A 144,179-nucleotide genomic window follows, 5' to 3' on the forward strand; every position below is an offset into this window, starting at 1 on the left:
GAGGCATGAAAGGGTCTGTTTTGAAGGTTGATTAACTATACTAGCATGGGTAGCATTTTTATATTCAAGTAACCTCCCAGACACTTACACCTCCAGTACCTCATATTTCTCGACTATGTTACCATTGCACACATACTCCAATACAAAATATACTGTAATACCTCCCATGCCTGGAACTGTTTTTCTTTTCTATGGTTATCATGACATGAATATTCTTGTATGATTTGGCAAACCATGGATAGCGATACTCCTTCACTATAGTCCGTATACCTTCCTCAAGTCAGTAAACTTTGCGGGTTTTTCTCAAAAACTGTTCATTTTTGCAGGAATCTGTTATGCTAGTTGGATTCCTTGCAACATTTTCTTTCTGAAAATGTATACTGTTATATACTTCTCATGAGTCTCATCATTACATTTAGAGCTACAATAAAAAACAATATCTAAATTACTGACTCGAGGAAGGTATACATGGCAAACACACAGATTTAATCTAACAAAAAGGCTGCTGGTGAACATACTGATCTCTTGTCAACTGATATTATGTGCAACTGATTAAACTATTACTATAAAGTTTTTTGTTTTTTTACTTCCGTGGTCCAGGTACCCGCTGTTGAATTGTGATCGCGTAGAAGTGACAAGGTCGTCTACTACACGCCGTGCCGACAACCAATGGGGCAACTAACTTGTTGTCAAGTGAGTTGATCAACCAATCAGTGTGATTGTTTATCTCTTCTGTGTGTACGCGTGTCGCACAGCTCGGACCACGGAAGTAATAGAAAATGAACTTTAATATGTTCCACATTCATTTGGAGTAAACATTATTTTTGTACAGGTGTTATCAATAGACAGGCTCACTGACTCCACACTATGCAGTTAGGATGAGACTAATGCTCTTAAAAGCCCTTTTCCATTACTCCAAATCTATTATAGCATACAATATAATTATAAACCTTCATACCAGCTTAAAGAAAATGAACACTTTGACTATAAGCAATTCCAAAATCATTGGGTGCTATGCATTTCCTGTAAGTTAATGAAGAATTTAGTACAAAAAATAAATTGACTCCATTAAAAATGTTTAGGAACACTATGTACTTCCCTCCTCTCCTAGCTGTTTCACAATGTATTGACTGATTCCCCAGTGCCCATAACTTCTATATATGTCACACATAAAAATAACAGACAAGAAATGTCAATGATTTGTACACTTTAGGGGGGGGGGGGCTGATGCACAAAAGGGGTGGGGCTGATGCAAAATGTGGGGGGGTCTTTATCCCTCTGAAGGGGGGGGTGCTTTAAAATCACCTTAATTTTTTTGTAGAGCATCAGTTTACACTATTTTCTACAGCCAAAAGGGGGTCCTGAAAATAATTTTAGGTCCGAAAGGGGCCCTGAAAAAATGTGAATTTTTCTTTTTACACCAGACCCCCCTAACAATTGTTTGTGAGCAGTCCCTTATTTAGCCAATGTCAACATTGAGTCATCAGCAGAAGTATTTTTCTGAAATATTGAACTAACATCTTATTACTTTTCACAATGTGATAAAAGAAAAGTGCAAAGGTTCTTCATTTTTTGACAAATTTTCAAGGTCAATATTAATTTCTATATACCACACACTAGACTTGTATGTGACATATTTAGAGCTTCAAGTCAAGATGCATTCAGTATGCCATGGGATATGTAGAATTGTGTCACATTCTGCAAGTTTAAATTGTATTATCTTTTAACTTGTACTCAGTTTTTTCCTACAGTATTTTGTGTATACATTTGCCAATACTAATTATATTTGTTATTGTTGAGATCATACATGTAGGCGTTTGCCACCAATTACTTGACATAATATCTAGACCATGAAAAATGAAACATTGTTCATCTGATGCACATGATCACTTTTGCATGAAGCACTGTCATTAAATACTGTACTTTATGTTGTAAAAATCAACATTATCTATTCATCTGACCTTGGAAGACAGTTTGGAACATTTCAATGAGACAAATAGGGCATTACTTAATACAAGATTGAACTCAATAATATGACTGATTTTCTGAAAGAAATAGTGTTTTTCGTATTTTTTGTGTTTTTTTCCAAGAAGAAATTGTGTTTATCCTATATAGCCTACACACTTACTTATTTATATATGGATTTTTGTTAGTTAAATTATAGGAATATAGGCCTATATAAAATGAAATAAAATACTACATGTACTTCATGATTTAAAAATATGTTGATTGTATGAAGACAAATTATTTGTGACACGATCTGCTCCATGGGGGCCAAAGAAGGCATTTTTGAAAATTGAGTTACTGTAATTATTACATTATACATACAATACAGGGTGTATCAAAATGATTGGTACCGGGACATGTGACATTTTCAAAAATATATCAAAAATATAAGATTGCTAATTAATATTGTTTTTGTACTATAAATAGAAAGGGGCATATGTTAACTTATTGATCTAATAATCTGACGATGAAAGGTTGATGCATCTGGGAGCTATTGTCAATTAAATGAAGATCGTATGTAATCATGATTTTACTTATACACAACAAGATGAATATGTTCACTGCTTGAAATGTTTATTGCATACATGCTCTTAATTCAAGTTAATAAGGTATTACGGCTTTGACATTACTATCAACCAATAAATATTGATTAGAACACATCGTGAATGAAGAAATATGCAAGGAAAAAATAAAACATTTCCAAGATCTTCAACATAAATATCATTCTCGACAGGTATTTGTAATAAAATAGAGCGCAACAGCTTGAAAATGGTGCGCTCACGGATCCAGCGTTACGATGAAAAGTGTAAAACACCTACTTTCCTTTAGAATCATGTAACTTCAGAACCGAATGTGCTATCTTTAAGATCTAAAATTCGTAGAGAAGATAAAAGTACTATCATTTCAAATATGTAAACAATTAACCCCAAACTGGTACAAAACATAGTAAAAAAAAATATGCAAAAATGAAAAGTCGTCGGTACCAATCATTTTGATACACCCTGTAGGCCATCATTTACTGAAAACACCAAAGGTCTAGCATACTTGGTTCAAAGTTATGAGGTTTTTTGATATCTATTTTCTTATGTATTTTATTGTTTTTTACTCCATATTTTTACCCTTATCTTAGTTTTAAATTTGCCGCCTTTGGCCCCCATGGACCAGATCATGTCACATTGGTAATTTAGATTGATTTAAACTATTATTTTACTTACATCTACACCAGGCACAAAAAGAAACTTGTCTGTTATATTCATCCTTTCTGTTCAATAACTTGATAATTTTGGATTATTCTGAAATATACATTTTGTTAATTGGACTTTCCTTTCTCATTTGACACCCTGCTCGTGAACATTGACTTGAGCAAGAATTGACCAAGATATGCGCCACCAAACTCTCAAACCCCAAAATGAAAAGTTGCAATTTTAACGATTCAATTGTGCCTGTTACATTGTGTGCTTTATTGATTGGCCAGTGGTGCTTGTGTGCAATACAACGATGCGTTCCCATTGAAAATCATTGAAAATGCAACTTTTGATTTTGTGGTTTGAGGCTTTGGAGGCACATATCTTGGTCAATTCTTGTTCCTTTTTCACGAACAGGGTGTCAAATGAGAAAGCAAAGTCCAATTAACAAAATGTATATTTCAGAATAATCCAAAATTATCAAGTTATTGAACAGAAAGGATGAATATAACTGAATTTCTTTTTGTGCCTGGTGTAGTCAAAAACATAAGAAAATATTGTAAAGGCCAATAAGATACAATACCATGTTACAGACGTAAATCACTCAGAATAATATAAAGTTTACTTAAAACAGAGACTTTGGTATCAGAAATTAAGAAGATGTCAATTTGAAGCAGGAAGCTCTAGGTTGCAGCCTCATCCCACATAACTCTACTCTCATCTTTCTATAAAAACAGAAACTTTGGTATCATTTGAAAACACAATATTATCGTCGGTCGCAACAAAAGTGGCGTATGTGAAGGACGAAATATGTTTCCGAGTAAAACATGTTTGAAGGATATGTTAATAATAACGGAGTCGATACTCCTACACTGTTTTTCTAACCTGGAGTTTAAGGTTCAAACTATTAAACTGCATCTTTAATAGTTTAATAATAATAACTTTTTAGGATATAGCTTGCTCTAAACATTTACGCCACTATGTAAAATCAAAAATTTTGAAAAATTATTCTGTGCCACTATGTGTTACGCCTGACGATTTGTAATAATTTTTGGCAAAGAATAGCAAAATTTAAATTTGACCAAAATCATACATTAAGCACTGTTCTGCTCTCCTGCTGGTCTAAATATTGAATAATCTGAACATGGTGACTAGGGTTCCAATGTTCACACTCGTAGGTGATGTTTGAAGATCAATTGAAGCAAATAGTGCAACACTGGATGCAATCAAGTCAATTAACATGGTAAGCATATATCCAGGCAGTGACATCAATGGGAAATGTTTATAAAAACATAAATTAAGAAGTTGTCAATTTGAAGGTGGAAGCTCTGGTTGGCAGCCTCATCCCACATAATTCTACTCCCATCTCTCTATAAAAACAGAAACATTGGTATCATTTGAAACACATGTGTATTCCCAGACCAGCTGCAGCAGCATCCAAAGAAAGTTTGTCTCAATTCAGATGGATTAAAACTTTGGTCCCAATTAATAATGTTATACCAATCAGCACCTTACAGCAACCCAGATGGGTTGCTTACATCATAATACTGTGGCATTAGTATGTAAATCTGCTGTAGCAGCAGCAGCAACAGCGGCTACAGCATCTGGAAGAACACTTGATTGAGTAACAGCTTCTAAAGTTGAGGTACTGTCTAATGAAGGAAACATTCTTTTCAAGGCATCCCAAGTACCAATAATTGTTCTGTAAAAAGAAAGAATATAAAAGGGCACATAAGAACTACATTGGGTCTATCCAATATAATGCAAAGAGTGATTTTACATGTTAGATGAACATTAGGCTAAAAATAATAATAATAATAAAAAAAAGTAAAAAAACCCAAAAAAACCAAACAAAAACAAACAAACAAACAAGGATTTTCCTGTGGGTAGCCTGAAAACCCACATGCAAAATGCTTATATGAAATTGGTTAATTATTTTCAAACCTGAATTTTGGCATATTTGTAATGTTGACACACATTCCAACTTGCACCTAAATGGTATCAGTCAAATGTGTTATGTTTGCAGGTCAACAGAGAAAAGTTTGACATAAAACGAACTAACCAGTGTTGTTTCTTTCACTTTGACTTGTTATTTCAGCTTAAAATGGATAGAAACCCTTCCCAAAAGTATTACTAGTATTATTTCAGCATTTTGAGTATAAACTAATAATTATTTTGTAAATTTTGGTGTATGTATAAGAAAAAAATTTGTTGACTTTTGTTATTTATTCATATCTTGCTTGAAAATGTAATCTGTTTTTTGGATTTCTTAAATTATTTGTTTTTGTTCGTATTTATCCCTATGTCATAATAGAATCCTTTGGCCTGTTTAGATCAGATATCATCAATCAAGTGCACACTTCAAGATTCCTATTGGGGCCGCCTGCACAGATACACCATCACCAAAATACTTGGCTGGTACTGTGCAGTACCAGGGGGAGTACCAGTGTAATACCAGTGCAGTCCCACTGCTGGTGGATCCTGTGCAGTAGCAGCATTGGTACTGTGTAAGTACAACGTGTGTAGCATGTGGGTACCTAACAGACGGTGAACCTTTGCAGATAGCCACAATACAAATCTTGTAGTGTACATCTGGCTTTCAAAAAGTATCAACCTTAAAAAGAATAACTGTGTCCATGAATACTTGTTTAGTCCCAAAGTTCTGCTTAAGTACTGTTTAGGAGTAGAAATTACAAAGGATTTGAAATGGAAAAAACACATAAACCAGATATCAGCGAAAGGTAATAGGGCACTTGGTTTCATAAAACGCAAATCTCAGTTCTTGTACTGAAGACATCAAACACACAGCTTTTAAGACATTCATAAGACCAACCATCGAATACTGCTCCGCTGTATGGGATCCTTATACCCAAGATCAAATTTACCAACTGGAAGCGATCCAGCGTCGAGCAGTAACATTCATCAAGAGCGACTACAGTAAGCGCACAAGTGTTACCAAATTAATGAAAGACTTAGACATGGAGACACTTGCTGACAGGAGGAAGATAGATAGACTTTCCATACTACAGAAAGCCAGAGAGGGTCATCTGGCCCTGCCAGTACAAAACATACTACAACCAACCCACCGTCTTACTAAACGAAGCCACGCAAATTCATATCAAGAATTACAAGTCAACAAGGACGTTTTCAAATACTCCTTCTACCCAAGAACTATCAAAGAGTGGAATTCTTTACCAGCAACACTTACTCAGCAACCAGACCCATTAGCATTCAAGAAAAGCATACAAGATCACATCCTAAAACGCATCTAAGCAGTCTTCACTAGTGCGCACACACTAGATTCCTTCCCACTTGACTCCACTTGGAGTGTTGGAAAGTATTCAAGCAGAAGCAGCAGAAGCTGGATATTTTTGCAGTGTTATTTTTTTGTGTGATTTGAACTGTTCAGATCAGTTTGGCAGTTCCTTACATTCACCATTACTAACAATTAATGCATATTAAACCTAGAGGTACAACATATTTTCGCAGGTCTTTAAATTCACGGTTCTTACCTCATTAAGCACCAAATAAAAACCTTGCAAAAAATTGCACTATACAGTAATTATAATACAGAATGCACTCTTTTTAATGTGACCATGCACTTCAATGACAATTTGCTATGGATGTGTTGCTGGTAGTAATATAATACTTACGCTAAGATTCCTAGTAATATCAGAAGTACATCAAAAACCCACATCTTGAAAGTGATTGTACTGAAAAAACAAACAATATGCTGTTAGGATTCAACATTTTTTTAAACATTTAGTTTATATGACAGTCTATTGGTACATGGGTATTAGTCAATCTTCAATCTTTTTTGCATATGGGTCTAAGGAGTGGCGGCACCAAAATGTTTTTGCCATGGGGGGGTGCAATGTGAATTTCACAGTGGGAAAATCACTAAAAATTTGGGAAAAATCACTAAAAATTTCCCTAAAATCGTGAGGATTTCCACAATTTTGTAATTTGATGAGAGAAAGTAGGGGAAAACACCAATAAGTGGGTCCTCATGCACCCATAGTGCCACCACTGCAACCTAGAAAGTCAAACATTTGTTACTAAACATTTGTTCTTGTCAAACAATATGAAAGTTTGAAAACAATTTCCAACAGTGCCCCTGATTGGTTAATTACATGATATAATCATCTGAATAACCAATCAAAATAGAGCTTTAAAACTTTTAGCAATTTTAAGCTTAATCTCCATCACTCCTACTAACTATTCTTATCACATCTCTGATTGGCTCAATATATATAACTCTCTTTTGTAGTGCCCATTGTTATACTTACTCTTTGAAAATTCTCATATGAAATATCCCTGGTAGTATAAAAGCAAGGAGAGTGCAGCATGTAGCCCCTACTAGGGCCATTAGAGTAGTGAAGTTTGGTATTGCCACAACTATTACACCTGTCAATAGGACAATACCAGACCTCAGAGTTCTCTGTAGCAAAAAAAATCAAAATATGGTGCTTAATTAATATATATGGCCCAAAAAATACTGGAAAAATTAATTTGCAAATTCATTATCTTGTTATAGATTATTAAATCCACAATATATTTTGAAATTAAATCAACAACAGGATAATTAAAGCCATATTGTAACATTTGCTGAGGAGAACACCTTCATAATTTTGATAATTCTGTATTTTACATGATTGTGATGTACTTTATTAACCAAACATACCCTGCAAAATTCAAGACTTAAGGTGGTACGAAAGGCAAAATCAAGTTGCTCTGATTGAGATTAAAATAGACTTGTTGCAGAGAGATATGCAAAATAATCTTAATTCCAAAATTTGAGCCAAATCGGACAAAAGGTTTTTGAGATATTGCTGTTGAAAGATTCTTTGTATTCTATTGCTTTTGCCAATATATTGATGAAGTTAATGAGGAAAATTGGCAAAATGTGCTCATTAATATTAATTTTTGCCAATATTTTCCCAATATTTTATGAATAAACCTTCATACTACTTTTACCTATAAGAATTTTGACCTGAAACTTTACCAATGTGTCTCTATGACCTAAACCTTTAACATGTGATTTTCCCGCCCATCTAATTTGCATATTTGCATAATTAATTAGCTTTAAGTATAATGCTAATCAATTATGCAAATATGCAAATTAGATGTGCGGGAAAATCACATGTTAATGTTTTAGGCCATAGAAACACATTGGCAAAGTTTCATGTCAAAATCATATAAAATAAAAGTAGTATGAAGGTTTATTCATAAGATATTGGTATAATATTGGCAAACATGAATATTCATGAGTACATTATGCCAATTTTCCTCATTAACTTCATCAATATATTGGCAAAAACAGTAGAATACAAAGAAACTAAAAACATGTATATCTTGACAACCGTATGTCCGATTTCCTTCAAACAAAAACTATTTTGCTCAGTGTATTTAGCTTAACTTATTCAATCTATTCAAATGGTTCTAAATTCAGTTTCTGTTTTCCAGTACGCATGGCATCCGGGACGGTCATACAAGCACCAAAGGACCATGCCATAGCATGAACTATGGAGTGACATGCATTAGTGACATGCATTAGCGACATTGGCGCTTGTAGTAAATTCCAATTTTCTTTGCTTTACCTCAGTTGTTTGGCTCATAAAATTAAAAAGGGACATATTTGACAGTAAAAGCTAACATTTTATGGAAAAGAAATACTAATCTATTTTTATGGATATGGTGCAATATGGCTTTAAGCACAAAACACCCACACATTTTGCTAAATTGCACCAAGAACCCCAATTTGTAAAATATTAATGGGCATCATCAATCAGTTGTCTTGTTGTTCACGCAACACTGCACAGCCAGGGAGTTTCTTATATCTCTAGGTTTTGTTTGACTATAAAATAGTGCAGATACCTTTAACAAATAGACAAATCTGTGGAAACACCACAGGTGGGGGGGAGGGGAGGGGGTGAAATTTCCCCACAAACATGGGGTTTGCAATGCCTCCATCAAAACAAAAATAAATAAGAAGTACCACTATTTTGGAAACAAAATGCTGACTTATAGTCAAATTTTCCTCCACTCAGGCTGTCACCTATCACAATCAATCGGGCATGTGATAGATGGGGAAAGCATCATCAATCATCATCAATCAGTTGTCAAAATATGATATTTATTATATTTTTTTATTATTGTACTTTTGAGTATTATTATCTGGTTTAATGATTCCGAACAATTATATTTATTTCATTCTTATTTCGGCCACATGATGTCATCATTGCAGTACATATTAATATAATGTAGCGTAAGTTAAATTTCCATCTTGTTCAGATTGGGTTCCACAAGCTTCACGCTCTGCATCTTTGTGGCATGCACCATCTCTTCACTTTTCATGTTTTTATTGTTTATCTAAAGTAATATAATGTATTCCTTATCCTGCATTTTCCATTTTTATAACATTGATGTGAATTGAGATGAATACAAATAAACTTGAACTTGAACTAATGAAGTCTTGTCGTTCATTCAACATTTTTGACCCCTTGGCTCGGTGGCCCTGAAACACGTCTGGTGTTCTTAGTATACAACAAAGGTTACAGTGGCATGGAGGAGGACTTTGACGTTTTGCAAATACAATATTTTACTTACATTTAGTAATTTTCTTTGATGTAATTGTAAATGATATTTTCCTGCCAAAAATAACTCGACCAAATAATAATATCTCGATTTGTTGCAAGAAAATATCATTTACAATCAACCAAATAATATGGCAATATATTTTTACAAAGTCCAAATGAAAATCAATCTCAAATATTAACAAACCTGAAGTTCAATTTTCACCTACATGTACTTTGCTACTGATCTGGGCCTGAGGCCTTGTGTAAACCTACTAAAAATCACAAAAAATCATTTTGCATCTTAAACTTACACAAAACTATCTTGTATCTTTGGTCCATCTATGAGACAAATATGTGATGCGATCAAGCAAAATCAGTCGGAACTCGGCAATAATAAATTTTCAGTTTCTAACAGAATAGTAAACAAGGCGGTTCTCGAACCACGAGTCTCGCCTGCTTTCGTGACCGCCTGCTTTTGCGATTACTTTTGGTAGAGGTAAATGAATTTGGCGGTTATCGGCTGGGCACGATTATCTGGCTGATGGTGACTGTACCCACAAAGTTTCATGCCCATGCAACAGTTTTTACTAATTTGACTTCAGATGACCCCCGGTGACCTCGAAATGACCTTCCAAAAATTTGGCTTTAAATGTTGACTGTACCCACCAAGTTTCATGCCCATCCGACAGTTTTACTAATTTGACCTCAGATGACCCCTAGTGACCTCAAAATGACCTTCCAAAAATTTGGCTTTAAATGTTGACTGCACCCACCAAATTTCATGCCCATATGACAGTTTTACTAATTTGACCTCAGATGACCCTGGTGACCCTGAAATGACCTTCCAAAAATTTGGCTTTAAATGTTGACTGTACCCACCAAGTTTCATGCCCATCCGACAGTTTTACTAATTTGACCTCAGATGACCCCTGGTGACCTCAAAATGACCTTCCAAAAATTTAGCTTTAAATGTTGACTGTACCCACCAAGTTTCATGCCAATACGACAGTGTTTACTAATTTGACCTCAGATGACCCCTGGTGACCTTGAAATGACCTTCCACAAATTTGGCTTTAAATGTTGACTGCACCCACCAAGTTTCATGCCCATACGACAGGTTTTACTAATTTGACCTCAGATGAACCCTAGATGACCTCAGTGACCTTGACCCACTAACCAATACAAACCGGTTCTGTCTCGGGTCAAGATGCACCCACCAACCAAGTTTGAGGAACGTGCGACCCCTAGTCTCTGAGAAAATAGGCGGAAGGCAAACTTTAACCAAAACTTTAACCAAATTTGTCACATACACACACACACGCCCCCACCCCTACACACATACGGAAAAGTGATTATATAGTCTCCTGCCTTATCAGGCGAGACAAAAACATTTACAAAGCTGGGTTTTGCAGAAAACCCCATTGGAATTGAACATTCAGTTCCAAAGATATGAGCAATTAAAGAGTTTCCAAAACAATAGGAAACAAAAGGAAATATTTACTTCATTTGGCTATATCTCAAAATCAATATTTCCGAGTTCCGACTGATTTTGCTTGATCGCATCACATATTATGTTAAGCAACACCAAAAAAACCTGTTTTACGGGCCTGACCGACTCAGATTTTGCGTTTTAGGAAAAATTTTACCTTTTGCTAAAATCATATAAAATTGATTGATTTTGACTGAAAATGTTTGAAATTATTCACAGAATTTTCAAAATATGTTTGCAAAAAAAAAATCAAATTTTGGCAAACTGTCAAGATTTCTGTGATATTATAGGGTCATTGTAGGCTCCAGAAAAAAAACCTGACTGACCAACCTTACTTGAAAAATCCATCCGCCCTAAAACAGGGATTTCTCATTGCCTTATGCATATTTTAATTAAATGACAAGTTTCAAGCAACTTACAGAAATATATGTTTGTGTTGCTGGATTAGGGATGAGTGTTCTCTCCAATATATTATTGACAGGAAACATCATGACTGGATACGTGAAGAATAATGAGAAACATAAGCAGCTTTTCACCAGTAACGGGAAAATACCTGAAATGTAAATTTCAAATACAATAAATTATTGTGGTTTCTTAAAAAAAAAGAATGAAATAAATGAACTGATGAGAGGATATAGAGGCAAAAAACACAAAGTGCACTGAAAATGAGGTTACTGTTCTGAAATAGGGTCAAAAGAGGATATACATCACAAATTTTGATAAAATGCTGTCCCAGTTTTTGGAGCCAGGAATACAAATGTGCTTTGGGATTTTGATATACTGCGCTCTATGTTTTGTATTATTATCAAAATCAATAGGAAGGCTCTCAACAGGTTATTCGCTGTAGCAGTGACGTCATAATCAGATTAACTACCATAGCAATATAGATGAATACAACTATACCGCCCCGGAACTACAAGCAGGTTGCACTCATCACCTGTGTATGTCTGCAATCATAGATGGAATACAATACCGCTCCTTTCAAAGTTACTAATCTTACAGGTGTGAGTGATCAGCATGATATGGTTCAATGCATAGGTACCGCATGAATGTTGTAGTGCAGGGTGGTATAGTCAAAAATTGTATTCATCTATTGCTATGGTAGCCTTACGTCACTTTTACAGTGAATAGGTAGCAATGACTCTGACAAATAATCTTATTTGTGCAAATCACATTTTTTGGCTCTGACACGGGGAGGGGGGATATGTTTTTGCTGATTTGGGCTAGCTGTCCCTCCCTTGATAAATACTAGGGTTGATTCAAAACATATGAACGTCACTAAATATAATAACACAATGACATGCACAGTTGGTAGACAATGAAGGCTTCAGTCTACTGTCTTGGTAAGAGGCCTAGTAGCAATTGAACTATGCATAGCAAACTTGAGCCATATATTTCATATTAGACTGAAGGTTGACATACCTTGAGGTAGATTGAGTGTTATTATTCATATATTAGACTGAAGGTTGACATACCTTGAGGTAGATTGAGTGTTATTATTCCATTAGTATGAGGACCAAATGACTGGAAAATAAATATAAGAATAAAGAAATCAGGAAAAATATATAGAAAATACATATTTTATATATATACATAAAGTTGTGTTTCTTCTTTCATTAAAAAGAGTGCTCGATCCTGTGAAGGAGAAGCGTGTACATAACATTAAAAGAAAAAATTCCAAGTGAACATGGAATAAATTTGTTTCTTTTAATGTTATATATTTTATATATACTTATATTCACAATTTGATAAGGCCAAAAAAAAAAATCGATTTGTAAAATCGTGAGATTTGGAAAAAAAGAAATGCTGAAATTTTTTTATTTCAAATTTTTTTTTTTTTTTTTTTAGTTTTTCCAGAAAAATTCGGCGAAAATCTGATTTTTTTTCTCCAAATACCATGAAAAAGTTGGGAATAAAAAAAAAAAAAAAAAAAAATTGCATTTCGCATTTGTTTTCAAACCACTCGTGAGCTTTGAGACAAACCATTATTTTTTTTGGCCTAATCAAGGTAAGTTTTCTTTTCTTTTCTTTGCAGTTTCCTCCCTTCTCTCCCTCCCCTCTCTCTTTGTCCCAGTCTCTCTCTCTCTGTGTCTCACACATACACACCAGTCTACACACAGACCCGAGGGCACTCATGTATAAAACTGGTAAGCATCCGCGTGAATTGATTTTCAAAATTAACCCTAAACAAGGATTTTTGTTGAAAGCATTCTGCTGTAAAAAAACACATTACTACAGGGTGTCCTTGAAAGAACAATAATGTCAGAAACTGTCATTTGTTGCATCTTAATCCCCGTATCAAACGGGGCTAGATATTTCATATTGTTAAGGAACAAAACAGCAGCCCACACACAGACAGATAAACAAGTCCAGCCCAGGAAAGTTGAATGCATTCTGCTGTAAAAGCCATTACTATAGGGTGTCCTTGAAAGAACAATAATGTCAGAAACTGTCATTTGTGTTATCTTAATGCCCGTATCAAACGGGGCTAGATATTTCATATTGTTAAGGAACAAAACAGCAGCCCACACACAGACAAACAAGCATAATCCAGGAATGTTGAATGCATTCTGCTGTAAAAGCCATTACTATAGGGTGTCCTTGAAAGAACAGTAATGTCAGAAACTTAAATTTGTGGCATTTTAATGCCCGTATCAAACAGAGCTAGATATTTCATATTGTTAAGGGGGTACTACACCCCTGGCCAATTTTGTGTCTACTTTTGCAATTTTCTCAAAAATTATAGCGCATAGGTGACAAGTGAGATATGTATATTATAGGGGCAAGGACTACAACTACTGCACTGAAAATTCAGCAACTCAAGGCAAGTAGTTATTGATTTATTGATCAAATAATGGGTTTCCCTCATTTTTGACTGTAACTCCACAACTGTTGTCTGTTTTGAAATCAAATTTCCAGTGCAGTAGTTGTAGTCCTTGCCCCTATAATATTCATATCTTACTTGTCACCAATGCGCTATAATTTTTGAGAAAAATGCAAAAATAGGCATAAAATTGGGCAGGGGTGTAGTACCCCCTTAAGGAACAAAACAGCTAAATTTTCACAATCAACCACTATGTTCTTGAATTGTAACAATTTGAAAATCACACCTCATTTTAAATCCATTTCATGAGTCAAATATAACTATATATTGAACAATCATTGCAATAGATGCTTCATGCTTGGTGCTTGACACTCAGATATAGATCAATTAGTGGGTTTTTAGAGGGTTTGCCGGCAGCCAAGTTAAAACTTGTCCAACGGCAAACCCGCTAAAATCCACTAATTGTAATTTCCGTTGTAAAAGCCTATCCCACAATCAGATATATATCATTGATTGATATTTGAATCTGTTCAATGGATTGAATATGATGTACTTTTGTAAAGTTCTTATATCTCAAGAACAGAATGGTAAATTTTCAAAATTCAAAAACTATATGAAAGTTGTTTTACTATGCAAATGCATCAAGTATTCAATCAAGTTTAATTTGGACATTCAAAATTAGGGAAACCCTGTACATTCCGTGCATACAATATCACTATACTTTTGCAATCAAGGGTGCAGTTTATTCCCCATAGCAATGAATCAAAATTGTTAGCGGAACAAATTAGGGATAATTAGCATGTATATCATAAAAGAAACTTTAACATTGAGAATCACTTCGACGTTAATAATTTGAATGCATGATATGCCCTTGAGCAAGGACACATGATAATAGATTAGAGGGGAGACAAACATAGTGTCTGTATAGCAATTTTGCAAAATCAAAGTTGAATGACCTGTGAACAAAAATGTGGGGACATTCCGAAATTTTTCTATTGGATATTTGAAGCATTTAACTCTCTCCACGCGGGTGTCGACTGCAGATAACAATTTGCAAAAATTATTTAAAAATAAAACAATTACAGAATTGTACATTTTCACGACCATATTTGGAATAAGCATGCAAATTGCATTAAAATTAGTACAAACAAGCCCAGTATTGGTTCAGTTGTTTGTGAGATAGCTCTTGATATTTTGAAAAATATTAGTCAAAATTTGGACTTTTTATGTTGAACCCTATGGCTAGCACTCAGAGCATTAAAAATAGTCTTTTTGTTACCAGGTCATGGGGGGGGGGGGTGCTGAACAAAGATAATGTGAATCATGATACTGAGGCATGTGCAGGGGCTCACTGGCCAATATAGTTTGTGTGGGGCACACTTGTTCACACACAGCTCCGCTAACAACATTATTATCAATAAGAGTTATCTGAAAACTATCTATAAAGCTCTATAAGGCCCCTCACAATTGATTTCCTTCCGGCATGCAAAATTGAGAATTGCAAAATATTTAATTATTTGAATTTTATTTGACATTTTCTCAGTTAAATAACATTTTAATTACATTAATTTGCTACTTTCTTACTTTGATCATCTTAACTATGATGCTACACAATAACACCCCTGCATTTATATTATCAATGTATGAAATCAACCATAATTGCAATATAATTAAATCTGCAGTGCCAAAATGTACCGTTGATATTGGGCTGTGACCACTCGTTTCAAACTAATAAGTAATTAATGATTAATTATTAAATGTTATCTTGTGCCTTTAAAAAATTCTTAAACAGTAAACTAAGAATTAATTGTGAAGGGCCTAATGTACACAACATTTGAAAATGTAACCTCAAGTGTGACATATGGATGGATGTCTACAGGTAGACACCTAGCTACACTTAATATGTGGGTGCAGAGACAAATTGTATGGATGGTGCACACAAATCAACAAACCAGAAATATGTCAAAACAATTCACTGTTATTTATTGCTGGTAATGAGAAAAGATTTTAGTATTACAAAAGCCACTGGATTATGTTGTCATCTCATTCTTCTCATTCCCATAGCAAGCTAGGACTTTTTCAGAAATGGGGGAGGCAACTTTTCAAGGTGGATAAATTTTGATGACATTTTTCAAAAATGGGCTAGAGTACACAAAAAGGCTTAAAAATCGATAATATAAGAGCGGTCAGCATCCGGCAAAGGGGGGGGGGGGGGATTCTAACAGGGGTAGCTACTCCCTTGCCACTGGCTATGCCATTGCTCATTTCATTCCTTTATGTGACTAGTGTAATTTCATCTTTAAATGAAACTTTTATGAACTTTGTTTAATCCCACTAAATAAGCCACAATTATTTGATTTTAGTTGTGTTTGTCCATAAAGTGTAAAGACCCCATTAAAATTTTTTCAGATTTTCTTTTTATACTTCAAAAGAATCTTTCTATTAGCTTGCATACTTACAGTATATCCACAGACACCAAAGGCTACATACAAGGTTGTGACTATACTCAAAGCAACAATAAACAATCTGTAAGAAAAAATTATTTTCATAGAATCAATAATCAGAATGCAACTATATACATAATTTATTATCGCAATATTATATTCAGAGCATTTTTTATCATAACTGCTGCAACACATAATCATGACCCTACACCTCATCTCATAATCCTAACACTAATCCAAACCCTATCCCTTATTCTAACCCTATACACTGTTCAAGAGCTGGCTATAGCCTCATGGGCTAAGCCAACCAGAATGTGTGTGTGTTTTTGGTGGGGGGCCAGATTTTCATCCCCATTTAACAATTTCTTGTTCCATGGTCAAAGCCAAATTTTCACCCTATTTGTAAATTTTTTGTCCTATTTACAGTCATTTTAATGACACTTTACTCTTTGCCATCCTCATTTTATCCCTGAAAATTTCCGGTTCCCCCTGGCTATTTCCCCGGCTATTTCTTACACTTACTTTCTAAATAGCGTCCTTTTTGTTGCAATTACTGATGATTCTAACGTCAAGATGAGTCCAGCTCCCTGAAATGATGAATAGAAAACATTCCTTATAACAGTTATTACTAACAACTACTAACGATTGTTTATCATTTTTGTAAGAATAAAAAAATACACTTGAGCACATAAAAATAACTATGTAACCAGATGTCATATGTTGTAATATGATTTACTCAAGGGTTTGAACAATAGGGAGTTCTTCTGGTAAGGCGACGAAAAAAAGAAACTCTGTTCTACGGGCGGAGGGACCTTTCAAGTAGGGTCGGTCGGTCGTTTTTTTTAATTTTTTTAATGACCCCAAAAAAAATCACCCAAACCTGTAAATAATTTGCAATTTGAGAAAATTAAAAAAAAATTGTTCCTTTTAGGTTGGCATTCATTTGTACAGGAAAATGTTTAAAATCTGGGTCGGTCAGGCCCGTAGAACAGGGTTTTCTTTTTTCGTCGCCTAATGAAGAATTGTTTATGAATGAGTAATTTTGAAGTCAAAGAGTGCACATTTATGGTCAGAAGGAACAAACGTTTTGCAGGGGTCAAAATCTGGTATACATGTAAGTTATTGTTTACTGGATATTTTATTTTGTCTGATTAGATAGGGTGAAATTTGTTTAGAGTGAAAATATGGGTTATTTGAGTACACATACAGAATACAACAGTATGGTCTCTGTAAATATTATACACACTCCCTGCTCACCCACATCCATAATTCCCATGCATGATTTTAACCAATACCAGCCATTCTTTGCAGAAAAAAACCCTGCTGGATATGCAGACTCAGTCCTTGACAGGAGTGAGCCTTAGATAGTTAATTGTTTTCAACTTACCTCAAAACAATAGAATGCAATGCCCAGAAAAAATGGGAAACCATCTAATGACATGGCTTTGGGATGGATTCTGAGAGTATAAAAACACAAAAACAAAGTCACAATAGAGGAATAAGTTTCACACACATGGCAGATTCAGGGAGGAAAGTGTTTTGATCATACATGTAGGAGCATTATCTTCAAGCATGAGAACTTCACAATAATTTTTAACCAACAACTTGATCAAATCTAGGCATAGACTCCATATAAATATGGTTCTATTATAGGAACCCCCACCCCAAAAAACTCCCTGTGGCATGGTATATCAGACGGAGAGCAAAAGAACGTTACAGAGGTCCTGGTGTTTAAAAGCATTTCAATCAAATTGTGTTTTTGAAGACCATTTTAGAGTTCAAATATGTGCTCTGTGTGCCGTATAGTTGCAGTGACATAGCATAATGCCCAAAGCCGCAGGGGGGGGGGGGCAAACCCCCTAAAAATACCAATCAGAAAAAAAAGAGGCTATTTTTGAAGGAAAAATTCACACATAGTCAACTTTTTAAAGAAAATGTGTTAATATCAACCCTTTTTTGAGGACCACACCTTTTAGCTTCATACACACCCCCTCCCAATCAGAGTCAAAATTTTGACACATGTAATAGAAAAATTATCCAATAAAAATTAAATACAAGCAGTGTCCCCTCAATCATACCCGATAGACCTTTTCAGCAGTTGATCTGAAATCTTCTGATATTAGTTCAGAAAGATGTACCACAGTCGAGTTTTCAACAGTGTCCATTGATTGAATATATGGCATTCAAATTGCCAGAAATTGATTGGCTGAATATGTTTTCATGGTCGTGCATGATATGTGTTTTTGGTAATACTAATATAAATTGAAATAATTGAAAATCAAAATTGTAGAGGCAGGTGAAACATGCATGCAATTTATGTGAAGCACATACTTCCCCTATATCTCACCCTTCCCCACTACCCATATTTTAATGTTGGAGAGTCTCACAGACCTGTCAACAACATGGCTTTGTCCAACATTTAATTGGGGGAGCAGGGAGGCAGTGATATATAGACCCAAAGACAGGCAAAGTTTGCTAAAAAAAATTCCAGGATTGTCAAGAGACAGAATAAACCATGGTAGATTTTTTATGAATAATATTCTAACCACTACTTAGATTCCCAGCTTAGATTTTAAAATGTCTATTAAAACTAAAAAACTAATCCCCTATTCCATAATTATATTAAGGGGGTACTACACCCCTGTGGTAAATTTGTGACTGTTTTTGCATTTTTCTCAAAAAATAATAACACTGGTAACAAAAGTTATGTATATTATTGGGGCAAGGAATCCAATTACTACACTGAAATTTCAGTGATTCAAGACAAGCGGTTCAGTATATATGATCGGAAATGATGTACATCGTAGCTGTACCTCTTTTCTTATCATAAATAACGAACCGCTTGTATTGGGTCACTGAAATTCCAGTGTAGTAATTGGATTCCTTGCCCCTATAATATACATAACTTTTGTTACCACTGTGTTATTAGTTTTTGAGAAAAATGCAAAAATAGACACAAATTTATTGAGGGGTGTAGTACCCTTAAATATAAAGGAATGACTAACTACTTGTGTAAGGGTATAGTCACTTTTAATATGCAAACATGCTAATTTGCAGTATGTTGGATAGGCTATACTAATTACATGCATGATATGTAATTGTGTTGTAATAGCTACGATTACCCACAGAACGTCAACTATACATGATATCTGATGATGAAATTTGCTGAACGTAATCAAAATACAATTTACATTGCACTGAAATTATTTAATTAGAAAATGTATAGAACTAGGCCATAATGCTTAGTTTTTTTAATCTTCAGTAGATAGCAAAAACCACTGTCCCATATAAGCTCTAAAGGATACTTACAGATGTAGGGTGTGTGGGTGTGGGGTTGGGGTGTGAGTAGGGGTGTGTGAGTTTGTGTTGTGATATGTTTATGTGTGCGTTGGTCCTGCATTATTTCCGAGGACTCAAACATAACACCACACTGACACACTGAGGACCATGTGCTTAACGAGGACCTATACACACATCCTCGCTACGGAAACCTCGTTAAACGGCGAAAAACAAGGTCTTATACCCTACTACCCTGTCTATAGCTTACATCCTCACATTATTAACCTTTTTAACACTTGTTCAGTTTTACCGCCTTTATGAGCACTTGACATGACAACAGACTGAGGAGATTTAGATTTGTAAAAATTTCATAATTTTTCAGGTCCTCGAAAAGAAGGCAAGTAGGGGTGTGTTTGCATGTTTATATCCCCATGCATGAGTGTGTGAAGGAGAAAGAGGTTGTGATTTGGATGGATGTGTCCATGTGCATGATTGATTGTGCGGATACCCTCATTGGATCAAAGTGTCTTAAAATATTTATAGTAGTCTATACCAGACAGTATTGACTACAAACTTGCCTTCTAATTATTAAATGTGTACCAAAATGTCACAACATAAATAAAAGATGGAAAGAAAACTAAAAATTTTACTATGGGAATGTTTGCCAATGTATTTTGTTTACTTGTATAAGCCCAAATGCAAATAATTATAATTGTAAATTTATCATCATAGCATGATGATGGTGATGATGATCATCATGATGATCATCACCATCATGATGATGACGATGCAATAATGATGATGATATCACCAATGTTATTATATTGTACACATGCAGTGGCATGGCCAGAACTTTTTCAGGGGGGAATGGGTAAAAGGCAACTTTTAAGGGGACACAATTTGATGAAAATGGTTTTAAGATCAGGGTGGCTAGGATCCCACAGGGGGCAATGGGTAGGTGGGGGCAGGACTTGTCACAGGGGAAATCTGCCACCACTTTCGCCTCTCCTTGGCTATGACAATGCATGTGTATATGTAAATATATATCGATAACATGCAATTTGAAATAAACAAGAAAGCCCAAATCTTTATTTACAGTTAGTAACTACAATCTACAATTGATCATTTTAATACAAATGTTAAAACATTTGTATCCGGGTGATCAACATTTGTATCAGGGTGATGAACGAGACGGAATGCAGCAGAATATTATAGTATTATTGCGTCTTACTCTTGATATGGTCTAAAACATTGTCAACTTGTTTAGTTTATGCAAAACGATTAGGCCAAAAAAAAAAAAAAAAAAGGTTTGTCTCAAAGCTGACGAGTAATCTGAAAACAAATGCGAAATGCGATTTTTTTTCTTTTTTTCTTTCTTCCAACTTGATATTTTTATGGTGTGTCAAAATTGAAAATTAGTGTGGTGGCTGTCAAATTCAGCAGTGCCAGTGTTGTCTATACCCATCATTTCCAACACACAAGCTATCGGAGCACATGGATTCTCGCCGTTAAGTATTTCTAAAGCAACATCTTTTAGTGTGTTCGTAGTTTTGGTTTTGTGTAAAACCATCCTTTCTCTTTATTTTTCCCGGATAATTTGATTTTCAAGATCACAAACTCGGATGATGCTGCCGCATGCCGCTGAATCCATGATGACTTCGGGACTTGGAGGATTAATACTCGCCATGTATTTAATATTTAAATTAAACAAACGTCATCGTGCGTCATAGTCATTCATATTGCCACGCACGTAAAATGACAACATTAAAAATGTTGATGAATTTTCAGCAGTACTTTCGAGTACATGGTGTACAATTAAGATTTTTTATTGTAGGATCGGTCTTAAAAAATAGTATGATTTAAATATTTATGCAGGTGTGTCGTTCAGACAACAACAGTGTCATCGTAGGTGACTTTTTAGTTAGGCTGTTTTAAATTCTTGATCCAGGAGACGACTGTGCGATGTTCGATGTTTTTGATATTTTATTTTGAGAAAAAAATCTGATTTTCGCCAATTTTTCGGAAAAAAAAAAAAAAAAAATCGAAATAAAAAATTTCCGCATTTCTTTTTTTTTTCCAAATCGCGATTTTACAAATCGCTGGCGTCAGCTTTGAGATTTAACCATTTTTTTTTTTTTGGCCTTATATGCAAAAAAAATCACACATCATGCATTTAAAACACATTTCTGCAAACAAATGATTACCGGGTGTAATGCATCCTATTAGGATGACCTAACCCAGTGGGCATGTGTGTGCATGTGCAAAAATGATATATTTCACACTATTTTAGACCAAAATCAATGTGAAATTTTGTTCACTGGGCCAATATTCAATGTCACACTATTTTTGCCCGATATCAAGGTGTTTCTGAGCTAAAGAAGATTCATAGGGTAATTCTACCTGGTAGATGGAGCTGGCTACTAGCCTGATAAGAACTGGGGCCCGGGGCACTCTGTTGCCCCTGATATGATAAACTGCCCCTCTGGCAGATACACCACTGATTTTATTCATACAAGTATTATGTAAGCATTGATACTTTGTCCACTACAGGCTGCAATTCACCTGTTTTATGTTAGTTTATACAATCAGCTTTATACATGTTTTTTACCCCCCCCCCCAAAAAAAAAACATCTTAATTTTGATGAATTTTTGGGTGTTCTGATCCAACAAAATCACTGGTACTCAGGCAAGGTATGTAACTACTGCTAATAAGACATAAATGGCAAATTCACCAACAACCTCATATACCTGACATTATTGCATGCAACCAAAAACAATTTGGAGAACTAAAGTATGCGATTTCAAATGTAAATCAATAAGTATAATTTATATTTCTGCAATTGATAGATAATATTGGCAAACAAATGTGGTACAAACCAAATTCTGAAATAAACAAAAGTTCTCAAAATAATTTGACCTTGGTTCACTTTACTTTATTGAATGGTACCAGCATGTGAAGTACTAGACACTTGCCAATACTAATTGTCCAATTTCTTCACAATTTCATAACAACTATTATTTTTTAGCTGTGATTGGTAGATAATGGGCAAACAATTTTTTGATGTAAACCGAATTCTAAACAGATTTCTCGACTCACTTCATTGAATGGTACAACCCTTTAAAGCACTGGTCAATTGCCAACAATAATTGTTCAGGAATTGATTTCTTCACAATTTCATTTTATTTAACATATAGGTAGACCAGTGGTGTGCCCATGGGGTATGCCTTCTGCAAAATCATCTTATATATTTTAGGTATAGTCTGATCAGGCTAACTATAAACAGACATTATATATAATTTTGCCAATAAAGGTGAGATTCCTGGTTGCCCAACCACAAATCCCTGAGCAGCGCCCTGGAGACACTGATCAATTAGCAGTCTTCATTCCATACAAAGTAAAGGATAAGCTGTGCAGAATTAGGGGTTCATTCATAGGATTGAGGGAATGATCGATCATGCCCGAAATCCTATGAATGAACCCCGTTCATACACACCCAACATTCTGAACATTCTTAGCAATTCAATACAGATGAAAATAATAAGGGTTTACAAGTTTAAGTAACATTTCCATACCGTTTTCCTTCATAAATTGGGAGAAAATGAGTAGGCCTGCTTGCCGGAAGCAGCTTGATCGACGCGTCCTCTTTTGCGCTCCGCGTGAGATGGGCGCGGTGACATGCGCGTGTACGCAACACTAGCAAATCGTGGATCGTGTTAGTTGGGTTCCAACGCTGCTTGTTTATGCCCTGCGTACTGGTCATAAACGGAATTTATGACCGCAAGAAAGGGCTCAAATCCAATCAGAAACGTCGTTATATCGTGAATATGTATGAACATTTATTTATTACATACATGTGCCAGAGATTACTAAAACTGTGAATCTAACAATAAGGGACCCAGCAAACACACAAACACAAAAATGTTCTTAAAACATTACAAATGTGTTATAAACATGTATTTTGGTTTTATTCAAAATGTTTTAAGGTGGTACTACACCCCTGCCCAATTTTGTGCCTATTTTTGCATTTTTCTCAAAAATTATAGCGCATTGGTGACAAGTAAGATATGTATATTATGTGGGCAAGGACTACAACTACTGCATTGGAGATTTTATTTCAGCACAGACAACAGTTGTGGAGTTACAGTCAAAAATGAGGGAAAACCATTATTTGATCAATAAATCAATAACTACTTGCCTTGAGTTGCTGAATTTTCAGTGCAGTAGTTGTAGTCTTTGCCCCTATAATTTACATCTTACCTGTCACCAATGCGCTATAGTTTTTGAGAAAAATGTAAAAATAGGCACAAAATTGGCCAGGGGTGTAGTACCCCCTTAATAACGTTTAAATGTTGGGTTTTATAAAGGTCATAAAAAAGTGTTTCTAAAACATTTTATATGGAAAACACAACTACAACATTTTAAAATGTTATTTTACAATACTTTTTGACAAATTGACAAAACAAGCCTTTGCTTTTATTGAAGCCAGATCTTACAAAAATTAATATAAAATAGGTCCTTACCTTACACTGTGTATATGTTCAAAGTCAAACCAAAACACCACAGAATATGCAAAAATGTTAGCAAAGTCTGCAAATAAGCTGGAAAAAAGGACAAAAACCATCAGAATTAGATACTTTTATTGGTTACATTATGCTCTTGATTAAGGAAAAATCATGATCAAACACAGAAAGATAAAATAATGTAAGATCTTGATATTTCACCATTTGTATAATTCTTTCCATTTCCTTCTACACTATGTGTTGTTTTACCATTTTTTTTAAATTTTTTAATTTTATGCCATAGTTTCCTTTTGACTTTTCCTGTTTCATTTTTTCATTCATCCGCCTCTTTTGTTCTATCTTTCTCCTTTTCTTTCTATTTTTCTCTTCTTTTCCCCTTCTTTCCTTCCTTCCTTCCTTCCTTTTTTTTTTCAACTTTATTTCTTTAATTGTATGTTTTTATAGAAAATTGTTGCAAAATGCAAAATGTAGAGCGTTTTGAGGTAATCGTTTTTAAAATTTTTTTATATTTTTTATTTTCACAGCATGTTGATAGAGTGTGCACCTATCTAATTCTAAAGTTCCTTGGCCTTGAAAGTTTAATGTCCCCATACCGAAAAAAAAAAAAAAATATAAAGGTATAGTATCAATACAAATACTGTTGAATTATTTTGGCTTTGATGATTTTCAATGATTTAAATAATCACCATATTTTGTACCCAGATCATCATCTATTGTTACGGTCACAGGCTGTTACCCTTCAAAACACAATTACTTGCACCATGAATGCCTGGGAAATTAACGACATAGTTCAAATTTCAGTCACTTTTGACCAGAGACCAAATGTGACCATCCACCACGAAGTGGTAGTAAAGTCGGCTCTAGATCATTTTCTGTTTATTGCAGATTTTGAAAGAATGCACTTTTAGCTTTAAAATGACACCTCATTGCCTCAACCAGTTTCATCCGACATCTGGAAGTGAAGTTATGGTTCATCAAAGGTCAAATTCCTAATATATTTTACATAGAAATCCATATACTGTTTTTGATTGTATCTCAAAATGGAAAATGCCGACTTAAAAACCAGTTTGTGGTGGACGGGCACAAATAGATTATACTGGCCCAATGAATGCCTTGGAAATTAAGGACATAGTTCAATTTCAGTCACTTTTGGCAAGAGACCAAATAGATTATACTGGCACAATGAATGCCTTGTTGGAAATTAAGGACACAATTCAATTTTAGTCACTTTTGGTCAGAGACCAAATAGAATAAATTATAGATATATATACAATACAGTCTTTTAATTTTGATACTAAAATCTATATGTAAGACCAATTACTTATCAATATTTTGATAGAATGTGTAAAAATTATGCAAGCATCCAATTTTTTCTGTATGTCTGGTGGTCCTTCAGAACATGAGAATCTAATTGGAAACAATCTGTATGAAATGACTATAAGTTCTGTCTCAAAACTGAAAATTAAAAATAAAGAACCCAGCCACATTTTGTCACTTGCTATTTTCATATCAGCTTCCTTGGTGATCAATTACCAAGTGACATTTCCATAGCAGGTTTAAAATGGTTTCAATTAGCCGTTTCTCCTAATAAGCACAATTTCTGCATAAATGTCTTTTTGGCATTTTTAAGAGAAACATTCAATTTGATTATAATTCATATCTGCTCTATCTTTTCCTTGCTAAAAACCAAAGGTTTTTGTTGAAGTGAACCAGCTTTTTTTGTCATTTACACATATGTGACACGATCAAGGGACATGAGTCGGATGTCGCTAATACTGATTTTGAGATATTGGCAAAGAAAGTGTTAAAATTCTTTTATTTTATATTGTTTTCAGTGATTGATAAATTGATGTAACTTCACATAGAAGTCGTATCAACATAATGTTTTCAGTTTCTGAAAGCTCTAAATGTCCTCTTACAAAACATGTGTAAAACTCATTTTCGACCAGGGCCGACATGTGACTCATTCCCCTTGATCATGTCACATATTTCAAGATTTGTCCTAAAATCAGCTTCAATTTAAGCCAACTGAAGTGACCAAATGGTATTTTATGGTCACTTCAATTTGGTCTACTTTATGTCTGCTGTTTAGATTATGTACATTGTGTGTCTTTTTGGTTCTCAACCCTTGATATTGCCATGGAATAAAGAATAGAGCATGAAGTGCGATGAATTGCAACTCCGATCGTCGATGTGAGGTCAGCGATCGTCACGCTTGCAACATGTGGACGTAGATGGCAGCAGCATTTTTCTTTAATTAGCATATTTGTGACGTCATGTTAACGTAAGTCTCCACAGCACTACGCATATTTTTTTTAGGTAGCTTTTAGTACTATCGTGGTGGCAGCAGCATTTTTCTTCACTTTTCTAAAATGGCGGCGCCCAGGGTTTAATGACAAATTCTTTAATTTATCAATATTTCATGAAAATTTACCAAACAAACGGATACAGTAATGACAGTTAATATTTAAAGTACATGTATAATAATGGTCACAGTTATAAAAGAAAGAATATAAGAAACATAAACAAATGAATTGTAGCAATATTCAATATTAATGGCAGCGGCCGTGACCTATCAATGGCGCTGGCGGGTAATACACGGGGGAAGCCGACGGTGACGCCACCTTTTTGCATTGCGCTGGTATACGAGTTGCAACGGCCTGATATTGCTGCCAAAATGACTGCACCCTTTCAGCAATTTTTGCCCAAACTTTGTAATCCTTTATGAAAAGATTGACCTTACAGATATATATGATAAGTTTGATTACTTTTTCCCATACTAACAAATATAAAGTATGATTGATCAAGAGTATTACACATCATGACCAAAGGATTTCAAATAGAATTAAAGCTGCACAAAGATCAAATACCGGCGCTAACAAAATACCACTAAAGGTGACCGTTCAAGAAGGTCAGTCTGGTGTTTTTTTGTTTTGTTTTTCACAAATGAATCTAAAAATCACCAAAATATGTAAATAAGTTGCAATTTTGTGTCCATTTGCTTCTGTCAAATTTTTGTTAGTCAATGTAAATATATTTTTTGCCCAAAATGGCTGATGAGTGTTACATGCGTACAGCAAATATTTAAAAAAAAATCCCAAAACAGAAAATCTGGGTTGGTCAAGCCTGTAGAACAGGGTTTCCTTTTTCTTGGCCTAATAATTAAGCTAAGAACATGATACCAAATGTGTCACCACCTCACCCCAAAAAGGAAGATTTTAAGTAAAATATACCACTTTTTGTTTTTTTAATTATCAATTTACAAACAAAAGGTTTTTCCCTTGTAAATAATATTTTAATCCCTAAAAGGCCATGTATGGTTCAAGTATTTGTTTGCACCTTTGTTTATTGGCATAGCCAAGCTTTTAGTGGGGGGGGGGGGTTGTCCCTCAATTTTTAGTCCCATTTACAGTCATTTTAATGACACTTTACTCTTTGTCATCCCCATTTTATCCCTGAAATTTTTTTGGTGGGGCAATTTCCCCCACCTGGCTACGCCACTACCTTTGCTAGTGTCATAGATGTGCTAACATAGCCTGCTAGTGGTTAAGTCGAAAGCTGATGATTTTAGAAGAAACTGTTATATCTCTACTTATTTATTTGAATGGGCTTCCACTTGCCAATACTACTGCTGTTTTTTCTTGTTCTTGTTTCTTTGCCGAAGTTTTAATTTCAGAAATACTTAATGACAATATTAATGATTTATCCTTCACTTTTAAGCAATTCTACAACATTTTCATTTTTCCAAACTTTAGCTTTTACTGAATGGGCCTTCATTATACACACATAAAAAGGTTTTATTTTATTTTGAATAGGCCTACAGCTTTAAAAATGCACCTGTTCAAAATTTGATCTGTGTTTTTTTTTCTTAATCTGGAGACTCCATTCTAAGGACCTTCTTTTTCAGATATTTGCCTTTTTGTTTGTATTTGAATTATTTACCAAATAAGGCACACAATAATATGAAAGAAAGAACATGTCAATTCCTTCTGTAAAAATATATATAACAATGCTTCGAAACTTGTCAAAATGCCAAACTTTTGAATTCACTGGTATTTCAATTCTCAAATCTGGACTCCTTATGAAATTAATTAAATACCATATTCATTCCAATAAGCGCACAGGGCGGTTTACAAAGTCATTTTGGGTGGGCACTTATTTTTTACCTGGTTTACCTAATTTTTTTGTAGGGGCGTTTATTAGAGACAAACTACGTTATACTACGGTCCCGAGACGTTCTAGTAGCTTTTCTGATGCAGTAAATGTATTGCAAGTTTACACAGGACTTCAAATCCTCAAGCTATTTCATTGTATCAATGTCTATCAGTCAAGACAACATTAATGGTACCCTTTAGCAAATTGAAAATACCCTGGGTGGGCGCATATTGGGGTATGGGCACTTATTGGAACAAATACGGTACCTAAAAAGACTATTTACAGTATACTTCTACTTACCTAAATATAGCTAGTTTATTTAGGTGTTTCAACATGCATAATACCGCTAGTGGTGGCAGCATAACTGATATCCAGTGGAACATATGGGACCCATGTATAACACTTGCTAGATTATTGGATATGAAGATTAAATATGCACAGCAAAATCCTGAAAGAATGAGAATGCATGAAAAGATATGAGAGAATGAGAATGATAAAACTATACCTGGATTTTAAGGAGATTATAACCTAAAAAAAGTTTGTATTGCCCTTTATGCTCAAAAGTCAGGGTCCGCCAGCCAGTTAATTTTCAATTCAAACAAAAAATATTTTGGCATATACAATATTTAAAAAATAGGCGGTTCTCGAACCACGCGATCCTCCTGGCTGGGCGGTCAGTAAACTTGTACCTCAGATGACCCCTGGTGACCATGAAATGACCTTCCAAAAATTTGGCTTTAAATGTAGACTGTACCCACCAAGTTTCATGCCCATCTGACAGTTTTTACTAATTTGACCTCAGATGACCCCTGGTGACCCCGAAATGGCCTTCCAAAAATTTGGCTTTAAATGTTGACTGTACCCACCAAGTTTCATCCCCATCCGACAGTTTTTACTAATTTGACCTCAGATGACCCCTGGTGACCTCGATATACCCACCAAGTTTCATGCCCATATGACAGTTTTACTAATATGACCTCAGATGACCCCTCGATGACCTCAGTACCCTTGACCCACTAACCAATACAAACCCGTTCTGTCTCGGGTCAAGATGCACCCACCCACCAAGTTTGAGGAATGTGCAACCCCTAGTCTCCGAGAAAATAGGCAGAAGGCAAACACATACATACATACATACACACCCCTACACACCCCCACCTACATACACACCCCTACATACAGAAGGAATACACTATCGCAATATCCCCTTCATGGCTACAGCCAGGGGGATAAAATGCAAGCTCACAAATAAAATATGATGGTAAATTGGTAACAATGATTTATAAGATTTGCCAGGCTCGTTACAAACAAATTTTATACGTTATACCAAGATGAAAATTCAAATGAAAAAAACAAAAACAAAACAAAAAACACCAAAAATGAAACCCTATTTGTCAGAATGATTTTTGGGTTGGTTGAAACTATTTCAGCAGGTTTGTTTTGCATTACCTGAACAATCATAAACAATAGAAACTTAAAAACCAAAAGTGACATGCATTTTATGCACTTCAGTGAACTACATTCAAGAACTGATAGCCTGTGGGGGCAGTATTACTGATTTTACCAAAGACAACTGACTCCAGCTTGTTTGTATGTCACTCATGGAAGCTATAATAGTGTACCTCGGCATTATTTTGCCATGTGCCCCGGAAAAATTTGATTTAAAATGCAGGTTTGTATGAGTTCTGCATCTAATGTGTTATCCCGACATGCATAACAAACATAGCATATTTACCATAGCATTATATGTGGGGCAATTCTGAGTCTTGTTCTCTTTGGGTCTAATTTCTTTGGATTTTAATGAGAATGCTTCTTATATCTTGATCAGTATTTCAACAACTCTTCCTTTACCTTTGAACAGGAGCCAAGCGTTATTCTTTAGTTTTATTGCTGATATCAACAGAGAAATCACCGATCATCTTGTAAGGTTGAGTGGCAGTGACAAACATATATTCCAAATGAAAGAATCATGTGAATTAGACGATCTTTTAGCTTGTTTTCATTGTTGAAAGGGACTCAATCATGTTTCACCGTTGTTCATCACCGATCGGTGATGAACAACGGTGAAACATGATTGAATCCCTAATTCAAGAAGAGCAATTAGGTCAAAAAAAATTATTTGCTTGCCCTCCAGTGGGATTTCTGGGGTGGGCTACAGGCTTTCAGGCTACATGTATGAATCTAACATGAAATACACAAAATAAAAAGTAATGTGGATTTGTAAAAACTTATTAAACAGTACTCAAAATAACCACACAAAATCAATGAGGTCTGATTTCTCTAAGCGTATGTCAGCAGACTAGCCATACCAATGTAGATCCATTACCGTAACCACCGGGATATAAGCCCACCTTCGGCTATAAGCCCACCCCCTAATTTTCAAAATATTCTGGGAACAAGCCAACAAGGGTGCACTCAGGTATAAGCCCAGTACTAAATTTTGGCTAAGTTCTTAAATCAAATCATTGCTTTGCTCTCATATTTAAGAACAAATATTAAAAAAATATCAGTTGATGAATAACATTCCACACTAACAATTTTAAGAAATTGACATACATGTAGATGATAGAAATTACGGGTACATTGGGCATATATACCATTGGGGGATGATTGTTTAAATTTTAAATTCAAGCACTAGCCCTTCCCCGGTTATAAGCCCACCCGCATTTTTGAAGTGAAATCTGCCATCTAGGGGGGTTAGGGGTGGGGGGGCTTATACCCGAGTGGTTACGGTATATTGATTTATCTTTCCAGGTGATGTATGATGTGAAATTATAAGCACTGGTATATATAGGACTAATTGGGCTTAAGCCTAATGGCTTATGAAGTCTGACCACTAGCTATGTTTCAAGAAACCAGCCCTTACTGTACACTTTGTTAACTTACCTATTTGTGATATAATTATGGAAGCATCCACAAGGGTTTTGCCTTTTTGTCCTAATGCATAATATCCTGTACGAGAATAAAACAAATCAAATTCTATGATGGGGAAAGATCTTTATGTATATTATGAGATCACACCACCAGATCAGGTCCCTGCCTATCTGACTGACCAGTGAGTCCATTCCCTGACCATACCAGGTTGATTTTAATGGAAAAATAAGTTTAGGATGAAGGCTGATGTGCCTATTTTTGTGATAGTTGTGATCTGTGGATAACTTTCTCACTATCTGAGCATAAAAAGAATTTGAGGAAGGTGTTTGGTTCAGTTGAAAATATGATGTCACAACATAGAAGCGCTGTGCTGTAGAGTTTGGTATGGTATACATCATGTTCGATGCATCACTGCAAAAATTTGAGCAGCTCAGCTACCAAAACAATGCTGGTTCTAGGGTAGAATATATCATAAACCTTTGGCAAAATGGTGTTTTGAATGCACAATGATGTTTAACCATGAGAAAATTACAAATTTGTTGGTACAATTTAAAAGAATAGGGAACTTGATATGGTGGTGTGATACCATATATAATAGTACAAAGCATATTTATATGATTCTTGCTGATAGAGGCCCTGCCTGCATGTATCTGTAACATTTACCCCAGTCAATATTTGTATACTATGCTATCTTCAGTAGATAGTAAATGAGTCAATATTTGAATATTATGCTATCTTCAGTGGATACACAAGTCAATATTTGTATACTATGTATACAGTAGATAACAAATAACAAATATTTATATAATATGCTATCTTCAGTAGATAACAAATAAGTCAATATGTGTATAGATGCTATCTTAAGCAGATAGCAGATGAGTCAATTTATATTTGTATATTATGCTATCTTCATTAGAAAACACAAGTCAATATGTGTATATTATGATATCTTCAGTAGATAGCAGATAAGTCAATATTTGTATACTATGCTATCTTCAGTAGATAACAGACTAAGTTACTGAATTGAAGATTTACAATTTATAGGTATGACAATTCCAATACAAGATGCCGATATGCAATAAAAAAAGTACTACTGATGGGCTATAACATCATCACCGGTCATTCGGTCAATAGTACTCTTTTATGACAATTTTTTTGCATGAAATATGGGGGAAATAGTATAAATATTTAAAGTCAGGTGATGAAGTATCCAACAATTAAATGACAAAAATATTTTTATGTTTTATACAAATTATTTACGCAACTTTGAAAAGTTGCCCACACATGCACTTACCAACATCACCATAGTCAATCTCTTTCAATATTTTCTGCAGAAATACAAACATACATACATGCATGCATGATTAATGTAAAAATCCTTTAGCAGAGTTTTAATACAATGACTTTCTACAAGTAAAGCCCGTATGAGACTTAGCTCCTAGACTATTGTATTTCCTTCAGACTACACTCAGAAAATTATTTTTATTGCATAATAATATGTTTTAAGATGAAAAAAGTAAAACATTGAGGTGTGAAAAGAAAAACAAATGTAGGAAAACAATGTTTTTTTCCACCTATGTCACAATTGTTAAAGCTGTTAACCTGCTCACTGCTCAGGTATTACAGGGACAAACATGGCTAAATTCTTGGTCTTAATTGAGAATTTCAAATTAAAATTATAAACAAAAAAGTTCAACACTCACTTCTCTATCTGGATTTTCTATGTCTATTTTTTCCTGATGAAGTTGGCCATTTACTTTCACTTCAATGTGTGTAGTTTGCTCACGTTCTGTTACCCCATTTTCTTCTTTGGTTAGCAATTCTTCTTTTTCTTCAGAATGTTGAGCAGCAGAAGTGACTTTGAAGAGTCTTTGAACATCTTTTCTTTCTTCTAGTTTGTATTTACAGTCTATTAGAAGCAGCATGGCTTTAACACTGTTGAAATCAATCAAAAATAAAACTAGCGTTTATGTTGAACAGTGGTGGACCTACAGGGGGGCAAGGGGGACATTTGCCCCCCCCCCCAATATTTTCTTGCCCCCCACCAGTTTTGAGGCAAAACCCCCAAATTACGTAAATTTCCGCTTTTTGCGGCAATTGTTCATAAAATTTGTAGATTTTGCCCCCCTAAATTCACTTTGCCCCCATGCCCCCCTGAAATTCCTGGTGCCGCCACTGACGTTGAAATGATTTTTGGGTTAATTTACAATAACTCACAACTAAACAATTCTTAATAATCTGTATGTGAACAAATTCTTTTGTTTCTTTCTCCAGTACTTTTACATTGTCCCAGTCTATTTGGTGCTTGTTTTTGCTAAAAGTACTGGAGAAAGAAACAAAAGAATTTCCCAGGAGGGCCCTGGAAGCTATCCAGATCAAGAAGCAAGGACCTTCATTGAACTGAGACGCAGGATTGGAATTAAATCTTATGTGGAACAACCTGATCAAACCCAGCGGCACCAGGGGCAGGAAACTTCCGACTTCAGTGACGTCATCAAGTGTGATGTCGCCTGATCAGGTTGGTCTCTAGCCGTTTCCAAGAAAACATCAGAGCTAACAACATCGGCTGATGATGAGGAAGTTCCTCAAAAGCGCTCCCGGTAAGTGAAATAAACAAGTAGTGTTGAAGTTTAATTTAATAACTTTTATCTAATTATTATACAATATTATAATAATAATTTTACATTATGTTTAGGAAACTAGTACAGAAAAGATGTGAAGCAAAATTTCAAATACCTTACAACTGCAACAAATACCATTATGATTGTCCCTTCCAATATGCCAGCCTGCAAGATTGGGAAAAAATACATCAGAATTGTTTAATATTAGGTTCCAAATTATGAGATTTTATAGGCCATCTTAATTTAGTAGTTTGTCTCAAAGCCCTTCCTAAGTTATAAGCCTAATGCGGAATGCAGGGCTTTTTTTATAGGTTTATTTTACTTTAATTTTGTTATCTGTGGGATGAGCTTTTTGACAAGAATAGACCAACTTTCATCTCTCAAGGAGGTTTCACTGTGGTCAAGATGCGGATTTTATTGAGATTTTTGCTGGCCTTGAATTTTAATATTTGGGGGAACCCATTTTTAAGGCCACTGGACAAAGACAAAGAAGGGCATCAAGGCCAACAAGTGATGAAAATGCCTTGTAACTTTCACAAAGATCTGGAGCACCAAAGCCAAAACTGAAAAGGGGCAGGCAATGGCATTGGTGGCCTCCCTGAAATTCAAGCCCTGGATTTATGATTTAGGCTATTTTCACGTCTGATTTCAGACATGAGATTTTTTGTGGTGGATTTGAAGAAAAAAAACAAAGAAAAAACAGGGGAAAAATAAAATGCACTCAATTCCAGTGGGTGGGCAAATTTTAAAACTAATGTGTGTATGGGGCTTTGAGATGAACTATTAAATTAAGATGGCCTAAAATAGGAAGAGGCTAGGGCATTTTGTTCGTTTCTGGAGCTCCTCAGATCAGATCATCCTTCAAAAACATTGTGAGGTCTGGACTGTTTGGTTATAAAATTGCTTTTTCACCCCCCGCAAGTTTGTCCAAAAAAGAAATACCTATTACCATTTAGAAACCTATGACTACATCAGGGGTTCTCAATTATATTTGTGTGTGGGCCACAAAGGAGTAAACTTACTGTAAAGATCTTGTTTTGCTATGTTTACTGTACATTTGAGAGCTGTTCAAGGGCTAACCACAATGGTCGGTGGGCCAGATCTGGGCTGTGGGCTGCAATGAGAACCCCTTTCTTGCAGACTCCGTCTTTTGACAAAGATATTATCCAACTTATATATTCGGGCTGCCGACAGCCCGAAATTACAACGCAGTAGCCTATGGCATTGTATGGGGTGCTGTATAGGTCCTAAATGAAAAATGTACATGTCATCAACTGAAATTATGGAAATGAACTTTTTTCTTAATTGATATCTTAATTGAACCATATCCTAAAATGAGGATGTTAAAAATCATGAAATCCCCTTTCAGCAATGAAATCATTTTGTAGCACATTTCACAGATATATATGTACAAAGCAAGCAGAGCTCACTAATAAAATATGCAAATTACATGCAAGATAGAAAGGCAATTGTAATTTACACAACAGCTGTTGTATCCTTCATTGTGTTCAATGAAAATGCAAAGATGATTGAATCCCCAAAATATATGAATTTATCATCATCAACCTGCACCTGTCCTCCACAAGCTCAATAATAAAAGGTCTATGTACATTGTATGGTGGTATGTACCTTGATTTTGGTGGAACATTACTTTAGATACATCAAATTGCATTCTGAATACGACGAACGTCCTTCTGATATCAAATAATTTTGATATTTTGAAATTCACGATATAATACAAATTTTATGGCAAATTATTAAATATTGATATGTTTTGTATAACAGTACAGACAAATTTAAAGTAAACTTTATAAATCTAATGATATACTGTAAGTGTATGTATCTGGGAGGAAAAGCTGCTCACCATTTGCAAATTTTGACCTTTCGTATTGAAGATATACATCCCCCCAAAGGCCAAAAAATTGTAGGTATAATATCTAAAAATGCTTCAATGCTTCTTGAATTTCTACTTTTTGCATGATTGCAATGCCCAGTAGTGTACGGTACTGAAATACCACATATCGAATGTCAGCTCACATGTATTTGAATCAGTGACACATATATTACGCCTTCTGTGTAATCATTCGGATCATTCATCAATCTAATCCAGGGTCCCTCGTCCTCATAATGACCTGATTATCATCATTGTTTACTATGCATACAATGTACCTATAATAGAGGTTGTGCGTGAAATTATCGAGTGGCTCCAAACAAAAGATTTGAACCGGTGTCCTTCACCGCAATCATTGTCCAGTGCAGTTCATTCAATCAATTGTTGTCATCAACCTATTTGATCATAGTGCATTTGTTATGTGTGTGAGACGAACGGTTGCGGCAGTTTGCATTCATGCTTTTTTTTAAATACATTTGAATAGTCCGCCATATTTACAGTATGATATGTCATATGCACAACCTCTATTGTATATTAACATCAACATTTTAAGGTTTTGTGATTACTTCCTATCATGTATCGGCACATGAATAATCTCCTCTAATGTTGTACTCTGAAGATCCGCTTGAGGACGGATATTTCATTAATTAATTAATGTCACCAAGTTATCTTCATTATTTTCCATTTTTAGCGAGATGCTCACTCGCTTGATCCAAATTGTATTTTTGTTTTAATTCGGATATTTTTGCAAATTAATTTGCTTCTTTTTTTGTTAAGTAATATATTAAGTCTATTTGTTTTGTATACTTGTTATGTCCGACTCCATATCTAACTCTATTTTCCAACCCTTTGTCTTTGCAGCTCTCTGCACCCGTTCGATAAGTTTCTTGATAGCACCAATGTTACCAGCCCCAAAGATATCCCTTGCCAGTACACCAATGAAAATATAAATACTCATGATCCCCCCATCAATACATGTAACTTGTCTTTGTTTCACCATAACGCATGCAGTCTCAACAAACATTCCAACGACATTGTTAATTATTTGTCTTCTCTGGATCATCACTTTAATATTATATGATTTCTCTGAAACTTGGTTCAACTCTGAAGATGAAGCTGCATTAATTGACATAGATAATTATTCAAGGGAGAACTGTGTTCGACCACACCGTCGTGGAGGAGGCGTTTCTCTCTTCATCAATCATGATATAAATTATTGCCTTAGACCCGACCTCTCCCTAGATTGCTCAGACTGCGATTCTCTCTTTATTGAGGTGTCCCATAATTCTACTCAAACCATCATCGGTATTCTTTATAAACCCAAGTACGTTATTCACAGTGATTTTTTTAGACCAACTAAGCAATACTTTCAACATCATTTCCAATGAAAAAAGCCAGTGTTATATAATGGTGACTTCAATTTAGATCTGCTTGACCATGAAACCGATTCCAAAGTAAATGACTTTATTAACATTCTTTATTCGCATGATTTTATCTCATTAGACACTATTCGCTCATCAATATGAAGAAAGCAAAGATTAAACTTAGATCCGCAATTAGAAGAACAAGAGCAGTTGCGAGAAAAAGGGATTATGACGAGATTATGCAAGCTACTAAGGATGACAACTTGCTGTTCTACAAGCTAATCCGAAAACAAAGATCCAATAAGACTTCTAACACAGACACACTAGTGATCAACGGAAATCAGATGGTTGGTGATGATCAAGTGATGCTAGGATTCAAAGAACATTTTGAAAATCTTGCTACACCTCAGGAAGAGACTGATTTCTCGGATGACTACAAGCTGACCTCCGAATTCAAAGAAGGGCTTCTCTTTGACCTGTACAATAGTACTGATCATTCCATTCCCGTTGAACCTAGATGAAATCAAGCAGATCATACGATCTTGTAAGAATGGTAAAGCACAGGATGCTGAGGAGATTTCTGCTGAGCATTTCAAATATGCTGGTGATGGAATCCTGAAGGATCTGATGTTCATCATTAACAGAATTATGCAGACCAAATTTGTTCCTCCAAACCTACTTCATGGTGTTTTAACACCTATCTTAAAGAAGAGTAAAGACAAGAAAGATCCAGCCAACTACAGGGGAATCACAGTCACCGCCGTCATTGGCAAACTCCTGGAAAAAGCTTGGCTCCTGAGAGCAAACCTCATCATTGAAGGAAACCAGAGCAGACTCCAGCGTGGCTTCACAGCAGAGTGTTCCTCAACTAATGCAGCCCTCCTGATTACGGAGTCCATTGCAGAAGCAAAGGATGCAAGGAAACCCCTTTACATTACCTTCTTAGACGCATCAAAGGCTTTTGATGTCGTGCACCACTCCATCTTGATGAATGAACTCCACAGAATGGGAATTGAAGGAGACTTATGGCTCATCCTGAAGTAGCTTTATAACCCGGGGGGTTCACTCCCATTGTGGCCTGTATACCATCCGCGATAATGAAAACGCAGTAAAAAGGGTAGTTTTTGGGTAGGCACGATACGCCGTGATCGTGTTTAGGGTGTCAAAAACATGAAAAATTGGAAAAAGGGTAGCAAAATTGCAATTGCTAATACGCTAAAATGAAATTTAGGGTATGAACTTTCATGCAAGGAATAAAATCCCTGTTTAGGGTATCGCTTTTAGCCAAGGGTTAAATCCTTGTTTAGGGTGCTTTTCAAAAGTTGATTATCGCGGATGGTGTACAGGCCACAATGGGAGTGAACCCCCCGGGCTTTATAACAACCCAAAAACATCTTTGAAATGGAAAGATGCTGATGATATGGCCATTACAGCTCACCATCCTTTAGATATGCAAGCTGCTATTGATTTAGTTGGAGTGTACTCGAAGAACCATCGCTACAAAATTAATCCAACCAAAAGTGCAACTCTGGTGTACAATACTAAGGTCAAGTCTTCAGTTGAGTTGGAAAGCAACGAGATTCCATATCCAGATGACTACACTCATCTTGGGGTCCCGAGAAACCAAGCTAACTCTGTCAATATAGATGACAGAATTCAACTGGCAAGAAGATCTATGTATGCACTTGGCGCTGGCATGCATGGCAAAAATGGCTTTGCACCACAAATATCACATCATTTATGGATGACATATGTAATTCCTAGGATGTTGTATGGACTTGAGGTTTCTTCCTACAAGTTATCAGATCTGTCCAAACTTGACACTTTTCAGAGGAAGACGCTTTATAGACAGCTTCAATTTCTACCAGAAAAACCTACCCCGTGAACCAGGCTGTGTATAGGCTTCTGGGAGCAAAACCTATCCTTGCTGTTGTCCATCAGTCAACACTCACCCATTTTGGAAACATCCTCCGCAGTGAAGGCTCCATTGAATTGGATCTAGCTCAAAGACAGCTTGCTGTGAAGACAGAGAAAAGTAGGAGCTGGTTCGCACATATTAAGGTTATACACAATTTTGCCATTTTCAGAAGCAAAATGGGATGCACGTAGCCCCCTTTAAACTTATCTATTTCTGGAAATAAATATCGGAGAGAGAAAACGCAAACTACGTCTAAAAGCTGAAAGTGTAAGGGTCATTATTATGCTTGAATTTTCCACTTGGCTCAAAATGAAATGTACTTTTCAAACATTTCAAATTTTTTTCAATATCCGGAGCATCAAGATTTTTGGGAACACGGCCATAATTTCTCATTGGAAGTGGCGATTTTGTTGGGAACTTCGACGCACATTACAAACAAGTCAATAAAAGAATGTGCATATTCATTCTTGATATTGGTTGTCTCGATTTTTTATGTAAGCTTAAAATGTTGGCCGAATTTGAAGTAAAATGGCCTCCACTTGTATGTCGTTTTGTAACCAGTAATAACAATTCCGTGCAAGATTTCATAGACAAAATTCTGACCTACATTATTTCTATAAACCCTCTTCTGCATGCAGGTGCTATTTAAATTTTCATTTCGATAGCAGAAAATTGAGATATTTGCTATTTTTCCGACTCGCTGCTGCCAAATTGTCTAGTTTCGCGATAAAAAGATACAGCGAAATCAATTTTTTTTCGAACCATTTCACCTCGTTTCGGCTTGTGCTTTGAAGTACAAACTTCAAAATTGATATAGTGATTCTATATTTCAAGCTGCGTCATACTGTGTTTTTCTTACCTCTGATTGTCGCTGCTCAAGGCCAAAATTCGAAATTTTTTTTTTTTTTTGACACTCTCATTTCTTTTTAAAACACATGTTTACGTACGACATTGTTACGACGGGCTGTATTTGCCAAGTGGTGTTGCCGAGGGCAAGTGGTGTTGCCGAGTTTGGATTTTAAAATATTTAGGTATTTTCTAGCTTAAAATCCAGCGCCAATGCTGCGCTTGCAACAGGTAGATATTTAGAAATCCATTTAAGGTATGGGTATGGAAATTGGGGATCCCAAAAAATTGGCATATATGCCTAGGCCTATGCAAAGGGGTGGGGCATTTTGGGAGGCCAAGGGGAGGGGCCACAAAATTTGGCAGTCCAGGGGGTGCGGACAAGCGATTTTCGGCTGGCCGAGACGGGAGGCAAGCGATTTTTAGCGAGTCGCTTGGAAATTTTGGCTTATAATTAGTAGGCTAATACCGGTACTGATTGCACAGCCTTTCGAGAAAGCAATTTTTTGGCAAGCCGGGGCCGGGGGAGGGAATAAAATTAAATTTTGGCAGGTCGAAAGGAAGAATGACTTTACCTAGCACACATTAAAGGGGCATTTCGTGATCCACAGCCTCATACAACCCCATAGGCCTACGTCCTTTCTCACAAGTTAAGATTTTTATACCAGTCATCCTGCTCTGGCCACATGTTTAGGCATTTTCACGCAGATCAATTCATTAAGCAATGGAAAATATTGCCAAATTTGAATTTCGTTTTAAAAGCCTACTCCCCATTAAAAACCCACTAATTTTGGGGGATTAAAAAGTTCTGTAAAATGAAACAAAAGGCTGCCTCAATCCTAATTATTCATTTAATAGGCCAGGCCTTCATTTCTGAAAATAGCGGGAGCTCAGTTAGTCACTCTCCTATGTGCAGGCCTACTGAGGAGCTTGACAAGGAGCGCAATTATATAATATCAATATTAAACCATAGGATTTTCAAGAAGTGAGCAGCTCAATAAATGCCATTAGTAAAATTATTGGGCCTACGATTTTTATATTTTATTTGACTGTGATCCGTTTTTCTATAGGCTATATAGGCCTACATGCCTACACTGTATATAGGCCTACCTTTAAAATTTCTAAAATTGGCGGAATTGAACAAGCTCTAAATTTCTCATACGTCCAGCATAACCAAGGGCAACGGGGGGGACGCCCCTAGCTATGGCCATACCCGTAGTGGCGGAACCAGAATTTTTTCCGGGCATGGGGCCCGGGGAAGTGAATTTGAGACGGGGGCACTTATTGCACTTGAAATTGCCGCAAAAAGTGGAAAATTACATAATTGTGGGGATTTTGCCTAAAAACTGGATGAGAAAGAAAAATATTGGGGAAATACTGCCCCCCCCTAGCGGCGCCACTGCATATCCATCCATGATGCTAGAATGACGGAAGTTCTGGCGCTGAAATTCAATTTCAATATCACGAGTTTTTATCAGGGATTTTACCAAGGGAAGGCGATAGTGTAGGATTTTGCTGATATACCAGGCAACACGAGAAAGGTGTGGCTAAATAAGGGAGTGTTCATTATAAATATTTTCCATTATCATACTTTTGACGCCGAGAGCATAATTATTTGAAGCGTACATCGTGTCAGTCACATGGTCACATTATTTTCTGTTGAAAGAGAAACGCACATGTCTCTTAACTCGGAGATTAGCTACTGCGGGCTGCGTGCTGGTCTGTTGTTGTCGAGTGGAAATGGGAAATTTATGAATGAACTTCCGCAACTTTGCAACATCATCACGCAGCGGCGTAGCTGGGATTTTTTCCAGGAGGGGCAAGACTGTAGGTCCTATGGGGCGGGGCCCAAATCCACCAAATTTCCCACTGGGGCAGGGGGCCCAAATAGACAATTTTGCCAGGCTTATCATAATCGTATATGGTAGGCCCATTGAGCTGTATTGCATATCGTTTGGATTCCCCATCTCTCTGCCCCTCCTCTCACCCTCTCCTTTCTTTTTTCCTCTTTCTCCCCCCCCCCTTTCCCTCTTTTTTTCCTTGCCCTAGGGGGCGGGGCCCAAATAGGCAATTTTTGCAATTGCCCCCCCCCCCCGGCAGCTACGCTCCTGTCATCACGGTAGACATACGCGGTAGGCCTACAAGCAGGGCTGTCAACTCTCACGCATTGGCCGTGCACGGTCTCACGCATTGGGTCACTTTCTCACGGTCTCACGCCAAGGTAGTATAATCTCACGCCTAGGTAATAAATCTCACGCAAAAAGCTGGAAAATGAGTAAAATCTCACGCATCGTCCTGAATAATTTGTTGCTCCTACCCCCCCCTTTTCACATTCCCGAGCGCCGTGGCTCAAATATTAATAGATCAAAATGAACATTGGAGCCGGCAAATCCCGGTACGCCTAGCTCTTTATACAGACAAATATAGTAGGCCTATCAAAATGTTGTATTTTTATATTTTCTGGTGGACTCGCGGAGAATATCATGTCATGTAGGTCCCGGCGCTGGGTTGGGGGGGGTCTCAAGGCATTTTGGTAGGCCTACCCATGCTTAATTCCGGGAGGTTTTTTAGCAGGCCCGACCATTTTTTAAATAAAACCTCAGGCGGGTCTCTTCAAAACATTTGTACCGCGGGGATCAAAGTCATCCAAATTTGGCCTAATTTGACGCTTTTTAAGGGCACTTTTGCCAAAATGCGCCCAAAAGTTGGTCTTCGCTGTAAACCCACCCATCATAGTCGTTGAAAAGGTAGACCCCAAAACTGTGGCACATCCACGAACCCGAGGGAGAGACCTCCGCGGGTAAAAACACACCTCTAGCGGGACCAGATTTATAATTTAAAATAGGCCTACATTTTGGAAGCCAGTCATCACGACAAAACGGGCCATGGCAGTGTTAATGGTATTAACACTTTTTAGGCTTAAATAACGAGTGTAGGCCTATAAATTACAAATTTGCACACACCCGGGGGAACCTTCTCAAGCTGGTTTGGGTAAGGATGTGAGGCTGTGACTCCGAAAAACTACGGTACGATTTTAAACCAAATTTGAAGAAAACAGACCCAAAATTGTATCAACTTTTGGACTGAAAGTTTTCGCAAATTTTTACTTTTCGAGAAAATTATTGAAAATACCCTTCTTGAACCTAATTTTCATGACACTGAGGGTCAATAAAATCATGGCTAAAAATACAACAGAGTCTAAACTAAATGGCTGAAAATGCACCCCACCCCTGCCGCACATCCGCACGACACATTTCACCTTATAGATTTTGAAAATTGTCGCAATAAAATAGGCCCGAACTTATCCCAAATTATCCCCCGAAAAAATATTTTTTTGCAGGTGAGGTTGGAGTCTTATTATTTTTATTCTCAGAGAGGATATGGGTTGATATTTTTAGCAGGGTACAATTTGTCTTGTTTTTTGACGTTGAAGTTCCAGATTCTTTTTTTTCTATTTTATTATTCATTTATTTATTTATACCCCGGGATTTATACCCTGTACGTGGGGAAAAGTACACACGGCAGCTACAGAGAAACCACGAAAAACTCCTGTGAAGTGCATGAAAATGCCCCGAAAATGTGCCAACCGAAACACCTGAACAGGAAGATAAAATAAAAAAACCAAACCAAAAACCCAGGAAATTTCCCGAAATAAGTTCCAAATTCTTTGTCCCCCACTAAAATATATGAACACTCCCTTATGAAGTCTGCCCTCTTCCGGCTATTCTGGTAGTAGGCGTTGACAATTACCTTCATATTTTTGAAGCATGTTTGAACCCGATTTGTTCTCTATTCACATTTTTAACGTTGCAAGTAACATTTCAAGACCTCTATTTGTGACAGGTATTTATTACCTTGCTAGAGATGTGCCTAAAGTTGAAATTCAATATTTCGGATCGCAAAGATCGAGAGATATAAAGTTGTTGAATATCAGTTTAACACCATGGATCATATGGGCGTCTTATATGAACGATTACGTAGTAGGCAAAAATGGCTGGGATACAGGTTGTGTAAATACTACATGAATATTCATGAACTATACAGATTCCATTCTTCTCTAATAATAAAGATGTCAATCACTCTCCCAGACGACAGTTGCTTGGCGCTTGTAAACAAATCGAATAATAGTGCTTGATAACAGCTAAAAAAAATAGGCTAAAACACATTTTCACACAATTTTTTCTGGATTTTTTTATTTCACATGATAAGTAGACATATTTTCTTACGTATAAGGTAATAATATATTTTTTCTGGAGGTAAAGCCCTTCAACACTTTGTTTAACCTTAAGCAGCTTCTGCTCAAATATGATCTTCCATCCACTTATGAGCTGCTGGTTGCCCCACCTTAAGAAGATGGAATGGAAAACCAGAGTCTCAGATGCAGTCAACTTTTACTGGGATCAGGAAACTAGAAAAGAAGCCTTTACCAAAACGTCTCTGAAATATCTCAATATTGACGCCCTTGAAAATCCATCCTGTATGGCGAACCCTCTCAGCAAACACAAGGGAAGATGAAATGGCGGCTGTAAAGGCTAGACTTCTTACTGGTACCTATGTACTACAAGCAAACCGTGCAAGGTTTAATCAGTTCCAAGTCGACCCAACATGTACCCTGTGTAAAGATAGTCACTTGTGCTGAGCATGAAATTGGTCACTTATCGCTCACTGTTCAAAATGTGACATCTACACCAATTACAGTCCCCGAAACTGTCTACTTTTTAGCCGACCTCAATTCCGAAACATTTAGTGATAGTTAAAAATGCGATCCCCAACCTTTTGGTTACCTTTGGACGAATTTTTCGAAATCTCCGCGGAGTCTCCGTGTCTGAAATTCCCTGACATCGAAAATGTCGCAATTCTCAGTTCTCGGTGATGATACTATATCCGCATCGCTGTTTTCATACATGAATATGCATATCTCTGACCCCTGTAAGGTCAAAAACGTGGCGTTGATTTCAACCAATCCGATCCACCGTTTAATAAGCAGCTTGATACTGACGTCATATCTGAGGTGACCAGGAGGCAGGAGCTACCATTTTGGTAAACTGAACTCGACTCGTGCGTTCTTTTGGTTCACATAAATCGAACAAAATTTTCAATAACGGGTAATAGTATGATTTCAATTTTTATTAATGAAGTTACTTGTAGTTTTGAGGAATGACAAAGTTGTTTTTGGAAACTTAGATGTTTGTTTCAACTGATGATGTAGGATCGCAAGGTGAGTGAATTCGTGAAGAGATTTGCTTGTTTGAGTGATAGTAGGATACGGGATGTAGGCTAGTCCTCTGTGTTTGACCGGCTCCGACGTCTCAATTCACAACGTCTCAATTCGTACCTGCTTACCAGACAGCAATACTGCGTATTGCTGTATGGAACCAGATATACCCAACATGTACAGTATGCGGTGAAGAACCAGAGGACAGGCATCACTTCATTCTTAGATGCAAGATTCTTTAAAGCAGTCGAGATGTACATATGAAGAAGATCAAAATCTACCTCCACAAGATATACAAGGATGATATTGCAGATGCCATTCTCAATGATGAGCAGACTTATGCCCAGCGAGGTCACGTCACACTCGGTGTGACGTGCCCTGAACTCCAAATAACTTTCGTAAGCGACAGACAAATTGCAGGAAAGCATGCCAATTTAAGCTAATTCCTGTATTATCTATTGCACATACATGTAACATACGAAGTCACAAACTTACAAACTTCAATATGCACTTCAAATACAGCAGACCAGCTGTTAATTATTACCGATCCTGTAGAATAACTTACATAATCTTCAATTTCATGGAATCCCGTTGCTCAGAATTGCAAATGTCATTTTTATCTGTCAAATGCGCTGTGGTTGTGCTCAGAGATTTTATGATATTCTCCATAAATCACAGGTGTGAAACTGACTTTATACCACTCACTCGCTTTCGCAGAAAAGCGAAGCCTCTGGCTACCTCGTGGCACTGGGCATGACGTCATCATGGACGTGTACAAAATTTCCGACGGGTGCCTTATTTATTTATAACCCGCTTTGTGATTGGTTGCAAAACCATTCATCGCAATCGTAAAGCCAATCAATGAACGCGACGGCCTTTTACGGTATGAATTAATGTGACCCGCCAGTAAAGTACGTCTAACCTGATTGGTTTACAAAACTACTTAGATAATTGCTAAGCCAGTCAGCGTGCTCGATGCTTAACAACCTGGTCGTAGAGGTTTTCTTTTTTTTTAAGAGGCGAATTCACATGGTGATCCAGCGATCGAGTATAAATTCAGCATGACTTCTGTTCTCGCAGGTGCAATAACAATACATGGACACAATCACTGACATTTACACAATGGAATAATGAATTATTTATGACATGCATGGGCTGGATTTTACGATCGAGGTAAGGTTTTCGGCCTGTCCCTGCGTGAATATCATTAGTTTTCAGCATCAAAGATACTTGTGATGACCAGTTTTTTGCGGACACTTTGATAACAGGTAACTTTTATAGGTCATAGGGTAGAAATGATAGTGTACAATTGTACGAAAATATACATTTTGTTATAGGCCTAAAATGTTTACAAAAATATATTGGTCCACACGTTGTGCATGTATTCAGTTGTTCGACGTATAGAGCAGACTCTACTTCAGATCATACTTGCCTGTACTCACAAATCACTTGATGATGATGCCATTTCTCCTCAACTGAGCACACTGAGTGACGACATTGAACCTATGACCAGACGCTTATGTTTCAGTCAGCATGCGAAGAGAGCATCGCTTCTGAACATCTTCAAAATACACTCATCTACTCTAGGTTCCAGAGTAAAAAATAAGTACAGCTTGTCTGTACGCAGTGCGACAATACTCATACATATGAGGGAGGCACTTATAAGGAAGAAGAAGAAGAAGATTGGCTAAGGCTAGCCTTATTAAGTTTTGGCATTGTGGCATTTTTGAGCACTAATGAGCACTTTTTTGCATTTTTCGCGGTGACGGGAAAATGAATTTTTGACACTCGTTATCTTCGTGGCTACATGTTTGAATGGACACTTTTATTGTGACGGAAGATTGATTAATGCTGATGGTGGCAGGACGCTATTTGTGTATTTATGTGTCTACATGTTTTTAATGGACATTTCTTTATGAACTAGACACAGTTATATCTGTGGTGCGCCTGTATTAAAGGCGGAAAATCCTACCAACCAACCAACCAACCTACATGTATAGCGAGTATGTGAACATGAATTTAAGCTTCTGATACTACAGAAAATTTAAAGACTACTCACCTCTTTGAAAGCAAATGGAAGACCTAAAACACCAGCTCCAACAAATGATATAAAAATATTGGCAAATATTTTGACAGGGCTTTCAGCCCCTCCCGAATCATGCATTTTGATGGCTTAATTTAAACAGAACATGTAGATTTAGAGTGCAAGTTCGTGATTCATCTACTACTTATCCCTAGTACACGCTGCCATTGCATAACTTTATTAATTTGTTAAGCTTATTCAGTTTCCCCATACATGCATGATACACCTGTTACAAACATTGACGACAACAACACAACATCTGCGTGGCTCTTTAAATAAGGTCAAAGGTTAATTGATTGAAATCGAAGTGTTTGTTTTTTCGACATCAATATTTTGGTTTAAAATTGCTATTTGAAGTCGTAAAATAAATAAAAAATTACTATTTGGTATTAAAAAATATATATCAGCCTAATATGTCATTAATTTAACATGATTATGTTTTTTTTTAATGTTTAGTTCTTGATTTAAGAATCTCCAAGTTGACAGAGGCTGAAAAGTGCAATCTGAGGGTCAAACATTTTCAGCATGTGGCTTGTGTTTTGCGATTAATTCCCGACTAATTTCCACATCTACGACGATTTACGGTACTTGAAATATCACCATGGCGGAGAGAAATAGGAACCAACTTCCAAACAATCTACCACAACTACAGAATCTGATAAAACGTGATCCGGAATCTTACCATGAAGAGGTAAGCTTATTCATTTCATGTATTAAAAATTAAACAGACTCAGTACACCGGTCGATCTTACCGTTTCCGATGTTGATTAAGATACTTCTTGCATCGATCCCGAGATGCGGAAAACCAATAGTCATTTTGTCCCACATAAATGAATAAATAACAAAACCCCGATCCCCGGTGGACTCACCCAAAAGGTGACGTCACACCATATGATCGTCCTTATCCTCCTTGGTCTCCGACTGACACAGACGTGCCTATCGATTGTTCATAGCACTGTGTATCAATTTCTCGACCAAGGCGAGATATACGGTTGTAGTTTCACACCTTAGGTAAAACCAAACCGGTATTGTTCGGCTGAGGATAGTTTTGAGGGCATTTTCTGGCGAAAAAGTGACAAAAAACGATCCAAAACTTAGCTACATATCGTGCCTCCGTTGTATACGGGACACACGAGCAATTCAAAATGGCCGCTCGTTGACGCCATTCATTTTGTTTCCCACGTAAAACAACCATTGCAGCCTGTAAGTTACAATAGATGTTTGTACATACACATTGTATTTCATGTACGGTAGGTTATTGTTGCTATGTTAGGGTGATTACTCTATCGTTATGTCTTCATTACCGTCCGATAAGACGAGTTAATCAGATATTCATACGGTGGGGATTGGTAGGGACCCGCCTGACATTTTAGTAATAAAGTTAGCCAGTCCTTACTTTTACCACTAACGTTAGCGACCAGCCTCCGTGCTCAGGTTTGCTTACTGGGCTTGAGTCGCTGCTGGGGGGGGGTAGTGCCCCTCCCTTTTCTCCTCGCTTCGCCTCGCCCTGTCGGGCTTGCCCTTCCCTGGTGACGGAGCGGGACCCACACCCGCTCTGTTTCACCCACAGGGAGTGCTCACGATCTTCTAGATGTCTTTCTTTTGCTTAGGACTCTCCGAGTTCCAGCTTGACGATTGGGATAGGCTCCATCATCGCCATAAGACGAAGAAGAAATCTACCAAGGGCACTGGTAAGGTCGACACGGTGGATTCTGCTGTGACAGCCCCTATGGGTCATGGCAGGTCTGCTTAAGGGGCTCCGGTCCCGGACAAGCAGGCGGTTCCTTCGGGACTGCTAAGCGGTCCAAAGGCTCAGCAGCCAGCGAAAGCACTGACTATACGTCGGAGCAAAGTAGCAGGCAGCAGAGCGGTAACCACCAGCGAAAACCCTAGCGGGTTTTGCAGCAGGAGGATACCAGTCGACACGGTAGATTCTGCTGTGACAGCCCCTATGGGTCATGGCAGGTCTGCTTAAGGGGCTCCGGTCCCGGACAAGCAGGCGGTTCCTTCGGGACTGCTAGCGCGTCCAAAGGCTCAGCAGCCAGCGAAAGCACTGACTATACGTCGGAGCAAAGTAGCAGGCAGCAGAGCGGTAACCACCAGCGAAAACCCTAGCGGGTTTGGTAGCAGGAGGATACCAGTCCTCTAGCCAAAAATCCTCACGGGTTTTTAGCAGGAGGACACCCGTCTGTTGCAGGCATATCTACGGGCTCAAACAGCCACAGTAGTAGCTAGCGACGGGCAGCATGCAAGGGTACCCGGGCTTGCCTGGGTTGAACCCTAGCATGCATGGGTTCAGCAGAGACGATACCGCTGCTAACGCTGTGGGTGTAGTCTTAGCAGAACCAACTGGGGTCGTCACACGGCAGCGTTCCATGGCGGGACCGCCGAGTGATACCCTGGGCCCTAGAATAGCTGCTGGCTGTCCACAGGGACTGGCTGGCGATTATTCAGGGGTTGGGCTCGCAGTCTCTCACGGGACAGCGACCCAGGTGCATTCGTGGCAGCTACAAAGACGAGCCACGGCTTGACTTCAGTGGTAGCCGCTATGCACCCGCCCATAGCTGCCGTGAGTGGTCCGCCACACACAGCGACCTTGGGCGAAGCTCTAGAGGGTACAGTAAGTAGCTTGAACAGCCTAGCTGATCAACAACCCACTTATGTCCTCGAGAGCCAGCGGAGCGTGGGTGATCCATTATCGCCAATGGGTCAATTACCCTCTCTTGATCGATCACTGTCAAATCAACAGGGCATAGCTCCATTGATTGACGCTGCCTATTCAGGTGGCGAGGTGATTGATCGGGGTATGCACGCCAGCTACCCGTGGTACTAGGCAAGCTCCCTCTAGCCAAGGGACAGCCGGTATAAGGGTACCCATACACACGGCTTGATTCCCCTTGCGGGGAACGCAGTGAGGCATGGGTACAGTGGTACACAGCCGGGAGCCCACGGGCACCTACGCTGGAACCACGCATACGGCGGTACACACCCGGGAACCCTCACGGGTACCCATGCTAGTACCGCGCCGGTACCACGCCAGCACACAGCTTGATCCCCCAAACAGGGAACGCGTGTGGCGAGGGTACAGCGGTCCACAGTTGGGAACCCTCAAGGGTACCACGCTGATACCGCACCGGTACTGCAGCACCGCTTTAGTCGCCACAGTCTCTGTGGCAACAAGGGGGAGGCGGTGCTGGTACTGCAGTACCATGGGGTTACCCTGGTGGCGGATCCTTTCAGGGTCAGCTGCCGGCTGGGTATGCCCGTGGTACCCGCCGCAGGGTGTTTCTTCCACGGCCTAGCACCGTGGCAAGTGTCGCCTAGCGATGGCCACGCAGTACCAACATCAGCTGTTGACCAGGCCAGCCGGCATGGGGCTAACCCAGATCTTGATCAGGGTAGGCCCCGTGCTGCTAGCGCTAGGACGACGGCTGCGAGAGCATGCGGACCCAGTGGTGCCATGGCGGATACCTCAGGGTCTTGCGGGAGTACTCCCTCTTCTGCTGGCAGGTAGTCGGCGAGCCACACAGTGGTTATGCCTTCTTACCCGCTTTCAGATGCCCGTCCTCAGTTACCGCCATCATCGGAGCATGATACGGATACTGTGGGCGACGGAACGGAGTCGGAAGCTGAGTCCGGTAGTGACATCACTACAATCTCCTTCCCCGCTGCCCCGCGAGGGGAGCAACGGCACTGATCTTCCTCCGGACACCCCCTAAGGGGGAGTCCATGGAGGAAGACCAGGGGATCCTTTCAGTAGGATGCTCAGCTGCTGCTTCCTCACAGGGACGCCTGCACTCTCATTCCCGCAAACCTCACGGGTAGATATCGTGGGGCTGTCGAGCTCAGGAGAGCTATGACGCCGCGTGCTTGCACGCTTCCGCTGCGTGTAACGCGGGAGGACCACGGGACCTACCTGAGGGGATCCGAGAGGGACCCAGATGTCGTCAAGCGTAGCACGCTCAGACAACATCTGAGCTCTTCCGCGAGGTGAGCCTATTAGCGGTGCTAACAGCTAGCCTCAACGAGAGCTCCATGGGCCTAGCCCATAGGGTGTCCACTCAGCGCCGGGGGGTGGGGCCTGCCACTTCAATCGCTCAACGCGATGGAAAGGCAGGGTCCTTTTTCTCTTTGGATGCTTTTGCGCTACGGTGGAGGACCGTGCAAAGAAGCTACCAACGGGCGCACTCTGAAGAGGTCGGAAACTGCCCTTACCATGGGTAGGAGCTCCGACTTCAGCAGGCCGTGCACCACCAACAGTACCCGAGCCCACTACCTCTGTAGCACCCATTTCTGGGAGGCGCAAGGGTAGCACAGGAACAGCTGGCAAGCCCCAAAGAAGAGCAAGCGCTCTTCCAAGGGAAGCTAGGCAGAGCATTCATGGGGGGCTCAGCAGTTTTTCCACAGGGGGATCTCCCAGTGGACGACCGCTTATGGCTTTCACCCAGAGGTGGGAAACCATCTCTTTGAGTGCCTGGGTATGGTCAGTGGTGAGTGGGGGTTACAGACTGGCAACCCAGTCTCCCCACATTCGCCTGCACATTTCAGAGGTCCACAGTAGTGCCGTCAGACGGCCCCCAGCGTCCGGGCACTACTGACAGGGATCACACAGCTTCTCACGGCGGGCGATTGTCCCGGTCTACCCCCGTTCTACGGGTGATCTTGGAGCCATTGGCTCCAAGGAAGACCGGCGACGGGAGCCCCATCCGGAACCGCAGGCTGTTGAACACGCTCTTCAGGCCCAAGAGGTTCAGAATGGGGACTCTCGCCTCGGTGCTAGCCTGCCCCATCAGGGGCATGGGAACAGCATCGCTAGATCTCTCGGACGCCTATCTGCATATGCCAATCGCCTCTCAAGATCGGAGGCATCTGCGCTTCTAGGTACAGGATCAAAATTACCAGTTTTGATACCGCCATCCGCCTGTCCATCTCTCCCAGGGTGTTTAACACTCTTGGTCAGAGCGGTGGCAGCGCATCTGAAGCACAGGGGTGTCAACATCAGTTGCTACCTGGACGTTTGGCTCATATACGGACGCACTCCACTGAAGACTACGGGTCTCATGGGGTTGATAGTCCGTAGGGTGCGGGACCCTGGATTTTTGATCAGCTCAAAAAGTCCAGCGTGGTCCCGACGCAGACACCACTATTTGTAGGGGCCCAGATCACCCTCACGGAGGGGTTCGCGGGGCTCTCACCCGAGCGGGTGACGAACATGGTGCGGTGTGCCTGACTCTTGGCCGAGTCTCGGGCAAAACCCGCTGTGGCATGGATGAAGGTGGTAGGCCTAATGGCCAGTATGGTAGACCTCGTACTGTACTGCCGCTTTCTACGTTAGGGCTTACCCAACTACACCTTCTAGCCTGCTTGCAGGCCCAGTCGTCACCAATATCCCTCGCGGTTCCGTTGTCGGAGATCGCGCGAGAGGAACTCTGGTGGTGGACCCATCAGCCCAATTTGACCCAGGGTGTCAGGTTTCCTGCACCCCGGTATGTCACGTAGTGACGACCATAGCGCCAAAACGGGCTGGGGGTCCACATCCACGGAGACTCCGCCTCGGCCTATGGGGCCATAGAGACAGAGTTTCACATCAACCTCCTCGCTCACGAGGAGGTGATCGTGGAATCACATACCGTTGTCCTGACGGATAACACAACCGTGGTAGCCTACCCCAACAGACAAGGGGACTCCGGGCCACCACGATTGAGCCTGCATGCACGACACCTGATAGGGTGGTGCAAGTTCAGGCAGATTACGATGAGAGCGATACACATCGCTGGCGTCACCAGCATCCTCGCGCACAATCTGTCACGAGGAAGGGTGTCGGGACCAGCAGAATGGGCCCTTGCTCCGCAGGCCGCTCAGACGATCTTCAAGGGGATGTACCACCCCTCGAAAGATCTGTTCGCATCTCATCGCAATCATCCACTGCCGGTGTACTGCTCAAGGGTCGCGGGCCCCCAAGCATTCACCGTGGACGCTCTGTCCATAGACTGGGGAGGATGACAGCTTATGCAGTCCCTCCGATCTCACTACTCATGAGGGTGGTGACCAAGATCGGGTGGGAAGACTGCATTGTCATTCTGCTAGCGGCAAGGCCGCTGGCACTCCCCGAGGTACCAGATCTACTCCGGATGCCCGGAGCGGAGGTACCCAGTCTATCACTAGAGCACCTGCAGTTAGCTGCATGGCCCTTACCAGGAACAGCAGAGCGGAGGGATACTTTTCATCAGAAGCTGTTTTTCATCGCCGGGCTAGACGGAAGTCTACCCTCCGTGACGTATAGCCAGAGTCTGGCTCCATACTACGCTTGGTGCAATGAGACAAATAGCTCTCCCGCTAGAGCCTCTGTGCTGCTAGTTCCGGAGTTTCTGACAGAAAAGTTCCAAGCAAGACTTCAGCGGGCCACTGGGGCCAGCTATAAGTCAGCTGTCCTCTCCATTCACCGAGGTTTCGAGACGGGTCGACTATCATAACCGATGGTTACCTTATTAGTCTACGCCGACGGTATGTTCAACGAGTGTCTACCAAAAAGGAAAGTGATCCTCCTAAGGGATCCCAACACAGTCTTAGATTACTTTAAGGGTCACCCTTTTGACCTTCCGTCAGAAGCGACGCTTAAATACGTAACTCTCAAGATGGCTTTCCGGTTTGGCGTTGGCTTCGGACGGCGGTGCTGAGTTGCACACGGTCTCGAGGTTAGCTTCCGTGTTCACAAACACTGGAGCGACACTGTTTCGGGCGCTCTGTTCTCGTGATCACGAACGGGCGCGGTGCATACCGACATTCGTCCCCTCTCAATCCCCAGGGTTGGGCAAGGTTCGCTGAAGCCAAAGATAGGCTGGGGTGTCCGATAAGGCGCTGCAGCACTATTTCTTCCGAACACAAGCCTTGCGAGGGACTCACGACCGCATTCATCACCCTTACAGAGCCTTTCGGTCCAGCCGCTGTCGCAATGGCTGGTCCAGGTGTTGGTGGGGTCCGGGGATCGCGAAGGTTTCGCGTCCCACCACCCACTCGACACGAGCTATCTCATCATCTTGGGTATACCGCTCGGTTGTCCCTTGAGGAGATCTAGCAGGCGGTGTCCCGAAGCCACATTCGCCTTTCTCTACGATATACTCCGCTTTACGTTAGTAATCAGAGACGGGCGGAGGTTTACCGGGACATTGTTCGGGCGATCATAATACGGTGGTGTACGGGTACCAGGTTTTCAGACTATACAGAATACTCAGCATGGTAAGAACCAGTGTCGCTATTCTTAACCACCAAACTTATTAAGTAAGGAGGTTTATGTCTGTGATCGCGTGGTCTTTTTTGTTTTCCGACCGTTGGGGGAAAATATTTCTGACCTCGCGAAAACCATCGTTACCCGCTCCCGATCCCTGATCAGATGCTGACCAATCTTGTACCTCCATCCGCCGGTTACTTGCTAGATCGATCTTTCAGATGTTGATGCAAGAAGTATCTTAATCAACATCGAACGGTAAGATCGACCGGTGTACTGAGTCTAGTCCCAAACAAAAATGTTTGGTAGACTCATAACCGTGCGATCTTACCTTTCCGATGTTGATTATCCCGACCCCGCCACCCCTACAAGTTTGGTCCGGTAGGGGATCCCAAGTCGGATAAGGGATTTATCATATGGTGTGACGTCACCTTTTGGGTGAGTCCACCGGGGATCGGGGTTTTGTTATTTATTCATTTATGTGGGACAAAATGACTATTGGTTTTTCCGCATCTCGGGATCGATGCAAGAAGTATCTTAATCAACATCGGAAAGGTAAGATCGCACCGGTTATGAGTCTACCAAACATTTTTGTTTGGGACTAAACTTTTTAAGCTTACTTGATTATGTGATTAAAATCGCCTACTTTGAACTTACATGAACTTTGACCCCCCCCCCCTCCCCGGGGGAGGGGGGGGGGATATGCGGACAGTAGTGGAGGATACGGGAGCAAGCATATTTTGGCCTGGTAAGACCTCACCTGGAGTATTGCAGCACAGTCTGGAGCCCCCACCACAAGAAAGACATCACAAAGCCAAAGGTTGAATCCATCCAACGCCGCGCAGCCAGGTTTGTTCTCCAACGCTACCAACGTAGAGACAGTGTCACCTCCATGCTGCAAGATCTGAGCTGGAAATCCCTGGAGTGGAGAAGAGATGCTGCAAGCCTGGTTATGATCTACAAGATCCAACACAATAATCGCTATCAACCCTGCCATCTATCTGTCTCCAATGACTCTAGCTCTAGTCCTGCCAGCAAGACTTCAGTCTTTATCATAAACATAATGACATCTACTGACCTGAAGTCTTGCAGCGGTACATAGGGATGCACTGTCAGTAGAGTCCCAACCCCAAAATTGGCGAATTCTCCCAATAGTACGAATTCTCCAAATAGTGAGAATTCACCTTCTCACCATAGTGAGAAATTCTCACTATAGTGTGAATTGTTTATTTCAAACACACGCTCGCAACTAACGATAGGTGCTCGCACTTTGGCGACATCGGTATCGTAAAGAGCGGATCAAAACGCCCAAGACTACCGATGGAAAAAAAAATCCACCGATGCATTTTCAAGTTATGAAAAAAGGTAACAAAAAATGCCTTAAAAATGTACTCATTTGCAGTTAAAAAGAGCTTAAAATTTATTTAATTAGCTATTCTATATAGTTTTATTTGATTATCAGTAAAAATTTAAGTTATTTCCATTTTTATTATCAGTTTGAGAAACATGTGAGTCGGAAAATACCCATTCAAAGATTCTGTGTCTGCAAAATTTTGGCCCAATATTTGCCAGAATTTTACCACAAAAATCGCGATCAATGACTCAAATCAACTTAAACGAAGGAAGTTTAGATATTGTTTAGCTTAATTATACTTAAAAATGTAGCTTTAGTGAAATGTACGAGTGGATGTTAATGGATTTTGAGCAGTGGTCGCAGTAAGAAATTGACAGCTAAAGATGTACCATCTCTTCCACAGCGCTTGTACCGGAAGTCAACCTATCACTACCAATTGTAGCAAAGCACTGACAGTTTATTTATTTATTTATTTATTTATTTCAACTTTCTTTATACAGGGTAGCTCCTTCAGTGTAAAATCACTGCTATTCTTGGAGGCCCTGTGACATACATGTACAGGTGTAATTCACTTAAATACATTTATTACACAAATATTACAAGAAAAATATGCAATACCATATTATAAAAAATTACAAGAATCATGAAAAATATGAAAATCAATGAACAGTGTGGATTGTGAGAGCTCTTGATTTAAATTCACTTAGGCTCAAGGAAATATAATTAGTGCGAAAAGTCAACATCAACAGAACTATTCCACAGATTTGTTGCTCTCGCCTGAAACAATCTCTTACCAGAGTTATTGTTAAATTGAGGAACAACAAGTGAATTGGAGGAAGTACCTCTTGTGACATGATCATGAGTGGATTTGGTAAATGAAAATTTGGAACAAAGATAATCAGGAGCTCTGCCAGTAAGGCATTTAAATAACATAATAAGAATATGATTATTCCACCTTTTATCTAGTTTAAGCCACTTGAGAGAAGACATCATTGAATCAATATTAGTTCTGATATCAGCAGAAAGAATAATTCTAGCAAGGTTGTTCAAGAGAATTTGTAACTTACTTGACAGAGTAAGTGAACAGTTGGACCAAACATGACTGCAATAATCAAAATGTGGCATGACAAGAGAATCAGCAAGTTTTTGAGAATATAATTTGGAAGATAATATTTCACGCGATTTAATAACACCACAACGCTTAGAGACGTTGGAGGCAATTAAATCTATATGATGTGACCAAGTCATGTGACTATCAAAATAATTCCAAGATATTTGAAGTTGTCAACTCTCTCAATAGTCACACCCTCATAAATTAAAGAAATATTTTGGTACTTACTAAGATTTTGAGGGGTACCAAAAAGCATCAATTTAGTTTTGCTGATATTCAAAGTGAGGTGGTTCTTTTTAAACCAGCTGGCAATTTTACACATGTTAAAATTTAGACTGTTTTGAAGACATAAAGGATCTGATGAGCTAACAAGCAATGAAGTATCATCAGCATACATTACTGTTTTACATATAACACAATCAGGCAGATCATTTACAAAAATAATAAATAATAAAGGACCTAATATAGACCCTTGTGGAATTCCCATGTTAATTGGTTTTAAATCTGATAAAGAACTGCCTACTTTTACTGACTGCATTCTACTTATGAGATACGATTTGAACCAGTTGAGTTCATTGTCCCTGATGCCAAACTTCTTGAGCTTATTAAGAAGAAGACTGTGATTGACAGTGTCAAAGGCTTTCTTAAGGTCAAGAAATATGGCACCAGTTACCTTTCCCTCGTCCATGTTCATAAGAATAAAATCTTTAACATCAATAACTGTTGTTGCAGTAGAATATTGTGAACGAAAACCAGATTGAGATGGGTTTAGAAAATTATTTACAGACAAATAAGAATACATTTGATCATGAACTGCACGCTCAATTATTTTAGAAACAATACTTAGCACAGAAATTGGACGATAATTTTCAACATTAGATTTACAACCAGCTTTGTAAATAGGAACAACTTTTGCATTTTTCCAAACAGAAGGAAAAACACCAGTAGCTAAGGAAAGATTACATATATATACGCAAGTGATTTACAAACAATAGGAGCAGCAGTTTTGAATAATTTGACATCAATATCATCAAGTCCAGGAGATTTGTTATTTGAGAAATTCCAAATTTGATCAAAAACATAATCAGCAGATATACAATAGAAATTAAATTTACAAGCATCATTCACAGCATTATAATCATAACCCAAATTATTAACTTGAATATTATCTTCATCATGAGAGTTAAATTTACTAGCTAGGTTAGAGCCAATAGTAGTAAAGTAATCATTAAAAACATCTGCAGTATCTTTGTCATTAGTAGTTACTTTATCAACTCTTATTTTTACCAGGAATAACCTTCCTAATGGTTTTCCATAATTTCTTAGAATTGTGCAAGTTATTTTCAATCTCTGTGTTGTAGTAATTTTTCTTGGAGTTTTACGTAAGTTATTGACTTTATTGCGAAGAGTTTTGGCTTTATCCCAATCAAGTGGGTCATTAGTTTTATGAGCTTTATCATAATAGAATTCTTTATCTTTAGTAAGTTTCAGGAAGTCAGTAGTTACCCATTCAGGAGATATCCTCTAATCTTCTTTTCCCTAATTGGGGCATGATTATTACATACCTCGTTGAACATATCAAACCAGACTGCCCAGGCAGAGTCAACATCTGAGTAACTAGTAACTATATCCCAGTCTTTAGTTTTAAGTGAGTTAATAAAATCAATATCATTGAAATTTTTATATGAGCGAGATTTAATTAATTTAGGAGGGGTTTTAATTTTCTTACTTTTACGTAAAACAAAAATTAATGAATGATCACTCAAGCCAAGATGATGTACTCCATGAGCAGTGATCATGTCAGGATGTGTTACAAAAGCAAGATCCAGGAAAGTTGAAAAAGAAGGAGGAAGAACGGAATTATATCCTTGAGATAATCCCGTAGGTTATCCTGTCGCACCTATTCATAGTCCTTTATTCTCAAGTAGTTACACATCTACTTGAAAGTAGCCTTTGATGTGATGTGCCTTGCCGACTACGGTTGATTAATTTTCACTCCAGAATTGAAACCATATCCAATGTTTCTATAGATAATTCCTTGAAAGTATGACACGTGTGTGTTAAGAACCTGATGTTGCTCTGCAGGGATACCGCACGTGGATACTATAAGAAAGAAATGTAGTTTTGTAAAGATTCCAAAAAATCCGCCCATTTTGGAATATATATTAATTATTTAGGAGAGTGTTTTAGGATTTTGTTAGAAACGGGATGATTTTTGATCATCTATATTTTATTGTTTTAATGTATTTTCCTGTCATTTCCTGCAAACCTAATAAAGATATTTTGATAATTGAAAATAGTCTGTATCATAAATCGTAGAGGTTGAAAGCGTAACCAAGCGTGCAAAATTATTATTTGCCATGGAACTTCGGTCATATTTTATTTGAAATAAACTGGATGTTAGGATCTGCATGCATGGTATGCATGGTATTGATGGTATACAGACACTGACCTTTCCCTAAAACCAGTAAGCAGCAACTTGTGTATCACACCCGTCATGGGTTCGGACCCTTTTGTTGTATTTTATTGTTAAACCTAAATAGCGTGATTGCTTTTGAATGAGCGGCAACACACATATTTTGTTTGAGGATAGCTGGATCTATCTCCTTCTTTTACATCTTCTCTGGCAAGATCTAAACAAGATCTTGTTTCAGGAGTAATTCTTGTAGCTTCAGTGATCAATTGAGTAAAGTTTGAGTTTTTAGCCAAGTTTTTAACCTTTTTAGAGAAGTTACTTTTAAATAAATCAAGGTTAAAATCACCAACAACTATAACCTCATTATAATTAGCCACAGCATTCTGTAACACAAGATCAATTTTAGTTAAATACTCGGCATTTGAATTAGGCTGTCTATAAACAGTACCAAGCAAAATTGGTTTAGTACAAGGCAAATTGATTTCAGTGAATAGAACTTCAACATCATTATCAATACTTATATTAACCTCTTCATTGTAATCAATACCTTCTCTTATATACACAACAATACCACCATGTTCCATACCAACACGGTCTTTTCTATATAAATTGTATTATTAGTTGGTGTAGAGATGGGTGGGCAATACCATTTCTCACTATTTGGCGAATTCGCACTATTGGGAGAATTCTCCAATTTTGGGGTTGGGACTCTACTGACTGTAGGCCTACGTTTAAGAAATCCAAACTTCAAGCATTAAGAAATATACCTTGTATTTGTCAGTTTTACCTCAGAGATGCTGTAGACCCTCTCTACACAGTGTAGAAACATCACAAGTAGAATGCTGCTCAATATGATAAATCCAAATCATGAAAATCAAGACATTTTGCAGAGCAATATTTTGACCACTTTTGCACTAAGTAAATTACTCCCATGAAGATTGCAGGTTTTGCCAACCCTGGGAATTTTGAACCCACCCAAAAGATGAGATCAATGTTGATCAATTACCTCAACTTTGGGAGTATAGACTAGTACAGTGGGATTAAAATCATCCAAGCACGCCCAAACCCTGGTACAATGGGATTAAAATCGTCAGTGCATGCCCAAACTGTCCTTGAGAGAGTTCCTCAGCTGCATCCTTAGAGCCCAAAATGACCCCCCATATTGTGATGTTTCTTATTTGTGGAAAAGATAATTAATAGAGTGAACTGTAACCAGTGTCCGAAATACGGAAAATATGGAGGTTGTCCCGAGGACAACTAAAGCATGAATTCTGCTTGTCCTCAAAACATTTTGGTTATCCCAAAAATATATATGTCATGTTTTTGAGTGCAAAGAATCCAAATAGTGGTTGTCCAGGGGATAAGTACTTAGCTCAATATGGTTGTCCCCAGTGATTTTTGGACAAGAGGACAAGAGGATAAGTGCCTATTTCGAACACTGACTGTAACTCTAGGTACGACGAGTTACAGTTACTGGAACTACAATGACTCCAACTGTCACCAGATCCTACAACCCATCCAAACTTTGCACTATCACCAGTCGCACCCAGCTCTACGGAAGTTCATTCTTTCCCAGAACAGTCCAACTCTGGAACTCCCTCCCGTTCGCCGTCCAATCTGCACCAACCTTGTAGACAGAGATACCGGTTTTTTATGCTAAAAAACCAACCAGAGGTCCTTCAACATCTAAGGTCACCTAGAGTTTGACATGAAAATTACTCCAATTTGTGCTCACATTTTGTAAGTTACTTTATAACTTTTTTCCTCTCTCTTTTTTCCTTTTCAAATTTCAGTTTCAACAGCAGTACCGACATTACCAATCCAATCTTCAGATATTCCAACTGAAACCAACACAATATTCAGAAAGTCTTGATGAGCTTGTCATGTTTCTGTGCCAGGTTGGTCATTTTTTTGTAAAGATTGATACAAAGGGATGACTGATGAGGGTAATTGGTATCCAAAAACCCTTACTATTCTAAAAAACTTTTAAACAAACTTCAAAGCAGGGGTAGGCCTACATGTAGCATTAAGGCCCAAAAGTCGGGGGTTATTTTCCCGTGTTTTCACTCCCGAGCTTGCAGAAAATCCAAATACATAGGGTAAAAATTAAATCTCGGGGTGAAAAATATTTTGCAGTGTAGTCAGGGGTAGGAGTAAGTTCCAAAAGTAGAGGGTCAGAATTCACCCCCGAGCTTGCACATATTCCCAATATAGAGGGTGAAAAATTAATATTTTTTAAATTTAGGGGGCATTCACCCCCGATCGGGGGTTAACGCTACCCCTGCTTCAAAGTCAAATATCTATGACCATTTGGTCATAAAATTAAATTGGCAAGTAATTTTGAAGTATATTAAACTCAAGTAAACAAACACTTTTTGATTTGCATTACTAGGCATTTTTAATATGCATGCTTTGTTTGCGTCTGGATTTCTGAAGTGAAAAATACCAAAAACAAAAAAAGTTGCAGGAAAATAGCTCCAAAAGATATGCCCCTCCCCAAATGCCATGTGAAACTAATTCTTTTTGAGTCTTTGAACAAGTTCATTTGGAATGTTAGATTCCACTTTTTAACAATTCAAGCAAAAAATGTTAGCAACTCTTCACATCTGACTTTCCTTTTATAGACAACAGAAACCACCGTTGAGGGTGTGATGAGTTGGTCAAAGATGTTGTTTAGTGAATAGGCCTTATATCCAGAGTGTCAACTCATCACGCCCTCAACAGTGGTTCCAGTTGCCTATAAAAGGAAACAGTCAGATGTAAATGTCTGCTGAGTTTCAACTCCATATCTTAAAAGCAACTTAACTATACATAAGTTTAAGATGACAGCAGGGTGTCAAGAGTGACATGTCGCATAACAAAAGCTGAACACAGGCACACCACACCTTTTGTTTTCATATTTTTCTGTAAATTTTTTTTTTTCATTCAGTACGATAAGACATTATTTTCCTAACTTATAACAATTTTAATAAAAAAGAGAGCTTTTCAAAAGGGACAAAAATTTGCATTGACTTCCCTTGAAGCACACAGATATTGATCACAACGGAGTGAGCATCAGAGTCTTAGCCATGGAAGGGTCACTGGGTTGAAATATGTCCCGATTTGGCCTTTACATGTCACTTTGAATTAGTCACAAGTTCATATACCCTTAAAATCATCTGTTTTAGAGCTATCACATATGTAAAATCCATTAAATATACCTGTCTAAAATTAGATTATCCCGTCTTAAAGACAGGCAGACGTATGGCTGGCTAAGACCTTGGTGAGCATTATCCGTAAATCTTTATTGAACCCATAACGATAGGTAGTGGGAAATTGCCTTGAATTAAATCGCATCATGCCGAATAAGGTTACAAACTGTACATGTATGTATTTTGAAATTTATGGTTTATTATCCTCAGAATGGAATTAGGCACAGGCCTAAACTATTTGAACCAGCAAGGGGGCTTTTCAAACCACTTTTCAAATTCATACATGTACTTTTTCTAGTTACATTAATTATATATTTATGTATGCATGTGCATGTTTTAAAGTCACACATTTCATGTCTCACTCCGTTTTCAGATTGCTCACTGCTATAGGGATGAGCTAGCAGAGTTTCCTCAACAACTAATTGATCTTCTCAGAAGTCATAGCACAGTTCTGGATGCAGAAATGAGAATGGTAAATTAGTGTTTTCCACCAGTAATTACTAGCCCTTCAAATATGTAACATTTTGATGCGAACTCTATGAAATTTGAAACTCATTATTTTTAAGTATAGGCAATTTTTTATAGTAAGAAACAAATACAAGAGAATTTGAGCACTTGTTTTGGCAATAATTAAGAATCAATATTAGCGAAATTAAAATCCTCATTCCTTGTGATCGCATGAGATCTGTTTTTCTGACTCGCTCTCTTCCTCCCTCTCTTCCTCCTTCTAATCTCCCTCTCTCGTACCCTGTCACTCTCTCACTTTTATCTCTCTTAGTTTCTCTTACCATTTGACACATTCTCTCTGTACTTTCCCACCTTTAACTCTATCTCTCTTTCCCTGCTTCTGCCTCTCTCTCTCTCTCTCTGTCTATCTACCCATCTGGCCATTACATGTATATTCTCTCTCTCCAGGGCTAGTATTTTGGCGAGAATCCGGGAATCAATTCAGATTTTCTTGCGAATATTCTCTGAAGCAAATGTGTGTGACTCTCGTAAACTATAAATGTTTATACAGCAACTTAGATTAGGTGAATTCTCACACTTTGTAAGAAAGTTCTACCCTATTGTCTCTCTCCCTCATCTTTCTTTTCTCACCATTTGATGACCTCCTGAAAGGAGCAACATATGTAAGTCATTTGATAACTATATGCCATCTTTTTTTACACCTACAGACTTTTTGTAAAGGTTTGATGCTGCTTCGTAACAAAGGTCTCATCACACCAACCAGTCTGTTGGAATTATTCTTTGAGCTGCTGCGATGCCAGGATAAATTGTTGAGAAAGACCCTCTATCTGCACATTGTCAATGACATTAAAAGAATCAATGCAAAACATAAGGATAATAAACTCAATACAGTAAGTAGAATTTTGGAAATAAATCCAATACTTTTATACTTTATTACATTTACACATTTTTTCAATACAATAAGTAGTGTATAAAAGGTTGGCCTGATTGATTGTGATTGCAAAAATTGTATACCGCGAAATGATTGTGCTGTACAGTATTTTCTTTCCCAGACGCATTCTGTCTCATCCAATTTCACTAGATCTTACCTTCTATGACACACAAAAATTGCTTCATAGACTAATATTGTTGATTTTGCCTATTTTTACAGACTTTACAGAATTTTATGTACACCATGTTGAGAGATAGTAATGCTGCTGCTGCTAAGATGTCTTTGGATGTGATGGTTGAATTATATAGAAGAAATATATGGTAAGAAGAACTTTGGTGAACAAAATTCAAATAAAATCATGTTGTATTTGAAGCCTGCAGGGCCACTCAAACCCAATGTGTTGTCATTCTTGAGCAGGCAAAATTGCAGGGATTTCAACCAACATTGCAGACCTTGTGTAGAATCCCAATTTTGGGCTCTTGCTGAAAAGGTTAAGCTAATTATTTACATGCAAATCACCATTTTGGATTGGAGCTCTGTTCTTCACTGGCCATTTCATTACGAATTTCACACACAGACCACAAAAAATCTTGATAGTATTGTCACAAACTGCTCATCGAAATATCCTGCACTATCTTCAAGTCACTGCTGGTCATGCCGGGCCTCAAACCCACACCCTTGTGGTTAAAAATCAGGCATGCTAGTGCATAGACCAAATGGAGAATTCTCTGCCTGGTCAATGATGCTAACATACTTATACCTCGGTGAGAAAGCTCCCCTATCCACGTAAGGCTCTTTCCAATGGATGGGTCCGCCTGGTGTTAAGAAACACCAGGGACCTCCGCTGCCACCATTTCTGTCATAAACCACTCATGGAAGTATTCTGCACTATCTTTGTGTCACATGGTGGTCCTGTCGGGCCTCAAACCCAAAACCTTGTGGGTAAAAGGTGAGCGAACTATTGCATAGACCAAAAGAGGACTTCCCTGTCTGGTATATGATATAGAATGCACTTATACCTCGGTGTTAGTATGTAAGTACTCCACCCCTTGGGATAGAAGTAAAAGTGTTGAATGACAATCGAGGATGACAAGACATGATAGTACAGTGCCCCATATGAACACTGATGCTAGACGATACAATTGACACACTATTTGATTTTTCTTTGATTTTCAACAGGCATGATGAGAAGACGGTCAATGTAATAGTCACAGCATGCTTTTCTAAGATAACAAAGGTGAGAGGAACTAGTAAATCGTCACTATTATTATTATTATTTACCTCATTTGTTAAGGGATGGGGTATGAGCGTTTGGACAGTATTTATTGTGGATTTAGCACATCAGACATATCGAATTGCATTCTGAATACGAAGAATGTCCTTCTGATATCAAATAATTTTGATTTTTGAAATTCTCAATGTAATACACATTTTATGGCAAATCATTAAAAATTGATATTTTTGATATTTAACAGTACTTGGAGTAACAGATTTATACTTAAAGTGTATGTAGGTTGGATGAAAAGCCGACGATTAATTGAAAATTTTGACCTTTCGTATTGAAGATATGGATTTCCCAAAACACAAAAAAAAATTAGGTCTTGGGAAAAAATCCATATCTTCAATATGAAAAGTCAACTTTTTCAATTGATTGTCGGCTTTTCCTCCCAGCTACATACACTTTAAGAATACATTGTTAGATTTATAAAATTTACTTCGAGGACTGTTATATATCAAAAATGTGAAAAATATCAAATGTTAATAATCTGTCATAAAATTTGTATTATATCGTGAATTTCAAAATATGAAAATTATTTGATATCAGAAAGACATTCTTTGTATTTAGAATACAATTCGATATGTCTGATGTGCTCTCATGTCCCACAAAAAATACTGTCGATAGAGGCAAAAAATATGAAGGAAAAAAAACCCAGTAAAATACATAAGAAAAAAGTTGTCACAAAACTTCATAACTTTAGAACCAAGTATGCTAAACCTTTAGTGTGTTCAGTATTTGATAGCTTAATGTTTGTAAGGTAGTAATTATAGTAACTTGGTTTTCAAAAATGCCTCCTTTGGCCCCCTTGGAGCAGATCATGTCACATATACTTTAGCTCACATCATGCGCTGAGTGTAAATGAAATGCGTACAAGCATTGACATCATTACTGAACTTGAGGTGATCCAAAGTATATCCTTCTGTACTTATTTATATACAGCACCAGGATGGAATGGGGCAGTCAGGGGTTAACACCCTACTCTTTTTGAAGCTGACTGCAAGTTACTTGTACAGATGGACGCCTTGGTGTGCATGTTAAGACATGCCAGTTGGCGAACAGCTAGGACATAGACATGCATTTAAGGGGATACTACGTACACCCCTTGATAAATTTTGTGACTAATTTTGCATTTTTCTCAAAAAATAACTACACACTGGTAACAAAAGTTACGTATATTATAGGGGCAAGGAATCCAATTAGTTCACTGAAATTTCAGTGATTCAAGACAAGTGGTTCATTATATATGTTAAGAAATGAGGTACATTCTAGCGGTACCTCTTTTCTTATCATAATGAATGTACCGCTTGTCTTGAGTCACTGAAATTCCAGTGTAGTAACTGGATTCCTTGCCCCTATAATATACGTAACTTTTTGTTACCAGTGTGTTATTATTTTTGAGAAAATGCAAAAATAGTCACAAATTTATCAAGGGGTGTAGTACTCCCTTAATGTAGGGGATGGTCATTAATTTTGTTATGGTATTGCATCAAATTGTTAATATGATGCAATTATGTCTATTTACTTTTCACAGATTCTAGTAACAGCTATGCAGTTCTTTCTAGGATCAGATGAAGTCAAAGCAGAGAGTGACAATGATAGCGATTCAGAGGTATGTCAGTTGTGATCAATAATGGAATTTTAATCATAATTTATTATACATGGTAAACAAACTTGAGAGTTAAATATCAGATTATGTTGTTCAAGTCCAAAGATTTACTCACGTTTTAGACGTTTCATCTTCCGTGTGGAAGATTTCATCAATAATCTTGCCCGATACAGCCGCTGCACCTCTGGTCCTCCTACTCTCATCCCCAGGGTGTGTAGTTGTTTGCAGTAGCTGATCGTATACATGACTCAAAGAATAAGTTCCTTCATCGCGATTGATGACGTTGTTCCCCGCTTTCTGCTCCACATGGCCTCTCTAATCCACCGCGTTTGTTTACATGAGTCTTTATCGACGACTTTGGCCCCTTCCCAATTAATCACAAGCGTTTTGCAAGGAAGGACTCAGTTGAGGAAATAAACAAATCAGCAATTACAGACCATGTTTCATAGCAAAACCATGTGATTAATTGGGAAGGGGCCAAAGTCGTCGATAAAGACTCATGTAAACAAACGCGGTGGATTAGAGAGGCCATGTAGATCAGAAAGCGGGGGGACAACGTCATCAATCGCGATGAAGGAACTTATTCTTTGAGTCATGTATACGATCAGCTACTGCAAACAACTTCACACCCTGGGGATGAGAGTAGGAGGACCAGAGGTGGTGCAGCGGCTGTATCGGCGCATTACTGATGAAATCTTCCGCACGGAAGATGAAACATCTAAAACGTGAGTAAATCTTTGGACTTGAACAACATAATCTGATATTTAATTTAATTATATCAGTCCTGATGAACTTATTCAAAGAGATAAACTTGAGAGTAATTTGTTGTTAAGATATCTTGAGATAATGACCCAATTGTTAGATTAATGTAAACTTACCCAGATATGAATTTGATGTAGAACCAAAGATATTAGACCCTAAAAGAACTGACCCTGCCATGTTTGCGTGTCACTCATGGACTGCAAAATTATGTACTGTCAAATTCTTTGTCCATTATAATAATAATAATAATAACTTTATTTAAACACGGTAAAAACATGTTTAATATAGGCCTGGCATTTTTGGGTAATTTTGTACCCGGTACCAAGCGATTTTTCGGCGGGTAACCAGGTACCAAATTGCAAAAAAAAAAAAAAAATTGAATTTTATCACGGTGTTTTGTGTTTTTAATATGAAAATTGATACTTTGTTTTCATGTCATATTATTAATGATATCAAAATGCATTCAAATTCAATGCATTTTGATATCATTAATAGAGTATGACATGAAAACAAAGTATCAATTTTCATATTAAAAACACAAAACACTGTGCAAAATTCAATTTTTTTTTGTTTTGAATTTCTGGTACCCCGGCAGGGTATTTCCTGCCCGGTAATGTAATCTTAGGCGGTACCCGCATACCCATGAAAAATGCCAGCCTTAGTTCAATACAATATTGATCTTCCACATGTCCGTGTGGATATTAAAAATATTACTAACAAATACAAGTTAAGTTTAAATACAATACATTAGTGTACATAGACTAAAAACTAAAATTAATACGATCTTTTACTAAAAGACAAAATATATATAAATAAAATTCTGTGTGTAATGTATTTTTCTGCTAGCACACACAAAGTGCTATTATGCACATTGTGCACATCTTTGTAACATTCAAGCTTACAGATTGTTGTTCAATTTTTGTGCTTTTGTAACAAATGCTGGAGGTAGACTATTTTGCTCTGCATAAATGACAATCATTGTTTTGATTTCTTAGGATGAGGGCACCAAGGCAAGACGACTGGTGATGGGTCAAACGGTCAATAAGAAATCAAGAAAGAGGCAGAAGAAAACGGAGAAGGCTCTTAGTGTTATCAGGGTATGTTATTATAACAATGAAATAAGCCCTTTTGCAGTACCAACTGCAATTGCTCAGAACTTCAACAGCCAATACATCTGCGAGAGATAAACAATCCAATCTCTTCCATTGATGGTCATGTGAATCAACTGCAACTTTCCAGAATTTTTTCTTCATTAACATGATTAATTAGCATTGGTAGTTGTAACACTGCTCAACCAATTTGAATAATTTCTAATACCTCTACAAAATGTAACATAGGCTTATGCAAGACATCAAGCCCAAACAATATGAAAAACAAAAGTATAAAGCATTTCTTACAAAGTGCAAAGTTCACAGCCATTGAAATTCTGTGCAAGATTCATACTGGTTTAGCTCCCATGCATATTACCTACAATGTAATCTTTTCTGAGATCAATTGGAATTGCAAAAGGGCTTATTGATTGTCATTGATTTCCAAATGTTTGCTTCATGATCAGGAACTTGATCAGCTTTAATTTGGTGTAAATGTCTATGACATAAGAAAGCCTAGTAATAATCTAAAATTTATGAATGGTAAATTTGTTAAAATATGAAAACAAATTTGGCGACATCATCCTTATTTTGGTTGATTGAGTTGCATATATTAAGATGCTTCTGTACACATGTGGAACAATCTTATAGTTTACCCTTGCTTTGAAGGTTTTCCCAGTGTAAAAGAAATGTTTGAAAAAAAAGCTATTGGCATCTTAAATAAATCATATTAAAAGATACATGATAGAATTTAAATTAAAATGTTGACCTATATCTGCAGGATATGTAGCAAATCCCTTAATATTTAACTTTCCATTGTGCTAAGTAACGCATCTGAACAAAATGCAGTTAATGCTAGTTGCAAATTGATGGCTCATGTTTATTATGCATCATAATAATCAATGGCTGCTGTGTGAGTAATTATGCATCAAATCTCTCACAGAATCTATTTTTTTACCCATATTACACATGGGTTTGTGCACAGGTCTTGTTATAAGGGATAGAGTGAGGTCTATTATAGTCATGTTGACAACTAGGAAAACCGATTTCTAAAGAGAGCTGTAAACCTTGCCATATTTGGTTTTATCCTTCATGTAAAAGAGCACAGAATTCGCATAGCACATGTACATGATGAATTTTACAGGTTTATTCTGAAAGCTGCTGAACTCCTCAATGGAGTCTTTACTCATGAATATCTTACACTAAGGTTCAATTTGGTTCTGGGATATATAAATTATAATCAGGCAAGAACAGATCAGCTGAAGACACATTGGACATACCATAGGTTTTCATTTACAAGCATATATGCCTCTAAATAAGTGTTTTTTATGCCCTACACAGTTTGAGCAACAAAATTACTGATACAAGCAGCTGTATAAACATGTATTATTGTAAGACCAATCTATTGTAATGTTTTTGAGGAGGGTGTCTGCCTTTCGTCTCTTTTGTCAAAATAACACTCATTTAGAGGCATGCTTGTTCTATGGTATGTTAATACCAACATCTTGTGGGATATTATCAATTTGTATGCATTTATGAACTATTTCTTCTTGTTTCTAATTCTGCAGAAGCACAAGAAGAAGAAGAAACCTGTGCCATTTAACTTCTCAGCTTTGCACTTAGTCCATGATCCACAAAGTAAGTATTTTATAAATTTCCCTACTACATCATAATACATAATATCTTGCAAGGATGTAGAACATTGCACGAAAGTAAGCATTCAATAATAATATCGGTGTCTAAATCTGATATTTATTGTGGTAATAATGATTGATTTGAGTAAATAAAGTAGTTCGTAGCTATTATGCATAATTCGGAGTTTATATTTGAAAGATATTTTAACTTTTACATTCAAAGTTTGCATTGATTTTAAGGCAGAACTCCCGAATTCATTTGTGGGGCTTTTGTTTCCGGGGTTAGTTGTAAGTTTGGGACAGAATAAGATTAAGGCAAGGATAAGACAATTAGATCTGGTTTCCTGAAGCTTGGCTAGTGGTCAGGCTCCTTAAGCCAGCAGGCTAGCCTTACCAATGTGGATCCATTCTATTGATTTATCTTTCTAGGTGATGTACAATGTGAAATGGTAGGCTTTGGTATAGGACTAATTGGGCTTAAACATGATGGCTCAGGAAGCCTGACCACTAGCCATGCTTCGAGAAACCTGTCAGCTTGATCAGCATTAGGTAAAGCTATGCATTGCATATGCTAGATAGCTGGAATCTACCAAGCACCCATCATTCATGATCTTTGTGCATTTATGCATTCAGCATCACATAGTTTGTGATGCTGGATGCGTTTAGGATCCTGGTAACAGTTGACTTATCAGTCACCAACACCCCCAGCACCCCCAATGGTAGCCCCATGTGTGTACCAGATTTGCAGTACAAGGCATTGTGGTTTTTTTAGGAAACAATACCCAGCCCAGTGCAGTCAGAGCCCTGAAGCCCCTGACATGATATAGGGTTAAACATTGGGCAAATGTAACCCATCACATCAAAACCGATCACTTAGCGGCAGAAATGAAAAACCGCTGTTTTTTTAGCTTAAAAATGACACCTTACTTGTTGAAATCAGATACAGTCAAAATGTTTTATGAGACAAAACAATCTTGAATTTCTTTTTATTTTCTATATATTTTCTCATCTTCTTTTATGGTTATCTGCTAATGAAGCCAGCCGTGAGGTGGTTGGTTTTGATGTGATGGGTCACAAATTGTTTTCAAGAGATGTTCAAATATTACGTGGATTTGTTTTTACATGTTACAGCCTTTGCAGAGAAGTTATTCAAGCAACTAGAGTCATCCACAGAGCGTTTTGAGGTGAAGTTGATGATGATGAATCTAGTGTCCAGACTCATTGGTGTACATCAGTTATTCCTGTTTAATTTCTATCCATTTGTGCAACGATTCTTACAACCACACCAGAGAGGTAAGGATGTATTTATTCTTATTGGGATTAGTGAGGGACAGAAATTGTATGTCTCAAATCTTGCAAAGATTTAATTTGAATGCAGAATGAAGTTATCCCCCCGACTCGGACTCAGTGATAGTAAGCATGAGATGCTTGGCACTTCCAACATTTACATTCTTGAGAGAAAATAAATTGGCCAAGACAAATGGGCACTACGAAACGAATGTGTGTAGCAGCTTTTAGACATGTTAGGGGAGGGGAGGGGGTGCTTATAAGCCTAAGTAGAATGGTAACAGAATTAAACTTGACTAGTGGACTTGCATTCAGCAACACTTAATGGAATGGGAATAGTTGCATAATATAAGTATTTACTTATGCTCATATTATACTAGTAGTTACAGTGAGAGACTGACAAATCGCTAGTGGGAACACCATTAGTGTTTGTGCAACCAGTATTAAGTTGAAGCAAGCAACTGTTGCTAGAAAATCGTCATGAAGTCAACTAGTATCGGTTTAATACTAGGCCTGACTTCTGATGGAAATATCTGCAATCGCTTTGCCAATCAGCGACGAATATAGAAAAACAAACCTATAACAATGAAATCCTGCCACACTTTGTTGTGACTGCTTAGTATGATATGGACATTACAGATGATGAGTGGCAGCCCACCAAGTGTGATTTGTATGATGCTAGGTGCTATAGAGAAACTTGCTGTGAGCATAACAATGTCATGGCTATTTATATTGTGAGCCTTTTCTTATATAGCTTTATGATAAACACCGTGAATGCTTCTGTTTTTTTTTTTATTTCAGAGGTAACCAAAGTTCTACTCTTTGCTGCTCAAGCAACCCATGAATTAGTACCACCAGAAATCATAGAGACATTATTAAGATGTATTGTTAACAACTTTGTAACAGAGAGAAATAGCAATGATGTTATGGCTGTGGGGTAAGTGTCCACAAAGAGATGATAAAGCTGAATTTATACTCGATCGCCGAGCCATTGCGATGCACCGCTTTTGGAAAGTGACAAGCAATTGCCGAATTTTGCAATGCAGTGCTCATCGCTTTTGCATTTATACTAATCATGGCGATAGCGATTGCAGACAACAATTAAAATATTCAAAAGGCCACAATATACATTTAAAGAACTTGGACTGATGTCAATAGTTATAGCTTAGAATTAATTAATTTCCGAAAATTAATAATTGAGAAAGGTAAATTAATTAGCAAAATAATAGATCCAGTTTATAGGAAATGATTGGTTGATGGATTCATGTGTCAAGCGAAAGCGATGTTGTTTTTGGCTCATCGATTTGTATCGATTAATCGGCTTGATACTCTGAAAACGAAACTAAAACTGAGCATGCATGAGAATCGCTTTTCTGCGATCAAGTATAAATCAAGTATTAATTCAGCTTGAGTGTTCATACTCTTTATATTCATGTTGGTAATGCTATGGTAAATCTGTCATATTGGATTGGCACACATGAGGATCAAAGTAGTTTACCTCTGGCAAAAGTCCAAAATCAAATGATAATGACATCTCTAAAGCTTGAATGTTGCAGAAGCTTTGTGTGTTATTGCCACAAAGCATTTCACAGTTTGAAATGTCCTATAAAAGTTCTTTCTTTAGAGGGGTCAAAAAGTTTGATTAAGTTTGTAAAAATAGTTAAAATATGGGTCAAAGTTGATCCTTCAGGTTTGAATTTTCATCAGCTTCCTATCAAAAGTGCTTTTGTTTATATGATATAATTCTTACTTTTGGTTTGTTCTGCTAACATCCACAATATTTATATTAAGTTTTCTTGGCCAATGGTGAAATAAAGTGTAGATGAAGAATCCATCCACAATATTGGGAAGATGTCAGTTGATAAATGTATCAGTAATAAGGCAGTGGAAACAAAAGGACAATTTTGCAGGAAGTTGATTATTAAATTATTAAATTCATTTCAGTAAACGATAAATTTGTTTCTGCTTATTCTCATGTAGTGTGAAACATCATTTGTTTCAGGTTGCATCACATTCAGCCTACATCCTCATGTGATATGTTTTCAAACCAATGATGTATTTTCGTATTGCATGAACAAACAAGAGATTACTAATATTATTGTTTGTTTTTTAAAGCTTGAATACTGTGAGGGAAGTATCAGCCAGATGTCCATTAGCTATGGGTGAGGATTTATTACGAGATCTTGCCGAATACAAGAATTACAAGAACAGAGCTGTGATGGCTGCCTGCAGGTCTCTTATACAACTATTTAGGAATGTCAACCCTGAACTATTGCACAAAAGAGACAGGGTAAGTGATGTGTCAGAAAGTACATTCAATTGTGTTTGTAATCTTATATTTTGGTTAGTGGGTTATTGAGTTTAGTTGGTCAAATTATGATTGCTATTGGCTATGTCACACTGAGCAATGACCACCAGTGCAGCATGTTTTGAGGACATTTACCTGTCTATATCTGGTCACTTATCTGCAAAGTTACTACAATATTCTTATTGTGGCTGCCTGCACAGGTACAGGGTACCTCACTGGAACACACAAAGTACCTACATAGTACTACACTGGTACTGCACAGTACCAGCCAAGTACCTTGACGATGGTGTACCTGTGCAGGTAGCCCCAATAGGAATCTTGTAGTGTAGTTTTACTTTTGCGTTTACTATATGCAAGAATTACTTTTATCACACACAGAAGTTACCTTGAGTAGGTTCATGTCTTGATTAATATTATCAGATTAAATTTATCTTTTAAATTGTGACATTTCTAGTTTTTAAAATTAATTTTATGTCATGCAGGGCAAACCAACTGAACAGAGCACAGCTGTCAAGGCAACAGAATACGGTGAATTAGTGGCACCAGACTACATCCCTGGTGCTGAGGTCTTACCAGGGACTGAGGAGGTAGCTAAAGAAAAGCAGGATAATGAAGGTAACTTTCTTTTTTCTTTTCTTTTAAATTATAGGAAGTCTTATTGATTAGTCAGTGCAGTCACATTTATTTCATACTAAAGTGCTGATTTTTTCAAAGATGTGTGGTAGCATGAATTCATAATTCTATTACTGAAACCACACAAAGTGCTGAATTAGATGATGGCAATCCCACTGCATGATGGGAGTTGCTGCGATCATTCATGGTGTTGAAGGTACACTGTATGCAAATCACATTGGTAAGGTGGAATTAATAAATAATTTGAGCAACCCGACAGAATTTATCATTAAGACCATGAAAACAAGAGGTAATAAAATAAGTATTAAAGGGATGGCTTTAAACCCAACTGCCAGCACCCTGGCAAACCACGCTGACAAAACCGGCAGTTAAACCGTGTTCTATTCCAAACAATAAAGAAACAACAATAGAACATGGTTAAAATGCCAGTTCTGTCAGGGTGCCAGTTGACCAGCGGTTAGGTTTTGAAGTCATCCCTAAGCCCCATGGATGTATGTAATACTGAAGACTTGACCTCATTTTATAATCAGATGGATGGCAAAGTGCTAGTGATGATGAAGACAGTGATGGTAGCTGGCAGGATGTTGCCCATTCCTCAGATGATGAAGGAGCACAGGGTGAGAATCCTGCCGAGTCATTAACAGCAGATGAGAAGAAAGCGAGAGCATCTGAGATCAGTTCAACTAGAGTGTTATCACAAGAAGAATTCAAGGTGAGTAGAAATGGGATCACTGACAGGAACATGGTTTTTGGTGTGAAGTCTATCCACAAAAACTTGCAAAAAGCTCTCAGAAACCCAGTTGTTTTAAAAAATGTTTTAAATTATTTTCCTTCGAGCCAGCTTAGCTGGGGGAGAGCTGGGATAAGTATATGGCCAGCTTTTTGCAGCTTTTTCCATATTTTGCTCATATGTATGGTGTGTGTTTGCACTGTCAAATCTGATGTGTCTTGAAGTATGGCTAAATGTCATGCATACTTCATGAAAAAATTGGCATATTATTTGCCATATTTCATGACTTAAATGCAGAAGTACCCACTAAGGATGGAAAAAGCTGTTGCGTGTGAAAGCTGAGGGAAGCTAAGGGATTCCCAGCCAAGCTGCCACCATGTATTTAAGTATGGGCCCTACGAAATGTTGTTTTGGCTAATTATGTCCCACAAAATTTCTGTATGTATGTATTTAAGTCAATACACAATCTATAGCCATGGCCAATGTAAAATGAACTTTTGTCAAACATAAGAAGTTTTTGGATTAAGCTATGAGATGTGATGTTAAAATCTGTTGTTATTATTTTCAGCAAATTCAACAAATGCAAATGGCAAAGGAAATGCAACCATCAAAAACTGGGAAAGGAACAAAGAGAAAGCATGTGGAAATAGAAGACTCCCAGAGGTAAGCTGTATATATTATTTTTATGAGGATTCAGAACTCGTGTTACCCCAGGGTGGGAGCCAGAAGGTTTGCTCAAGTGCAAAATTGTCCCAAGTAATGTAAGGGGGTAATGATCCCCTATTTCCTAGTATATCTGATCACGATTTCACCTTTATTTTGCTGTTCTATGTATATGAAACGAAAAGCGAAGAATGTTCTATTTAAATTATTTTAAGCTTGGAGGATGCATGCACCGGCCCGGCAGAAAAGACTCCTGCCTCGGCTAGTGTTATATACAGTGTCGTTCAGTATCAGTGTTATGCTGGTACTGCATTGCAAGATGCAACTCAATTTTGTGGACTTGTGATGCATTGTCATTATTGCCTATAGCATGCATGAAGATAAAATAATTCTTTATACTATTGACCAAGGTTTTCTTTTTATTTGTTTCAGTGGGGAGCTGGTACCTCTGAGTAAGATTGAAGATGTATTTGGCAGCAAAAAGCAGTCCAGGGAAGAAAGAATTGCTACTATGAAGGCAAGTGGAATAAGATATTACAAAGTATTCTGGGACTGGGAATTAAGATGTAAAGTTTTATCTTATCCCAAAGTGGCTGGTGCACTTAATTGTTGAAAATAACAACCCATGCACACTTGGCTGGATTCAAACCGGTGACCTTCAGCATGGATGACATGTTGTATGTTCTTGACTATGATGAAAGAAGTATATGTGCAAGTTTTATTTTAAAGCAAGATGATTTGTACGCCCAAGCCACCCACTATAGTGAAAATATTTTGCTAAATGGCTACAGCTACTGTCATATCAGTGATGAGAATTACTTGAAGTGAGACCTGAAGTCATGTAGATCATAATCATTATTTAGAAGTGTGTGTAAGACAGTATCATGGGAGTCTTGTGGAGGTGGAGGTTGTGGCCCCCTCCAACTAGCTATGATGCAAGGGTGAGAATAAGAACGTCTTGGAGCCACTACTTCAAGCCCACAAGAAGCAAGTCCCAATTCAAACTTCTATCATTTCTAACCGAAGTGGCATACTTCGTATATTTTTGCTTAGAATCAAAACTGATCAAATTAAGTTTACTTCATTTTTTATAGGGGAAGCTTACAAAATGTAGTTCCAAAAGGGCACTGTTTAATAATTTCAAGGTGTTCAAATTATGGGTGCAAGTTATGGAGCTCAACAGCCAGTAAGGGTCTCGGTTCAGGCTGGTTGACGGGAACCAGGAGCCATTTTAGGTTTTATGGGAGCCAAGTGGCTCTTGTCTCCCACTTAATCTCTCCCTTGCTATGAAGGTTACTAAAGTCACATAACTGTGAATAAATTGAATTAATTGGGTTTTGTTTTCAACCAGGCTGGGCGTGATGGCAGAGAGAAGTTTGGCAGGAAGCAGCAGAGAATGAACCCACATGCAAGTACTACCAACAAGGAGAAACGAAAGAAAAAGCCCTTTATGATGGTTAAACAGAAGTATACCATCAAAAACAAGCAGAAGAGATCATTTCGGGAGAAACAGGTGAGAAGAATCCTATACCTTTGTACAGGAGTCTACCATTGATTATCAGTGATGAATCCACAGTCCAGTAGCGTATACGCAAATGCAAAGTATGCGTGAGCGCGTAAAGTTCGTCATGCCTGGAACTTATGCATAAACAGTATCTTATGTTAGAAGTAGCCGCTAATAAACATTATCGCTTTATTCTTTATTGCTGATATCAATAGAGAAATCACAGATCTTCTTCTAAGTTTGTGTGGCAATGACAACCGGACTGCATGGTTCGAAGTAAAACATGCAGACGCATTGTTGTTTATTGATGATGAACAGCGATGAAACATGATTGAATCCCTAATTATCCCACGCAAATTGATCAATAGGAATTCTTAAACACTTGAGTGTTCTTGCAATCTTATTGGTTCTTACCCATGTGATATGACACGATATCACACACTTGAGCATGTGCTTGAATTGACGCGATAATCTGAGGTGCACCGTGCATAGCAACAACGGAACTGATCGATTCTAAGCCTTAGGTAATTCCTTGTAAAATGTAGGATTTAATTTGATTACAATTTGGTATAACACACATGATGTCGCTTTGTGTTATATGAGACAATAGATGCACTCCAGTGGCTAAAAACAAAACCTTTATTCTCTAATTTTATAATACCTTAATATAATACCAGTTAATGCATGTTATTTTCTTTCCTTTCAGATTGCTCTCAGAGATGCCTTACTGAAGAAATCCAAGCAGAAGAGATGATGAGAATTGCAGAATATGAACAATGACTTACTGAACTTTAATAAAAAGTGTTGGCATTACAACAACCAAATTCAAGATTTGCAAACCCTCAAGAACATTTGTCTCATATAAGCAGGTCGGATATCAAACATTCCACCTTGGAGACTTTACCCATGTACCTCATCATCTGTTACGTTTACATTAGACATTGAAAGAAAAAACCTTTTTTACAGGTGGACCTTTCAAGTAGCCTTATGGCTTATGCCCAAATAAAACAACTGATCATTAATCTAGACACTACTTCAACAAAATGCATGTCACTACATTGTGTGCATTGCTTTTCCAACTGAAACTGAATTGGTATGAAGTCCTGTATGATGTGACCTGGGGGAATTAAGTTCCCATGCTTGTTCAAGGGATGCTGAAAGAGATCCTAAACTGGATGTAGAATATAGTTGACACCCTTTTCAGGACTGAGCAAATTTTGAATCTTTCAGCCAATTGTGATGTACAAGAGAACATGACAAATATAACTCCTGCTCTCCTGGTGGTGATAGAAAAGTGAAAACAATTTTTAATTTGTGGCAAAAACTTTTATTCATTAATAGCGAACTGATATCTTGACTTTCTTTTCCCCTTAATCAGACCATTTCGGTCATTATTCCTTAAAGTCATTTGCAAACGGAACTAAAACTATGTCATCGTTGATGCGCATGTTAGACTGACATTGACATAGATTTGAGTTTCTTAAGTGAAGATTTCTGGGAATTGCTGAAATGGTATATTGTATTGTATTGACGAGGATACATATGAATAATACATTTTCTGCTATTACTTACCCCATGGTATTATATGTGTACCAAGGATTAATTTTTTTTTTCACACAGTCAAATAACAAGCTCAATCTATATCTGCTTTTTGATTTTATATATTATCAAAATGTTCAAGATTTTATCTATAATAAAATTGTTATATGATGCAAATCGTGCATGTGTGATTTTATTTCTCTGTGTCAAAACAGAAAACAAAATATTTGATTTTTTACAGTACAAACATGCAGATACTCGATTTCTTGTTTGAAAAATCCGGTTTCTTGATAAACCCAAGTTTGCCACTGATAAGGCAACAGCTTTGAAAGAGGAGGGGAGGACGGGCAGATTATTTAAAAAAAAAATTCTGGATTGGGCATTTTCCTGGACTTAGCTAGAGCTACATGCTGCAATCATTCATGGTGACTTAAAAAAAGAACCATTTTGTTTCTTTGATATGCAAAGTTATAATTTGTGTTCATGTCATAGTCTTTTAATGATTTCAAAATGGATATAATCCAATGTGTTTTGAAGTCATTAATAATAATAGACTAGTCTATGACATGAACACAAATTTATAACTTTGCATATTGAAGACACAAAATATTTTTAGAGGGCTTTTTATTTTCAACCATGAACAATCCTAGCATTTAGCTCTAGCTACAATCAACGAAATTACTGGCATACTAAATGTAAATCGCCATCCCTCTCCCCCAGTTCAATGTTGATGAAAGCACTTTTTCCATTGGGCTCTCAAGTCTCCCCAACATTGATTGAGGGGGAATGGGGGAGGGAAGGGGAAAGGAGAAGGTATGTACTTCTCATCAAACATAGTTATACTAATTTCACTGAACTATCAGAGCGGCAATGAAGAGTTCCAACATATTGTCAAGGTGTGCCAACTATTAATTTAGTTGATTGTGGGTCCAGAGATACTCCAAATCTGAAAAAAAGAAATCAGCAACCAAAATACCCCAAATAGCAAAAAAATGAATTGAATGTATACACAGGCGATATACTTTGTTGGGGACTAGTTTTTATTGGGGCACCCAGTTAATCCTGCATCACACTACTTTTGTGTTCTAATACGATAACCTCTCAAATAGGTTAAACGAGATGGTATACAACCAATTAATTGATGAAATTCTAATTGCCCTTTCTTGAAATTCATAGCAAGTTCCCTGGTCATGACTTGCGACTCCTCAGAAGACGGGGACTGACAAGACATATTCATTGACTCCACCCTATTGGATTTGTACAGACTATTCAAGCTAAAAATTACACCAAATGACTTGACTTGGAATTTTTGGTGACTTGCTACAACCATGGTACTAAATGACAACACATATGACACACAAAACTAAAATAATTAAAATAAAGACATTTATTTAACATAAACTTTACATAGGAAATACATTGTGAGGAATATAACAGAGAGTGTATAGTTCAACATTTTGAGGAAGAAAGTTTACAACTTAATTTGGCTAAATAAGGAAAATGCAATTAAATACATTAAGGGGATTCAATCATGTTTCACTGTTGTTCATCACCATTTAACAATGCATCCGTACGAGTTGTTAAATGGTGATGAACAACAGTGAAATATGATTGAATCTGTTTCAACAATGAAAACAAACTAAAGATCATTGAATTCACATGATTAATTATTTCATTAGGAATGTCAGTTATTGCCGCTCCAGGGACTGTCTTTTGGAATTTGCAGGAGAGCATTAAATAGCCTTCAAGGAGAGCTGTTTAGAGCATTTACAATAGAATGTAAGGAGAGAATGGTGGTCACTCTCCTATATCAGATTTAAGAAGAGCAGTAGAGAGTGATTGCTCTCGCTCTCCTCAAAAAGGCAGTCCCTGCCGCTCAACCTTCTACAAGAAGATCTCACGATTTCTCTGTTGATATCGGCAATAATACTACAGAATAAAATGGCAATGTTAAGCCACTCCTCCGAAATACTGAATTCAACATGTAAGTATGTAAACAAGTTCAAGGCATGACATATTTTACGTGCTTCGCCTTCCATTAACTTGCGTTTGCATATATACGCTACTAGAAAAGTTTTTTGGCTCCTGTACAGTGTCTTAGCTAGCCACCCGTCTGTCCGTCATTTTAGACAAGGAGTTAGCTCCTGAATTTAGAAGAGTTGTTCAAATATTATTCAAATATCATTTTGTGAAGAATAAATCACACACACAAATTTAAACTTGCATGAATCTGGACTTGAAGGAGATTGGTTAGGGTGCCTGCATTTTGAGAGTCTTAGAAAGAGAGAGAGCAAATTTCAAGTCTGGTCTCAAGTCTTGGCTAAACATGACCATCTCATGTTATCAAAAAGTAATGTTATCACAGTTGACAAAATCGTTTTATAGAAGTTTACTCTGGATTAGATCACATTGGGTTTGTCTACATTTGATATAAAAGCATTTGAAATAACAAAGAACTGCAGGTTCTAAATTACAAGACATTTCGAGGGTTGACAAACAGAAGGCCTTAACTCAAAAAGTGCCTCTTTGAGAAAAATGAGTAAAAATAATATTTTGCATTGAGATGTGACCAAGTATTATTGTGCTATAGATGCAATAGAAAGTTGAATTGAGTTAAGGCTTAGGATTTTAAGAATCTGTGGGTATTACAGATTATTTTGGTACCAAAATCTCAAAATGGCCAAAAGTGAGTTAAGGCCTTCTGTTTGTCAACCCTCGATTTCTTCCTGTAGATGCCAATTGTTGGCTCCAGACACAAGTGGTAATCTGATCACTTACAATTCTATTAATAGTTATATTGTCAATCTGATATATTTTACATACCATGTCCACTTAAATGTGGTGGTCCAATGTTTGTTTATATAATGGTGAGGCACCAAACAATCTGATTCCAAGCTACGTGTTAACTTTTTCAGATGCCAAAATCTCAATTTTGATGGGTAAAGTGGCAGGATGAGACTGTCAATGGGGTCAAACACCTGTAAGTCGTGTTTTACATTTAGATTTACACCATAGATGTAACATTGATTGGGACAATTGTATAAAATTGTTGTGGTACATGTAATCCCTGACTCTGTATAATTTGGTAACAGGCAAGTATACTTCAGTGTGTTGATAATAGTGTTGAAACCCTTGAGAAATTATGACACCCCCGAGATATTACGGTAGAGTCAAACTTGCAGGTCATTACAAAGCATTTTGCAAACTGAATTTAGTTGTCAATTCAATTGAATAGACCTCTCTTTGGCAATCACATGGGCATAGACATTTTGTTCAAACAGATTAATTACACCTTGATACAATCTCAAGCAGAATTCCTTTTCACACTCCCCATCAACATTTGCCAACTGGAAGGGGCTCAACTATTGCCGACTATCCGGAGATCATGTGAAAAAACTGGGGGGCACTCACTACTTGACTTGCTACGCACCTGTGTCCAAGAAAAACGTCTAAAAGGGTATGTTTTTCACCACACAGCGTCGTCTACGTCTTTTTGAAAAAGGGGTACTTTTTCAGAAGGCATCACCATTTAGGGGTCCTTTTTCAGCCAAATCCTTAGACGTTTAGGGTTAGTAATATTATTGTTTGAGTGAGTTTGCACTAATTTAATAAAAATCACCACTTTTTAATTGATTCTTGTTACTTTTGTGCATGTTTTCTTCAGTATCTCTATGTCTGCAACATCAAAAAGACACCTTGGGTATCAAATTAGCTCAATTCCCTCTTTACGCCACTTAGGGTATCAATATAGATATTTCTCAGTTGATGCGCCATTTAGGGTATGGTTTTTGCATGTGCTACGCCATTTAGGGTAGGATTTTGCATGTGTTTCACCATTAAGGGGTGCAATTTGGTTATGTGAAAATTCGCCATTAAGGCTGCATTTCAGAGGTGTTCGGACATGGGTGGGAGGCACTTTTGTGTGACAGTGACCCCCCCGGGTGAACAATCAATCAGCGGCACTGCATAATTATATATGTGCGAGATCATTTTTATTCTGCTTGTAAGTTTATTGTGTAAATTCACACAACATTTGGGCCCACACCTTTGGACTACCATTATTTTGTATTCATTTCATGTTTTAATGGCAAAATGAAGGCAAAATCAGGCCAATATACGCAACAAAAATTCTGAAAAAATAAGTCTACAAATGTAGCTTTTCTCATACACTAGCCTCGCAGCATTACAATCTGTAACCTCTGGTGGTAGTGACTCTTTTACTCCACAAATCTCTATGATGTCCAGACTGGTCTTCAACAGCTACACATGGTTATTGGCGCATGTCTTCCACAAGTCATGTCACATTTTACATTATGTTCTCCATGCAGAACATGTGCATATATTATACGAGTGATACCTTCACTGATAAATAATATACATACTTGTTAGGAGGAAATGACTCCTGTATTCACAAAATGTCTTAGGGAGGTATCAAATGAGGGAATTTAGAAGACAGAGAGAAGAGCAAACACTCCATAGAGTAATGCACAGGGGTAGGCCACTAAGAGTTGTTGGGCATCCATAGCGAGTGCTGTTACAAATAGCTTAGATGCTGATAGGCTACACCATCCTATGGCTAGTAAGGAGATCACTGTACCAAATATACCTCTGTAAGGGAAAAGAGAAGGAAATACAACTTTATTAATATATTACATTGTTGAGTTCATGGATTAGAAATAGAAAGCAGACATTTGCAGGTATAAGGTCATATTACAGTAACATAGAGTGTATCAGAGAGCTAGTTTAGATGCAGGATGTTCTTATAATTATCATTGACAATATCAACAATGCAACACCTTCATAATTGCATTTTGATTTCAAATATATGCAAGAGCACAATTTTGTATCTTACCAACTGGTTAATAATTGGGATCTAAACGGATCAAGTTTTGGAAATTTGTAAATATTCATTTTATTTCTCATACAACTGACTATTTTAAAAATTACAATAAATTTGAATACACATGATGTCGGCTTAGTCTGTCGTTTCATTTTCAAGACCTATTATTTCTTTATACCATTAGTTTTTTTTTGTTTTTTTTTTTTGAATAGTTTCAAATATTGTATGTCATTTTAATAATATTGTGCTTAATACGATTTACACCCTGCATGTTTTTGGGTCTCTGATCCTAAACTGATGTCTATGCCCAAACCATGTCCTGTTTGGATATTCTTTCTGTATTTCTATGAACAAGGACTGTTGTAAAATGTACATTTAAGGGACTATACAGGAATATCTAACCTTACAGAATTCAAAAACTTAAGGGGGTACTACACTACACCACTGGCCAATTTTTGCATTTTTCGAAAAAATTATAGCACATTGGTGACAAGTAAGATATGTATATTATAGGGGCAAGGACTACAACTACTGCTCTGAAAATTCAGCAACTCAAAGCAAGTAGTTATTGATTTATTGATCAAATATTGTTTTTCCCTGACTGTAACTCCACAACTGATGTCTATGCTGAAATAAAATTTCCAGTGCAGTAGTTGTAGTCTTTGCCCCTATAATATACATATCTTACTTGTCCCCAACACGGCATAGGAAAAATATTTCCTGTCTGGGAACTTAAACTATGTTGCTTTAAATTTTCTGTGAAATTAACGGTTGGGGTCCAGGGGCTCAAAAAGCCTAATAAACTCATGGATTTTAGACTTTTTAAAGTAAGCAGGGGTCGAGCCCAGGCGATTTTAGCAGATTTAGCACCCCAAAAGAGGCCATTGGTGACATAAAAAATGCATATATCTATGTTAAAGTAATTCTTGCCCTTTTTTTAGACGTTATTAAAAAAAAAGCTTCCTTCATCCTAAAAAAGTGGTTTTAAATATTCAGTTTCCTATACTTTTGTACATGAGAGACATTCTTCAAAGTTTTTTCTTTGCCTAATAACATGGCCTACATGGCTGAAATTGATATATTTAATGCACAATATAACAACGATGATTCATAAATTTTTTGACACCCCCTCTTCGGGTATGTGGGAGGGGCCCCTAAGCCGGGGGGGGTACTAATCTGCATGAAGAATGCATTGTATGATAAGAGTAATGTGTAAAATACGCTACATTTTATGCTCTACAATACAACAATGAACAAGAGTTGAGTGTTGGACTTCCTCATCTTCAGAATTATCTTGTGGAATTCATTTCCGACATGGTCAAGTAATTATAGCATAAATTTTAATAACATGTTTTTCTTGGCCTTACACAAACTCTAACCCATCTCACAAACCTTACTATAAATGTACAAACCCAACTAAGTTTAACACCCTTGCCCAACCCCCAAAGAGAATTAGGGGTGAAATTGATTTCACCCAAAATCGGACCTACATGTATATATAGCATGTTTAGTATTATTAAATGCATTGAAAAGTTTCAATTAATTTATTTAGCCTCATCTCATCAAAATAGCTATTTTTATGGCTTATTATAGGAAGGAGAAAGCTTTCACATAATTTTGGAAATTAAAAAAATAATTTAAAATTCTGAAAATACAAAAAAAATACATTTAAGTGCATAAGCTTTTTTCTTCTGGGTAAAATTTTTTTTCTTGCATGCAACAACCTTTTTCTTGCAGGTTAGAAATTTGATAAATAGGTCCATGCATGCATTTTTGTATATGATGACCTATTTATCAAATTTCTACCCTGCAATAAAAAGGCTGTTGCATGTAAGAAAAAAGGTTCTTACCCAGAAGAAAAAAGCTTTTGCACTTAAATATATTTTTTTTTGTATTTCCAGAATTTTAGAAATTTTTTCAAATTTCCAAAATTATGTGAAAGGTTTCTCTTTATTTTGTTAGCAATAAAAATAACAATTTCCATGAAAATTGAAATGAGGCCAATTTAAAGTAATTAAAACGTTATAAACACATTCATGTAATGCATTTAAAAACATAAAATATAGGTCAGATTTTCTGTCATTTTCAGGTGAAATCAATTTCTACCTTAATTCCCTTTTGGGGGTAAGGGCAAGGGTTTTGGGTTATGTTAAAGGTTAGTTGCCTTGGGTGGTTTGAATACATGCAGTAAGGTTTGTGGGTGTGTAGGAAAACATTTCAAAAAAACTTAGAAAAAATTAAAAAAAAAAAAAAAAAAAAAAAAAAAACGATTTTTTTTTTTTTTTTTTTTTTTTTTTTTTCTGTGACCTCAATTTTTTTTTCTGGGAACGGCGCGGCCGCGTTACCGCGGATTTCGAGGGCCTGGTCCCCAATGCGCTATCATTTTTGAGAAAAATGCAAAACTAGGCACAAATTGGGCAGGGTTGTAGTACCCCTAACTGCATACTTACTCTAATGACATAACAGCAGCAAAGAAGTTAAGAAACACCATTGGAAGAAGACAATATCCAAGCACACTAACAATACAGCTTACTGATACACCTGTCATGCTCATTAAGTTTAACAGCATCCACATACAGATACAACCAAGGCCTCCGATGCCATAGATGTAACCAAAACCAACCTTACCAGCCTGGGGGTAGAATAAAACACAATAGAAAGGAAATAACTTAAAGTGAACAGGGTTGATAAGCCTAAATGTGAAAAATGTTTTATCAGTGGCAGAGATAAACTTGGAATGTTGTGTCTCACATGTGCGTCACACTCTCTTGCTGATAAGGGTTACCTTAAGCACAGCATCCTTTAAGCTTGCCATGCCCTTCAAGGATGGTGTCAGATGCAAAATTCCGAGTCTATCTCTGCCGGCGACAAAATGATGAAAGTTCATCTGTTTGGGAGACATCATAATTAAGATTTTAAACTTTTGATCTCAAGTCAACACAAAATAGTCCGAACCAGAAATGTTTTGTAGACTCCTCGCCAGAGCGAAGCGATCTTACAGTTTCCGATGATGATTAAGATACTACTTGCATCTCGGGGATCGATGCAAGAAGTATCTTAATCAACATCGGAAATGGTAAGATCGTCTGGTGTACAGAGTCCAGTCCAAAACAGATGTTTTGTCAACTCCTAACCGGAGCAATCTTACCTTCATTACGTTTCACTACCTGGAGAGAATTGATCAAAAATTGAATTCCCTCCTGAGCTTGGTACATGTCAATGAGTTGACCAGATCACATGGATATCATATAGCTATTGGCAGTATATATAACACAAATGGTCAATGAGTTACATAAAAATGACCTTGTGTGGTATTTAGTTCCCAGGAAGTGAGTTTTGCCTGAGGCAATTTGTGGTTAAATGTTGATCCCTCACTACAAGAGTTATTACCGTCGATTTGGTTGAAAAAGGAGGTGAGAAATGATCAAACCTCTCCAGGTAACAAAACGTAATGTTTCCGATGTTGATTAAGATACTTTTTGCATTGATCCCGAGATAACATCGGAAATGGTAAGATCGTCCTGTGTACAGAGTCTTGGACATACCTAAACTTTTGACTTTCATTGGGAGACTGGCAACACATTAAAGTTACAAACATGTATCAAAATATTTTGAGAAGGATGTGAAGAAAGCCATATATATAATCAGAGTAAACCAAATATCACCAAAGTATTGAGGTCAAGTGTCCAAATTGGCACTAATTTTAACTTGGGATGTCAGTCTCCCTATGAATGTTGAAGTTGTGACCAAAAATTTAAAATCATAAATAATGAAAGATCTTGTTGTTGTCTTCACTTTGTGGACCTGGCACAAGTAAGTGAATTGTCTTTAAAAGGTACATGTATATGAGTGACACTAATTGTGATGCGATCAAGCATGAGTCGCATGTCCGGAATATTGCTTTTAAGATATAATCAATAATAGTATTCAACTTCCTCTGTATTTTATTGTTCTGAGCAACACTAAAATGGTCATATCTCTGGAACTATAAGTCTAATTATAATGGGGTTTTCAGCAAAATAAAGCCCTGAGAATGGCTCGTATAATGAGATTGAAAACTGAATTTTGATTTTGATCGACATCAGATTCATTTTGCTTGATCGCATCACAATTTGGTTACTGTCATGTATGAATATCACACACAGATCTCAGAAGAATAACAACCTCATGGATCGAATTGCAGTTTGTTTCATTTCTTGATTGGGTCCATTTTTGCATTTTTAGCACTTGAAATCATGAACTTGTTCTCATACTTACCAATAATAAAGTACCCCCAAAAGCTAATGCAAATACCAAGGGTCCTGCCAGGTCACAGTCATGAATGCAAGCTGGATCTGTCTCTCTCAATGGATTTAACACTGTCATTGTCTGAAAAACATCAATCACTTTTTATTAACATATGTGTTGACAAATGAGGCTGAAGGAAAGAGTCAATAACAACTCCGCCATGTTTGTGTGTCACTCAAGGGGGGATAACATACCTCTGGATTATTATGCTATGCGCCCAGTAAACATTGATTCAAAGTGAATTGTTGCTTGCATTCTGCATGTAATGTGTTGAGCCAAAAATATGTTCTAAACGCTGCATGTTAACCCTTTTTGAAGCTTATGCTTCAAGATAAAAATTACTGTTCCATTGATTTTGGGCTTTAGCCAATAAATAACCAATGCAAGGTACACTATTTGCCCTCCATAAGCGATAAACCAAAATGGCAGAATTACCATAGCATTTACACATGAGGCAATTTTGAGTCTGAGTCTAATTTCTTTGGTTGTAGCACACAAAAGAGCAAGGATAAATCATTAATTTTTTTGACAAATTAAGACAATCGACAATCAAGAAACCTAACCCTCACCAAACCTTAGCCCTAGAGCCCAACTCTAACCATAATCCTACCCTTGATATTAATCTCTTGGGGTGGCAGCAGCTTTTATTAAGAATCACATGACTTAAAAAGTCACATGTGACAGACACTGATACTGGTGTGAAACACTGTCCCATTTGATGAGAATGATATATGAGGATCTTAATTAAGAAGTGAATCATTTAATAGCAATCTGCCGTAAGTTATGGACATTGTCACTGTCATAAAATTTGTGTGTATTTCAATTTTGCGAATCTTTCACTCTATTTAATCTCTCACAAAAAAGTAATTTTACAGTATTCAAAAGGACATTGTCTGAAACTGGAAAATAGCCTTCTATTCTACTCACCTTTTGGTAAATGTGTTCAAAGTTGATTCCTAATTCTGGAATCAAAACAAAAATATCATACGGTAATAATGTGAAGTGATTATACCATTACTAATAGCTATAATTTGATTCATCTCAAGTTTGGTAGTGACGTATGTGCGTATATTGCTTGCTGCAGTATAAAATCGCGCGCATAAAGTTAAATGCTCTGAGTGTACACAGATGTACAGAGGCGGTTTGTCAGCACGCTTGCTGCGCAACCGCGAAAGAGCATTGACATCACTACCAAACTTGAGGTGAACCAAACACAAGTCAAGATACTGTATTGCATTTACCAAAAGGGGCACTAATTAGAGGTCATTTTACAATCTCATGAGATGAGATGAGATCATCTAATAAGCGCCTCTTTTGGTAAATGCAACACCTAAATTAGGGAGAATACAGTATCTTGACTTGTGATTTTAAGGCAATAATTTACAGCAACCTTCAAACACTTTTCAAATATTATGATGACATCAAATCACGAGGTCCATTAATAATAATATTATACACACAAGATGGATGCTGGTGCGGATTACACTTCCATGAGAGTATTGTATTCTTAAGCAGTTTTAGTACCTTTCAGTATTTTTCCAATATTCTTCAGTAAAATAAAACTGACTTGAAATCAGTACAAAATAATGGAAAACTACTAGGTGGCAGCTGTGCAAGTAATAATGCATCGGTATAGGAGGGGAAGTATAAATAGGACAATTATTATTAAAAGGTTTATACCTTCAAGTAATGGTGGTTCATCATCAAAGCTATCTGTGTATCCTGTTGTATCTGCTCCTGTCACTGGGTCAGGGGTCATTATTTGACCTGTGTAGGGTGACCCTGGGCTGCCATACTGGGGTTTGGAATAGTCATATCCACCACCATATTGGCTAGAACTAAAACACACAAATAAAACAGTCTTTTAACACATGATGTAACTTGAAATCTTATCAAATTCCATCCAATCATTATATTTATATAAATTCATTTCAACACAAATGTGGTATTCCTATGATACAGCGGGTATTTCTCCATGATACATTTATAAATAATATGCAGTGTTTAATAGACTTTGTTTTTGCAGCACTAGATTTATGAGGCAATGCGAGTAGTAAGTGAAATTGTGAATAAAGCTATCACCAGATGCTAATAAGTTTGCCTTTTTCACTTGGATGTTTTGCTTGTTGATGTAGCTGCATGAGCATGTGAAAGAATATCAAGCAACTATATGAGCATAAATCATAGTATGCCATTATGCACTGCTTACCAGATACAGTATTGAAAAAAATGACTGACTTTGTTTGTATGTGTTTCTATAATTGGTAAATATTGTAATCATTGATTTTATAGATGTGAAAAGGGCCGGTGGCCTATATTTACAATGTAATAAAACTCTCCTTTTGGGGAGGCTGAAACTGAAACTGAAAATCTATTTGTGTAGGATCAGGTGCTAATAACAAGCATGGGAATATTGGCAATGAATACAATTGTGTAGTTTTCATAATTGTGCAAAGCGCATGTGCTATAAAGTATAAAGCTTCCCATACTGATAAACAGAGATTTTAAACAGTTCTCTCAACAAATATATTTGACTTGCATGTACATTATACTTGATAATTTCATCCCACATCCATGGGATTTCATCACAAAGCGTTAAAAACCTAGTCATGTGACCCAGAGGGTAACCATCATCACATGACTTGATGAAACTCCCCCTCTACAGCAAAAATTTAGTGTGAGTGAGGGTGCTTTAAATTAAAAATGGGTTTCAATCTGAGTTATCACAAAACCTGCACAGGGGATGCTAATCTCTTCTTGACAATGTACTATTATTTTGATTCCTACCCAAGACCTGCAGAAGTCAATAAAAGATTTATAGCACTCTATTATACACAGACTTTCTCAATATTTGGTGAGAGAGGTCCTTATTATTTGTTAATTTGTTACAAATTTACAATTCATTTCTGTGTAAAATTGCATTTTGCAAAGGCTTTGTCAACACATAAAAATGAGGAAGCCTAATATTTTTGTTATTTCCCCAAAGCCCTACCCCTGCCTTGAAGAAAGTGTTATTTGCAATGTGATAACCAAGAACTTCTTAACATGTCTTTTCATCATCACAACTATTTTAGAAACAAAGCAAGGATCATAAAATAAATATAAAAATATTTGAAAATCTCCAAAAATCGATGCGGGCAGGCAGTGTTTGAAATAAGCACTTATCCTCTTGTCCTCTTGTCCAAAAATCACTGGGGACAACCATATTGAGCAATGTACTTATCCCCTGGACAACCACTATATTTTACCTTCAAAAGTATGACACATTTTGGGGACAACCAAAATGTTTTGAGGACAAGCAGAATCTATGTTTTAGTTGTCCTCGGGACAACCTCCATATTTTTCTTATTTCGGACACTGCGGGCAGGGACGATATACCTATTTATTTTACTTTGTCTAATAGTAGGTTTTTTTATTTGCAGTGATTATAAAACTACCCAATGATATGTATTTTTAAAGAATGAGAACCCAAAAATATTTGAAAATCTCTAAAAATTGGTAAGGGGAGGGACGATATACATATATTTATTTTATATTATAATTAGTGGGTTTTTATTTGCAGTGATTATAAAACTACCCATTGATATGTATTTTTAAAGAATAAAAACCCAAAACATTTGTCTCGCATCAAAATCAAATTATACCGGTATCATTTATATTTTTTTATAGCACTCTGCACCCTATGAAGCCCCCTGACTATGCCACCACCAAATGCAATACATTTTTAGCAGTCTGCACCCATGGCTATGTCAACGAATGCAATACATTTTTAGCAATGTATAAATGTATGAAAGTGGGCCAGGTCAATGTCATGAATGTGTCAAGTAATTGGCTAGCTCATGATTAAAGCTCAATCTCCTACTCACAGTGCCATACTGCTATCATCTGAAGATTGCGGGACATAAAAGCTTCAACCATGTACAGTACATGTAGAAGAAAAAAGGAACAAGGTTTTGAAGTTATCTGTACTGGAAAATTTTAAGAAGTCTGTTTTCTGAAACGGGAGCTTTTATGGCTAATAAATATTCCAAATCCTAAGTGATTGCTACATGTATGCATCACTTACATGTAGTGCCCCCTGACAAAAAAATGAAAGAAAAAGTGCCCCTCTGACAAAAAATGAAAGAGAAAATCAGGAGGGCAAAGGAAAAGACTAGCAAAATTCAGGGCCAAAATAGTGTAAAATACAAAATTTTTCCACGCTACGCGCGCACATTGTAACAATAAAGCCCTTTTTAGCTGGATAATGGGCGAAAATAGTGTAAAATACCATTTTTTTCACGCTCGCCACATCATCCCAATAAGGCCCTTTTTCGGGAAGCTCAAGACATACAGTCTCTATGTATTGTATGATGCAACTGCAATTTTTTTTTCGCGTCTGTGCCGACAAAATTTTATTTTGCCCCCCCTGACCAAGAAAGCTGGCTACGCCCCTGCCACAATGGTTCCAGTTTTTACCTGGATGTTTCAGAGAAAAATGAGCAACTTTTCTAATTAATTGGGCCCACGATTATATTCAGTCTGAAATTTTTTGGTTTGCTACGGAAATAATTTGAAGTAAATCAAATTGATAGAACTCAATTAAACAGCAATTTTTTTTCTCTCAAAAGAGTGGAAATATAGCACCAAATGGCGTCAAATTAAGGTCCATTTTTGAAAATTCTTCCACTTCTCAGGGGGGCACATCCCCCTCAGACACCCCCCTTAGCGGAAAAAATATTGAACAACACTTTTTATATTCCCAGGAAATGTTGCATTTTTTCCACCTCTGTCGGGATGTGCATGTGATTAAATTTTGCTAAATTTGTCCTTTCTAGGCAAGTAGACCAAATTTTGCATGCGTAATCTGATATAAGTAATGAATGACAGTCTAAAGCACAGTACAACGCTTTTGGAGACTGTGAGGGATTCCAACCCGCAGATGACGAGTTCAGTTCTGTACTGTCATGACTGTGTAATATGATTTCAACAATTCCCCGTATGGTACTACATGGTCTTAATATGATGGACAGCGCTCAGCTTGATAGAGGACAACGTAAAAACTATAAGTTCCTTGGTTTTTTTTGTACCGTAATATATTTTATTTTGTAGTACAAACAAATGAATGATACATTAATTTAAACTTATAGAGGTTGTGCATGTGACGTATCATCCCGTAAATATGACGGACTACTCAAATGCATTCAACAAAAGCATGATTGCATCAACCGCGACAGTTCGTCACACACATAAAACTAATCAAATGCACTACGATCAAATAGGTTGATGACAACATTTGATTGAATGGACTGCACTGCGCCATGATTACGGGGAAGGAAACTGGTTCAGAGGTGGTTGGACGCTGGTGGGTAGCACTTTTGTGTGAGACTGAGAGTGCCCCCCCCCCGGATTGTCATTCATGAAATTGTTCAAGACAATGTTCTGAATGTTGTTCAATGTTGATATAAACATGATTATTTTTTTATAATTGAATTAGCGAATCACAACTAACCTTTGCCCATAACCGTACTGATCTTGTGCTCCTCCTTCAAAACCCTGCTGCTGCTCTTGCTGTTGATCTTCCCACCCCGAGTAGTTACTTTGGAAAAAACCTTGATCGTCTTGTTCACCTCCACCATAGGCTTGCCCTTGGCCTTGTTGTTGCTGGTTTTGGCTGTACCCATACGGGTCAGAACTATACGTACCAGACATGTTTTCGATAAGTTTCTGAATCGAGGATGGGAAAATGTGTTAAAAACACTTAACTTTACTATAATCTGCGATGAGTAGGTCTTCCGAGATATATTTCTGTGAATTTATGCTCTTATTATAGCGGCCTAAAAATAAAACAACATCACTGTCAAATTCGCGACACGTCTTTGACCCCCTAGAATAATGAAAACTAACAGCTCAATTTCTGTTATTCTAAAAATTTGCAAGAATTATGGATGAATTATTGTTTATAGTGAAGTAATGTATTTAAAACAAAAATAAGTATGATAATTTCGAACTTTTTATTTTTCAAATTATATTTAAAGGGAAATCCAAGATATTCTTTTTCTGTAAAGCTGGGCGTTCATACTAATGGGTCAAACTTTATATCCCACAATTCCGTTGCACTTCCTTTTCGGGTCAGGCTCTGAATAGGCGAGAGTTACGGTGAGAAATGAGGGAAAAATCCTATTTTATTTCAGTTGACGTGTGTCATCTGTCAAAGTTTACGAATTGGCAACATAAATCAAAGATTGAAGTATTGAATCTGAAGCATTTTGTTCGTCAATATGCCTGTTTGAGTCCTACACAGCTAACACAAAATCTACTTACAAGAACTTTACTTTCCCGTATTTATCATACATGCATCCAATCATGCATGCATGTCGCCTACTATTTTTTAGCGCTAGCCCGACACTTGATGGCCTACTCCTGCTCTTTTCAATCCTCACATAAAGGAATTCATACTATTCATGCTCTTTAATGTGTTAGAATATTAGAATTATCTTCTGCAATTTACGCCATAAATTTTTAACTGGGGCCCCAAAATAAAATCTGCGAAGAAATCAACTTGAAGCCGTGCAGCGTAAAGGTTCGTTCATACTACCACCGCATTTGCGATGCGTTGTCGCACTGCATCATACTGCAAGTACTGCATTGCGATATCGCAATAAAGTTAAATACATTTTAACTGGGAAATGCGACGAGTTGCGTTGAGTTGCGGCAAAAGTAATCGATATATCGACATCGCAAAGCAACGCATCGCAAATGCGGTGGTAGTATGAACGGACCTTAAGGCTGCCAGATTTTGCATGGGGGACTTAAAGCAAAGAAGTAGTGTGACCAAGATGTAGGTAACCCAGGCAAACCTTAGTTAACACATTTGCTAGTCAGTCAAATTCGCCGACAATGTCAATGCATTTTTACATAGAAATTTAAAACAAGTGCCCGAAGAAAGAAACCTACATAAATATGTTTTCTATACTTCACTTGACCCAAATATATGATTTCTTATGGTGATAAGTCACCCGCACATGGAATTTTAGAGGGATTTGGATAGCATTTCCATTAAAAAAAGCTGCTATCATAATGAGACTAAGATATAGAAACACCCCCGAAATGCCGTTTTGGGGAATTTTGCTAGCTGAAACTTTTTGATGAAAGTCAATCTGTGACAAGATGTAACTTTGCTACGGAAAGTGCTATGAAAAAATGGTTTTCAGTTTTGGCTTTGTTTACTCAAGGGCTTTAATTTGATATATAAAATGATGCAGTTTGATGGCAAATTTAAATTCACCTAGCATACCTACAAGATGATACAGGAGTTAGGATGGGATTTATTGGAAGATAGACACTGATAGAAGGAAGCAAGCAAGACTAGCAATGGCCAATGATGTAAGATAACAAACAACATGGTGGGCATAAACAAGAACGACCATATGGAGCTAATAAAAGAAACAAGAACCAGGAAGAAGAACAGCAGCAATTATAAACCAATTTATGCAAGACTCAACACATACATGTACAAGCACACTCCCAAGTACAGCTACTTTCCAAGATCAATTAGGGAGTGGAACGTAACAGGAGAAGAAACAATCAAGGCAAGCACAATTGACAGCTTCAAGAACCGGCTCAACAGTGCAACCAAACAGAACAATTAGATAGAGACACCGTCAGACACGCACCATATATCCGCGACCATGACCCAAAAAGTTGGTGAACTGCAGCTAATAATCTGTATCTACCGACTCAACCAAGAAGAAGAAGAAGAAGAAATTTCCAAAATAAAATCTGCGAAGGAATTGCCACAATAAAATCTGCGAAGGAAAAAAATTTAATTCCTTCGCAGATTTTATTTTGGCCCAGCCCCAGTTTATGGTATAAACAAGTTAGTCGGGTTCTGATTGGCTAATTGTCAAATTGATTCGCATCAGCACTTCATTCGGCGATCAATCGTGTGACGCAGGCACAGCACATACAAACTACTAACACAACTGTGCAAATTAGCTTGGCACTGAATGCATGCACTCATCACATGCACAGAAGTGACCAACACATGCATGGGATCTGAAAATTTAGGGGGGAAATCCTTGCGCATATTGCTTCCGGGCAACATGAAGATGGGACTGGGCAGCACAAATTCACACACAGGCATTTACAATAAACTTTCATCTACTAGATTCAAAATACCTGGACCCCCAGTTTAATTTTTAACTCGAGTTCTAGAAGAATGAAACTTGCATGTTTTCAGTTTTGACAATTTTGTATGCAGTGAGCCAATGCAGAGGTGCATGGAATGTCATGTGATGTCATTTTAATGAGGGGCGCTATTTATGCTGGTTGATCTGGCTAGCTTCTGTGGTTGTTTGGCATAATATAATTCACATGTAAATGGTGCCACACAGCTACCACAGCTCCTTTATTCTTTGAGTTGTACAGTGCCAATGGGACAAGTTTGTTTGTGCGCGCAGCTGCAGGGCATAACATGGTCATGTGTGTGTGTGCCGTGACGGTGATCGTCATGTCGCTTAAATCTCATCAACAATTTCAATGAACTTTCTGTGATTACATAATTTTCATTCTATATCAAAAATCTACTTCTACCTTTGCTACGCAATCAAGGAGTGTTGGGCAGTATTAAATCAGTTTTTACCAGATTTCTCCATGTGCAAAAAGCTTGTTATTGTAAACATCCTGAAATTTTTTCAGCATTATTTTACATCTTTGAATACAAAGTAAAACCCAATATTGACCCCAATTATGTGTGGCTTAAGAGGGCTGGCATTTCCTTGGGAAGTGGGGTACTCCCAAATTAAAATACTATAAGTCGGCATCAATAAAATTGTAACCTCCCACCCCTATTTCAGCAACAAATTTTATGACCCCACCACTGCATACAGCCATACACCGTACCCCTTAGGCTTAAACAGGCTAAAAGTGTATTGAAATCAGTCTTTTTAAATAAAATAACACTATCTGTGCCTGTGGTAATCTTGTGACTCCATACATTTTGGTTATCAAACATTTTATGACCCCCCTGCTATTTTTCTTTCCAAAAACTGTTGACCTGCCAGTATATATTTGGGACCCCCCTTCCGAAGAAAATGCCAGCCCCTAATATTTTTACAACCTTGACCACGACAGTAATGGAGGTTAAATGTGTACATCCATATCAAAACGATGCACTTGTCGGCTGCTATGTGTCTCTTTTTACATTAACAACTAGCAATAAATACCATACTCATCTCGAGTAAGATCACTTAATCTTTGTCCCAAGTTAACATGGTGTAGGAATGTTTCCTGTATTCTTAAATCATGTGATTTGTGGATGATTTGAAGTGACCTCCACTTGAGATAAGTCTGGTATTTATTCCTAGCTAAGTTGTAAAAAGAGACAAGTGCATCCTTTTGATATGGATTTCATTTTCATTTCATATTTATTCAAAATAACTTCGTGGCAAATAGCCCAATTGCGTTATTTTTTACAATTTTAAAACATCAAAATTATTTACTATTATTAGGCCATTCGCACTTGATTATTAGTTTCCTGTTTAAGATTTTGAAAAAGGGACGAGGTGACTTTTAATTATTAATTATTAATTATCTTTTATTTTCTTTATTTGGTTTGAACTATAACAAGCAACTATCGACTCGTTTTGACAAGGGCGGGCATTTAATTATTTCACAACAATATTTGATTTTATAAATAAGTGAAGGTGGAGTTGTACTCTTTGTTCATTTATCATTATTGTTGATATTATTAAAGTCAGAAAATGTCAAGTAGAAGTAGTTGAAAGTTATTTTAAAGGAGAAAATTGGAAATAAAAATAAAATGACTAATTATTTTGAGATTTTCAATTTTGGACGCGGGGGGTAAACAGGAAAGTAATAATCAAGTGTGAAGGGCCTTACACATAAAAGTTATTAAAATACATTATAACAAGAAATAAGCATAAGAAAAACATAAAATATTATATTGCACATAATTATGAAAGATAACCCCTGTTTAATGACTTTAATGGTATCTCCACACTCGCCATATGGATGTACACAAATTGTCTCATCCCGGTGACTACATGTACTTGAAGTGAGTACTTGGCCGCTACGCTACCTGCGAATGGTGGGTTGTGCAAAGTTGGTTCATAGAATCACATTTCACATGTTTGGAGATTACATGTTAAATGATCTATGAAACTGTGAGGAATAGCGCAAATCGGCACGGTTCCCATTTGACGGTCGGTTCATGGTCATGGATGGTCGGCTTGTTTGTTGCCATGGGGGTTACTCGATCAATCGGGGATCAGCGACAAGTTTTGCTTAGGTGTGCAGGGGTGGAATTTCGTAAAGTGCCACAGGAGTCCAAGTGGATTCTCGCAAGAGAGTTTTGCGAGAGTCCATGGATTCCCGTAAATGGATTCTCGTTGTACAATCTTGCGGGAGTCCAAAAGGTATTATATGTAGGCCTACGTAAAATGCATTCAAACAAACAAACTAACAAATAAACTAACAAAGTTAAGTTTTTAATATATGTGTCATCATACTCTCACTTCCATATATGTCATTGCATCTTTGGCGACTTTTCCTTTATATTTTGCAGGCTTTGAGTTTTAAGGCGTGTTGAACTTAAACGTAAGTTCGCTGATCCGATCATTTCCAGCGAGAGTCCACATGGACTCTCACAATAGGATTTTACGGGAGTCTCTGCGAGAGTCGACTCTCAGACTCCCGCGAAATTCCACTCCTGGTGTGTCTTAGCCTGCCTTAGTACCATGATACCATCTCGTTATAAAATAAATGTAACCGTTCAGTTAATTGTGTGTAAACTTTGAAGTTTGTGAAAATTGCATCGTACGATGTACATTGCAAAATTTTTTATAAAATTCTGTCGCAATTGGCTATGATTAAATCGCGAATTGCGATGCAATACCGCTAAATGTCCTGCGCAGTCATGAATTACACAAACGTACAAGGTGGGATAAAAACTGTGAAGGATCTTTGCCAAAGGCTCTTTAGTTAGAAGCTGAATTTATTTTTACTTTTTGTCTTGGTACTTAGATGGGCATGACTGGTCGCAGTCTGATAAGATGGGCATGCATGCAAAATACTACAGCCCGGGCATAATGATGAAAATCAACGATTGATGGATTTACCGACATCAATCGATGGATCCAAGTCCTATACTTTGTCTACTTGATTTAATACGCACAATATAGACCAGACCAGTCAACCATATCAGTCTTAACGTGGTTCTTCTTTTCAGCGTGGTGATAAAAGCCTAACAATTCCCGAGCTGATCCAAGTATACCAGGCAGTTGATTTCAGCAGTTTGTCTTTAGTCGTGGGGTAGAATATATGTAATCAATAATTCCCTCACTGTTCATGGTGCTGTTGTCTATGGTAAGAGCTGTTGTCTATGGTAAGGGTGGCATCCCTTATAAATAGATTTGATCTGCGTAGGACTACATTGTGTTTACAGTAAATTTCCTCAGAAGGAAATTAAAACACATGGCCTATGCAGGGACTGCCTTTTGAGGAGAGCGAGAGTAATCACTCTTTGCTGCTCTCATTAAATTTGATATAGGAGATTAGGAGAGTGATTTTTAGCTCTCCTTGGTTGACAAAAGTTTTTCACCTTACATTATATTGTAAATGCTCAAAACAGTTCTCCAAAAGACAGTCCCTGCCTATGGGGCACTGTAAATTGTAATGTATGCAACTTTTATACGTAACTAGCTAAAATGCTTAATTTCAATAATTAAATGCCTGTTTCTCTTATTTCTGCAGCCACCATGAGGACCATTATCAGTTCAAGTACTGTTGCCATCCCAGAGAATGGTAAGAAAAAAATAAACAGATTGTGACTATGAAATTAAAAGAGTTTGTTACGATAGCAGTGACATTAAAGTAGTGAAATTGCAAATTCAAAGCCATCTTTCTTGCCAACCTCTGTCCTATAATCAACTAGTATAAATTATAATTTGAAATAAAAATTTAGAAATGTAAAGAGGTTGCAATAATTTGTACACAGTGTGTAGCACTTGAATTGTTTCCATGGTTTGTGAATAAACCATTGCAAATTAGCTTCAACAATTCAAATCATTGCCATCTATAGTTACAGTTTATTTGTTTACTTTGTTAACCCCAACAGTGGATGTCAAAGTACGAGCCCGTGTTGTTACAGTGACTGGACCAAGAGGCAAATTGGTTCAAGCAACTTCCGTCACATGAGCATTGTACTCAAGAAAGAAGGCAAAAAGACCCTCAGAGTAGACAAATGGTTTGGCAACAGAAAGGAGCTTGCTGCTGTGCGTACTGTGTGCTCTCACATCCAGAACATGATCAAGGGAGTCACTTTGGTAAGTGTTGTTTCATTATTTAAATATTTGCAGGGGTTGAAAGGTAATCCCCTTTGCAGGATAAACCAAGCAGAACTTTTTTGTTTGCTAAGATGGTTCCAAAACACATTCCAGATAGGGGATTGATTAGAGTTAACACTGGCTGGACGCAACGTTCCCAGAACCACCGCTAGGTGGCAGCACACGACAAAAGCTTTGATGGAACACCTCATATGGAAAATCCAGGTAATGCTCTGAGATACCCGAGATATCTATGATGTAGCCACAATTTTGACATTGTAGCGCATGGAATGCCTTAAGAATGGTTTCAAAAGGGTTGGAAACGCTGATAAATATACGAAACAGCATAGATCTGGGCCAAAAAGTGCATTTAATCGACAGATCTAATAGACCCGTGACGTCTGCGTAACGTCACGGGTCTATACATGTACAGGTAGCCGTGTATAGCCCCCTTCATCTGGCCTGCAGACGCCACCAACAGCATCTATCTCTAGTTCCGAAAAACTCTGGATTTTCCCAAAGTTCTAATATCCCACATTGTATATTAAATGTAGCTTTTTATATAGTTAAGCAAGTTTTAGAAACGTTTCAACTGCTTCTGACCTGAACTTCCCGCTTTGTCTACAGTGTAAAGTCTTTAGTGCTGTGCTTGTGGAATAGTATATACACAAGGATGGATTTTCCCAAAGTTCTAATAGTAATATCAGTAGGGTTCCCACATATTGTTGATAATGTATAATAGAACGCAAGTTTTAGAAATGTTTTAACTGCTTCTGACTTTAACTTCCGCTTTGTCTACTATGTAAAGTCTTAAAGTGCTGTGCTTGTGCAATATTATACTTCATGTTTCTTTCTTCATGCAGGGTTTCTTGTACAAGATGAGAGCTGTCTATGCCCATTTCCCCATCAACATCGCTATCAGCGAGGAGAACCAACTGGTGGAAATCAGGAATTTCTTGGGCGAGAAGTTCATCCGTGAGTGAGGATGTTGCCAGGTGTCGAGTGCACCTCCTCGGGTAAACTGAAGGACGAGTTCATCATCCAGGGCAACAGCATCGAGAGGGTGTCACAATCAGGTGAGTTTTGGTATCAGAGTTTTCACTCATGAACACAGCATATTTTAGCTGGTACTGCATAGCAAAATTCTACAAATTGTAAACAAAATAATGCACAATTTTGACATCAAAATTGTGCAGTTTTTGCAATGCATACTGTGCAGTATTTGTACAATCCAACCTTCCTTATCTGGACCTCTTTTATTCAGATTTCTCCATTATCCAGCTAAAAATGATCTGCAAATAAAATTGTGTTTTCAATGCCATGAACATTTTCATGCTCTGACATTGTACAGACATCATTCCATTTTGTTGTGTTGAAATATGTGACACGATCAAGGGAAATGAGTGGGATGTCGCTAATATTGATTTTGGCAAAGAAAGTGTTAAAATTCTTTTGTTTTATATTGTTTTCATCGATTGATAAACATAAACGTAACTTCACAAAGAAAAGTCGTATCAACACGAGTTTCTAAAAGCTCTAAATGTCCTCTTTAGAAATGTGTGTAAAACTCATTTTCGACCAGGGTCGACATGTGACTCATTCCCCTTGATCATGTCACATGTGATCTTTTACATGTTTTATCACCACATATGAAGAAACCTGTAGTCCAATTTCAATACAAATTCAATGCAGAATAATATGTATCACTTATCTATTCATCACCAAAGAGGTTGGACTGTAACATAATGATAATTATATGCCATGTTCATGGAGGGATTACAGTCATTTAGCATGAAAAAAATTGCAGAACGCACTAATAAATATCCATAATGATGCAAATTTATATTTTATTCATAAACATTTAAAATGGATCTAAAAATAAAAATTATTCATAAATTTTCATAAATTTTTGAAGCAGTTTTGATGTCAACATCATGTTCCTTTAAATGCATTTTTTTGGCTGTGTTTGTCATAAAGATCCGTATCACTGAGTTTGTGGTATCCTGATGCAAAGCCACAATGTTTAGGTTTAGGGGGAGGTGCACCCACTGAATGGAACAAATACTGTGTGTGCAGAGGCCAAAAAGATGCACTTTGCCAGTGTAATATGGTTTTTTTTTGGGTTTTTTTGGTCAAAATTTTGGGAAAAGGTCCACTTTCTCAAAATCAGTCCCCAAAATAAATCCTGGCTTCGTCCCTGGTTCTTTCCCTCAAATTTGTTCTAGATTTTGAACCTACCAGCTGGGACCTTGCTATCTCTATTTTAAAAGGAGTACTAATGTCCAAAATTCAAATTTAATTTCATCTTTGTTGCACACAGCCAGATATGGGGGAGTTAATCATATTTTAATTTTATCCAATATGGCTGCAAATAAACCTATTTCCAAGTTCAGACAAAAGAAACCTATTTCCAAATTCAATCAAATTACAATTCAATGAATTAACAGCCTGATAGGACCATAGGATGTTGTGTACCTGTACTGTGAGAATTGTCGATAGTAGGAACAAGTTTTGTTACTAATGAATTTTCTTTATTTCTGTTCATTTTACAGCTGCCCTGATTCAACAGTCTGTCAAAGTGAAGAACAAGGACATCAGGAAGTTCTTAGATGGGATCTATGTATCAGAGAAGACAACAGTTGCAGACCCAGATGCCCAGTAAACCACCACTTGTTTAAACATCCATCATACTTTCAACAGAAATAAAGAAAAGAGACTTTAAACATGGATATGTTGCAAAGAAACTTAACAACAATACTCAAATCTGCCATGGTCAAATAAAATAACTGCTGATGGTAAATAAGTACTCTCCCGAGTCTGATTGGTCTGATGTGTGTTAAGGTGGTACTATACCCCTTGATAAATTATGTAACTAATTTTGCATTTTTCTCAAAAAATAACTACACACTGGTAACAAAAGTTATCCAATTACTTCACTAAAATTTCAGTGATTCAAGACAAGTGGTTCATTATAATTATATGTTAAGAAATGTACATTCTAGGGGTACCTCTTTTCTTATCATAAATAATGTACCACTTGTCTTGTGTCACTGAAATTCCAGTTTAGTAACTGGATTCCTTGCCCCTATAATATACATAAATTTTATTACCAGTGTGTTATTATTTTTTAGAAAATGCAAAAATAGTCACAAATTTATCAGGTGGTGTAGTACCACCTTAAGTGCAGGGAATAGTAAGGGATGCCTGCCAACTGTCCCTATTTAATAGGGATTGTCCTTATTTTTACTGAAACAAAAAGCATGAAAGAGAGCAATTTTACAATGTGCCCCTGTTTTTGCAAAAATGTGACTATAGTTAGGAAATTCAGGAATGTCCCTGTTTTTTCTCCCATTTGTCCCTATTTGTGAGGTTTTAGGGTTGGTAGGTATGCCCCTGCCAGTTCCGGACGGTTGGAGCCGATTCTATTGCTCTAACAACAGTGTAATTTCAAATCACTTCAGTTTTGATACATCGTTGCTTCGCATGACCTGCTTACAGTACACGTAAGGCAATGGCTCATTTAGTGTGGTTTAGCCACCAGGGTGAGAAATTTGCAGCCAAGTGTGAGAATCGGTTTGGATTCTTCCAGTGTAATTTTGAAAGAACCCATGGATTCTCGCCATATACCTTGAATATAAATATTTATGAGAATCCATTTAGATTCTTGCAATTTTGTTAGCGTGAATCTTTACGAGAATGGATTCTCACCAAATTTCTGACCACAACATTAGAAACATATAATGGCCATGCACCAAGGGAGCCAAAAGGTTGACAAATTCCTATGAAAGCTTAGTTTGTTTCACAAAGCCAACTCTCCCTGTCTGTCTATAAATTGGGTAACAAAAATGCATGTGTTTTTAGAGTAGTTGAGAAACATCAAAACTTTCATTTCTAGAGCTTCATCAATCTTATGATCTGTGTCACAAAAGTCCTATCAAAATGTTTAAAAATTACACATTGTTGTTCTGTCAAACCTTGTGATTTTGATGACTACATGTAGTATCTCGTGAAATTTTTTAAAAATCTTCATCAGTGGCGTAACACCTATGGGCTTTGGGCAGGGCCGTTCCGACCATTAGGGCCAGGTAAGGCGGTCGCCTAGGGCGGCAAACGCAGAGGGGCGAAAAAAAGAAAAAATGGGAATGGAAAATGAGGGCAATATACAAATGGTCAAAACTGATGAGTTTCAAGGGGGTAACCCCCCTTAACACTTTTTTGGAATGCTTTGGTGGCGGGCGGCCGTGAGAGGTTTTGCCTAGGGCGGCGAAAATCCATAGGAACGGCCCTGGCTTTGGGGGGCCGCGCACCCGGGCTAAGGGGGCACCCATCAGCTGACCGGATACCCTTTCGACACGATAATACTTTGTTATAGGAAAGAAGTGGAAACCTTTACCCACCATGCATAGAAATATACTCTTCATTTGGGCGCCCCCTTCAACACAAAAATTTCACGCGCATTGAACATAAATTGTCATTTGAAAGACCAAAATTCAACTTGGGGGGAACAAATAATAATTATAGGCTATACCAAATTTGTATGCACATTTTGGCGCGCCCGCACGACTGGTATTGTTAATTCTTTTCTCTGGGCGCCACAATCCCTAGCTACGTCACTACAGCTAGTGACGAATCTTCAAAAGTAAAGACATTAGAGAAGATGAAAACATTTTGTTTTATCAACATGGAAGTAGGTCTATGGCTTTCAATACTAAAATTGATTAGCTCTGCACCATGCACACATAGTCCGATGAGTAGGACCTGCCTTTTTACTCAAGAAAGATTAACTGCGAAAGCCCACTAACTGCCCCACCTGAAAAAAATTTCGGGCGGCGCGGTACGGTCACTGGACTTTCTTGACCTGATTTGCTTTTCAGCGCAAAATTCGCAAATGGTGTCAGATGGCCATAATCCCGCAGGCATGAGACTGCACTTTCCTAAAAAAACTGAAAAAACTGAAAATGCGCGTGAAATTGGGCAAAAAGTACCAAAAACAGGCTGAAATTAAATAAAGTTGCGGAAATTTTGACTATAAAAAAAACTGAACTCAGTTTTTAAACTGAAAATTCTCATGCCTGAGGCATATATTGTTGTAGGTTCGTGAAATTTGGTGGGAGTGACTACTGTAGGAAGAAAAAAATGTCAAGGTCATTTTGGGGTCATCCAAGGTCACCCGAAGTCAAATTGCCATCCAGATTATCGCAGGTTCATGAAATTTTGAGGGGAAGACCACTGAAACAAGGCAAAAATGTCAAGGTCAAATTGCCATAGATTGTCGCAGGTTCATGAAATTTTGTGGGGATGACCACTGAAACAAGCCAAAAATGTGAAGGTCACTTTGGGTCATCTGGGGTCAAATTACCATTGAGTGCTGCAAGTTCATGAAATTTGGTGGGAACAGCCACCTTAGTGAGACAAAGAATGTGAAGGTCATTTTGGGGTCAAGTGAAATTGCACCAGTTAAAATGATGGGCATCCCGGGTGGGCATCAAGGTGGAGGCATTGTGGCCAACGTTTTGCGTCGAGAACCGCGCAGGTCGAGAACCGCGAAATTGTAGTTTATTTATATGATAGAAAATTATGAAGCACGAATCACATGGTTTTATTGTCTCGCCTCGTTCAGGGAGAGACTTAGTAATCACTATGGTGTGTGTGTGTGGGTGGGGGGTGTGTCTGTGGATCGGGGGTGTGTGTGTTCGGAAAAGCTTGTGAACGCGTTATCTTGAGAAACGTAAGTACTATGATGATGAAACTTAATAGGGGTAGCATGACCAGAGGGTCTCGACCTGATTAGATTTTGAGCGCAAAATATGGTAATTAACCCAATTTGCATAATTTATGCGTAATAAGCAAAATACCTTGTGAACAGATTATCTGGAGATCCGTATGAGGTACAGTGACGTAACTTGGTGGGGAGTAGCGTGGCCAGGTGTTCTCGACCTGATTAGATTTTCAGCGCAAAATATGCTAAGTAAGTACCTTATTTGCATAATTTATGCATATTTGATGCGTATCAAGCAAAAAACCCTTTTGAACAGATTATCTGGAGATCCGTCCCCGGGAGATCCGTATGGGGTACAGTGACGTAACTTGGTGGGGAGTAGCGAGGTCGGAGGTTCTCGACCTGATTAGATATTCAGTGTAGAATATGGTAATTATTAAATTATAAAGAACCTAAGGTCTATTGCCATTTGGTCTAATACCATTCAGTCTAATTCCCATTTCGTCTATTCAATTAGTCTATTAGGCCTACCAGAAAGGCTAATTGCCATTTTGTCTAATAATCATTTATATTATAATACGCTATTCTCTGTAGATCTGTTTGTCTGTGACTGCTAATGTGAGGCCACCGTAGGTCATACGGGGCTCAAACTTGGTGGGTGGGTGCAGCTTGGTATGAGAAAGAACGAACGAGTTTATATTTTTTAAGGTCAAAGGTCAAGGACGGGGTCAAGTTCAACTGAAGTCTAATTTCAAATACTTTAAATGGCAAATCTAGCCATGCCATTGTGTTGACCTTGGACTATCAAACAAAAGTTCCCACAGTGACCTTTTCGTCAGACGTCAGACCAACGGTTAAGAGGTCAAAGGTCAAGAAAGGTAAAAATTTCAAACTGCCCCTATGAAGCTCAAACTTGATGGGTGGATGGAACTTGGAATAACAAATAAGTTTCCACAATGACCTTTTTGTCAGACCTACGGTTAAGAGGTCATAGGTCAAGAAATGTAACAATTTCAAATTGTCCCTATGGAGCTCAAACTTGGTGGGTGGGTGGACCTTGGACTAACAAACAAAAGTTTCCACGGTGACCTTTTCGTCATATCTACGGTTGAGAGGTCATAGGTCAAGAAAGGTAAAAATTTCAAATTGCCCCTATGGAGCTCAAACTTGGTGGGTGGGTGGACCTTGGACTAACAAACAAAAGTTTCCACCGTGACCTTTTCGTCATACCTACGGTTAAGAGGTCATAGGTCAAGAAAGGTAAAATTTCAAATTGTCCCTATGGAGCTCAAACTTGGTGGGTGGGTGGACCTTGGACCATGGAAATAGTAGATGAGAAGGAATCACAACGAAATCGATCGCCTCTGAATAATCCTCTTATCTATTCTTCATTACAAAGGAAGAGGACTCAACAAATATCCCTTGAGGACACTCACATTGCCGCCATGCAGCGTGATCTGGTAGCATAACTGGAAATTCATGGCGATAAATCTTTGCGAACAAAACCAATTGCACCGGTTGTTGTGACCTTTGTTAATTAAGCGCACTTTTAACGGTCATTTAGACTGGATTCTATAAAAATTTCAACAAGTTTCTGCATTTTCAGATGTAGAGAGGTCAAAACAATACAAATATTGGGAAATTGAATCAAAAATCGCCGTATATTCGACTAAAGGCACTTAAAAACAAGTTTTACATTTTGTAAGAATAATCGTATTTTCGCTGACCCCAAATTTAATTAAAATGTAAAGGTATAAAACAGGTTGTTCCGGTTGTTTCCGAAAAATGGGAACAGATTATATCATAAGACAAATGGAAAACCAATTGTATCAAAGTGTCTGCATATGTGCCCCAGACTGCCCCTATATGTAACATTGCCCCTAAATGTTTCAAATATATGACTTTCTACTTCCGATTTCGGTAATACATCCTTCCCACAAGGCATTATTTTTGGCTACGTTATCCCATCTGTCCCATAATGCATTCATATTTCCCGCTCTTTCCTGCTCACAAGGCCTCATTTAGTCCATATGCAATGGTCGCTTGACTGCAGCTTTAGAATTGAAAACGTCATGTCATAGAAATCTTACGTCACCGATGACCATCGTGTTGTGATATAATCCCGAGGATTATGATATAACAATAGCGGTTGAAGTGTATGGAAACGTGAATGTACATGTCGGCAATGTGATTGGAACTTTGATGATGGTTCATTGTGCGTCCTCTCTCTTATGTCCATGCTTGGACTAACAAACAAAAGTTTCCACGGTGACCTTTTCGTCATATCTACGGTTAAGAGGTCATAGGTCAAGAAAGGTAAAAATTTCAAGTTGCCCCTATGGAGCTCAAACTTGGTGGGTGGGTGGACCTTGGACTAACAAACAAAAGTTTCCACGGTGACCTTTTGTCATACCTACGGTTTAGAGGTCATAGGTCAAGAAAGGTAATAATTTCAAATTGCTTCCATTGAGTTCAAACTTGGTGGGTGGGTGGACCTTGGACTAACAAACAAAAGTTTCCTTCAGACCTACGGTTAAGAGGTCAAAGGTAAAAAAGGTAAACATTTCAAATTGCCTATGGAGCTCATACTTGGTGGGCAGGTGGAAATTGGACTAACAAACAAAAGTTCCATTGAGACCTTTTTGTCAGACCCAAGGTTGAGAGGTCATAAGTCAAACAACAAAGATTTCAAATTGCTCATGGAGCTCAAACTTGGTCGGTGGGTGTAACTTTGGCCAAGGAAGCCTAGGTTTGAGATCTGCAAAAGCCAATAACTATGACAGCCGAGAACCGCGAAATACGGGTAACCGCCTAGTCAGTGGTATAATGTCCATTTGGTCTAATATTGTTTGGTCTAATAACCAGTATGTCTACTAACCATATAGGCTAATAACCATTTGGTCTAATATTTTTTCAATAACCATTTGGTCTATTAACCATTTGGTCTAATAACCGTTAGGTCCAATACTCCTATGTTTTTTGGTGTTTTTTTTTTGATGTTTTAAGTTTGACCCCTGGGCCAAACTGAAAAACTGTTTTGTTACCCAGGCAAAAGAAGTTTTAATAAAATAATAAATAATAAAATATCACAAAATAGGATAACAATTAACATGATTCAATTGGCTTTTATATTTTTGCCCTGTTATGGAGGTAACGAAACACCTGACATAAATCTGGAACATTACTACTCAAACCATTGTGACGGACCAGCAAGGAGAACAAGAAGATACAAGTCCGGTACTAAAGACTTATATCTCCACCTGCTCCGTTACGCCCCTGCAGGAATTCACATGGGATTGTAGAAATTCAAGGAATAAAATACAACAGAATCCTGATATGGGGGCGAGGTGTTAACTGGCAAGAAATGTGGTCGTGCGTAACAAGCTTTTGGCGTTTCATAATGCATTTCTTCAATTTTTTCACTTTTGCCCGAAATAGAGATGTGTGTGCATAAAGCACATTTCTAATCATGCACTGGTCATATTATTGTCGGATTAAAAAAATGTTTTCCGTTTCAACTCTGACATACTGCAGTTACTGTCCGTTTTCCTATACACAATACACAGTGCTATCACCATTGACGCGCGACCTTTACAAATAGTGTATGTTAGAAGTATAGGCATTTGCCTTGTTAACATCTCCAAGGACCGCTATCTCTAAGGTTCGCTATCCCTAAGGTTCGTTATCACTAATTACGAAAAAGGTCCACTATACCTAAGGTTCGATATCACTAATTTATAATAAGGTTCCGTATTTCTAAGGTTCGATATCACTAATTTTAAATAAGGTTCGCTATCTCTAATTTAAAAGGTCCGCTATCACTAATTTATTGAAGGTTCGCTATCTCTAAGGTTCGCTATCACTAATTTAAAATAAGGTCCGTTATCTCTAATTTTAACAATCCCTGTATCCCTAAGGTTCGCTATCTCTAATTTTAAATAAGGTCCGCTATCTCTAAGGTTCGCTATCTCTAAGGTTCGCTATCTCTAAGGTTCGCTATCACTAATTTCAAATAAGGTTAGCTATCTCTAATTTTAAATAAGGTTCGCTATCTCTAATTTTAAATAAGGTTCGCTATCTCTAATTTAAATAAGGTTCGCTATAGCTGTCCTTATTTAACATTAGAGATAGCGGACCTTGTTTAAAATTAGAGATAGTGGACCTTATTTAAGATTAGTGATAACGAACCTTAGGTATAGCGGACCTTTATTGCAATTAGTGATAGCGAACCTTAGAGATAGCGAACCTTCAATAAATTAGTGATAGCGGACCTTTTCAAAATTAGTGATAGCGAACCTTATTTTAAATTAGTGATAGCGAACCTTATTTAAAATTAGTGATATCGAACCTTAGAACTAGCGAACCTTATTCCAAATTAGCGATATCGAACCTTAGTAGTAGCGGACTTTTTTTAGGTATAGCGAACCCTTTTCTCTATTAGAGATAGCGGGATTCGGATCTCCATAGACTTTACACGTTAGTGATAGCGAACCTTAGAGATAACGGTCCTTAGAGATAGCGGGATGTTAACGTTAACATCACTGTGTGAAAAATAACTGGCCAATATTTAAAGTATTCTCCAAACTTCTAGCAAATATATTTCTCTAACATGACCTAAAATTACAGCTAGGTTAGATGTTCAGAAATATTCGCACTTTGGTAAAATATGAGTGAGGGCAAGGGATAGCTAGCTCATAGCTAGCCAACTCCCCGTGTTAATTGAATGGAGATTTGACCGAAAATATTGGTAACGGACCGCTCACTTCTGGTACAAGCTACATTTAAAGTATTCTGTGAAATTCTAGAAAATATAGTTTTGTAACATGTCCTAAAATTTTAGCTAATTTAGGTGTTTGGAGTATTCGCACTTTTGTGTTTTAGGAAGGATATGTAAACGACAGATAACACCAAAAATATGAAGAAATTATTTCCAAACCGTGTTAAGTCAACAATCATTATGTTGCTCATTTTCAAGAATGCTGGTTAACAATAAGCAGACCATTGTCTCATTTCGTGAACGAAGGCCCACATACCATTGTTACCTTGCGTTTCCTTTATAATCGGTTACCCAACTGAAACTATAATACCAACTCATTGCGATACCGCACAGGTAAAACAGACACATATCACATGTGCACAACCAGAGAAGATCTGATTTAATCAGTTGAGCTGTTTTCAATGAGTGTTATCTTGGTATATACTTCTAGTGCCCGTTTCTATTCATCGTTATGTATTCTTCTCCCGTGCATTATTTTCGCGAACTACTTGCACGCTAAACAATACATTATCTAAAACCCGCACGCTAAACAATAGATTTTAGATAATTATACGTGCACGCTCAAATACTAGAAATACTACTTTCACATTACTATAAAACTTATATAACTATGTTCGATATATATACCACCAAAAAAGTACGAATATACATTCTGTGGTGTTAAAATAGTTATAGTGTATGGTATTTTTTCATGCGCACTTTGTAAATCATAGGTTACAAACTGTTCTATTTTGCAACTATTGCCATAAATTATGATTAATGAACTCAAATAAATCAAACATCAAATGAGAATAATTTAATAATTAATTCTATTAATTAAAAAGGGCTAAAAACAGGCGGACCATAATTATACAAGATGACACCATTACGAAATATTCAGAATTTTACAAATGAATTGCATGTAGGCCTATATCTAAGATAACATAAACACGCCCGGGAAACACACACTAGCGTATAATATCATGATCATGCTTTATAATACTGAACAAATTGAAAAATTCCACTGTCGTGTGTTTTAACAATATTTATAGTAGATTTTAAAGTTCAAATTGCAGTTACTAGTAAATGCTACCTAGTACCTGGTCAATGACCTGACGGTGTTTTTAAAATTTAAGATATTTTACCTTAAACAACATTTATTTTCATTTTAGACTTTTTTCTAGTCTATATTTTCTTCATTTCAGCTTAATTTAGCAGTTGTCATGGTTGTGTGCAAATTCCTATTACTATTAGATACGTTGTAATAAAACATGATTTTAAACATTTGTATATTACTTTTCTCTGAGGGCTTGCAGCAAAATTGATATTTTATTTTCCTTGGTATGGGTTTGTGGCTAGTAGTCAGGTAATGATGATGATATGATGCAGACTTGTACCCGAGTCCAGCTTGTCCGAGTCCGAGCCGAGCCGAGTCCATTTGTATCCGAGTCCGAGCCAAGTCCGAGTCCTTTTGTGTCCGAGTCCGGACTCGAGTCCAAGTCCAGGGGTGCCGAGTCCGAGCCAAGTCCGAGTCCAAGAAAAATAAGACCCGAGTCCGGACTCGAGTCCGGCTCCAGTCCGACTCGGGGTGAGAGTCCATGCCCGGTGGTGGTGGGGGGGGTTCATTCAACTTTAATGTGACAGGTATCTACCTATTGGCATTGCTTAGTTTGGGTATAACAAAATGAAAAAGGGGTAATTGGGTATAAAATTTTGAAAGAAGTGGTCATTTGGTACAACATTTTGAAAAATAAGGTTTTATTTAGCTTGTCTAAATAGAACCAATTTACCCCAGCAGAGAATGGTTGAGCCCTTTGTTATGGTATTGTTATATCTAATGGGAGTTCTCTGCTTTGTTTGTGCACTGTGATGTTGGCTGCCTAGCTCATTTGAATCACTTGTTTGTCTGCAATTGATCAGAGTGGATCATGATGAAATTTTGATGGAATTTTTAAGATGAATTTTTACTGTTTCACATTGTATTAGCGGTAGTTATCGCCGTAAATCAGCATTAATCGCTCGTGAATGATTGCAACGACATGATCAGTTCCATGTCTTCCAACAAGGAATTATCCGCGGTGAGTCGTTTTAAAATGATTGTAGAGATACATAATAACTACGTTCAATTATGTAGGTCTATCTTTTTTCTGGGCCTATATATTAGTAGTGAGAAATATCATACCGTCGCATCCTTTATCGTAATATATGGGTGTCTATCGTGCTCCCGGATCGCGCTTTAAATAGAGTAGTATTCTGTTAAAAAAGATGTCAGTGTGGTAACAGTCAGTGTCTGTGCTGACGACACTAAGTTGGACGATTTATAGAAGAAATATTATAATAGCATATCATGATATAGGCCTACATGTTATGTATAAACATGCGTATGTTAGGTATAAACAGTCAGTGTATGTGCTGACGACATTAAGTTAGACGATTTATAGAACCAGGGAAGTTGATAGAACTAATATAATAGCATATCATGATATAGGCCTACATGTTATGTATAAACATGCGTACAAAGGAATAGTTGCAAGTGCCAAGCTGTGAAAATCGGTCAAGTGGGGACCATAAGTAGGGTTTGTGATGTTTTGACGATAGGGCATTGTTTTGGTAATCAATAAATGGGACATGCTCAACTTTTAAATTGCAAGTCCACAGAAATGAGCGTTGTTATTGGTTTCAATGTTCACGGAGTAATTATTAGTAAGTACATTCATAAAATGAAAAGAATAATTGAAAATAAATAAATAGATAGATGAATAAATAACAAACCAATAAATAAATTAAAATAAATAAATAAAATTATTCACAATTCGATTATTATGGTTTATAAATCAGAAGAATGGTTAAATAATTAAAATATTGGTCAATAGTGACAAATAAAGTAGGCCTATAACAAAGTGAATAAATATGGGCACCATTTAATCGAAAATATAACAGGATGTGATCCCCAGCGTTAAATTTCACCAAGGGATTCAGTAAACTAAGAATTTTAAGCTGATACAGAGCATCAGTTTTGATGTTGAAAAAGGGAGGAAGCTGTCGATCAGGCCGAGAAACAGAATACAGGAGAATAAATGGAAGAAATAGTAAATAAGGATTAATTACCATTATGGTTAACAGGAATAGCACTGCACAAGTAGTATCTACACGATTGTATAGCTGTAAGTTAAATTATGGATTGAAATCTGCACAGCGAACACGACGGGGTGAAATATGCACAATCTCGTTCCCTTTTTCTGTTTTTTGTTTCTGGTTTATTTCAGGTATACAGAATGATGGGAAATGAATAAATATGATCTTCAGAGCAGTGTATTACAAAATGACGGGATCAATGCTTGTATCAATTGAAGTTTATCGCATATCACAGTGTTCAGACAAACAAATAGACACAATTATATTAAATGCTGACAGCAATCCGTTACCGAGGAATACATTATAGAAGTAATAAATAAGGCTCGAGATACAGGATATAGAGTTTATGAATTTATGAATCTACAACTCATCAGTTTCGGTATTACAATTGGATAATTTGACACGGTCCAACTTTAATTTGCGACAGATATCCAGAGATGGAAATCGTTGAAATCGAGGTGAAATTGGACATCCACAAACAATATCTAGAAGAGGCATGAATTTGGGAGCGGACCAGGCGTTCATGGCAATTTGCTCAGCAATAGCCGAATCTTGAAAACCAGCAGCATTAAAATTTGCGGCGGCGAGTAAATGATTCCACGGTTCCTCCCAACAGCCACAACAACAACACCCTGACCCGGCTTTACCGTTTCACAACAGGGTTGGCAACAAGAAATACAGCCAATTCAACCTGAAAATGCTCAAACCAAACACCAAGGCAACTAAATGCATCAGGTTTTCAACAACAACCATCATCACAGCGGTGGACCGTCACCAACAATTAAATAGGGATGGACTTTCAACGGACAAAGGAAGGACAGGTATCAAATCCAGTAAATACGGGTGAATAACCAAGTAGAAACACATTTGTAAATAGTGTTAATAACACTAACAGTAACGATAAAGATAATCATGATAATGGCGCAATTCAAATTGCTTTAATTGCCTCTTCAGATATTCCTGAAAAAGATGCCAAAGTGGCGGCACCGATCTTAAAACTTGACAATGTTATGCTCATCTTGCCTACACAATAACTTAAGTAGGTAGGATTGGTACATGTAGTAAGCCAATGAAGAAAAGCGAGCTGAAGGTATTATGGTTATCAACTTAAATTCGACGCAAATCACAGCTAATTGTCAACTGCGGACAGATGGACAATGATAATTAGCCATGAAGAAAAGCGTGCTAAAGGTGCATGCATATCAACTTAAATTAGTCGCATATCACAGCTGATAAATCTTCAACTACAAACAAATGGATAATGTTATACTAAGGGTCTGTGTCTGTGTTTGATTGACGTGCTCATCTCGCCTACATAGACGTAGGTAGGGATATGGTATTGGTAACTGGTGAAGAAATGATCTGCGCATGAAGAATGTGAACATATAATCTTCAAATGTTTTCTTCTGAGGACAATTACTATGCATTTCTGGATTTCTTACATTGAGAACAGTAAACTATTTGATCAAATCAGAATACTAATTGAATCGAATCAAGAATAGCAGTTATTCACTCAAATAGTGATAACTCAACAATTAAGGTATTTGTTACTTACCATTAAGCTTGAAAGGTTCAATTAAATGCGTCTTATGTATGGAAATACCAATATCGTAAGATTTCATGAATTCAAATATCTAAGTATAGATTAAAAAATTGTACAATAGTAACAATTGTATTGTTGTTCAAAATATACTGCCTATTTTTATACAACGGTACAACTTCTGTTATAAACAATAGTGCCTCTTCAGAACTGCGTGCAAAATAGAGAATAGGCCTATTTCAATTGGTCAATAAAAATATTTTGTCTTTGTTTCCATTGTTAGCATTAGTTTCTTTATCTTGAAATATGTTCGTTTGTCTTTAAAATGATGGTAGCAGGCTTATCTAACGTAGTTAATTGGTAAGATTTATTATAATTGTGTATTCATGCTGCTCTCTATTATTGCGTTCTAGAATTTCGTGAAGTATAGGGAATAATCAACAAGTAAAAATAATGAGACATGATATTCATGGTGAACTTTATTGTATAGTTTTTAAATACTTTTTATAATTTCTGGCTTATACAAATAACTGTAGTATGCTTTATTTCACGCATACCAGTATAGTGAATTGTGCTAGGCCTATAGGCATACCAAAGTGTGATGCATCTAATGAACAATTCAAATATTTAAATTGTGCAATACATTGAGTGCGAAAAATAGGCTAATGGTTAGTTGGTTACAACTTCTGTTATAAGGAACAGTTTGTCTTCGGAACTACGTGCGATAAATAGAGAGTGGGCATATTTCATTTTTCAGAGTTTCTCATTGTTTACATGGTTGGCATTAGTTTCAAATCTTGAAATATGGATTGGAACTTTGGATTGTCTTTGATATACCAAATTATACCAAAGAAAGAAAATAATTCTTAATATCATATTTTAACAATTAAAGTAAAAAATACCAAAGTATACCAAGCATACCAAATGTGTACACTTGTTGAAATGCACGCTAATTTACCATCAACAAGATAACAATTTAGTTAATTGGTATAAGCTTTTTTTAAATTATTTATTAAATGCGCATATTTTATGTTATGGCTATTTCTTAGATGCAACAAAATGTTTCAAGAATTCTGTGAAGATATATTATGAATATTTCAACAACCATATCAAAAATCATGGGCCATTCACTTCATTGTTAACATTGGGTCAGCATTAAATATTATTATGCTTTGTTAGTCTTTAAAATAATTTGCAGTATGCTTTATTTCATGAAGCATACCAAATTTGTGATATTGTCTGGTTAAGATTTTAATTCTGAATGGCTTACCTTAAGTGTACATGGTGATTTATTAGCTGCAAAAACGTGTTTCTTAAAATTTGTGAAGATGTAATGAATATTTCAACAAGCATATTGAAATTAATGTGGTCTAGTTTTATTGTTAACACTCTTTAGTTTCTAAATACCGACATAATATGCTATGATTGTCTTTTAAATAATGATTGTCTTTTAAGTAATGATACCAAAATGTACTGCACGAGTTAAGTGTTGTTAATCCAAGGTTTATACATATTATTGTACTTCGTCTAATTTTAGTAACAACTAGATGTACGTGTAGGACAGCTTGGCATTTACAGGGATATTAACTATCTGATCGTGCTGAATAAACTCAAAACCACAGTATGTTTCAATGTTATAGAAGTTAGCTAACTTTGTTATCTACAGAAGTTAAATGGTACATGAATAAATTTATGAGAAATCAATAGGCTGATCATTGGCCCAATTGGGTTGGAATATGTACTACTAGTGCTTGTTACCACCAAAAAATCACTGGTACATGTTTTAAACTAAAACCAGAAACTGGCAAAATTAACATGCTTTATACCTCCCCCTCTCAAAAAAATGGGGGGGGGGGAATAGCAAGTTTCTTTTGCAAAGAAACTTGTTTGGCGGTTTATTGATCTTTATACTATTTCTTAATCATGTTAATGATACCAATTCTGATCATATGGCCTAATAATTAATATTAGGTTAACTTGATAAATATTATGTTATGTTAAATTAGCATTCAGTGGTAGTTTTACCGGAATGTAGTGGCTATCGGTATGATTTACCAGGTCATAATATATACAGTTAATTAGCTTTCAGTGGTATGTTTACCGGGAAGTAGTGGCTATGGATAATGTTTGCTCTCCGATTTATTCAAGCCCTAATATTATATTATATACTGTTCATTAGCTTTCAGTGGTATGTTTACCGGGAAGTAGTGGCTATGGATAATGTTTGCTCTCCGATTTATTCAAGCCCTAATATTATTATATATTGTTAATTAGCTTTCAGTGGTACGTTTACCGGGAAGTAGTGGCTATGGATAATGTTTGCTCTCCGATTTATTCAAGCCCTAATATTATATTATATATTGTTAATTAGCTTTCAGTGGTAGGTTACCGGGAAGTAATGTCTACGGGTATTATTACTCGATTCTATCATAAAGGCCTATGTTATATTATGTTACAGATGTTTATCAAATTATGTGATGTAAATGATCAGTACTTCAAACTATTGCATTTATGTAGAAATATTGGTATATGTGTATTGAATAAATGATCCTCTCTGAGGGCAGACAAATATCGCAGATTTTAGTCCAAGTTTGGAAATTCTCTGTCTTGGGGTAATTGGGTCATTATTTGCAAAAATGGAGCACAATTTTATATTTTATTGCTTATTTGAAAAATTGACAATACAAATTTGCTGAAAAAGGTCAATTTTAAAGTTTCCGCATAATTTTATGGCATTTTGATGATAAAATTGTAGAAATGTGATGAGAAGGTCACTCACTGCATCACACCACACACCACTCTACCAAACCCCACCCAACACTGTTGACTCAACCATAGACCATGGACCAACCGTACACACTTTCTTCAAAAGCCATGTCCATGAACAGGTTACTCCTGAAGGTAAAAACTACATGTATCAGACCACCTAGTACCTGTATCAGACAGCAGGCATGTGGGGGTATTTTGTGTGTGTGTGTAGGACACTACATGTAAACTCACAGTTAACTTAATTGGGACAAGGCTGTAGGTATGCCAGGTGAATTCAAATTTGCATCATTTTATATATCAAATTAAAGCCCTTGAGTAAAGAAAGTCAAAACTGAAAACCGTTTTGTCATAGCACTTTCCGTAGCAAAGTTACATCTTGTCAAAGATTGACTTTCATCAAAAAGATTAGACATACCACCTAGACCTATGACTGCCCATCCCTTACCACAGCGGGAGGTGAAGCCCCGTATCCAAGGTGATATTGCGGATTGACGGGGTTACTAGGCGCGGAGATAATCGCGTACATTTTGACACTCTCGGTTGTGTGGTTACTGCGCCATTATCGCCCGCGTCAAATGCAACATGTTCTGTAGACGCGAACATTATCTGTTTGCTTGCGTCCGGGTATGCGTCCTTGTTCAAGTCGTTGCTAAGCAGTGTCGGCTTCACTACGCGAGTCAAAGTCACTGGTCTAGGTACTAGTTTGTCTGGATTTCGGTGGTGTTTCTAGATCTTAGTCTCATGATGATAGCAGCTTTTCTATGTGGAATTGCATCAAAATCCGGGTCAAAATCCCTCTAAAATTCCATGTGCGAGTGTCTCATCGCCATAAAAAATCATATTTGGGTCAAGTGAAGTATAGAAAACATATTTATGTAGGTTTCCTTGACCTACCTGTTCCTTTAAATTTCTATGTAAATATGTATTGTGTTCTAAGCGAATTTGGCTGACTACATGTAGCAGATAGGTTTGCCTGGCATACCTATAGGCTGTGTGCAGTATTATTACATGTAAATGAATTGCAATATATTCAAATACATTATAGAAAATTAACATCATCATCATTATAATAATAATACTAACAGAAATTCACCTTTATAATTCTAAACATATTTTCAAAATTGGCCCACACAAATGTCATGTGTACTCACTTACCGAGCACATGCAAACTATAGTGATGAGATGTATGGTCCAGTGTGCATGTTTCTCTTTCAAGAGCTTAATGGATTGGAAAGTTCCATGAAAGAAGTCTTACTAGAAATTTTTATATAGTCCAAATATTTAATAAAATTATGCATTTGATTAATTATCAATTATTTCATTTTAAATGATAACAAAAATATGATTCTGCTAGCTAAGTGACAGATAAATCTAAATAATTTGGTGGATATGTAGGATAATAACAGGTCACAGATTTGACAGCCCCAATTAATTTGGAAAATGGCCAAATAAGTAAAGTCAACAAATTTGAGATCTATTTTTACATTTTTAGATAATCATTACACATTTTACATAGATTTGGACATTGGACTGGACTCGGACCGGACTCGCCTTCGAGTCCGAGTCCTTTTGTGTCCGAGTCCGAGCCGTGCCGAGTCTTTTTGTGTCCGAGTCCGAGCCAAGTCCGAGTCCAACAAAAGTGGACTCGAGTCCGACTCGAGTCCGAGTCCGGACTCGAACGATACATCTCTGATATGATGATGATGACGACGACGACGACGAAGACTAGAGTCTTTTTTTTTGTTTTTCCATTTTTATTGCCCTGGACTTGGGACTGGTGGGTGGAGAAAAGTTACAGAAGACCACCAGCCCCCTTCTTCATATCAGCCATACAATATTATAAACAAATATGCAATTATTCCTTTAAGCCCAAATTAAAGTTTGATATGCAGCTACACTTGTAATTATTGACACCCACCACTCACAAGTGCTGTGGTATACACGACACAAGCTGAAGCCAGGACATAAGAAAAAGAATGGTAAAAAAACAGAAGCTGAACCAGGCCTGACAAAAGCACAAAACGAAGACCATCCCAGCACTGTCATAAGCGGTGAGTGTCAATTGAAATATAAATGAGACATCACATTCAAGAGAGAATCAAATTCAAGGCATCATAATCATATGGTTGAACAAACACTCGATCAAATCCACATACCCAGGGTTTTTTAACAAAAAACAACAACAACAGACCCATCCCCAGACAAGAACCCTCTCACAATCCCCACACCACATTCACACAAAAACAGAACAAAACAGAGAGACTGCACCTAGAGTCTTGATTTTTGCAGGGTATGTTGGTTTAATAAAGTACAATATAATCGTGTAAAAAAATTAATTTTAAAAAATCATTTAGGGCGTCCTCCTCAGCAAATGTTATAATATGGCTTTAAATCCAAACACATTATAATATATAACGTCTGTAGCTGTCTGTACGGAATGTTTTTCAGAAAACATTGCCAACTAAGAAAACCAATGACTTTGGCCCCTTTTTTACGTTTCGAAACGTTTTTTCGTAGATACAGTTTACCAATCGTCTCCAAAAAAAGGTTTGTGGGAGGTTTTGGAGAAGAGGCGCAGTAGTATAGATACTACCATAGGGCGCCCACTACGTTCTATTTTAAAGGTATTTGTAATGTAAAAAAATACTCATTTTCAATATATAAAACGAAATTTGACATACGACCAAAAAAAAAGTTGCGAATCTTTTAAAATGTGTGTTTTAACTGCTTCTGGTTTTTATTTATCTTAATATCGTTTTAAAACCGAAAACGGGGTAAAAAAAACTTGAGATATGAGGTTTAATTTGGACAATGCCATCAGTTCCGTTGCTAGGGATAATGCCATCATCCCCGTTGCTAAGGAAATTATGCCCCGTTGCTAGGGATAATGTCATCATCCCCGTTGCTAGGGATGATGCCATCATCCCCGTTGCTAAGGAAATTATGCCCCGTTGCTAGGGATAATGCCATCATCCCCGTTGCTAAGGAAATTATGCCCCGTTGCCATCATCCCCGTTGCTAAGGAAATTATGCCCCGTTGCTAGGGATGATGCCATCATCCCCATGTATGCTGAAGTTTATTTTATAGTAAAAATAAATTATTACTAAATATATACATGGAAGATGATGATGAAATAAAAAATGGTGAAAAATGTTGGGTTTGGGAAATGATGAAAAGCAAAATGGTAAAAATGTTGGGTTTGAAAAATGATGAGAAAAAATATGGGATTTTGAAGGAATGTCTTCGTTGAAATTTTGGGTCGTTGAATTTTTTTTAAGGCTCTTATTAAATCTCGCCGTTGTTCAGGTGGTATTTTTGGTTTTGCACCGTCGCTATAATCTTTAACACCAAGAACATCCCTAACAAATTTAACACCACCTGTACCATATTCTCGTTGTATTGTGCTTAGTGTAAAATACTTAGTAGGGGCTTTGGGGCTGGTTAAAAAGGTTTGTTTGCTATCATGAAGAACATAAAGACGCTTCGTTGTAGGGTCTCTTTTAAAAACCACTTTATAATTAAGTGATGCATCTGGGTCCACATCCCATCCAAGTTGTTTAACTGATTCATAAAAACTGTTTTTTGCCTCTCGGTTTTCAATAGAACTAAGCTCCGTTTCAAGAGGCACATCGGGTAATTCACCTAATGGTTTGTCAAGTCCTGGTTTAAAATTTTTAATTCCAAGAATATCATTTATAAAACTAACCATAATTATGACCTTTTTTAAAATTTGTATTAATATTTTTTTCAATAGATTTTAGTGAAAGAAACTTATCATGATTTTTAGGATTTGTTAGTCTAATTCTTCTACTATCTGTGGCAGCAAAAATTTGCTTTGTTTTTAGTTCTTCTACAAAAATCACTTTATATTTATTAGGTGAATCTAAATTTACTTCCCACCCTTGTTTCTTAAGGGTTCTAAAATGAGCGTTTATTGCGTTTCGACAGTATTTTTATGGGACATGAGAGCACCTCAGACCTATCGAATTGCATTCTGAATACGAAGCGTGTCTTTCTGATATCAAATAATTTTCATTTTTCGAAAATCACAATATAATACAAATTTTATGACAAATTATAAAAATTTGATATTTTCCAAATTTTTGATATATAACAGTCCTCGAAGTAAATTATATAAATCTAATGACATATTCTTAAAGGAGTATTTCGTGATCCTAGCATCCTCTTTTTATGACATTTTTCAGTACATATCCACGAAAAAAGCATATTCCCAAAATTTCAGTTGATTCCGATATTGCGTTTGTGAGTTATGCATGATTATGTGTATTACACCGCTCCATAGACAATACGTTGTAATTTCGTTCTGGTGCACCAGAACGAAATTCAAATTTCACGATATCTTTGCTAAACGAATTAATCTGCAAGAAATATTTTGTACATAAACATTATGTAGCCAGAGGTTTCCAGTGATATAAAAATCTCAACTTTTTTTGAGAAAAGTGGGGATGAGGCTGTGGATCACGAAGTGCCTTTTTAAAGTGTATGTAGCAGGGAGGAAAAGTTGACGGTCAATTGAAAATTTTGACCTTTCATATTGAAGATATGGATTTTTTTCCCAAAAAGACCTAATTTTTTTGGTGTTTTGGGAAAAAAATCCATATCTTCAATACGAAAGGTCAACATTTTCAATTGATCGTCGGCTTTTCATCCCACCTACATACACTTTAAGTATAAATCATCAGATTTATAAAGTTTACTTCAAGTACTGTTAAATATCAAAAATATCAATTTTTAATGATTTGCCATAAAATGTGTATTAAATTGCGAATTTCAAAAAATCTAAATTATTTGATATCAGAATGACATTCTTCGTATTTAGAATGCAGTTCGATATGTCTGATGTGCTCTAATGTCCCACAATAAATACTGTCCAAACGTTCATACCCCAGCCCTTAACTGATTCATAAAATCTGCTCTTTGCTTCCTGATTTTGTACTGGCCTAGATAAATCAAGAATTGGCTCTTTAGGTTTTCCTTTGCCATATTTAATATAATCAGCATCCATATAATTATAAGCATCCCACATAGTTGTAGAAGGCTCTTCCTCCTCAAAATCAATTAAATTAAATTCTTCCCCAGGAGTTTCAAAATCTTCCATGTATATATTTAGTAATAATTTATTTTTACTATAAAATAAACTTCAGCATACATGGGGATGATGGCATCATCCCTAGCAACGGGGCATAATTTCCTTAGCAACGGGGATGATGGCATCATCCCTAGCAACGGGGCATAATTTCCTTAGCAACGGGGATGATGGCATTATCCCTAGCAACGGGGCATAATTTCCTTAGCAACGGGGATGATGGCATCATCCCTAGCAACGGGGATGATGACATTATCCCTAGCAACGGGGCATAATTTCCTTAGCAACGGGGATGATGGCATTATCCCTAGCAACGGAACTGATGGCATTGTCCAAATTAAACCTCATATCTCAAGTTTTTTTTACCCCGTTTTCGGTTTTAAAACGATATTAAGATAAATAAAAACCAGAAGCAGTTAAAACACACATTTTAAAAGATTCGCAACTTTTTTTTTGGTCGTATGTCAAATTTCGTTTTATATATTGAAAATGAGTATTTTTTTACATTACAAATACCTTTAAAATAGAACGTAGTGGGCGCCCTATGGTAGTATCTATACTACTGGCGCCATACATCAGGTACATCAATGCACAATACGCACCTTTGGGGTTTCTCTAGCGGATGTCGATTTGTAACTAAATTCCTTCCCACAATACCATATGCGTATTACATAACAAAGGAAATTAATTAACCTCTGAAATGTATCTATTGTTATGCAATACCTATTACCTTGTGGGAAGGAATTAGGTGCAAATCGACATCCTACAGAGAAACTCTAAATGTGCGTATAATGTATTGCACAAGGACTTCGCAATATTGCTCACACTAACTGCCCGAAACATTTGAATTATAAAACTTCAAGAGTCCGAGTACAAAAATGTACTCACTTGAACACAAATTCGAGTTGATAATTATGAAGAGGGAGTTAATATAACATTTCCTTCCGACTGATTTTGAAATATTGCCATGGAAATCATAATATCTGTTGCATCAATTTATTTGGCGAAAAGATTAGTATCATTTCTTCCTCTGGAGATCTCACTTCAAGCTTCATATAGCACTATAGTTTATCATGAAAATTTAATCGTATGATATATAAAACCGACCTATATATCACGCCTCTGCGAGAAATTATAAGAAGTTAAAAAAGACATTTAAAAAAGGAACGAAGAAGAAGAACGTGAAATAAGCAACACAGCATAGAGGCCATGCAGCCAAAAGTGCTCTATTTACCGGGTCTATTTACCGGTCGTAAGGCAGATGATTGATACATTCAAATCATATGTGACGCGATCAAGCAAAATCAGTCGGAACTCGGAAATATCGATTTTGAGATATAGCCAAACAAAGGAAATATTTCCTTTTGTTTCCTCCTGTTTTGGAAACTCTTTAATTGCTCCTATATATCTTTGGCACTGGTTGTTCAATTTCAATGGGATTTTCTGCAAAATCTAGCTTTGTAAATGCTTTTATAATCCGTATGAAACTGAAAATTTATTATCGGCCGAGTTCCGACTGATTTTGCTTGATCGCATCACATATATCAAAATGCTCAGAAGAATCTGGAAATCTTTCCTTGTAACCTGTGCGTTCTATTCTGTTTCTATGTAAGCAGTGTTTTCCAGATTCGGACTAGCGGCGTATACCAGACTGAGTGTTTTCAGATTCGGACTAGCCATGCTAGTCGCGTGTCGGACTGTTGCAGTGGTTTTCATTTTCGGACTAAAGCACATGCTTATTTTTTTGGACTAGCGCAGTGTTTTAAATTTTTGGACTGACGCACCCCTAAGTATAGGGAATTTATGTAGTCGGACTAGCGGCGTGTCGGACTAGAGTGGTGTCGGACTAGCGGCGTGTCGGACTGAGCGGTGCCCTAAAACGTCTACAATGCACTAGAAATCCAAAATCTAGCCGTAAAAGATTGTATATTTTTACGGGTTTTTTGCACGACATGTTCTGGGTTTCGTAAGAACGGGTCACAAATGTTTTTACAGAAGCGCTTTATTTGTACATGGTACAATTTCCAAGATATAGTTTTATGACTGCCCGGAGCAATATGCAGTAGGCTATGTATTATTAAAAACATTTGAAGGTTTATGTTCATAAAGAGTACTGTCCATTCAATTAGCTTAGATTCTTTTTTTGTTTAAAAGATATTTGAACAAAATTACAATTGTGGTCAAACTCATCAAAGAAAAGGGTTAGCACATCCTTAGACCCAACGTGATTTATACTTTTCAAATTTCAAAGTTCAATTTGAAACCTTATTTCTTTGAAGATAACTATTCATTTTACATGTTTTAAGCGGTACAAACTTGTTGAGCGAAATTGTCAAAAGGTGGCCCAACTCGGGCGATTAAGTGAAATCGGTCATAGCGTTTGAACCTGAACTAGAAAAGACATCAAAAAAAGTTTTTCTGTTGGCCATGACCCTTTTTTATTTATTTTTTCTGAAAAGCAAAAAATGCAATTGCTAATCATGAAAGTCGATTTTACGCAATGCAAGCTTGATATGCGCGAAAATGTCAAAAGTGGCCCAACTCGTTTTCTGGACGATTTAGTTAATCGAGCATAACGTTTGAGCCCGAACCAGTAAAAAAACCCAAAGGCTTAGGAAACAGTATGGGAACGCTTAAATATGCAAATTGTCCTGCTCGCGGCGTTCGCAATATATATATCTAGATCATTAAAGGTTTGTAAATTGGGATCCCAAAACTTAAGCATGTGCAAAGGGGGGGGGGGGGGGGCGCTCTGACAGGCCGAGAAGAGGTGGGGCAAGCAAAGCTAAGCAATTTTTGGCACACCATTGGGAAATTTCTCCCCCGGGCTCATAATTATTGCACAGCCCTTTACAATTTTGGAAACATAACCATGATTGCTAACAGTTCATTCGGACATATGTTACCCCGTGGTATACCTCCAAGCAACTCAGCTAATTATGGACTATACATGTTTGTTATTTTTATTCACATTATTATGATGAATCCCTTCCCCGTGTCATTATGACTCCTAGAACACATTCATGTTCAGACGCGATATAAATGATATAATACAATAACGTATAGACGAATCCAATTTCACGCATTCCTACACCTCAATGGCAGCCATTAGCTGGGTCCCCGTCGGCTCTATCTCACCTAAAATGTGAAATGATGCGGCCTTGGAGGGTATTTTAAACTGCATTCTATCACCCGTGTTACACGTAGACAAAAGAATGATGACAGTTTACAACACAAAAGAATCTAACATCGATTTTTAAGCGGTTTTAATCCACCTAATTTGGTGCATGCGGGGAATTTGTAAAGCATTTGACAAAGTGCCCCATCAGAGACTTGCTGTCAAACGTCGTCATTATGGCATTAATGGAAAAACCTTGAACTGGATCCAAGGGTTTTTAAGCAATAGAGAACAATGTGTAGTCATAAATAGGACCCACTCATCATGGAAACCAGTGAGATCAGGTGTTCCGCAGGGGTCTGTTTTGGGACCAACCTTGTTCTTGCTTTACATAAACGACATAGCTGACGAAGTTAAATCAACCATGAGGCTTTTTGCTGATGACAGCATCTTATACCGGGAAATCAAATGTGATGAAGACCAAAACCAGCTTCAAGAAGATCTAAACACCGTCTTTGCTTGGGCCGATAAATGGCAGATGAGCTTCAATGCTTCAAAGTGTCAACTACTCACCATCACCCGTAAGACCAAGCCAAAACTTCATCTCTACACTGTTTCTGACCAAGCCATTGAAAGAACATCACATCACAAGTACCATCTCCAGCGATTTAACTTGGAAAAAGCATATTGCAAGTATAACATCTAAAGCATCCAGCACCCTTGGTGTCATCCGCCGGAACCTTGGACCCTGCTCTAGTAACGGCAAACTACGTGCATATCAGGCTCTAGTGCGTCCGCAACTTGAGTACGGCACAGCAGCATGGAATCCGTATGCTGAAGGAGACATCAAACTGTTGGAAGCCATCCAGAGACAAGCAGTGCGATTCATCTGTGGAGAGTATGGTAGATACACAAGCATTACACCTCTGCTCAGCCAACTTGACTTTGATCTACTAGCCACCAGACGCTTGATGTCCCAATGTACCATGTTCTTCAAAATACATTACCAGCAGATCAACTTACAGTTCCCGCCATGTGTCCAGTTGCATCCTACCTCCGGAAGAAAAAGTCACCATCTCAGATATCATCCTGTTCCAGCTGCCAGAGATACTTACAAGTACTCATTTTATGTAAGAACTATACCAATCTGGAATAGGCTACCCCAGGAAGCAGTTGAATCACCATCTGTCGCTGTCTTCCAAGCTGTGGCTCTTCCGGTAGTGCGGTATCTCCAACCCACTACCACCCATCATCGCCTCTAAAAGAGATGAGGAGGATTTTTACTCGCACTTTGTATATCTGCACCTACACAACTGCATTTTGTGAAGTCTCCATGGACAAGTTTCAAACTTTCTTGGAGTGAACTGACTGAAGACTGAAGACCAGGATTGAGGGCACGGTGGCTCAGTGGTTACGGCCTTGGACTCATAATCTGAGAGCTTGCTCGACGTGCGTGGGTTCGATTCCCCGTCCCACCACCGTGTTGCGCTCTTGGGCAAGGCGCTTTGCCTCGCTTGCCTCACCCCACCCAGGTGCAATGGGAAGCTGTTAGGGGTAGTCACAGGCGTTGTACTGATGGACCCTGCGCCACCTGTAGGCTGCAAACGTGGTTCCGAGGACATATTCTAATGACGGCGGAATAAATGTAAAGCGCTTTGAGGCTGTTTCGGCATAAAGCGCTATATAAATATCTACATTTATTTATAATGGCCGACCAAATCCTGACCATGGCTCGTTGGCCGGATTCGTCTATAAACAAAAACCATCAGATATTAATGATGTGCTGTCCCCAAGCATCTTGTAGGAGTATTTAGGGTATGATGTTACGAAAGCTTATGCAAAAATACTTGGGCATGTAATTACGAAGGTCACCTCAGTAATTATATGGTGTTGTTTTACATTTGCCTAATAAAATATGTAACATGTGAGACTTTGTGTTTCTACACTATTTCTCTTTTTTGCTTTTTGCTTTATTATTATTATGATCTTGGACAATTCTGTCCACTACCTCAGGTGTAAATGTATCAGATCACCGGTGGTGCAGCCGGGGTGGGCTGGGGAAGGAAACTTCAATTCACCTGTGCCATTTTTTTTATTGCATTCGACTCAAATTCAATATTTATTGTTTTAAATTATTTCAATTCAATCCCAATTCAATGCATGATTTGATTTGATTTGATTTGATTCGGTATCTCCACATTGCACATACAACAATAAAAGGTAAGATGCATTGCATCAAAATTAAATTCTAAACTATTTTGATTCGATTCACCCTCCATTGCAATTATATTAAATTCCAATTCCAATTCAGTACTTATTTTTGCTGAACCATGAAATGGTATCAGCCTATATTGTCCCTTACTTACTTACTTGCTTACTTACTTACTTACCAACCATTTGGTCTAAAATGGACATATCTTTAAATGCCACGAACCCCCAAGTGGTGTCAAATGAAAGAGAAAGAAGTAAAGAATATGATAAAAATATTTCCTAACGTCCAAGGGGTCACAGGGGTCAAAAAAGGTCATTTTAACCAAAAATGCTCCAATTAAGCTGAAATTTATATGCAATGATCCTTATGACATTCTAAACATGTTTAAAATATTTTAATATTCATTTAAGGTCATTAAGGGGTCATAAAGGGGTCAAAGGTCAAGTTTCCAAAAATGCTCCAATTGAGCTGATATTTAAATGTAATGATCTTTAAGACATTCTAAATATGTTTAAAATATTTTAAAATTCATTTAAGGTCATTAAGGGGTCAATAAAGGGGTCAAAGGTCAAGTTTTCAAAATGGTTCAATTGAGCTGAAATTTAAATGCAATGATCCTTATGACATTCTAAACATGTTTAAAATAATTTAATATTCATTTAAGGTCATTAAGGGGTCATAAAGGGGTCAAAGGTCAAGTTTTCAAAATGCTCCAATTGAGCTGAAATTTAAATGCAATGATCCTTATGACATTCTAAACATGTTTAAAATAATTTAATATTCATTTAAGGTCATTAAGGGGTCATAAAGGGGTGATATATATACATGTACCACAATATACTGCCAAAGCCCCATGGTTCAGCTATGGTGCGGTAACCGCTCTAGTTAATTGGCAGTGGTGATGGAAGCATGACGACCATATTTTGTTCCGGTCCTACGGAGACATTTGTGCACGAAGCGAGTGATTTTTGGGCGGGTGCGGCGTGCCGCACCCGCCCTATATTCCCTGACTATTGACCTACTTTTTCACATGCCGCAGTGTTGAGAAAATATTCGTGCCGATTATATCCCAAAAACCCACAGAGGTGATAGTTTACGGCGAGTTTTGTAATTATTACTTGATTTTGATATGTAAGTAATACGATAAAGTCGTCATAGGCAGTAATGTGTTTGTATTAAAAGAAATAACAAAAATAATTATTTAAGTAATAGAAATACTATTTGGAAATTGCAGCAAGATTTGCAGATGTTTTTATTTGAACAGTACCAGTTCACCAGTTTTCCTAGTTTTCCTAATATTTGGGCTAAATTAATAGCATCGTGAAGGTCATATATATCATTTTATACTGTACTGACAGCTTCGGCATGTACTTAAATACAGCTTGTACAAATGTATGTGCATTGTGTTCAGTGTGTACATATGCTATTTATTTTTCAAATCTTGTGACAAATAGTGCTTGCTGATGCTTGTATAAGGTATTATAGACAAATTATTAGAATGCATGTGCACCAGTAGAAATTGCCCAGGTTGAATAAGATAAATAAACATATGAATGAATATTTTATTCACTGGATTATTTTTGTTGGGACAAAATAATGATATAGTTTGACGCTTTGAAATACAGTTATGTTAATCATAATAAAGTTACAAAGTTAAAAAATAATATTGAAATATTGTAAAATCAAACTTTCCCCCTCATAAGTCGTATCAAAACAACATATTGAGGAAATTGATATGACAGATTTTTAAACTTTGATATGGAAAGATACCCCAGCCCTGTTGTCTCGCCAGAGAAGATGAGCAGAAGTCTTTCTATCTGATGATAAAAAAAACCTCTAGGTATGATTACGAAAATGTTTTAAATAACTACCGGGTATTATCTACAAAAGTTTTATAACAATGTTTTATATAAAATGTTAACATAAAACGTCTTCTGTTATGATGTGAAGGGTTAATATAAAAACAGGGAAAATCTGTTCCAACTGACCAGCAGAGAATAAAGGATAAGCAATAGATCAGATTAAAATCAGGGAAAATATGACACAGCCTCCAATGGGGGAATAATAAACGAATAAAGTTAAAAACTCTTTTAACTTTGTTTATACGTTTTGTGTTATTCCCCCATTGAAAATCGATGTTGTGTCATATTTTCCCCGTTTTTAATTGTGAAGACTTACTCATTTTTTCATTTAGCTTGACAATTTTTCATTTGCCCGCCCTATTCCTTTTAAAGGAATTTTTATTTTCTTCAATTTCAGACTGTTTTAGGTTTTGCTATTTTATGGGCCATCGCGCTCGAAGCTCTCAAAATTGAGCAATGTTACCATATTTTGATCCAAAATAAAATGCACAGAGAAGTTATCTCTTTATGTTTTGTTCTATAAGGATTTTTAGGGGGACGGTTCCCCTTGGAAAAATGTATCTGTTTAATGTTAAATAAAATGCAATGGAGACTTTAAATTAGTTAGATTTTGGCGAAAAATAATTATGTTCTTTTGCATTAACACTTGGCCAAATTTTCTTCCCATCAATATATAAGTTACATAATAAACTGCTCACATAAAGAAAGTCCGCACTTATGTAACCCGTCCTACACCAAACTCTGATCTTGTTATGACAATTTGATTGATAAGGTCGTGTGCAGAATCGTGTTAGCTCCAATTTGATACCAAATTTGTTACCAAATACTCTACATTCACAGAGATTGATACCAGTATATGAATTTTGATACACTTTAGGGGCCCATCAGTCCCTCGCTCTCCTTCTCCTCTCTCCCCGCCTCTCTCCTTCTCCCTCGCCTCTTTTTTCGGCAGGTGAATAAAACGGTAGATAAAAATACTGAATTGTGTCTCTCACTGTCAAGCAGATGCGTGTATTTTGGAAAATAATTCAAAGACAATGTTTGAAATAACTCACAAAATACCAGAAAGAAATTCCACACATTCAGTTATTTTTACACTGTTTTATGAACGAAACCAGATCCAATTTAGCCAAGTGTAGCGCAACCCCCAAAAGTCAAACAAGGTCACAGCTAGTTTTCACTTCGTGCGATCGAATTTTACTATGGGCAAGATTTTCCATAGTGATAGTAAAAAGTGTTCCTCTTTCGTTCGCTAAAACGTACCGACATGCAGAAATTCCACAAATTAAATTACAGAAATTAAAATTTCTGTGAATTTCTACAAAACATGTCTTAACCTAAATCTGAAATCTGGAGGTGTGCAATTAAAGAAAAAGTGATTTTTTTCGCTAAAACGTACCGACATGCAGAAATAAATTCCAGAATTAAATTGCAGAAATTAAAATTTCTGTGAATTTCTACAAAACGCGTCTTAACCTAAATTTGAAATCGGGAGGTGTGCAATTAAAGAAAAGGTGATTTTGAGCGTTGTTTTCGCCACTTTTTCTGTGCCGAATTGATCAGGTTTGTGTACAAAACGTATTCGCGTGCATCTCGATCGTTGTGTGGCCGATTGAGATGTTTCAAACTCGGGGTTGAAGTTTACGTTGTTGATAATCAAAATAAAAGGATCTGTATCATATTTTGATTGCTTTTCAACTTAATTTAACTTAACTCAGCGCTAGTGCAGTCATGGATCAGGTCAATATTACTTAATCCAATAAAAAGGTGCTTAATAACAGGGGATTATAAGGCCATATCAACCTACAGACTGTATGAACCCTGCAAAAGTGACCATTTTTAAAGCCATTTTCTTTTAAAGCAAATAACATTTTCCTCTTCTTCTTTATTTCTCCTTTTTTTATAATTATATTGTTCATAAAGGTTCTAGAGACACTAGTAAGCAAAAACATCATTGGTCTTCCAATTTTGTCCAGGTTAGCTAGAATGACTAGTCTATAGTCCTGTGCTGCTATGAACACATACTAGTATTCATTTCAAATTGAAATGATCCCCGGCCCGGTCCTATCGTATTATCCCATCGTCCCATTTCCGGGCGACCGCGAGGAGTAATGCCAAGGTACCAATCGCCAATCGTAGTACTATTAAAGCCCACGTTTTGAGGTACTGTAATACGGTAAGTGTCATTTTCAGTGTCTATTTTCCAAGATGTTTGCCAATTGGAGCAATTGCCTTCGATGGTGTTCTGTAAAGAGATGAAATACAAATTCGATTAATTTTATTATAATTGGGGAGTATTCGTAACAGGATTCATTAATACTTTGGGGTCAAAAAAACTCAACCCTCTTTCTTAGAAGGAAAAAATACACACAAATCCTATCCTACTGGACTGGGGCTTGTCTCATTTTGGATGTTTTGTTTCAAAAGTGTAACTGATATTTATGAAGATGTGTATATATTAGGTGATTTTAATTTAGATGTTGCAAAAAAGTGTGACTCTAAAAAAGTATCCAATCTTGCAAAAAAATACCAAATGTGTCAGCTCATTAATGATTCCACACTATAATTACTGATCAAGGGCTTCTGCCCTCTATAATATAATGTAAATGACTTTGGGGGTATGTACATGGTCATTTGCGTCTAACTAACCATGCTAACTGTTTAAGTGACTACGCATATACCCAAAAGTCACTTTATTATGGAGGGCAGAATTAACCATCCATTTGTTGCCGAAATGAGTAACATGTAATTGTGGACATGTCGCGGTGAAACTCAATTTATCACCTGCACAGAAAAAGTTTCAGGCCGGGTCAAAGGTCATGTTTTCCCGGGGAACTAGCCTTGGCCAATGGCGTGATCCGTTGGTGCGCGTTGGGATTCAATCACGTGCGACGGCATCGCTTGCTCGGCACAATGCTCGTGAACAGGAGCATCATTCTGTCGTAAAGCATTGGAGAAGATTGGTGAAAATAATTTTTCTCCCACCCACCACACCCATTAATGGTGGAGGAGGAAACATTTTGATTTTAAGATATGCTTATTCAAAACAAAATCAGAAATATTTGCTGCGCTAGTATGAAAAAAAGCATGCGCTACTCCGAAAATAAAAACCACTGAAACAGTCCGACACGCCGCTAGTCCGAATCTGAAATACACTGCGCTAGTCCGAATCTGGAAAACAATCTGAAAATCGGACTAGCGCAGTGTCTCCCAAATTCAGATTCGGACTAGCGCAGTGTTTTTCAAATTCGGACTAGCGCAATGGTTTTCAGTTTTGGACTAGTGCAGTGTTTTTTTAGATTCGGACTAGTGCAGTGTCGGACTGAAGGAGTGTTTTCCAGACTAGGACTAGCGCAGTGGTTTTCAGTTTTGGACTAGCGGCGTGTCGGACTGACAGAGTGTATTTTAGATTCGGACTAGCGGCGTGTCGGACTGGTGCAGTGCATTTCAGATTCGGACTAGTGGAATGTCAGACTGGCAGTGTGTCGGACTAACGCCCTATACCTTTACTCTTGAGGAGGGGTTCTTCTAAAAATCATGTACAGTGATGTGCCACGCAGTCTTTCGAATACCGAATTTCGCTACACCTACTTTTTGTATAAAAATCAGCTTTACTCAACAAGCACCCAAATAACACCAAAATTTCCCCACATTAGGTGATTTTAAGTGCACCTTTACCCAAAAGCGCCTAATTAGGTGCATTGCTCTTGACTGAAAACCCAGCCATCGATGTAACAAAATTGCTGAAAAGGAACCCCAAAACGGGGCAGTGGCACGTACATCCCCGTACACCTTCAACCACCTTCAACCAGGGATAACCCTCTCCGAGCTCCTTTTTCTGTGTTTCAAGTTCTATATTCACAGATGTAAATTTCAACAATAAGTTCCTAATTTCAATGCCGTTTTGTCCTTGGTCAAATTAAAATGAAATGTTGAATATAAAATTGCTGAAAAGAAAAATAAACTTAGTCTTCATTTCAAGAAATGGACTATTGACCTTGATACTTAGTGCCTCTGAAATATGCTAATTAATATTTATTGTTTTTCTCTACTTCATTAAACATGACATACCCAAGATTATTGATTGTTTGACTTCTCTTGTGGGTCTGAGTGTATGAGTGTGAGAGTTGTCTGATGTTTGTGTACTGTATTTTTGTTTTGTCTTTGTTTGGTTTTGTCTGTTCAAAAACATAACAAAAAACCTACACTATAATAGATCATTCATTGTATTCACAAACATTTTGATACGTTTATTTGAAGCTATATTGAATACTAATTAATGACTTTGCATTGAAGGGGTCTGGTGGATAGGCCATTATTTGTACACATGTTTTTCTTCCACCACCAGATCCAAGTACAGGGCAATAAAAATGAAAAAAAAACAAAACAAAAAAAAACGTTTCTAGTATATGACTGTGACCTGAGAACATAGCCTAAGTCCCACGGGCTCCTATAATGGCCCTTCATACACAAATGAACAAATACAATGAAGGGTCGCCATTGCTCTCCATACACAAATAAACAAATACAATGGAGGAGTCCGCTGCCATGTATATATATGAGCCAGTGCCCTATCAAGGAGATGATCTGTGGTTGGACGTGAATGAACAACATGATACAGTCATGTCTACAGTAGAATTCACCACGACCTTTGCAGGACTTAAACCCTATTAGCTCAACTGATGAAATCAAATCTTCTCTGGTTAAATCCACTCTACACATGTTTCTGTTTTACCCGTGCAATGAGCAACGAGCTGGTATTATAGTTTCAGTTGGGTGAACGATTATAAAGCGAACGCAAGGTAACAATACTGTGTAGGCTTTTATACAAAATGAGACAATGGTGTGCTTTTTGTAAACCAGCGTTCTTGAAAATGAGAAGCATAATGGTTTGCAGACTTAACACGGTTTGGAAATAATTTCTTGATATTTTTGGTGTTATCTGTCGTTTACATATTCTTCCTAAAACACAAAAGTGCGAATATTTCCAAACACCTAAATTACTTGAAAATTTAGGACATGTTACAAAACTATATTTCTAGAATTTCAGCGAATACTTTAAATATTGGCCGGTTATTTTTCACACAGTGATGTTAACTAGGCAATGTTCTATTACCTATAACATACACTAAAACACAAAAGTACGAATATTTCCAAACACCTAAATTAGCTAAAATTTAGGACATGTTACAAAACTATATTTTCTAGAATTTCAGAGAATACTTTAAATATTGGCCGGTTATTTTTCACACAGTGACGTTAACTAGACAATTGCCTATACTTCTAACATACACTACTTGTAGAGGTCACGCGTCAATTGTGAGAGCTCTGTGTATTGTGTATAGGAAAACGACAGTAACTGGAGTATGATACTCGGAAATACATATATAGGTCCGACGCCTACAGGATTATTACCGGTCACAACGCAAGTAAAACGAACGGAAATCGGACGAAACGGTCATGTTCGTTGCAAATACGTTCCTGTGAGGCCCGGCCACCACAGTGGCGTAACTAGGGTCGGTAGCGCCCGGGGCAAGAAACAAGATTGACGCCCCTACCCCATCCGAGAATATCCAAGTTAGACGCGGGGTGTGGGAATAGCATCGGCATATTTTTTAAGTGAGTCCGATTTGGCGCCCCCTAGTGTTAGCGCCCGGGGAACGTCCCCCCCTTGCCCCCCCCTCCCTAGTTACGACACTGCCCACCCTAAATCTTCTGACGGACGGGCGGTTGATTTCGCCACGGATAAAATATTTTTGTATACGGCGATGTACATTGACACAGCCGTCTATGTGTGACAGAAGCATTAGGACAAGCGGACATTATGACTATATAGCTGACGCAAACCGGATCACCGGAACCCCTGTCCTTAAGAAACAAGGCATGAATTGTAACAATCTTAAGAACTTTAGGCCTGTCTCAAATACAGCCTTTCTATCTAAACGTATTGAAAAATCTGCTTTGTGTAGTGTTAATAATCATGTTCGTAACAATAACCTTGCCCAAATGTATCAGTCCGCCTACAGGCCGGGCCATAGCACGGAGACAGCCTTGCTGAGAGTCAAGTGCGACATCATGAGTTATAATTGACAATCAACAGGCTGTCTTCCTGGTGTTGCTCGACCTGTCGGCGGCTTTTGACACCATTGATCATGATGTTCTGTTAAACAGGTTGACTAGTGTTTTTGGTATTTGTGGTAATGTTTGTGACTGGTTTAAGTCATACCTGAGTAATCGCACAAACAGAGTGAAGGTTGCTGGTGTACTATCTGATTCGCAAACTTTGAACTTCGGCCTGCCACAAGGCTCTGTAATCGGCCCACAGTCATTCTCGTTCTACACTCATCCCATTGCAAACATCATCAGCGTTCATAAGGATGTAAAATACCACTTCTATGCCGACGACATACAACTGTACATTCCATTCAGTCCACGCAATAAATCTGAACTGGACAATGCACTGAGCACTCTCACTAATTGCATCATGGATATCAAACTTTGGATGGACCGCAACATGCTTCAATTAAATGAAACAAAAACTGAGTTCTTTGTCATATCCAGCCCACGATTCGAGCACTCTATATCAGAGGTGAGGCTGTATATTGGATCTGATGTTATTGTTCCATCTACTACCACAAAGAACCTTGGTGTTGTGTTTGACAAAACGTTATCAATGTCAAACCAGGTCTCTTCGATATGCAGTTCAATAAGCTTCCACCTCCGCAACTTAGCGCGTATCCGAATGTTTCTAGACCAAGCTGCTTGTCAAGATGCAGTTCGAGCCATTATAACATCTAGGCTTGATTATGCCAACTCCCTGCTTTATGGTATTACATCGAAAGACTCAAACAAACTCCAACGTCTACAGAACCGTGCTGCCAAGCTCATCTTCAAGGCAAAAAAGTATGATCATGCCACACCTCTCCTTCGCGAACTCCACTGGTTACCAATACCTAGTCGCATCCATTTCAAGCTGTTAACCAAGGTCTACAAATGTTTCATGGACTCAACAACATCTCCATCATACATCACTGAACTCATTCAGCCTTACATTCCCAGTAGAAGTGGATTACGCTCTGCCCAGGACACCAGGCTTCTCATTATTCCGCATACACGCACTCTAACTGGTGATACAGCCTTCTTTGTAGCAGGACCTTTTCTTTGGAACAAACTCCCTCGCCATATCCGCCACTCTCCAACGCTGGCAAGCTTCCGGTCTCATCTAAAGACTCATTTATTTGACATTTGATTTGTTGTTTGTTCTTGTATGTTTTTTCCTTCTTTCTTTTCTTTTGTAAAGCGCTGTGATACAAGGTTTTCTTTGTAAGAGCGCTATAAAAGTGCCTGCATATTATAGTATAGTATCACTTACCGTGTGTTTAATTCCTTTAAAACTAAAGGCTCCATTTGTTTCCAATCCGAAGTATTGATCACTGCTCGTTTTGAGTTGCATTGCAGAAGGTGCTTGGCATGGAATTGTCCTAAAAATGGCTGAAAAGGGAAAAAAATAAAATTCAAAATTCTTGAAGTAGGCCTATTTAGCTGAATGTCATAGAGAAAGAACATGTACCAAAAAACGTTTCAAAACGTAAAAAGGGGCCAAATTTAAAAAATCTTTCCTGTGTGGCTTTTCACCCTTTTTTAAACTTGGTCCCATTCAGTAAAGTAATACCGAAATAACATGAAGAATGAGTCATAATTTCTACATGCAACAATAATAGGTTTAAGACTGTTCGAAAGCGGTGCAATATGACGTAGGCTATGTATTATCAAAAACATTTGAAGGTTTATGTTTCATTATATTGCGTGTTCATAAAGAGTAGTAGAGTATTATATATACTTAGCAAATTGACTGTCTGTCAACCTGCTACATATAGGCCCTACATCTGTACATAAGGCGCAGAATCGCACAAGACGATGAAGAATTTAACAAAGTGAGTATACTTTTGCTTAAATCAAAATACATTATAACGTCTTTACGGAAAAACTTCAATCAAGCACGAACATTAATTAATTTACTCTACAAAATGAACACTGACAATTAAGAAAACAAACAAGGAGCCTAAAGATGACTTCGTATGGGTCTTTAGAAAACTTTCATAAATGGGACCAAGTTTAAAAAAGGTGAAAAGCCACACAGGAAAGATTTTTAAACTTGGCCCCTTTTACGTTTTGAAACGTTTTTGGTAGATATTAATTCTTTTTTGAGGTAAAAAATATTGCGCGGTAAGTGGTTCTTTGTAGCCATGCGAGGCGAACTAGTTGGATATCCATATTTCGCGGTTAATGGTTCTTTATAGCCCTGCGGGGCAAACTTAGTTGGATATCCATATTTCGCGATGAGTGGTTTTTTGAAGCTTCGAGGGGCAAACTAGTTGGATATCCATATTTCGCGGTTAGCAGTTCTTTGTAGCCCTGCGGGGCAAACTAGTTGAATATCCATATTTCGCGGTTTGTGGTTCTTTGTAGCCATGCGGGGCAAACTAGTTGGATATCCATATTTCGCGGTGAGTGGTTTTTTAAAGCTGCGAGGGGCAAACTAGTTGGATATCCATATTTTGCGGTTAGCAGTTTTTTGTAGCCCTGCGGGGCAAACTAGTTCGATATCCTCATTTCGCGGTTAGTGGTTTTAACGACCCGCACCCACCCAATCAGCTGCATGGGGTAAAAGAATTATTAAAAAAATTAATAGCTGAACCCAATAGTTCAGCCAGGGACTGGAAACGACATATTTGATTTCACTCACGTAACACATTGTAGATCAATATGACCTTCATCCAGCAAGGATCAGCCAAGCACGAAAGGTTTCTTGTTATCTGTTCAAGTATTTTTACCTTAGGTCTATAATCATAATGCAGGCCTAATTCACGGGCCTAAATTAAGTGTACTGTTCGAGTAGGAGGATTTGTTTGATATTATTCTTGATTTTGAATAATATCATAGTACCTGTTTGTTTCCTTAACATATATCGGTTATTAAAATTACAATTCACCACATACACATTCCAGTTTGCAAGAGGTTTATAATGAATAAATGAATAGGTGTTATTATTTCGAATTCACATAATGGTGTTTGATACAGGCCCGCATTTGTGATACTTACGTCGGGGAGTAACATAATATTCTGTGTGCGTGGCCTAAAAAAGGTCTGTAGTACCAGAGAAGATGTAAGAAAAGGAGGGAGAACAGAATTACATCCTTGAGATAATCCCGTAAGTAATCCTGTTGCACCTACTCATAGTCTTTTATTCTCAAGTAGTTACACATCTACAAGTAGCCTTTGATCATGTTGATGTGATGTGTGTTGTCGACCACGGTTGATTAATTTTCACTCCAGAATTTGAAATATTTCCAATGTTTCTATAGAGAATTCCTTGAAAATATGACACGTGTGTGTTAAGTAGCTGTTGCTCTGATGGGATACCACACGTGGATACTACAAGAAAGAAATGTAGTTTTGTAAAAATTCCCACAAAATCCGCAGATTTTGGAACATTATATTAATTATTTAGGGAGAGTGTTTTAGGATTTTGTTAGAAAAGGGATGATTGTTGATCATGTTTATTTTATTGTTTTATGTATTTTCCTGTCATTTCCTGCAAACCTCTATAAAGATATTTTGATAATTGAAAATAGTCTGTATCATAGATCGTAGAGGTTGAAAGAGTCAACAAGCGTCAGAAATTATAATTTGCCATGGAACTTCGGTCATATTTTATTTGAAATATAACTGGATGTTAGGGTCTGCATGCATGGTATACATAGTATGATGATATGCAGACACTGACCTTTCCCTAAAACTAGTAAGCAGCAACTTGTGTATCACACCCATCATGGGTTCGAACCCCTTTGTTGTATTTTATTGTTAAACCTGAATAGCGTGATTACTTTTGAATGAGCGGCAGCACACATATTTTGTTTGAGGATAGCTGGATCTATCTCCTTTTCCTCACATCTTCTCTGGTAATACAAAGCTGTCTTTTTTCTAGTGTTTAGACAATGTTTACTCAGCCATTGCTATCAATGTATGTTGCCATTTTTGACGACTTCTAACGTTTGGTAAGCCCAAAATGAATCAATAAAATCGTGTATAAGATATTTGCGGGGAGTATTTGGGCGCGATTACAAACATTTAGAAAATTAACATGATTAATGGGCACTTCTGGGTTGGGTATCTATAGATTCTATAGAATTTAAGTATGATATATTTTCGATGGTAATATATTTTCACTTTCAAAGTTTGTAGTTTTCATAATTGCAATTTCTGAATATTATACAAAAAGCACGAATAAGTCTATAAATGTAAGAGTATCGGATCATTTTGAATGTTAATAAATGCGAAACGCCGGCGGTAGACACCAGCGATATCAGAGATTGCCGCGATTCTTGCAGTAGCTTTTATGAATAGAATACAATAGTGGATACAATAGCGGATACAATAGCGGAACAATAGATTTCTCTTACGGGCAAATAAACCTCGTCGCGTTTTGCTAAATTTCACTTCTTCTTTTTCATGAACTAACCGTTATTTTTAAAACTTGGCAAAAAATCGACCGATGTTTTTAATATGATTGTGTTTTCAACTGATTGAGTGTCCCAGGTTAAAAAAAGAAATAAAACAAACAAACAAACAAACAAAATCAGTGGCGTGCAGAGCGTAATTTCCTGGAGTGGGAAGCAAGAACTCACTGATCGGCTCCCAACTTTACTGGGACAACTGGGACAAGTTGCAATTTAAATACTTGCTTTTAGGACCTACCTATTGGGCATTAAAATGCCCAATAGGTAGGTCCTAAATGGGCCGTTTATTATGAAGGAGATTCACAATACATAATACTGATTAATTTTATCCCGGTTTTTTTTCGAGCCACTTTCCCCTTCCTCCTCGGTAGCTAGGTACTGTAGGTACTCCAATGAGTGACATAGTGACATCAGGGAACTTAATTAAATTAGGAAAAGGAAACGGAAATCACGTGACAATTCGGATGATGTACCCTAGGTCTCGACAATAGGTGGCCATTTTACTTCCTACATGATGCTAAAGTCTAGTACAAAAATATAGAAGTTAACAATTTTACAACTTTAAATCATATGTTGAGCATAGGCCTACAATTATATGCTGTAGTAAATCGAAGGTAAAGACTTGACATTTAATATGGAATATTTTTTCGCAGAATTCCAAGACTGGTCTGGACGGAGTCTGCATAAACCGCACGGGCTAAATATTAATTGGGGTGTGTCGGGAGATGGTGTAAAATAGTTGTTTGATAAAAATGTGCTTTCCATAAGTTTATATTATGGTGCTCTTAATGTAGTGAATGAGCCTAAAATTGCGGATTTATGGAGGCTGAATTTGAGCTTTGTGGGGGACACAATTTCAGACTTTATGCAACATTGTGCTGTTATTATCAATTTTATAGGGGTTTGAGGTGATATTTCTTAAACTTCGTCAGCAATTGGCATTCATCACAGCTGAAATACACTTGTAATGTACCAATTTTTTGAACATGGGAGGAGCTTAAAAATAGGGCTCTTAAAATTGGTACGTACTCAAAAAGTTTGAATGGTTCCCTGGAGTCAAATGCTATAAACTTACGGTAAATAAAAAAAACCTTTATTAGTAAAAACTTAGTAAATTAGTAAAAATTAGTAAAAACTGTCGGATGTGCATGAAACTTGGTGGGTACAGTCAGGGATGCAAATTGTGCGGGAGCGGGGAGCACCGCTCCTAGGAAATGACAGTCAAAATTGAGGAAATAATGTCTTGAGAAGAAAAAAAGAAAGCGAAGAAAAAATAGGAAGGGAGAAGAAAAAGAAAAGAGGAGAGGAAGAGGGAAAGAGGAAAGAAAAAGAGGTAAAGGAGGAGGTAGAAGAGGGAAACAGATATCAGCAAAAGATAATAAATTAATAGGTGAAGCTACTGAATGGAAGAGAGGAAGACACTTGTGCATAATTGAGGAATTCACATGATTATTCAAGAAATAAGAGACTTCAGTATTAAAAGAAAAAGAAGGCGTTGGTGTTAGATTTTGGATATGGGTAACAATGCATACGAGCGTATTTGAGGAAATTTACAATTTATCATCAGAGGAGGTATTCAATGTAATTTAACAGGAAAAAAAGAAGTTGTGTGAAGGCAGGTACAGGTGGTAATAGCGCTGCTTAGCGCACATATCTGAGGAAATTTATAAAGTTAAGGCAATGAGGATTGTATGGAAAAAAAAAGAAGTCATAAAGGAATTCAGTGTATCAATGCTAAAAAATCATAAGTGCTAGTGAGGAAGTGACGACCTGGAAAATTATGAGGGAATTTAAAAAGTGAATATAAAGCACTGAACAAGTTGTAAAGGATAGTGAGATGGACCCATCAACATTAAGAGGTAAACATAATAAAAATTCCCTTTAAAAGGGAAAGCCAGCCTCAATGTAGAAGAGGTCTTGTAATTAGTTTTGGTCAATGTGAAAGGCATTTTTAGGATCACGCTTACATCTACATGACAGTCCACCAAACCATCAACGATGAGAACATGCACACTGAAACAGCAGAAAACATTAATTCCTAATCTCATGTCAACTCTTTTAATTCATTACATGTACTCCAAATTGTTCTGGTCTGTTTGTTTTGTTGTTGTTGTTGTTGTTGTTGTTGTCGTAGGTTTTTTTTGTCTTTTCAGCTTTTTACCCACGATAGCTCAATTTCCAATTTTGTAATACGAGAACTTAGGAACTCAATATCTTCGCTTAGGAATGTCCGATTTCACTGCTTTCGATATATACACTGCCGGTTTGAGTTAACTTACATGTACATTTTATTTTAAAATAACTTAATTAATTCGCAATGTATAGTTTAAGCCTACTATATTATAATAGATAGTGGCCAGCACATTTATAAAGGACTGATTACTCACTACAATCTTCACTCTTACACTGTGTTTTTCTGAATGTGCTGATCATGTTGATTGCTAGTCGGAAACTCCTGCGAAGCTATGGACATGGCATCTTACATACTCCATTCTATAACAGTCTGCCTAGTGCCTTGTGTGTTTTCTCTTCAATCATTTTGTTGAATGTAATTTTATGAATCAAATAGTTATTGTGTCATTTTATTTATAATAAAGAAGTTATTAAATTAATAAAGTAAGACAATTTATTTATCTATAAGTGCATGTCAAATGGGGTACATTGTTCAATACTATATGCATAAATTATGCCCATATTATAGCTAGGCCCTAAAAACTTTATTTTGCATCGGATTTTTCCCGTTGAAAAGACAAAACTGATGTTTATGATAGCAACCATTTCATCAATAACATTTTGAGTCATTTTTATCCATAAAACGACACAGGATATGATAGATAACTACTTTCACATCAATATGGTCCATATGATCACAGATTGTTGAGAATCTGTGATATGATCCGGGATATGATGAAGATTTTGATTCTATAGATCTGTTATCAACATGATATCACGCTGTTCAGTGGTC

At 37.4% G+C, this 144,179-nt stretch overlaps 4 protein-coding genes across 5 annotated transcripts; 2 read left to right on the forward strand and 2 right to left on the reverse strand.

Moving 5' to 3' along the window:
- Window positions 1-3,007: 3,007 nt before the first annotated feature.
- On the reverse strand, window positions 3,008-47,567 carry LOC140161378 (uncharacterized). Its single transcript, XM_072184887.1, has 15 exons — window positions 47,270-47,567; window positions 34,092-34,141; window positions 33,059-33,290; window positions 32,650-32,683; window positions 31,368-31,433; window positions 28,782-28,929; window positions 24,327-24,404; window positions 17,914-17,983; window positions 17,049-17,113; window positions 16,542-16,608; window positions 12,734-12,782; window positions 11,678-11,811; window positions 7,481-7,632; window positions 6,845-6,904; window positions 3,008-4,893 (listed from the first exon to the last, which is right to left on the reverse strand). The coding sequence occupies exons 1-15, from the start codon at window positions 47,372-47,374 to the stop codon at window positions 4,731-4,733; spliced, it is 1,473 nt and encodes a 490-aa protein (XP_072040988.1). The 5' UTR covers window positions 47,375-47,567; the 3' UTR covers window positions 3,008-4,730.
- Window positions 47,568-47,774: 207 nt separating this feature from the next.
- Window positions 47,775-79,086, forward strand: LOC140161379 (protein SDA1 homolog). The gene is made up of 18 exons (XM_072184889.1): window positions 47,775-47,984; window positions 61,193-61,297; window positions 62,964-63,062; window positions 63,766-63,948; window positions 64,209-64,309; window positions 65,169-65,226; window positions 66,800-66,877; window positions 68,632-68,733; window positions 70,293-70,362; window positions 71,490-71,651; window positions 72,447-72,582; window positions 73,761-73,935; window positions 74,436-74,568; window positions 75,117-75,298; window positions 75,885-75,979; window positions 76,412-76,496; window positions 77,331-77,492; window positions 78,190-79,086. The coding sequence occupies exons 1-18, from the start codon at window positions 47,895-47,897 to the stop codon at window positions 78,235-78,237; spliced, it is 2,064 nt and encodes a 687-aa protein (XP_072040990.1). The 5' UTR covers window positions 47,775-47,894; the 3' UTR covers window positions 78,238-79,086.
- Window positions 79,087-82,182: 3,096 nt separating this feature from the next.
- Window positions 82,183-93,995, reverse strand: LOC140161380 (protein YIPF5-like). 2 transcript variants are annotated; one of them, XM_072184891.1, is made up of 6 exons: window positions 93,641-93,995; window positions 89,830-89,981; window positions 89,077-89,111; window positions 88,120-88,230; window positions 86,313-86,494; window positions 82,183-83,630 (listed from the first exon to the last, which is right to left on the reverse strand). In XM_072184891.1, the coding sequence occupies exons 1-6, from the start codon at window positions 93,838-93,840 to the stop codon at window positions 83,468-83,470; spliced, it is 843 nt and encodes a 280-aa protein (XP_072040992.1). In that variant the 5' UTR covers window positions 93,841-93,995; the 3' UTR covers window positions 82,183-83,467. The 2 variants fall into 2 exon arrangements, with proteins under 2 accessions (XP_072040992.1, XP_072040991.1); XM_072184890.1 differs by having other exon boundaries at window positions 89,830-89,987.
- A 228-nt stretch (window positions 93,996-94,223) lies between these two features.
- LOC140161381 (large ribosomal subunit protein uL6-like) lies at window positions 94,224-103,278 on the forward strand. The gene is given in 7 exon segments (XM_072184892.1): window positions 94,224-94,287; window positions 99,904-99,954; window positions 100,268-100,332; window positions 100,335-100,475; window positions 101,339-101,450; window positions 101,453-101,551; window positions 103,028-103,278. Coding segments are annotated over 6 exon segments (573 nt in total). The 5' UTR covers window positions 94,224-94,287; window positions 99,904-99,908; the 3' UTR covers window positions 103,138-103,278.
- The last annotated feature ends 40,901 nt before the right edge of the window (window positions 103,279-144,179 follow it).

The sequence above is a fragment of the Amphiura filiformis genome, chromosome 9, assembly GCF_039555335.1.
Source record: "Amphiura filiformis chromosome 9, Afil_fr2py, whole genome shotgun sequence".
Classification (NCBI taxonomy): Eukaryota; Metazoa; Echinodermata; class Ophiuroidea; order Amphilepidida; family Amphiuridae; genus Amphiura; species Amphiura filiformis.

Excerpts from the sequence above, each read along its gene's own strand:
- LOC140161379 (XM_072184889.1), top strand. The coding sequence starts at position 47,895 with ATGGCGGAGAGAAATAGGAACCAACTTCCAAACAATCTACCACAACTA. Across the intron at positions 61,298-62,963 it reads TTGTCATGTTTCTGTGCCAG|ATTGCTCACTGCTATAGGGA; the intron begins GTTGGTCATTTT and ends CTCCGTTTTCAG. Across the intron at positions 66,878-68,631 it reads ACAATGATAGCGATTCAGAG|GATGAGGGCACCAAGGCAAG; the intron begins GTATGTCAGTTG and ends TTGATTTCTTAG.
- LOC140161378 (XM_072184887.1), bottom strand. The coding sequence starts at position 47,374 with ATGCATGATTCGGGAGGGGCTGAAAGCCCTGTCAAAATATTTGCCAAT. Across the intron at positions 17,984-24,326 it reads GAACATATACACAGTGTAAG|AATCCATCCCAAAGCCATGT; the intron begins GTAAGGACCTAT and ends TTATACTCTCAG. Across the intron at positions 4,894-6,844 it reads ATATTACTAGGAATCTTAGC|AACAATTATTGGTACTTGGG; the intron begins GTAAGTATTATA and ends TTCTTTTTACAG.
- LOC140161380 (XM_072184890.1), bottom strand. The coding sequence starts at position 93,840 with ATGTCTGGTACGTATAGTTCTGACCCGTATGGGTACAGCCAAAACCAG. Across the intron at positions 88,231-89,076 it reads TTGAACACATTTACCAAAAG|ACAATGACAGTGTTAAATCC; the intron begins GTGAGTAGAATA and ends GATGTTTTTCAG. Across the intron at positions 83,631-86,312 it reads GCTGCTGTTATGTCATTAGA|AGGTATATTTGGTACAGTGA; the intron begins GTAAGTATGCAG and ends TTTCCCTTACAG.